General features: G+C 42.4%; 5 protein-coding genes across 14 annotated transcripts; 4 read left to right on the forward strand and 1 right to left on the reverse strand.

Annotated features, from left to right (window-relative positions):
• The first annotated feature begins 39,139 nt into the window (after window positions 1–39,139).
• On the forward strand, window positions 39,140–67,385 carry prickle1b (prickle homolog 1b). Its single transcript, XM_080050874.1, has 8 exons — window positions 39,140–39,317; window positions 58,749–58,946; window positions 59,563–59,676; window positions 60,954–61,091; window positions 63,716–63,919; window positions 64,004–64,190; window positions 64,393–65,376; window positions 65,468–67,385. The coding sequence occupies exons 2-8, from the start codon at window positions 58,758–58,760 to the stop codon at window positions 66,418–66,420; spliced, it is 2,769 nt and encodes a 922-aa protein (XP_079907000.1). The 5' UTR covers window positions 39,140–39,317; window positions 58,749–58,757; the 3' UTR covers window positions 66,421–67,385.
• A 162-nt stretch (window positions 67,386–67,547) lies between these two features.
• Window positions 67,548–94,504, reverse strand: pphln1 (periphilin 1). 9 transcript variants are annotated; one of them, XM_080050966.1, is made up of 12 exons: window positions 94,459–94,504; window positions 89,717–89,775; window positions 89,191–89,255; window positions 88,561–88,794; window positions 85,688–85,749; window positions 82,269–82,391; window positions 81,646–81,824; window positions 81,128–81,214; window positions 79,979–80,014; window positions 78,867–78,922; window positions 73,806–73,949; window positions 67,548–68,595 (listed from the first exon to the last, which is right to left on the reverse strand). In XM_080050966.1, coding segments are annotated over exons 2-12 (1,263 nt in total). In that variant the 5' UTR covers window positions 89,718–89,775; window positions 94,459–94,504; the 3' UTR covers window positions 67,548–68,319. The 9 variants fall into 9 exon arrangements, with proteins under 9 accessions (XP_079907092.1, XP_079907090.1, XP_079907095.1 ...); XM_080050964.1 differs by having other exon boundaries at window positions 89,721–89,775; window positions 94,459–94,500; XM_080050969.1 differs by lacking the exon at window positions 94,459–94,504 and adding an exon at window positions 90,370–90,401 and having other exon boundaries at window positions 88,561–88,779.
• On the forward strand, window positions 90,470–92,750 carry zcrb1 (zinc finger CCHC-type and RNA binding motif 1). The gene is made up of 7 exons (XM_080050922.1): window positions 90,470–90,835; window positions 90,980–91,008; window positions 91,189–91,300; window positions 91,455–91,562; window positions 91,696–91,805; window positions 91,898–91,976; window positions 92,339–92,750. The coding sequence occupies exons 1-7, from the start codon at window positions 90,752–90,754 to the stop codon at window positions 92,486–92,488; spliced, it is 672 nt and encodes a 223-aa protein (XP_079907048.1). The 5' UTR covers window positions 90,470–90,751; the 3' UTR covers window positions 92,489–92,750.
• yaf2 (YY1 associated factor 2) lies at window positions 93,567–109,359 on the forward strand. Of its 2 annotated transcripts, none has more exons than XM_080050977.1 (4): window positions 93,567–93,573; window positions 94,631–94,756; window positions 106,044–106,199; window positions 106,745–109,359. In XM_080050977.1, the coding sequence occupies exons 2-4, from the start codon at window positions 94,722–94,724 to the stop codon at window positions 107,010–107,012; spliced, it is 459 nt and encodes a 152-aa protein (XP_079907103.1). In that variant the 5' UTR covers window positions 93,567–93,573; window positions 94,631–94,721; the 3' UTR covers window positions 107,013–109,359. The 2 variants fall into 2 exon arrangements, with proteins under 2 accessions (XP_079907103.1, XP_079907102.1); XM_080050976.1 differs by lacking the exon at window positions 93,567–93,573 and adding an exon at window positions 94,071–94,210.
• A 1,331-nt stretch (window positions 109,360–110,690) lies between these two features.
• Window positions 110,691–119,138, forward strand: gxylt1b (glucoside xylosyltransferase 1b; the record flags this gene model as incomplete). The annotated part of the gene is made up of 7 exons (XM_080051277.1): window positions 110,691–110,893; window positions 112,186–112,390; window positions 112,522–112,653; window positions 113,310–113,561; window positions 114,161–114,284; window positions 114,442–114,614; window positions 118,206–119,138. The coding sequence occupies 7 exons, from the start codon at window positions 110,691–110,693 to the stop codon at window positions 118,362–118,364; spliced, it is 1,248 nt and encodes a 415-aa protein (XP_079907403.1). The 3' UTR covers window positions 118,365–119,138.
• Window positions 119,139–131,045: the final 11,907 nt, after the last annotated feature.

Genomic DNA, 131,045 nt, shown 5'->3' on the forward strand with positions numbered 1-131,045 from the left:
TTTTTCATGGGCAGTAATCTTTTAGATAATCTCATTTCTCAAGAAAAATTCTGGGGATCACCAAAAGCCTTATGATTCAACCTCTGGTGACAAAATGGTGTGCCACTCCATACGGTAGATACTTCACTGGATAAATGAAAATCACAAACTACTAGAGAACAAATATGGCGATCACCAAGTATCAGAAGAGTCCATCCTCTCTGGTGACTTTGAACGGCTGTGCAGAACTTCAGGGCTATCCATCCAATAGCTGTTGAAATATTTTCCTCCGGACCAAAATTGTTGGACTAACTGACTAACTGACTGACATTGCCAATCCTGCAGCCATGTTGCTGGTAAAAAAAAACGGTTACATCATCAATTCAAAGTAAAGTGACATGTGATGAAACACACACATTTTAACATACACTGTAACTTTGTAGCTTGTGTAGCTTTAATCGGTCTCTCCATCAGCGGAGTACATTGCTGAAGAAAGTGTGATGCATCTGTGTGTACTGTCCCTTGTCTAACTGAAGTCCCTTTTGCTTTGAATCAATGTGGCTACAATGGAAACAGATGATGCTCCCGTGGCCTGAAGGAATGCTTCTGATGTGAAAGACATTAAGTCATTTATATCAAGTGGAAAAAGAGATGGGCAATTAGGAAATATGTAATGCAATATCCGACAAAGCCATAAAGGCAGCATTGAATGGGCAAACCACTTTCAACAGTTCTCATCTGAATGTCATTGTGGCTTCAGCCGCAGTTTTTTCATTCCTCTGTAGTTTGCGACTGTCCCTCTGAATTCAGTTCTTCTCACATAATTCTTTTTCCACTTCCTTTTGTCTTTTATATTCTCCCTCTCTCTCCCTCTCCATCCCTTCTGATCTCTTCCTCTCTTGCCCTTGTAATTTAGCCCTCTAACATACACAGTACATCTGTCTTTTTTAATCGTCTTGTATTCTTTTGCTTCCCTCCCTCTGTGTGTATAGTGAACTTTACCCCTTCAGTTCTGTCCACTCCCATATCACTGGAAGTGGCTCTTGAAATCACATTAACCCAGTGCATGGGGCTGTATGCACCTCATCAGATGAGAGCTTAACTCTTGAGAAAGGATTGTGACATTTCCTCTGTATGAATCCAAGATCAACACGTCTACTTTGCTGGATGGTGGATCCGCTCAATGCACTTTAGTTCTGGGTACATCAAGTCTTCCAACTGGGTGGCCAATTTTTTCTCCGTCTGAAATACCTTTTTTCGTGGCCATGTTTCAGTCAGACATTATGGATGATACTGCCAAAAACAAGGACAGAAAAACAACTATGATCTATGTTGAAACAATACTAATAAAAGGTTAACAGTTCTTTTGTCAAAACAAGCGCCGTTTTTCCTAGACAGGCAGTTGTAACTCTATCGGTCTTCGTCTCTCATTAGGTACACAGTCTGACCCCCTGACCCCTGTCTGCTGACCTGCTCCAAAAGATGTGTGTGTGTGTCTGTGGTGTAGCGGTGGGCCAAACCAGCCCGCTGAGAGTGAGATAGTTATCATCTGAGGTGTCTAGGCTGCTCTGCATTTTTGTGTGTAGGTGATGGGTGGCAAGCATTCCTGGGAATACATGGCGGCATACTTTGTTTTTTCCACATCCATTTTTATTGCACTTTTCAAAATCATATTCTGTATAGATAGTGTTGTGTGTATGTGTGTGTGTGCACACGCAACTGCGTATGGGTATGTGCCTGGTGTCCCTGTACCTCAAGGTCCGATAATCCACTTGTCAACTGACCGTAAACTGGCGAGTGTGTGGTCGCCGTGACGGCTGCTGCGTCTGCGTGTGTGATGTGTGACATTCCTGCCATACCAGACGATCACGCAGACTAGGAGAGAAAGAGAGAGAGAGAGAGAGAGACAGAGCGAGAGAGTTAGTAATAGGAGAAGAAGAAAAAAAGTGAGTGAGAGAGATTAGCCGGTTCTACCCGAAATCCAAAATCATCCCCGGCGTTATTTCTGCACTACTTCCAAAGTTGTTATAAGTTGTTCAAATATGAAAATGTAAAAAAAGGAAACTCTTGGTATATAGGCGTTGACATAACATCTTGAGAGAGAGTGAGAGATCCAAAGAGGTGAGAGGAAACAAATAAGTGACAGACGGCGACTACGCCCACACTAAACCGGGAACATTTGAAAACACTGTTAGCGTGTAAAACTTAAACACGTACTGTGTCTATCTGCTGTTTGGTGCTGAGCGGGGAGTGTACAGTGGGTGTTAACCTGCTGTGGCACGACTGTTGAGTGATAAACTATGTGGGTATACGTCACCATTAGTGACCCCTTTAATGTAGATGTGGTTATGGGATCTGTTGCCAACATAAAAGATTGATTATACTGTGGCTGCCTCAAATGATCAACTCTGCAAAAGGGTAAAAAGTATAGCCATTACGTGCTGCCATTTTGCAAGACACTTTATTGGGGAACCATGTATCTCTCCATTTCATGCCACTGATCAATCTGTTCTGCAGCACTTCATTTGGTTGCTCTCTAGTTTCCAACAAAACTCCTCCGTTCTCATTTCCCCCCATCCCTCTGTGCTCCTTAAAGCGATATTCACCGTTAAGCTTCTCAAGATGCCCAGAGAGCATCTTAAAACAATTATGGGGCTCGGAGTCATTGTAACAAGACTGCGTTTGAATGGATAAATAAGGGCATAATGCTGTTTATTGGTAAAGGTGTTGCTGGGCAACAGAAATATATTGGATAGTGTAAATGGAGAAAACAGGATCTCCCAAAACATCTGAGGAAACACATTTTAGTCATAGAATGCCTGTTTTGTAACTTAAACCAGAGATGCTACTGCGCACGCACACAAACGCACACACACACACACACACGCGCACACAAACGCACACACACACACACACACACACACACGCACACACACGCACACACACGCACACACTCGGTGATCAGATTTATTACATCCTCTAACATAACAGAAACGAATGCTTACGCATAGTTGTGTGAATGGGAAGATGAATGGTGAAGCTATAAAACAACACATAGGGAAAAGCGCAGCTGACATTGTATGTCTTTCCCAGACTTGCTTCGTGCCTACTGCCATGTTACGTGAATCAGTGTTTATCTGTTGTACCTCTATCCTTCTGTGTGAGCCAGACAAAAATGTTTATGGCTCCATTTTTACCGGCTCATTTCTTCCGGACGGGAAGGTTTCTTGTGCAACAGGGCCTCCGTTGATGAGTTGGCAAAAAAGTTAAACCCGAATGATCTATAGTGCAAAGTAAAAACCTGCGCAGAGCTGATTCGTGAATGCTGACATTAAATGTGTTGTGTTTAAGATAAGAGCGCCACCTTCATAATAAAGCAGGAAGTGTCATCTTTATCCTATTCATGCTTCTGTAACAACCAACTCTTTACTGATTTAAAGGTCTCTCAGGTATCCAGCTCACTTTTACTGCTCTGTCTTTAATACCACTTCCTCCTCCCATTTTGGAAGGAGAACCATCTCTTAAATCAAAGCAATAAAAAAGGTTCACTGTCTTGTTTCTTATAGTTTCCACTTTATTTTGAGTTTGTTCCCCCTCTTTCTTACCCTAAATTATCTTGACCCTCCTCCCTCCATTCCCCAACCACTTATGTTCTCCCTCTTTTATTTCTTAATTCATTTTGCACACCAGTTCAAAGTTTTCTGGGCACAAGTTGAGTGTTCACAGCCAAACAGGAAGGAAGAAATACTGCCCTCCTAAGTGTTGTGCGATGAGCTTTTCCACACTTACTCAGAAAAAGCAGCGGGAGGTCTGGGCCTCGATGTGAGAAGCATTTTCACAACTCTATCTCTCTCTCTCTCTCTCTCTCCAACTCTCTCTCTCTCTCTCTCCCTGCAAGTCGTGCCTCTTGAAAAAAAACCAATACATGATGGCCGCCCAACCTTGTCCTTATTCACTTATGTGTAACAATGAAAAGTGGTTTAGAGCCAGAATCCTGTGGTGGGATAAACCCCTGTGTGATAACTATGGGAATCTCTACACAGTACTATAGTGTCCCCCCCCCCCCCCCCCCCTCCGCCTTTCCCCAAGAAAACTATAAGCACTCTTGGTTGTTCTTGGCAGTTCAAACACTATCACAGAGCACGTACGAAATGAAAGTCGTGTATCATATGTAACAAGAGGCCGTTCTCTGTTTTCACACAGCAAGCAACACCATCAGCAAGTCAGCGGAAGTCCATTCATTTACTTCTGATGAGTGACCAGGGAAACTCAGAAAATGTGTGGACAATTCACAAGTGTGTTAGTTGATGAAACTAAACGTGTCATGTTAATCACCCACCAATAGCCAATCTCATTTTCAAAATCCTTGTGGTGCTTTTTGCTGTGATTTTGAAACCTCTCTGGCTGTGTACTTTGAATATGTTCTTAGATAACGTTTCTGTTTCAGTCAACTCATTTCCTTTTTATAAGGGCAAAGTTGTAATAATAAATAATAACAATCCAATGTTTTGCTCATTGCACTCCTTTTGGATTTGAAATAAGTTCATAGACTATTTTTTTTTGCATTCATTTGATTCCCAATCAAGATACACTGGTAAGCATTGCTTTACATTGTTGATATGGACTTAAAAACTGTTGTAAAATGCAAAATAATGGAATTTTAAACATGCCATAAAAAATGTGATTAATCAATATCAAACCGTACCTATTCTGTACTGTATACACAGTGCAATGTTTAAGCAGTAACATTTGCGGAAAGGCCAACATCCTCGGGCATTTCTGAGCCGGTGTGATTGATTTGCTGTCTACTGTGGTGAAGAAAATGCCTGCTGGAGAGATGGTATCGGCCCTATACCTGCAGACCTATTAGAGCCCATCCCAGTCCATTATCCTCACTGTCTCTCATTCTTTCTGAATCCACATTTTAGTTTTTTACTCCTCCTGTCTGACACTGTTTCTCTCTCTCTCTCTCTTTGGCTCCCACCTAACCAGATATTTCTTATCCTTGGTGAATATTCAGACGACTGCAGGGGTCAAAGCTGGTCATTCTGCCCACGGCTACATTTCGCCCCCCATGGGAAAGAGTGATGAGCTCTCGAATGTAATCGCAATCATGCACAGAGCGGCAATATATCCCATTTGTCTCCACTAACTGCTATAGTTTTTATAAATGTTGCATTAGGAATGTCTGACCCTTTGTCAAAATGTGGCGCCATCTCTGATGACTCACACAAATTACTGCTAATGATTTACTATGGGCGAGTTTAAAACAATTAGTTGCTGTTATATCAAAACTGCAATGCACTTTGACTTGCATTTGTTTACTTTTACATGGACATGTGTGTCTTAAGGTATACGCTATACCTTTTTACGTGATTCACTTTTCTCATTTGTAGCAAAGTTACCTTCTTCAGGTATAAGCTGTTCTGACAAGACAGCACAGTATACAGTCATACAGGCATACCCTGCAATTAACCATGGAGAGTGTTGCTCGACATCCCCTATCACCAAATCACAGAGATAATGGCTACATTAGCAGCATCGGACAGACAGACAGACAGAGCGCGGAGACATAGTGCTGCATTTGTCTGGAATGCGGCACCGACCCAGATAAGAGAAGACGGCCCTGGACAAGGTACAAAGAGAGAGCTGAGGCTAAGCACTAATGATATCTGCGTCTTTTTTTCTTCCACCGAGCCTTTCCTCCATACCGCACTCCTCATTTCTCTGTCCCATTTTTCACATCCCATACACTCCCGCTTCAGTCCCCTTACCTCCTGCCCTCTCCTCAACTTTTACCCTGCATCCTTCATGTGTCCTGTGTTTTTCTCACACTCAGGGTTAAGTTGAAAAATGCCCAAGCGAAACCCCTCGACTCGCAGTATGAATGCAACTGTTCACAGCGTTTAACCCATTGGAGCAGCCCTTCATGTGGGTTTTTTGTATATGTGTGTTCGAAAAACATTCTGTCCCGGCACACCTTAACAAGTCTTACTCCTCTGAGCCTTAGAGTGACATGTTCTTTTGTTAACGTGAACACTGCAGTTTTTATATTGACTTAATCCCATGTACGTTGTGCCCAAAATAGTATTAAAGTATTACACTAGTACACTGTGTTAATGATCTAAAAATAGTCCCAATCAAAAGAAGTATGTGCTGTTCAATTTGAGTAACTATCTGTCCACACTATGCTGGCTAATGCAAATGTACAACAACTAATAACTGCCAGCACAAGTGCACCTATTCACTCTGATAAAACCCCATTCACATTTGAATAATAATGCACCAGGATCTTTTCCTCTTTGGTTCTTATCTCTTTTTTTATCCTCAAACCTCCTCCACAGGTAAGACTGAGGTCAGTGTTGTGGCATGCAGTGTCTGATGAGTTGTCTTTGACTAATCAAATGTGTATGTACACTAGTAACAGACATGAACTTGTGTGTCTGTGCCCACAGCTGCACACTGTGTTGGGGGGAAAACATTAGTAAATCCTGCCTAAGCAGACCACATCCTCTGCAACCTAAAGCCCCGCAGGTAAGGAGACGAGGGGGGGCATTACCTCTTAAAGGGGCAGCATGTGCTATTAATTGCCAAACATCCCTTCCTGCTAGGTAAAGACAGTTTTCGGGGCCGGACAGAGGGAATTATTTACCGATTTATTGCAGTGTTTTCACTTGTGGCTTTCTTCCAGTTCGTTAACCTGTGGAGAAGTTTTATAATTACACAATTTAACTGTTTGCTTCATGAGAATCCCCCCCAGCCGAGAATATGTAATGAGAAACAGGAACTGTGTCATCAAATTGAGTGTTGTGTTCGGTTACAGAAACAAGATGCTTAATGGATGTTAGTTGAATCAGATTTGCATGCAAACAGATAATTAAGACCACCAATGTTAACACTAATTTGCATTTGAGTATGTGAATGGTTGGGCCCACCAACTGTAAGAAAACTAAATTTGTGTGCTTTTTTTGCCATGAAGGATGGGATGTCAGTGTGGATGCTATCACAATGGATGTATACACCATAACCTAAGCAAGCTTATATAACCTTTACTTCTGGCTTTGGATAGAACAATATGAATGGGATGGAAACATCTGTTGCAAGGTAAAGAAAAACAAGACTATGACTATGACTTCACAGCTGTGCTATAGTGGCTCTGTAATGCTGGACTGAGCTAAATGCTAATGCCATCATGCTAACTGGCTCATATCATAATCAATCAATCAATCAATCAATCAAACTTTATTTATATAGCACTTTTCATACAATCAAATGTAACACAAAGTGCTTAATACAACTGATATAATGATAACAAGTCAAGTAGCAGGCGTAACGTTAACGACATGGCAATATTAGCTTTAAGTACTGTATGTGACAAATTCAAAATGTGTCCTTATGATGATGGCCTCACATTTAAAGTCAATGAAAAGTTGTAAGTAAATAAGGATGATACAATTATGCTGTATGTGTCAATAATGTCTGCACCAAATGCATATAATAGTTATCTAATAATGTCAATGCTGAGGGCTTTCATGCAAAACCACAAATGTCAACTTCATGGTGGTGCAGGAGGAAAAGTCAGTAGCTAGGATACATTGTCTATAAAACATGAATGTGAAAATTCAGAATCTTGTGCCAGTCTAGTTAGTATAAAGATATTTCACTGGATGAGAAAAAAAAGTTGGCCTGCCGGTGGTGTTAAATGTCAAATCATCAATAAAGTCATTAGGATTCCTCCTATAGGGACCATACATGTATGTGTCAAGTTTTGTAGCAATCTGTCTCATGGTAGCCAAAATATTTTTCACCAGAAAACAAAAAAATCTCAACCTCATGCTCTTCAAATGAATAGACAAAAGGGTTCTTCATCTGGGGCCCATGAATGTCTGTATAAGTTTCATGGCAACCCATCCAGTCGTTGTTGATTTTTTTAAGTCTGGACTGAGTTGGCTGACCAAACAACAAACAATGTCCTGCACATTCTCAACACAAAACATCATACCAAACTCATACTAACACAACATAGGTCATGCATTGACAAGTAAGACAAATGTTCATTGTCCTATAACTCTAAAAAACAAAAGCATCCCTTTCCATAGTGTGTGGTGGCAAACACCAACACATGCATCATAAGGTTATTGTATGGAATAAAACTGTTTTGTTTTCAGAGAGGGGATGTGGCGACCACATCCTCTCCTCAATAAGGGCTTGTCTTAAATCCCCTTGGTTTGATTTTACTCCTCATTGCTGTTTGGCTTTAGCTTAGTGGTATAACACTGTTTCCACATCCTGTCTTCGAAGCTATGAGGGGGGAAAAAGAACAAAAAATTGGAAATTGGTTATGAACATGCTGCCCAGTTCACAGGCACAAATGTCGTTAGCAACATAGCGTCCATCTTAACTTTTTTTGGGTGGGTGCCAGCGAAATGTCAAACCCCCCAGCTTCGAAATATGCAACGCCTACTCAAGTGCCAGGTTCTGTCCTATGGAAATAACAGCCACGATTAGCCAGCATCGGTGTTCTGATTAACGAGCTGTTAATAGCACAGCAAGATGCAGGTATCCCGCCGTGACTGACATTTTACATAAGCATACTACACAAAGGAAAGGGAAAGAACCAAGGACATTTAACTGAAAATTGAGCAATGTTATAACAATGCTGGCAAACATTTTTACTTATTGCAGTGAAGACAGGACTGTAAGTATGAATGGCAGAGTGGTATACTTTGTCGAGATGACTGTTTTTTTGTGGTGAACGAGATGCCAACTGAGGACACGGCAGAGGGGAGGAGAGCAGCGCAGAGGAGAGCTGGCCGTTAGCAAACATAATGGTAACCAGACCTGCCGGGTTAGAGAGGTAATTAAACTGCACAACACAATGGCGTCACCACTTGTAAACTCTTCCAAGAGAACTTCTCTTACCTTCTAACCGTTCCCCTGTTCTTTTCCTATCGACTCCTGTGTATCCAAGATCTGTAAAAAGGGATTACATTGAATTTGGTGACAGGATTCAGCTTAATTCCCCCAATTTAACTGTGGAAAAATAAGCGTAATGCACACTAAGTCCCTGGATGAAGATTAATTTCCGAGGTATAGAAGGAAATTAAGGAGGGCTTTTTTGCTGTTTTTCATGTGCATTTCCACGTTTCTGTACAATGTCTTCATACATTATATATATATAACTCAAACCTTAACGCGAAACCCTTTAACTTAACACAGAGAAGCCTCCTTGTCATGATGTTTTGCTTAAGAATAATTAAGATTATTCTGCCAACAGAAAATCCTTTGGCCTTAGGTGACTGTTTTTCCACTTTTCTTTTGGAGTCACAAAGACAATCTTGGATGTTGTTTTTCTCTCTCTTGCTCTGCTTGCAGTTTACTGGTGGAAGCAGACATGTTCAAGGCTGAGATTATCCCAATTATTGGATGTCTGGTACAGTTATGTAGCAATTTAGGTGGCAGCTAGATATGCAGCTTTTTTTTGCACCAGTGTGATACTTTATTTTTACAGCCTAATGTTCACAGTTTTTCTATTAACATATTCACAAGTCTATAAATATCTGACTGCATATTAAATCATATCTTCAATGTCTAAGGTTTAACATTGTTTGTGTCTGCTGGGTGTGTAAATAGGCAACAGATGCACCATAACAACTTTTAAAAGGTGATAATACGTCAATGTTGTGTGAACTAGGTCCACTGCCCCAAGTGGCCAAAAATGAATAAATGCAGCTTTAAGGTCTTTATTTGGAAAGCCATACTGTTAAAGTGTGGAGAAAAAAAACTATTTGAAATTGGACAATAATATTAGATTGTATGTCATTCTGTGTACAAAGGGAGTGGATTGGATTACATTTATTTGTTTACGTTGCAATTAGGTAACTTTATGAATGTGGAGCTTAGGTACACTAGCCAGAGGTGTCAATGTGTATCTTGTTAGTACCTTTCTGTGGGAATGGGGTACTTAATTCCACAGACATCCAATAATTGGGCTTTAGCTAAGCTTAGCTCACCATTCAATCTTCATACTGCGTTCAGGGAAATAAAACAGAACCCAGTTTTCTTCATCTCCAAACAAACCACATTTTTCCCTTTGCTTCAAGTACTTTATTAACTTAAGAAAACAAAACAAAGAGAACCATAAATGTCACTTTGGGTTAAAGCTTAGCACTCGCACTTTTTCTCCCACTCACAGTGAGAGCACACCATTGCACCCTGAGGATGGTGTCAGGGTTCAGGGGGCATCAGAGGGGTGTAGGTCCTGACCTGTCGTGTCACGCTTTAACTGTGATTGTCACGTTGATGGAGAGGAAAGAGACTGGAAAATTAGCAAGCTAACATAAATTTGAATGAAAGGAATAGGGTGTGGAAATGTGTGTTGGAGGGATGCTGTAAGACAGAGTCTATTTGTGTGTGTTTAAGTTTCTGACGTCCGTGAACAAGGAACTCAGAGAGAGAGAGAGAGAGACTGTGTGTGTGTGTGTGTGTGTGTGTGTGTGTGTGTGTGTGTGTGTGTGTGTGTGTGTGTGGGTGTGTGGGTGGGAGGGTGCAGGAGAGGGGGGAGAGTGAGTTATTTTGTCCCCGGGCAAACGGAAACCATTGTTTAAGCCACAGCTCTTGTCCCATAAGTGTTTGCTGTTGTGGGAATGCTGTGGTTTTGGAGCCCCAGAACAAGAAGAGCACTAACAAAAACCCCAAAAGTGAGGCGGGAGAGAGAGAGAGCAGAGATGGAGGGAAGAGGACAGAAAGAGAGGGACAAAACATGAGACACGATGAGAAAAACAGGCAGAATGAGACACAGAAAGAGCCAGAAAGCATTTGCATGGGAACCAGAGAGAAGGAAATTAAGTTAAATATATGAGAGAGAGACACACAATAAGACAAAGTTACATAGAGAAGATTAGAAGACGGAGGATCTACATGCAGGGGAGGGAAGAGACGATGAGAGAGATGTATAGGGAGACACGAAAGAGGGTGCAGGGGAAAGAAATGGAAAGAGGACAAGAGAGTGGTGATTCTTCTCATGCCTGTCATTTCTTTTTTTCTTTTCTTCTGTGATCTTTCTCTCTCAACCTTCAGGCTGTGCGTATCCCCGAGGCCAGCCCGCTGTTGGAATTTACAGTCCGGTGGGCCTGCCTGCTAATAAAACACATGTGGACTTGTAGAGGAATGGGGAGGGGAGGAGGGCTTGAGAACAGCCTCTCTCTGTATCCCAGCGCTTTACTGCACACACAAATACATGCACCGGAACATAGCTGTATACTCATACGTATAACATGCGAATGCCTGTACAACATGTCATGGTAATCCACCCTGATACTTGTTGAGATATTTCAGTCTGGAACGCAATGTTGGGCCGAGCAGCATAGCTATTAATCACAAGGGTGGCTACTGAAAACAAAGAAAAAACATAAAACAATGGCAAAAATCTGAATAAATTAGATTTTTACATTGAATAAATCTCAATTTCGAATAATAATATTCGAAATTGAGATTTATTTAATTATATTCCAATATTGAATTGGAATAGAGCCCCTCAGATGATTTCCTCGGGCCTGCCATTGATAACCATTTCTTAACACACAAAAGCCTGTCCTGGGATCAGTTGAAAGCATTAGATTCCAAATTTGTAAAGTGGATCATTTTGGGGATGAGGCTACAAATGTTCCACACGTGTCATTGCTTTTTTTTTTTTTTTTTTTTATTTTTTTTTTTTTTAGTTTTTACCTCGGCAGAGCATGAATACTTGGCCAGAGCAAAGTGGCCTCGAGACATACCAAAATCAGTCCTGCATGTCTTTTTCTGCGCTCTGGTGCCCAAATAATAACTGACATTAGGAACACACTTACGGAGCTCTTCTTTATCCATTCACAAAAACTGTGGCCCACTGTCTACCCTCTCTGCTAATCATAAATGTGCTCTCTCTCTCTCTCTCTCTCTCTCTCTCTCTCTCTCTCTCTCTCTCTCTCTCTCTCTCTCTCTCTCTCTCTCTCTCTCTCTCTCTCTCTCTCTCTCTCTCTCTCTCTCTCTCTCTCTCTCTCTCTCTCTCTCTCTCTCTCTCTCTCTCTCTGTGTGTGATTCATCCTCCAGCTGTCTGCAAAATATGCCGGGGCAGATACGCTCAAGGATTGATCCCCCGCGTAGAAAAAAAGCTTGCAATGAAATGTTTTATATACTTCTACCTCCCTCAAGAGGAGTGTGCGTCTGACAGAGGGGGAAAAAAAGAAAGAGTGTGTGTGCCTGCCTGCCTGCCTGTGTCTTCTTGTGTGTGGTATCAATGGCTTTGAGGACATGGGGCCCTTTCTGAGTTTTGTGAGACTCCAGGGGGTCCAGTCGAGAGAGAGAGATAGAGAGACCCTGTCACCAAAACCCGTTCCGACTCGACCTCTTTCCCTGTTAATGTCCAGTCCTTGGAGAGAGCCTGTGGAGATGCAAGGCGTTTTTTTAAAAAGAAATATATGCTTGGCCCTTTTGGTCATCAAACCTGTTAAGTGATGAGAACACAGGCACCATAGTCATCCATACTGAAGTAGACTGTGTCCAATAGAGCATTCAATCCGACTGTTTAATGCTTTATTGCCTAACCTGCATTTTCTTTAGCCACTTGAATGCAGAGCAACACGCTTTTTTAAAAACATTGGCTAACAACTGCTTATTTACACATCTGGCAGTCACAGAGCAATATAATTATTATATCTTGCATTTTTGCTCACTTGAAAGTATGTACTTTAACTTGTAAAAAGCTTATTGGTCATAACTACAATGACCTGAATATACTTGTGCTTTCTTTGGACTCTCTTTCTTTGGACTACGAGATATTTACTCTAACTGGAAGTTTACTTTATCAACTGGGATCAGTTTGAGTCATGGCTCTTGAAACTTGTCAAAACTCTGACAGCAGCCTTGAAGCTTAATTTGTTTTGACGCTGAGATACCATCTATCACGTGTTACGTAATTAGGAGGATGTAAACAAAGAGACGGCGCAGACAGGGCTTCGGAAAAAATAACTTCTCCATTGTCTCCCAAGCTGCCCCGCATCATCTGGACATATAGGCTACAGACGAGGATATGGGGGGGGGGGGGGGGGTTGGGACGCGATTGAGGTCAAATTAAGGCCAAGGCTCAGCCTGTATGTTATTAGGATGAATTCTGGGTTGAGGGTTAGAGAGGGAGCGTCTAGTGATTAGATAGACTGTCTAATTTTCTTTTCAAGAGTTGGACATGCAATAGGCTGTCTTTGTAAGTCCATAAAGTTTGCTGCAAAATGTCTACGAATGTAACATGAGGGGTTCAGAGAAAACTTGTTCCATCCGTTAAAGTCACAACACAACATCCCACAAAGAAAGTATCCTAAATAAGGGGGGATGGGAGTTGTAGCCTACTGTACTGGGGTATTGGGCGTCCCAATTCTAAGTGTGTCATGTTAGTGAAAGGAGGGGCTGGTACGATTATTTGCACACTGTCTGTGTGTTTTCTTTGTGTAATCTGTGATAATGAGGAGGATTGCGTAGACAAAGCTGCAGTATATACAGTAGGATATGGGACAGGGTTATTATATTCATTCATATGCATCATTGGAAAGAAAGAAATTGGGTCATTTGTATGTGGACACAAATCATATTGACTTGAGGGTTCATTCTTCAGCCTCTACGTATTACGGTAAAATAATTTATAAACTATCCTAGACCCGATGACAATGTGTGTCACTTTGTAGAGGTACGTTTTTTACATTTTTGTCCTTGGTGGATATTTCATTATGAGATAAAGCCATTTCATTGGGGACCAGCAGACACAGGTTTGTGGATTGGGCTTTTGACCCGCCGGTGGTGCTTCAGCCATGTCTGACAGCAAACCTCAAGGGACCCATAGCAAATCTTCTTCTTTGCAAAGGAAATGGGTATTAAGTCCAGGAAACTCACTTCAGCCCCTCGTGTAAGTTACATTGACTGTGTCCTTTATTGTCCGTGTTTATTTTCTCACGAAAAAATAAACCAGTTTGCTTGCGTTTTGGGTTTTTTGTTTCTCTCTTACCACAGTCACATCAAACAAGTCTTTGAACCCTTTAATTACATCTAATTGACTTTAAAGCCATTACATGCAAAATGCAGTGTTGAATCATGTTTTTGGAAATTAAGTGAATGTTAGAGGTCTACAGCTGAATACGAACTGTGAGCCAACCACCTTGTGGGGAAGGGAAATGACTTCGGGACATTGCAAATTGTATGGAGCTCTGGCACAACACCCAAAATGATTGTATCTTAATTCTATTATTAATCAGCAGATAGCATGACGTTCCAGCTTATCCACTTTCCTACCCTCCTACTTGGCTGTATCTCTGTCTGAGTCGTATGCATGTTAGGCGTTTGCACATGAGTGTGGGCCGGGCTTGTGTAAATGTGGTTTACATAAACCCATAATTGCTTTCCCATCTCTGATCCCGGCCGCAGGCCTGTTCCTCCCGTGTCATGCTGCCACAGTGTCAATAGCATGCCATCCCACACCATAACATACATAATTGATCAGTCTCCATGGTGACCTGGAACCCAAGGAGAGCCCTGGTGATCCTGATTGGATTACCCATCTTTCTTAGCTGCTGATGTCATAATTGTTGAGTTCTTACTTGTCTTCGTAATTGAAACTGATTTAAAAGTATTTTTTACTTTTACGATTGATTTAATGTTTCTGTGAACCTCATCTGTGAATTTCATTACATGCTTTTATTTTGAAATGTTCCAAGTGGCATTTCTCATTTCTAATGGGTGAGATGCATGTTATTTTTGCCTAAATTCCACACATTGCCTTGTCCTGACTTAGGGACAAGGCAATGAGATGAATAATCAGCTACAGCTGCTGGCTGGTTAACCCGTCACAAACAATTTGTATGAAGGCCACTGTGGCCAGACGAGTCAGCGCATTATCCTAATGCAGGATGTCTATTCAAAGAAAAGATTTTACGCTCAATAAAATAAAATGTCATCATGTATAAATTTCTGTGGCTCCTGCTGCCATTCTATTTATGGCTTTTGCACTAACAATGCTTTACTTAAAACAATGGAGAACAAACTAAAAGCTTTCCTGTACGTGAATTAATGATGGAAACAGCAGGTGTGTTTTTGAGCATAAATCACTTACTGCTCAAGCTTCATAACTATAATTTGGCCGTAAAAAGGGCCTGAAGCCGAGGTGGTAAAACTGTCCTACAGGTTGAACTATGTTAAAATAAACTATCATTGCCACAGGTGCACATGTGTTTCAACAGTCTGATAGGTTGAGGGAAGCTGCAGTTTGACAGTTACAAGCTGAGAGTGATGGGCTTTTGCTTGAGGACAAACCAAAATGTCAACCAGAGTTCAGACACAGCTGCCTGCCTGTCTGTCTATCTGTCTGTCTGTCTGTCCGTCTGGCAGATGATCGATGTGAAGTGTCCTTCTGCATAACATAAAATCTCAGTGGAGTCATCCGGAAAGTGACCAAGATTTAAACTTCCAGTTCAGTGTACCCAGCTGGGTAGAGCATGGCACTAAAATGAGTGGGGTTGGCATTCAATTGCCATTAAGGTAATCCAAACGAAAAAGGTTAGAGGAAAACTGCAGAATTGAACCCAGAGGCCGTTATTTACAAGATATGTCAGTCTCTATCAACGTCTTAGGAATTACAAAACCATCTACTGCTCCTTTTAACACAATTCTATCATGTTTTGCTTGAATGATTTAATTTGTTAGAAATGAAAAAAACAGAGGAAAGGTCAAAAACTAACTTATGGACACATATTGTTTGGGAAATGTAATGTTTTAAACAATATATCTCTTCATTAGTCCCTCCTGTCCAGACAAACAGTTGAGTTCACAAAATAAAACTCAACACACCCAGCATGACACCAGAAATAGTTGACGCTGCTGAGCTGGGAGTAATAAAGTGAACACCATGGCGCGATATTGACATTTTGCCAATTCAAGATGATGATGATGTGGCTATTAGAAGCAGCAGCCACCGCGCACAGCAAGGGCATAATAACGTTGACGTGGTGGAAGGAATGATATTAGAGATGCAAGTGTGCCAAGCACAAACACACAGACCTCGGGTTGGTCCATTAATCTGCTTATACCCACTAATAATTACGACCTACTTCTTCAGGGCAGCAGTCGAGTCAATGAGTTTTGTGTGACAAACTGGCAACGTGTCATTTCATGTTGCTACCATCCAGCTGATTGGTTAGCAAACTCACTCTCATGGTGAAACAGTGAACTTATTTGATCTTGACAAACACATGACTGGATGGATTTGATCTGATGTTGACACACACTGCTGAAAGTCCTGAAGGAAACATTGCTTGGTAGATATTTTAATCCGACATGTAAATGCTTTGCATGCAAGTGGAAGAGAGCAAATAAAGAAGCATTTACAAGTCCTCTAAACTAAATAACAGAGCAGGTTGTTGTTGTTGTTGTTGTTGTTTTCATTGCCTATAGAACCATTAATAGTGTTTTCTGATCTGGTTCTCCTATTGCTAAAACCACAGTGTTCGTCAATGTAAAATGCTTTTATACAATTATTCAAATGACTGCTCTCCACTCTGTCAACAGGTTAAGGCATAACAACTTCAACGTTTTTCGTTTAAGGAGTGTTTACTTTTTTCTCAACCACGATTTCTCGTCCAAGAAGTCAGTTTACCACGGAGAAGAAACAACAATTCAGTTGATTTAATGCATGTTATCGCATGGAAACACAGGATACCATATTTAGTATAGAAACTGTTTATTTCTTTTTATATCATTTAAATACACAGGCTAATGGAGACTGTGTGGCGGGCGCTGTAAACAATTTAGGTATAGTAAGATCATGAAAAAACCTAACCTCCAATGAATCACTCACGGTACAGTAAATCCTCATAAATGAATGCACATTGAATGCTGAATGCACAGATTATGAAACAAAGGGGCTGGCTGAGCCTGTGGCCCTGCAGAATTTGGAGCATCACTTGCTAATGCACAGCAGCTCTTTGTTTTAATGAGCCTGGTGTACAAAACTTTTACTTCTTTCCCACAACTGTGCCAACATCACTTACAATGGCGTTCTTAATGTGGTCGACGTCGGCCAGCACAAGCCCTTCAGGCTGGGGAGTAATGGCGTCTGTCGCTCCGCAGACCTTGTAATTAACCTGTTTGTTTAAAAAAAAAGAGCTTCATAAATACATTTGACATTGTTTAGCCTGATGGATGTGCGGTTAGCTTCATGCATTGCAATTGACTTCTGAAGAGGCTCCCAGTTGGAAACGTCCCGTTAGTGCCGCGGGGGGCCACGCCACTGGTTACGGCTTTAGCCAACACCCCGTCCACAGCATGACAGTTACGCGCAGTAGATAGATAAGAAAGACGGCATACGTAGGCCACACACAAAGAGAAAACACATGCACTTATGTGTCCATGCACACACTCATGGTCACTCATGCAAACGGGGTTAATGAAGCTAGCATGATTCAACCCCCCCCCCCCCCCCCCCCCAGCTGCTGTGGTTGTTGTGATGGGCCTCTTCTTCACAGTGCACTGCCACTTAGTTTAGGCTTCACACATTTGGCTGATTCTTGTGTTTTTCTAATTTATCATTTGATAAGCCCTGCCCCTCTTCTAAGCTACTGTTGCTGTGCTTTAATAATAATAATGACGATAATGGGAAGAAACCAAGCCCCAACCTCAGCGATTTTTACCAGCATCCAATAAGGAAGTGACCTACAACTGTAGTAACCAGAAAGTGCCACTAGGGGTGGCGCCAAGACGAGCAGTTTTTCTTTGACTCACTTGTTAGATAGGCCGTTTTCAAAGTCTTATTAAACCTATTTACAGCCTGGGCCACAAAACCATTTTAGTCTGTATGTTTAGGTCATATCTCCATGACAACACTGAGGGGGGTGAATTTTTTTGGCCCACGCTAGTTTTTATTCTTTTGGAGGTTAAAATGTATTGGCGCGATCTCTTGAGTGACAGCTCTCCACCCGTTGTCCCTCACTTTGCCTCGGAGGTATACGTCAGCTATCTCCCTCCCCCCGACGTGACGTCGATTCCCCTTTTCGGCAAGAGGAGTGAGGCGGAGTAAAAATCTCACAAGATGGCGACGCGCACAAACCAGGATTATTGGATGCCGTGTGAATAACTGAGGTCAGCCTGGATGCTACATCCATATTATTTACTATCTATGGAAGAAACTTTGCTTCCATGATTTAAGAAAGAGGTGGCGATTAGGCAACAATTACAGTTGTTGCTAATTAGTCTTTGGAAGATTTGAGCTGCCTAACTCAAACACTTGGACAGGCTAAAGTTAATGTAGGCAATGTTTCATTTGTGTGCTTTTTGGATAGGATTGTCTTCCTTCAAAAAGCATGTTTGACTAGTCATTTTACAAGAAATGTTAGGATGAACAAACAAGTTTGTCTGGACTTAATGGAGGGTAAACCTTCCCTGTGGATGTGTGCCATGGAAATAAGACTGGTTTATATTATATTAAACTTGAGAGCCAGATGTGCTAACGTTTGTAGTTTACATTAGAGCAGACAGACACTGTTAATCCATGCCTTATGATCCTGTATTGTTGGTTTAGAGTACGGGGAAATTATATATGAGCACAATCTCAACTCTTTATACAGTGTCCCTCCTACTGTCCTGTGCCACTTCAACATGCTGAGAAACCGAAAGCTCGCCAGGCCTGTCGTGACAAGTTATGGCTGGGTGGGGTTTAACAACGGTCAATTAGCGGCCTGAGATGGGAATCATTGTGGTTTTTTACAGGCTGGCGATGGGATTATAATGAGAAATAATTAGAATATTCCAGGTCGTCAGTTAGGGCTGTCACATTATATAGGCTATTCTGAGCACTGAGTTGACAGGCAAAACAGTAATAACTATTACTGTCATTAAATTTAGATTATGGGTCCTTTTCTGTTACCTTAAAACACACTCTCTATAATTCCTCTCACTAAGAGTCGTGCCTATTTCCAAGCTATTCCAGTCGGACACAGGCCACACTTTGTGTTATCCACAATAGTCATTTCCCCCCTCCTTTCCATAACTAACCCCCCTCTGGGCACTGTGTGCTTGGCCTTAATGTTGAGTTTCATTGTTAGTCAATCGGGTGTTAATAACAAGCATGCTGCTTTCTGCAGGACACATTTGGGCATTAAGAGATGATCCGCAGTGAACAAAGGATCTGGGGTGTTAGGGACAAACTGTTCAGGGCTGGAGAGGTTTGCACACACGTAAAAATCACACAATACAGTAGAGAGGTCAAAGACGAAAGGATAATCTTGTGAAAGACAGAAAACCACTCTTTTGTGTCCTTGTTTTTAGTATCAGGGAATGCCATTTAACGCCTAAGCGCTTTGTTACGATTCATTTGAAATGGAGTGTGCTCACAAAATCGCTTTATATTGAGCTCAGAACTCACATTTTAAGTTCGCCCAGGCAGGGGAAGGACGTTCCGGGGCAGCCTAAATCAGCATATGTTTTCGTGTTTTTTTCCCCTGCTGCCTAAGTCAACAGCGATCGGGCCAGTAAGTCAATGAATAGTGTCTTTATTCCACATGGATGGCTGCAGCAAAGGATCTACTCGAAAAAAGATCTCCTAGGTGGTCTCAGTTCATGTGCAGAGTGGAGCAGAAGGGAATGACTGAACTGAAACCTTGCCTATTTTATTCAAAATGACAAGATCCACCTAGGCATAAAACAGGAAACATGTTTCAGGTTGCCTTGAAAACCGGACTTGGAGGGAGCCCACTAACAACATTAGCAGACTGTGATGAGATTAGCAGACATTTTTTAAAGACGGACCAATAAATGTGACTTTAAAAGCTGCAGACTTGTGATTGTGATGCTACTTTGTAAGCAATCCGTTTAACAAGTGGAGGTGTCAGTGTCGCAGGGCGCACAAAGAGACATAATCCAACATGATGTATGGTTTTGTGTTAGACTGGGAGGCGGTGCAGGAAATGCATCATCCATCAAACCAACAGCCAACCTATTTAGTCTCCGGACTAAACACTTTAAATTGTGCTAATTTGATTGACTGTTTGCAAAAGGACATTTCCAAACCAAATTTGCACGTGATGCCTGTTAAGTAGCCTTGTTTTGTCCTGGCAGTTGAAGGTCAGACAAAATAAAAGTCAAATGGTAGCCTGTTTTTTTTGTCGTTAAAATTAACTCACTATTTGTTAGATAGATACAAACACAATGATGGTATGAAGGAAACATTCACCGTCTTGACACTTCTACTGCCATGCTCACAATAACAATGCGAACATGCTGATGTTCTAGCAGGTACAATGTTTCTCATCTTATTAGCCATCCAAGAACGGTTTCTTCGCTTTTAAGATATGAAATATTTATGCAAAAGTTTTCCAGAGTGGATAGGAAAGCTTTTGAAAGAAACCTCTAAATATCTTCTGCCCCCCCCCCCACCCCCCACCCCCTGAGAACTGTTGGCGAAAAAACAGGAAACTGCTACCTCAGTGTTTCATGCAGGTTTCTGTCGGGCTCCAAAACACTTCAGAACCGTTTTAAGTAACACACGCGACCTTGTGAATGCCTTTGTTTTGGTTGTGGTGAACTGAGGTCAGTCTGTGTTTTGTCCCCGGGCTAATAGCGGGTTAAATGAGCCTGGCCAGTTACAAAGAGGGCAGGAGTCTTGTCTGCAGGCTCTCAGAGCTGATTATGTAGCAGCAGCAGACGTGGTCCTGCACACAGCACACATTTACAGTATGCAATGAATTAATCTGTTGGAATGAATGAGGTTTGTTTAGTTATTTTTTTCTTCCTTGGACATTGTTTTTTGTAAAGTTTGTTTGGCTGTCAAGTTCGATGCAGCTTTGGGACCGTTGAGTCAAGCCTGTAGGTCCAGTGGTGTCGCCATCGGTTCCCTTGAGGACCGGTGATCTTTGGCCCCTCGGTAGCCCAGAGATCACCATGCCTTGACCTCTGGTAGTTACAAGGGGGTGAGTTCCCACTGAGAGGGACTGAAGGCCTGGGACCCCCAAGGCCACAAACATATACACAGTCACACACACACACACAGTCATAAGCATAAACACATTTAGCAAAAAAACACCCAGAGAACTTCTGCCTTCCGCTGCTGAGTCAGCAAAGACAACCTTCTGATAACCTAAGATTGACTTTGAAGGTTTTTGTCTGTGAACATTGTTGAATTTCCCCCTCCAGAGTCACAAAGTCTAGCGCAGCTTTATTAATTAGAGCAGTGGGTAGCGAGTGATTTACGGTCCAAGTCTTTGGTGTCAGAGTTTAGAGAGGTGGAAATAGGTATCATTAGTCTGCGAGACGCTCTAAGTGGTGGCCATATATACATAATGAAAGCTTTCATTAGGAATCTGGGAGGATTGGTTTGTGCGAGGTGAGCAACCGTGTGTGTGTGTGTGTGTGTGTGTGTGCGCGCGTGTGTGTTTGCATTTTGGCATCAGAGTAGGCAGGTATGCTTGTGTATGTGTACCTTTTTTGTTCGGCTTTGTTCGGCTCCCTTTCTCATCAGGGTTCCTGTATTTGGCAACAAGCAACGAGCTTCATCCAGCCACGCAAGTCTGTCAACAGAATTTTCTCCTTCCCTTCTCCCTTTCTCTTTGCCTCAAATTCACCTCTTATTTATTCTTTCCCTTTACCGCCCTCAACCAACCCCCACACCCTTCAGATAAGTTCTGACCTCATTGTGCATTTTGGCAAGTTAAATGCAAATGTATGTACTACTTACAGTATATACCTGGTGCAGCAGTATTGACATATTTTCATGCACTCCATATAGCAGTCCATTGATTCATGGTGAAAGCCTTGCTGCTTGGGCATACAGCACTTTCTATAATACACAGCAGGTTGATGATTTTACCAGGCTTTACACGGAGCCTTGGAAAGAACAATCTGCCACTGTGTGCTCATGTGAGGCAATAGTGTTTTGCATAATGGATCTGACTAATGTGGTAAGTTCCTTTTACAGATGATGCTTTTCATCCTGAGTGCTCTCCGGTGTTAGCTGAAAGACAAAGATTGATTGGGATTGCGGCAAAAATCTTGGATAGCTCCTAGCAGAGGTCAAGGTTATATATTTTATTCAATGGTTTGATAGCTGCTCTCTCGGACTTGACTGTGATTTTCTGTGCAGCTGCTGTCTCGACTGTCTGATAACTCACAATGAATATTTGGATACTTCAGTTCATGCGTGACATTAGAACTCGCTATAGCACCATTGCTCTAGGGTTGGCAAAGTCAATCCATCAGTCTGCTGATCCAACATTTTGGTCCAGACTGAAATATCCCCCCAAAAAAATTACCTACAAACCCAATGGCATTCCCCTCAACCTCAGCTGTACTTTGGTGCCAATTAGCAAACACTGTCAGATATTAGCAAGAGAACAGTGGTTGTTATCTTCTTCGGATAGCACATCCTCTCCACTATTGATTTTCCGCGGACCGCCTGCCTCGTGAATGACAATCCAATAACCTCTCTCTCCAACCCCTTGTGTGCAAAATGTGAATTCATGCAGCACCATCACACTGAAATGTTAATATGAGCGATGCTTTCTGCCCACATGAGTGCCGTGTACTAATCCAATGGCTCGGACTACAGAAGTTCTCTCTGTCACACACACTACCATTACAAAACAGCCAATGAATCGCAGACAACACCAGTTCATCATTAACACTGCAAGTCTCTCAGAGTGTGTGTGTGTGTGTGTGTGTGTGTGTGTGTGTGTGTGTGTGTGTGTGTGTGTGTGTGTGTGTGTGTGTGTGTGTGTGTGTGTGTGTGTGTGTGCATGTGTGTGTTTGTGTGTAGACGGAGGGATCTCTGACCTTATGAAATCTGGGTATATCCTGTAGGCTTGTCATCTGTCGGTAAATTAATCATTAAGTCCTGCTGCAATGCTCGACCATCTCTCTCTAGTTCTTTTTTTTTCAAGCTGTGTTTCAAGCTGTTCTTTTATGTAATACCAAGTCCAGAGTAAAAACAACACATATTCTTTCTCTTTTTGCGTACAATTTATTTTCCAATGGTTGCCTCTGCTATCAACATGCTCTTGCTGTGGCATTTTCATTCCTCCTATGTGTTGACTGTAAAGCTGGTTTTAGTGTATTTGCACTTGCTGTGAGTCAAAACCTACTCCAAGCACCTCTGAAGGGGAAACAAACACTAACCAAAGGCTCCACGAGAGGAAGTTGCATTTGGGATAACATTTAGAGCTAATCCACAGGGGCATCTTCTGGTGGCTTCGTTCCCCGGAGACTCATTGATCCAAGCAGCAGGTTTTTATCTCAATTCCTGTCTTCCCTGCTGCTGCACGCAGATGGTTATGTTCATTAAAAATTGCCTAAAAGGTTCCCTTTAAAAAAAAACACCCTTACAAGAGATGTGTGCATTAGCCAAATGTATATTTGTGTGTGTGTTTATTTTGGTAATTTCTTGTCTCTTCTCTCTGTGTAAATAATTTGATTCTATCTCAGCAAACACACACACACACACACACACACACACGCAGACTGTGAGAGTTGGCTGCCGTGGTGGCTGAGTGTGTGTGCTATGCCAAGGCAGCAGCCTGCATGGTGCGGCAGTGACGGTGAGTCATAGCTTGCAGGAACACAGCGAGGAGCCATGATGGCACCCAGTCATCAACACACACACACACACACACACATCCTTGGGGTTCTGACCTCAGGGAGGAAGTGTGTGACAGCACGTAGCTCCTGGACCATACTGAGGAATGTCTCACAGAAACACACACACACACACACACACACACACACACACACACACACACACACACACACACACACACACACACACACACACACACACACACACACACACACACACACACACACACACACACACACACACACACACACACACACACACACACACACACACACACACACACACACACACACACACACACACTCTACAGGGGTTCAGACATGGATGGAACCAGGTGCAGTGCAGATGCTTTAGTTTCTCGGATTCAAGTCATAACCATTTTGAACTGACGACTTTTCCCCCTCCATCACTCTTCCTCTATTTGTCTATTTGTATATTTCTCCCTTTCCTCTGAACGTGTATTTATTTATTCGTCATCCGTGCTCACTTGAAAGTTGAACGTTTCCCAACCCACTCAAACACAGGAGGCCTTAGCGCCGGCAAACAACACGACGTCGCAGAAAACAAAGTGGCCTCAGTAGAATAACGAGAAAGAAGATGGAGCCCTCCTGGTGATCCCTTTGTTTACATACTTGGGGAGATGGTGATGGCGCGCTCGGTTGCAGAAACCTATGGTGGTGTGCTGCACGCATGAATGTGTGCGCGCATGTTTACGTCTGCGGCGCCTGTACGCACACGTTCTTGGACGCATTAAAAAGCCCCTATTAATGATCTTGAGACGTGACTGGAAGGAGGAGCCTTTGACTCCCCCCCCCCACCTCCCCCCTCCAGTCGCTAACCTGTAAATATCAGCTGAGGGGAGCGCAGCTGGTGAGCACAGCACAGCATGGCACCGTTCTGGTGGCTTTATGCTTCATTGGACCCTAATGTGGCGTGGTGTGCAGCAACACAGCTCAGGTAGAGTGGAGTGAAGTGGACAGCATAACTTCAGAACTAAATCAGATAGTCATGATTTGAAAATTGCAATGCCTGGTCTAATTCCTGGGTTAAAGTAAAAAAAAATAAAAAAGTATCGATTCTGAGGCTTTAAAGGTAGAGTCAGCGATTTCGGAGAATTCATGTTGTCAAAATCAGTGAATATCTCCTCATGATCCTCTGCCTGTCGGTACTCTGTATGCGATGAACAAATCCAGAGTTAATATACAGCCTGGGCTCCGTATACTGATATGTAAACAAAGGAGGGCCACCATAGCTAGCAACATGCCAGTTCACAGAGCCTAGGCTGTGTTTTAACAGGTAGCGGACCGTAAAAGAATTTTCACAGATTTTTTTCTAAAAAGTGATATAAACAACAACCATTCTCCACAATCACTGACCTTTTAATTATGAGTAAACAATTGAACAACAACATTTTCAACTGGACTGACTGTAAATAACAAATCGAAAAAAATCATAATTTATGTCCATTAACAAGCTGACAGGGTGGACAAATGGTCAAGTGGACGGACTGTCCTGCAACACACAGGTCACAAGTTCACTCTATACAGCATCCCATTTGTCGCCATTACGAGCCAAGTATTCACCCCTCAGCCTGAGCTGTTTGGACTGTTTTGCACGTGTGCTGTAAATCACTGCGACGGGAGGGTTTGGAAAGCCTCCATGGTGCAAAATGCAAATAGAGCGAAATGAAGAAGATGCAACAAGAGGAGGCTGACTCATTATAACAAGTATTTTCTGTCCCCAGTGCCACGGCGACGGGGTTGTAAACAACATATGGGTTCCCTAAGGTTGGTGTCCTAACTTACAGATAGTTTGTCAAGGGGAATGCATTGTGGGACTGTAGGCGAATCTCTAAACGTAAACACACACACAAACACACCTGAGCACACCTGTTATGTTGCACCCAGCAGCAGCAGGAGAGCTGCAGGCAGGTGTAGCGTTACATCACTGACACACTTTACCATTAGCCACAGCTCATTAGGGGCAAACTGGTGCCTCTCTACTTGCTAAACACTGTCCTGGAACTTCTACTCTTACATCGGCAAGTTGTTGTTTGTTTTGATGAAAGTTGAGCTGTGAACGTTATTGACTTGTGAAACGTGTGTCCTCTGACAGCTAGAACTGCACTGCCAATGAATAGTTTACATACAAAACACATCATTGTCTTCAAGAGTACACAACAAGGATTAGAATAAAATACCTGTCAGCTCCAAACTCAAAAACTCAAACTTTTTGTTGCATGAACAAAAATAAGCAATAACAATCTGAATTTGATAATAGCTTAACACTGGTAAATGTTATTACTTTATACTTTAAGTACATGTTGCTGACCATACCTTTTTATTTTTACTTTGTGTATGGTTATCCTGGCGCTGTGCTGTACATGTAAACATGACCCAGGTTTCTGAAACCTGGTTGCTATTATAATCATGTGTATGCCGATATAAATGGCCGGGTTTCTCATGTTCCATGCAAACGCCGCCATCCAAATAAGACCCATGCGTCCTCGGGTCCTATCAAATATCTCTATAATACGCCAGCAAATGCATAGTGAGCTGTCACGAGGGCTGCCAATATGACAGAGAATCATACAAGACTGCAGCTATAACACTGCCCGCAACCAATTTTGTATTTTCCACCTTCAATCAAATGATTGTTGGGTAAAACTATATGAACAATTTGTTGATTTTAAGCCAGTATTGTGAGAGTTTGTCCCCCGAGATGGTATGAATAATGTTTAACAGGCATTTCCACGCGGACAAACTTACTCTGAAATTGAACACATTTAATCTACATATTTGGTCCTCGACAGTGTACATAGGCTGCCAAACTACTGACCACATGGAACAGTTTTTTTTTATTTGTAACGTTTATTTACAGATTGACATATACTGTATTTGAAGCCCGCTGTCTGTTTTGTATTTGCCCCATGCTGATGCCAAGTGTTCATGTGTTTACTTGTTTTGAACCAGTATTTGCTGACATGTTCCCCCCACAACGGTGACCAAACTAAAACAAATCCCTGTCCATTTATTGCACTTGGCAAATGAAGTGATTTTGCGTCTGATCACGAGAGTGTCCGGACTTGGCTCTGGGCGCTGCTTTCGATACTTTCCGAGAGATGGATGAGAGAGAGAGAGAGAAAGACGGGGGCAGCAGAAGGGGGGTGAGAGAGTGCTATAGGGACAGAATGATAGATGGTCCAGGCACAGAGGAGCCATGTTCGGTGGACACAAGCCAACATTTTTTTGTCTGAGGGTTCGAAACGCAACAGGGAGAGCTTTCTCACGTCCTCCCCTGGAGAGTCTCAGTCGGGGCCCCCGCCCTCCCTTCCCCTCCACTCTGTGCATCCCACCCCAGATTCTCTCTATCCCTCATATTGTCCCTCTTTCCTCCTTCTCTTTTTATAGCCAGCCTCTCCACTGGTATTCCTCTCTCTCTCTCTCTCTCTCCTCCACTCTTCACAGAAGGTGATGACAGAACTTCCCTGGCACGTGTTGCACAGATGAACCTCCAGAGCCTCTGGAAACACACCAACACACATGCGCCCCCATGCACAGAACACATGTTGAATGGATTAATTCAAGCGTACCATACCCACCTGGGCAGTGGGGATGGTTATGGAACATATATAGAGAGAGAAGCCTTACTTACCCTTAAGATTCCTTACTGCCCTGCATTGAGATCCCATGTTTCCCATACAATATAACGAATTATGTAAGTGTGCTAATGTTTTAGATGGATACAGCCCTTTAACTAAAGGTGTACCAATGTCATTGAATTCAGCTGAAAATGGTAACTGTTCACATCTGACTTAAAGCGGATACGAGTAACATTTAAATATCTTTTAAACAACCTCATGTTTCCTCTGATAATCATAAATTACCTTTAACAGCAAACGAGACCATCAGTGCAAAGAAAGACGTTTTTATATAGTTTTTATTACTGCTTTTGGTCTGGTCGCACACCCAGTCCGATTTTCGGTTCGCTCGTGCAGGCTCTATGGTCACATATCCGTATTGGTTGCAGATTTCAGTGTGGCGCTGCAACGCGATTTGAGAAGCCTATCCCTCCAGGTGAGGGAAGGGGAGCGGGAGCCTTGTTTGAGACAGTTATTTGTCGTCATAAATGACTGATAACGGGGCTGAACCATCAAAGAAAAAAAAGAGAATGCAATGAAGAAAAGCGAAAAGGGAGAGTGAGTGATAGGCGGGCGGGAGGACGTTGCCAAGCAACGTGTATACAATTTCACGAGAGCGAAACTAGACTGCTAAATGAATGAGCGGTTGGTACTAACACAAAGTTTGCTTTGCTTCACCATCATCAGATAACCATTATCTGAAATAGTCATTATTTACATCAACAACACAAACACATTACCTCATCGTGATCCATAGTCTACTAACTGCCGTCTCTCATTCATTCGCTTTCTGTGAGGACACAGCTCCGTGAGAGAGAGAGTAGTTAGGTGACGCTGCTGAATCAACTCATTGCAAGCAGGTGTGTGTACTGACTGGCATTAGTTGATGCAGTGTCAAAACCACTCTCACGGAGCCGAAAAGAGTCCTCACACTTTCAACACACGAACATGCACTATATTGCGCCCTTCTCAGTCCACGCTCACGCGCCTGGCCCGAGCATTTGCGACAGCGGGCGTCGTAAAAATACTACCGCTTTTGTCCAAAGGGGACGCCAACGTGCCATCTTACTCGTAGTGCCTTTAAGTCTGTTGTATTGTCATGAGCATGCTGCATCCTGTTTATGTTTTGCCCCACGGCACTGTGGGAAGTGAAGTTCAATCTAAAACCTTATTTTTTAAATGGGTAAACGTTTTTCTTGACGCTCATTCACCCCTTCACACACATACATACATACATACATACACACACACACACACACACACGCACACACACACACACACACACACACACACACACACACATACATAGGAAAGATGAGTATGGTAAGTATTTTAAAACTGGATACAACTCTATACGAAAATTCAACCTATAGCAATTGCATTCATACAACACTATGTCAAACAAAAGCATAACTGATGACCTGCGATTGTTTCCTTAGAGATCTGGTCGTAATTACTGCCTCCTTTTTTTGGATTCAAAGCTCCAGCCAAGATTGATTTTTTTTTTTCCTGCAGGGAGAGAGAGTCGAAGTAGCTTTAAAGTCCTCCCAAGTCAAGTTTAAAAACAGCCTTAATGATTTAAGCTCATGCTTTTACATCTGTTTTTGAGCATTTGTAGAAGTTCTTTGAATATTTTGTGATTAATGGAACTGGGAGAGTGGATGTCCCCTTGTGTTAATATTAGTGTGCAGATGAGAGGAATAGTAGGGCACAGAGTGAGTATTCTTTTTCTTCTTTATCTGGATTATGTTTTTGTAGTGTTGCCTTTGGCGGTGGGTGGACACAGACCAACTCTGAGACATATGAGGATGAAACCACTGAGCTTTAAACACCAAACAGCCACCGGAAAGCCATGGGCTCTTTTAATATGATTGCCGTCATCATGCAACTGATATCCAGTATGCAAATTCTTAGATGTGGAACAGATGAAGACTTCTGGAGTAATTGAAATTGCCGAGCAAAACAGACATAACGCAGAAGAAGTTGCATGGATGGAACTAACTGACTGAACTCCAAACTGTACATATTAAATCAATATGAGTTGGTGCACGGCTCAGAGAAATTGCCAGACACGTTTTTTCTGTTGCCAGAGAGCGTTTTTTGTTTCTTCTCGAAGAAAAATAATGACTGCATTATCTCGCCAAAATCTGCACTTGTTTTCTCGCTTGAGCCCGTGGGAGCCTGGTTTTTATGCTGGCCGAGGGCTGGGAGCATTAGTTAAGGCCGTACAGTGCACATTTCCCTGGGTGTAGCTTGATAGGAAGGCATAAAACACACCATTGCATCATCACTGTGTATATCATAACTCGTGTGTTACGAGGGCCGTATCGCTGATTACGCCCCGTGTATATACATTCTGTGCATATATCATCTGAAACATAACACAGCCGTGAGTTGCTGCAAATGCGCGCGGGTATAAGACTGTCCATGTGTGCAACATGTGGTTCTCATCGGGTTTCATTGAGTTTCATTTGCCTATTTGAGCCAGGTTCTCACCTCTAAAGCCGCTGGGCTTATGTGCAATGGGAGATATGAGACAGGCTGGAAAAAACGGATTGTTCTAATGTTACAGATGCAAAGTGGAGAGCTGTAATGCTGCTGACGACGTATTTATCTGAAGGCATGACAGCGAACATGGGTGTTGCAAGTGTACACATTATTTTTTACAACCCACTTTAGTGTTCTTCACTTGAAATACGCTTATGAGCTTTTCTTGTTGGGGGTTAGAGGAGAAGATTGATACCAGACTCAAATTTGTATTGTTAGTAACAGGCTTCTGCTAGCTGGACCACACTGGAAAAGCTAGCTCGTAACACAAGCTGCCTTCCACCCCCAGTAAATCTCACTATTTAACATGTTATATCTTATTAGTTTAATCTGTAAGAAAAGAGAAAGGTTAAAACAACATGTTGTAGTTGAATGGGGGTAACAGCCATGCTAGCCGTTTCCTCTTTTTCCTCATTCGCTGTGCTAAGCTAAGCTGCCAGATGCAACTTCATACACACATCTTCTGACTCGTCTTACTCTGTGCAAAAAAAGACATTAAGACAATTTCCCAAAATGTCGAAAATATTCTTTTAACATTTAGTCGACTGGGGCAAATAAAGAGTTCAAATTACTCTGTTCTGTTCCAAAAGGCACAAACTATATTGGCCGATATCACAAAATGAAAACAAATAAACTAAATATGTCAACGTCCTTGAGGATTCTTTCTTCGATGGACGAAATGATAGCGAATGTGTCCTTCGGGACACCTCAGTTTGGGAACCTTCAAAGTGTTTTCTTAATATTTTATCTGCCTTCAACACCCTGCGGTCTGGGGACTGTAGGCTCAGACGTAATTGGCTGCAGTTGCAACAAGGGCAGGAGAATTCATCTCTGGACTGTCAAAGACATTTGTTCTCCCCGGCCTCCCAAGGCGAGAGTGCATGCTGAGGTCTTTCTTCTCCTCCCTTTTCATCTCTTTTCCTCTCCTTGCCATGGTCCCTCCATCCTCCTATTCCCTCCTTCCTCACTTTCTTTAACGCTCTCTCCGATCTCCACTCCTGCCCTTGGCTGACACATGGGCAGGATTTCATGTGTGTGTGTGTGTGTGTGTGTGTGTGTGAGAGAGACATTCCTCAGTATGGTCCAGGAGCTACGTGCTGTCACACACTTCCTCCCTGAGGCCAGAACCCCAAGGATGGGGGGAGGAGGAAGAGAGACGGTGGCTCTAGAAAAATACTTTTGAAAAATGCACAGGTAGGTAAAAGCTTTGCTCAGCATGCGTACAGTACACACATAACACACACATAAAGTTGAACAAGGACCTCCGGTGAGCCCAATGGTGGATGAATGCTGAAGATTGGTGATGTGATATCATGCACAGTTGACAGGCTACTTCCTTTATTACACTGAAACATACCAGGGAGGCCCCTGCTGTCATTCTATCTGCTGGGTGTGTGTGTTGTGTGTGTGTGTGTGTGTGTGTGTGTGTGTGTGTGTGTGTGTGTGTGTGTGTGTGTGTGTGTGTGTGTGTGTGTGTGTGTGTGTGTGCAAATGGAAATGTTTTGAACACGACTATATACCTGATGGTGTTTACTTTAAAGCTGCCCTCAGCAAGAGCTAACTCACCAACAATACAAAAATGACATAACTGTCACAGCAGTCAGTTTGCATTTCAAAGAGTTATCATCTCAGTCCCCATAGATCACAAGTCTCACACTGTGGCTTTACTTGCTGATCTAACTAAAGTTCATCTGAAATCCCTAAGATTTTAAAAATGGATACATGTTTATTTTATTCAACAAATAAAATCTATGAAAGATACGGATTGCAGCTTTAAAAAAAAGCACTAGTGTTACAATTCAAAATGCACACCTTTATTTTACTGCCTTGTAGAGCCGATCATATATGGTGGTCGCAGGGTCAGAGAAGGCTTAAAGATTAGTCAATGTCGCATAGGAGAGGTTTAGCATTAACTCACAGGGTGGGGTAATCAGTTTGAGATCTAAATACAGATAAGTCGTCCAGCGGCCCTATACATGGTCACAGATGTGATACATGCAACAACAAATACAAATGGGTTAATAGTCCTGTAGGTTTCAGGAAATAGTTGATAATATTGATAGTGGATGGCCTATGTTGATTATTTCTGTAATGATTTGCATCTTTGGTCGCCCTGATAATAAATGTACTCTCTGTAACTCATATTTAAAGTAAAATAAATGTGTTGACCCTTAGGATTTGGACATTGTTTAAAAATGACAATAATAATTACACTTCCACAGTTGATGAAGGTAAAGTTAGTAAAGAAAAAACATTGTAAGTTGGCGCTCATGTGACCCACCGTGAGGCTCCAAACCCTAAATCTTAAGTTTGGGATTTTGCCTTACTCTTACAGTAACAGCCCCGCAACTTTGCATTTTACGCAGATGTCCACCTGAAGGGTCTGGATTCTAAATTCAGAGGCAGTCAATCTACGGTTGTAGCGGTATAACTGACAGCACTGATGGAAAGGTTTGATCTCTACGATGAAAGTTTCACGGTCAAGTGGATTTTATTTATGTAGTTCCAAAATCACGAGTTACTGTTTGCCCAGAAGACGAACATTACAATCTGTACTGCATTACAACATCTTTGGAGCCTCAAATTGAACAAGTAATTTTAAAAAAAGGAAGTTATTCAAGTATGATTAAAAGCATTATCCAGATGTCTCAAAATATGAGATGATTTTACGGATACAACTGAGTAGCTGATAGCAAAAACTCAAAAGCCTTTTATACTTCAACCAGTGATAGCGTCGGTAATTCACTTCACATTCACACATTATTGGACATCCACTTCCTTTCTATTGGGGCAGCCTACATCTCTCTTATCCAAGTGGAGTGTGGGTCATTTGGGCAGGCAGTGACTGACATGTCAAGTAATTGTGTTCAGGAGTGGGGACGCAGCAGGAAGCCGCAAGGCAGCGATGTGGCGACTTCCATCCACTCCAGTTGAGCTTAACGACCACCCGACCTAATATGGTCAAAGACTTAAACAGTCAGGCTCTTGGGGGGATCAAGTGCCTGACAAAGTGCTCAGGTATGCCAGCTATGGTAGCTTAACCCGCTGGAGGTCCTGCACAGGTTGGAGGTAACACAGCGGATGTCCTCAGTGTCCTTAGCCTAATTAGGGGCAGTTTGAGAAGTATCACCATAGGAGTTGGTGTGTGTGCTTGTGTGTGTGTGTGTGTGTGGGGGGGGATAGGCTATGTGTGCAGGGTCTCTATGTGCCCTGAGCAACCAACAGCACATCCACTTAATGGGATTAACATTTAACCAGAGCACTCACTCGCTGTCACACACCTGTCTAAAAAAACACCACACCAGTGAATCAGGAAACTGTGTGTTTCTGTAGGAAGGAGGGGGGCGCTAAGACTGTTCATTCACTTCATTCAACAATTACTGCTCAGAGGTGGCAGGAATTCCAGAAATGAGGAAAGATTGTGTTCCGCTTGTTGCCCTTTCCTCCCATAAAAATACCTGAATTTGTTGAATTAGTTGGCTAAGCCTCTGTTGTGTCACACACCACATCTCACCCTCAAAGGGCCACTTGCCTTTCTGTGTTATTTGTTCCTTTCTGGAAGACTTTTTGTGTACATTGTAGGTTCGGGCGAGATGCCAAGCTCAGTTACACTCAACAAGAGAAATAGATAGTGTCAATGTTAATCTAGCACCAGTAGCTGCTTAGCAAGACTGAAAATAGGGGGAAACAACTGTAGCCTATACTGTAGCTTTATGTTAGCTACCTCTGGCGATTAGAGTACATGCGGGTCAGCAACCCAAATTAAAGGTTTCAATCTGTTCTATCCAGTTAATCTCCTGAGTCCTCTTGTGTCTGTACATTTACCAATGTATAGGTTTCAGTGCGTCTTCGCATAGTGAATGAAAATGTATATAAAAAATATTGGAAATGCATACATGGCACATTTCACAGAAAATGGAGATAATCATAACATGCTAAGAAGAATGTATTCTTAAATTAGCTTTGAGGGTGAATACAAGCAGCTCATCTTACTGAAGCTTTACAGACTTTTGTCTCCTAACTTAAAATGCGATTATTAAAAATACAAAATGTCCATCTCCATTACAGAAAACTAGTTCCTTCCGAACAAAAAAAAAAGCTTATGAATGGTGTGTGCGAACTGTCGCAACAGAGTTTGAAAAATGGATGAATCCTGCAGCCGTAGTAGACGCTCCCAATCAGTGTAACCAAACCTTCCCTGACTTAAGTGAACTGATGCATGTGATGACAGCTAAGTGATAACATTGGCCCAACCCCCCAACCCCCCAACCCCTATTCTGCCTCCAGTAACTAGAGATGACACTGCAGATAGACTAATGACAGGGAGCAAAGACACAGGCTAACGCTACTGTAGATATAGTATGATGATGAGTGACATTCACTTAAATGGCCACCAAGGCTAAGAAACTTTTTGTAGAATTCCAATTCAAAAAAATATATATTTTAGCCTTGAAGCTCTGCCCTGGGTTTATCTTTAGACAATCAGAGAGAAGCAGACGCAGGGGATGATTCAGATGACATTCCTGTTCACTATCTACCTCAAGATGATGTTTTTGGGATAGACCGGACCATTGCGAAACTCGGCCATGAACGATTCCCAGCCCCTTGATTGACAGTTTTCCTTCAGGCCGAATCTGGAAGCACTTACCTCAGTCTCACAAAGGGGGTTGAAGGTTGTTTGTAGCCGGGTTATACAGGGTCATGGATAGAAGGGGGCCTTGACTATAGGAAAGGAAACCAATTTTCTTTTTTCAAATTTGTTTTCACAGTGCTTGACGAGCCCAAATGTATTTTGCCAGCTAGCGTTAATTTGAGCTACCATCCCAAAGCTTCTGGTGCCAAATATCTGGATTAGCGGAACATATGCTCGTGGCTATTTGTAGTTCTCCCAGCTGGTCGTTATCTCATCTGTCTAGCCTGACATAGCTGCACGGGGTTAAATGTCCCCTTTACACAGAAATTCATCAGTCACGTTAACGACGCGGCGCTTGACTATCTACCGTCTCTTAATGAAGGGGTATCGCATTTCTGACGCGTCCTGAAATTTCGCGCCACATTTTTGCGTTTCACTTTCACAGCTGTAGGATACACTACATCGGAGTTAATGCTATAATAGTGCGTAACTTTTTCATATAAATGTCGGTTACATCCGAGCCATTGCCAAATTACTTGACACAAAGTTGATTATGCCTATTAGCTCCACAAAACTCTCTCTGTATTTCTCAGTGTGGCAGCGTTTACAAACTGGTGACACCCCCTGACACTGGCGCATGCAGGAGCTCAAGAAGCACCCGCGAAATGTTTCAGTTGTTGATTCCGCTGCTTAGAAAAAACCTGGAAAAAAAATAAAGCAAGCGGAATAAAATCCATGCGCGATCACCGACGGCTTACCTCGTGTGTACAGTATGCACCGACAGTGTTGTTGTAATTACTCAGAAATCCTCATGGGGAGGCGACAGAAGTTACGCACTATTAGCTTTTAGCATTTCCACATTTAACATGAGCAGAAGCTAACTGTGTTATTTAAGTCTGAGTCCAACACATATGGGAATGACCTGGGATAACTACACAGGGCCACTGCATGACACATGAGACTGGTGTTGTTCAGGTCAGATGCTTTTCACTGTCTCTAACAACCAGATATGCTAGTAGGTATAGATAACCTCTGTATGCGGCGGAGCTTTTCATCCCATTCCTCGTGATATCCTAGCTGCTGTCACAAAGCGCACAGGCCCACATCTATCTGGGTTGCTGCTTTCGAAGTACTGTTCCACAAAGCAAAGGGGAGAATGGGGGGAGAGAGATATGTACGGAGATAAAAGACTGGATCATAGATGTGTATACAACGTGCTGCGCCCAGCTCTGACACTTTCATCAACCGTGCCGTATTTTCCACGCAGCAGAAGGTGACAGGGGCAGGATTTACTGACCCGGGGGCCCCTTTTTGTTCTCATGGCGCAGCACTGATCCTCTGCTTCCTCTCTGGCTGCATGCGTAGGCCTATGGGCTTTCCTTTTTATACCCCTCTCTCTCTCTCTCCCTGTCTGCTGTAAATAGGCCTAATGTTACAGATGCCTGTGTGCGGGCACAAAGAGCCGAGGCGAGGCACACACAAGAGGCCAGCTCTATCCCCTCGTTGTTGGGGCCAGGAGAAACAGGTGGAAAGAGAGAGAGCAAGCGGGACACAGAAGATGATCGGATTTCCCCTTTAAAAAAAGTTCAGCAGCGACGTGTGTGTTTCGAGTGTGTAAGGCTCTCTGTGTGTGTGTGTGATTATGTGACTCACAACAGGTGAGCAGAGCCAGGGAATAGTTGAGGAGTCAAACAGACAGTGAAATGAAGCAGAACAATCCACATGAGTTCCAGAAAGAAATTTTGTTATTTTCGTTCCCCTTTTGTGAAGTATTCGTTTCCATCTGCTGCCAGGGTCCCGGCAGCCATATCCCACTGCTTGTTTTCAGTGCTTGGTGAGCCATGAATTGCCGCTTCCCCTGCTGCCGCACTCATTGCGAGTCCCTCATGGATAAGGGCAAAAAAGAAAGACTAAAATGTTAAATCTAAAAGTTGTAAATCATGCCGTCAGATGCTGTCAGAGCAGCGGACAGGGGGGCGGGGGGGGGGGGGGGTCCTCGCTGTGTGGGCTGACTGACTGAGCTGGCAGGGACAATAAGCCGTACTGTTTGACCCCACACTACACTGTGCCAGGTTCACGGAGATTCAGATGGCCCTGGCTGAAAATTCAATCCAAAACTCTCCGCTCCACAAAACAGAACCTGCTGCCTTTTTTTGGAAACTCTTTTAGTACTTGAAGTTTATCCATCTCTGTGTCCCAAAGAGTTACCTTTGACTACCATGACCTGAAATAATACCCTAATAAAATAGGGTCATGATGAGGTAAAGGATTTTGTTCATCTGACACTGGCTTCAGAATAGGTCACAGGCATTTTAGTACAGATTGTGTAGCTCCAGAGTTGTCACGCTATAAAGATTGAGTTCCAGGTCAGTTAGTTAACACTTGAACTGTTGCTCTGGTGGATTTATTGTTGATCTAAATCAGTCGTTCTCAACCAATTCCTGTCATGCCATTCTTTTCGGGGGAATATATTGCCCCCCTGCACCACTGTAATGACATTAAATACCCAAAGCTTTCCTGCTGCATAGACAGTAAACATATGACGATACTTTGTCATAATGGTCTTGAACGCAGCTTTGACTAACAAACTTGAGTTTTTTTTAGTTTCTTCTCTGCAAACATCTGTGTGGTGCACTTTAACATACTGTGTGATTGTCTATTGCAAACCAGCAATGTAATCATGTTCACAAGCTCAGGTACTTTGTTCAGACCTCTGTTTCTCTTGGCTTTTCCTCAGCAATTATGATATGGTACCAATACAAAAAAGCCTCATTGTCATCAGGGTCCCCAGCCCACAGACATGGCTGAACACCTCAAACAACTGCTTTAAATATGTTTGGGTCGAACCACTCTTAATTAGAGAAGGTGAAATGAGATCAAACAATTAAAGAAATAACCATATTAATATCTTATAAGGATCTTCAAATAAAGCTATTAAATAGTACAATAACTCTACAACAAATAATTCAGGCTTGAGTTAATTTTACTAAAGGAAAAATTAAATACAAAGGAAAACACATTGTTCACTGCCCCATTCCTCAATTCATCTGGTTTTTCCCACACTGAACACACCTGGTGGAGAAGTGGCATTCATGTGCATGTGTACAAGAGCACGGTTGCATTCCGAATCGCATACTTTCTACTATATAGAAAAAAGATTTAGGATGTCCCGATTCTTGTGGCCAGATTTAGGATGGTACCCGGATGTCCTACTTCATCCGGCCAAGATTGTTAGTGTTGAAAACTGCATCCTATTTGGGCGATTCTGATCCACAGTCCAGTGCGCACGTGAAGTGACGTCACATCGACGAAGCCTCCATATGAAAACAAACGGGGATGCGACGGATATAAAAGCAAGAGGCAAGATAAACGCGCAATATTATGATGAAATAAGAGAGTAAAAGTATGTCCCAATAGTATGCCTACTGCATCCTAACTAGATTATTTTTATCGTCAGATGTAGTATGTAGAATAGAAAAAAGAAAGAGTATGCGATTCGGAACGCAACCCACAATTGGCAGCATCAACCAGGAAATGAACCTCATAGAGAAAAAGGATTAGAAATCAATACCAACAAGCAGCAATGAAACAAATATTCAAATTAGCATATATTAATTTTAATTTAGCTGAAAACACATACAAACAAATAGTCTCAACAACCTTACTAAAACCTAAAAATAATGTATTCACCAATGATCCTCAGAAGTCAAATTCTGGCATTTACAGTGTTACTTTCCTGTGGCCACTTCCCATACTGACCACTGGAGCACTGGGTGGTTTAGCATCCTCAAGTACTGAACACTGGCCTTTACTGACGGAGATGAAAAAGAAAATAACTAAACCAAAAATCATTCTTAAGTAGCCTTCTGCCACTTGCTCCCTTGTTTACTGCTCGGTGTCCCATTGAGTCTGCAAGTAAAGAAGCAACTGAATTATTTCAAATACTGGATATACATGGTTGGATTTATAAAGACAGAGCTTGGAATAGCATACTGTACAGTGCACAGTTCATAACAGCTCCAAGCATCATGACAAAGTGTCAGTTTGGCGTTTAGGGAGGCTCCTGCATGGTGCAGGTGAGTATGCAATACTTCACATAAGAATGAGGATTCACCTGAATAAAACTGATGTAGTTACTCAAGCACTATCATTTTTATTTCACTATAATGTGTGACTCTTGGATTGAGTCCATCGAATCAAGTGTGGGCCTACCTCGGGAAACGCCTGTGTATAGTTAATGAGGAAGGGTTGAACCCCAAAGGACATGTTTATTACATAATTGCTGCCCTATTCCTGTGTGCACTTGTAGTGTCTCTATGGTAGTCACTAATGAGTTTACAACGACCTTATCGTACGAAATGGTATTTTTAACACACACATTCTATTGGGAACCTGGTATATCTTACTGAAAAACAGGCCATGTGGATTCGATTACTTCCAGGGTTTCCATAATATATCCATAAAGTCATGGATGTATGATCGTAGACTGTATACAGTATGCCTATACGTGAGGAGAGCGAGTGTGTGTGTGTGTGTGTGTGTGTGTGTGTGTGTGTAGGAGGGAGAGAGGATGGGGGGAGCTTCATGGTTAAGCCAATGGGCGCGGGGCAGCGCTAATGTCATTTCTTGACGCTTTAACTTGGTGCCAGAGCTGCGCAGAGCGCAACCCAGGTCAGCGTCCTTCTCTCTCTCTCTCTCTCTCTCTCTCTCCCTCCTCATGATCATGCACTGAAATACCACATCCATCCAACTGATTCGGGACTCGAAACGGCACCGAGTTGTGTTTGTTGGGTGCAGTCAGCCCGGATGCCTCCAGTGTCTTAATTTTATTCTGATACAACGGAATATTCATCCCAGGACCCGGACCATATTACTCCTGAGAGGTGAGTGTCAAGTTGGTAGCTGAGAATTATAGCCTCACAGTGGGCTACTTGTTGTTCCAGAAAACTAATATAAATAAATAAATACATTGTTGCAACCTCGCTGTTAAAGTTCACATGGTTGTGTGAAAATGCAGGTTTTCTTTAACTTTTTTTTTTTTCGCCTTCATCTGTTGGAAATCACCACCAGCAATGTTAAGAGATGGACATGATTTTAGTCTCCGTAACTTTAATGTCCGAACACATCAAAGCATGAAAGAAAAAGGCTCCTAAACATTTTTCCTCCGTAGGAGGAGAGAAAAAGTGAATCTGTTGCCGAGTCGCATTTTTTTTTAAGCATTGGAATTTGGAAAGTGTATGTGCGTAAAGACGCGCTTAATGGAGGGGTGCATTTTGGTTTCCAGATGTGTGAACTCAGCTGTTGCTTGTCACTCAGGTGGTCTCTCTCTATAATTCTTTCTCTCTCGGTCCGTCTGCTGGTTTTCCTGGCTTTACGAGCTCACTCGCAGATTTCTTCTCATGCTGCTCTCCAGAATATATCGCATCAGTGTTGACAGACCGCAGCCCAGACCCGCAGAAACATTAATAAAGTGAAGCCACACCGCTTCAGCCACACAGCACAGTTGGCCAAGGAAGACACTACCTCATCTTCAATCATAGCCTACCTCAGACTTTTGAAACAAACTTTGAACTGCCAACCTCAGTATCTTTCAGCACAGATTGGTTCACGATGGCATTTTCAGCTGTCTGCCTTGTTTTATGATAGCCTACTGACTTTTGTCTCAAATTGAATAAAATGTATTTTTAAAGGTCACAAAGAAACTGTTTAACCACTGAATAGGCTACGTGTGTTACTGTCATGTTCAGATCATAGACTGTATGGTTGAAATGGAATTCTCAGTGTGTTGTCTACTGAAGCCAGTGCTGGCACCTAGTGGTAAGAGAGATTTTGCAAAGATGCTGCAGTGAGAGCTGCAGGCTTTTGGATTTATATTCTTAAGTCTTGAATGTTTAGTGTTAGCTAAATGACCTCAATTTGATCTGTAGCTTGAAGTGAACTTCTCTATATTTGGGATATATTTGATTGAAGCACACTTGGCCTGGCACTGCTGCAGAGTTTTCACTCCATGCGGGCTTGGCCTGCTGTTATTGAATGACAAAACCGCTGTGTAGTTAGTTAGCTGATCCATGATGAGAGCAGCCAAGGATCAGGTGACTGAGGTGTGTTCCCTCCTCTGTGGGAGGCCAGTCAGCCTGACTATGCTACACTCTGCTGGGGGTACACACTATGCAATGCTAAGCCTTTGTTAATGAGTATCTGTGTGTGTGTGCGCGTGTGTGTCCCTTTGGCTGTGTGTGGTATGGGCACCAGTGCTCATGGACCTGCACGTCCCTTGCTTGTTATGCCTGCGTGCGTGCGTGCGTGTGTGTGTGTGTGTGTGCGTGTGTGTGTGTGCTCGCGTGTGTGTGTGCTCGCGTGTGTGCATGCATGTTTGTGTGAGCGAGAGAGATATAGGTGTTTGGAAGCAAGAGTTAAGCTGCTGTTAATTGGTCAGCCATTTGAACCACAGCTGCTGAAGCGATCGGTATGCTTGGCTCGACCACTGCCTGCTGTGGGACATAACACTGACTCTATATGTTTGACTAATGCTTAACATAAACAGTCTTTTGTCTCTATATCAACTATGCTAACGTATGTGCATCAGTAGAATTTGTTTAAATAAATGGTTCCGCATTTTGGGAAATTCCTTAATTTGGACTTAAAAATTTAGCTAGAGCCAGCAGCCGCCTGTTAGCTTAGCTTAAATACTCAAAACGGGGGGAAACAGCTAACTAGCTTGGCTGTGCTCAACGGTAACAAAGTTCACTATAATATATACGTCATTCCTCTTTCATTTATCTATACAAGTCTGGAGTCTTGTCAGGCAGCGAGCAGAAAGTCCAATAAGTCACTGCACCCGGTCAAAAAAAGTGCAACCCATTATTAACGCTAAGACCCCGAACTGTCGATCAATACACTTCATTTTTCTGTACAAATTAAATAAAGATATATCTTGTTGATGAGTAAGTAACCATTTCTTAAAGCTAGGCTAGATGTTGTGCCGTTTCCAATTTTTCGTGCTAAGCTATAAGCTAGCACCTGTCCGCAGCTTGATAGTCACCGTATGGGCTTGAGTGGTATCAATCTGCTCGTCTAGCTCTCCACAAGAGAGTGATAAAGAGTACTATTGCCCAAAGGTCATCACAATAGGAGGAGCGTTTGTCCCTGAAGGTAAGGTTTGATAGTAGGTTTGTCCTAACTTCACAAATAAAGAGAGACAGGGTGAAAAGGTTGATTTTGTCAACGGTAGGAGAGGAGGCGAAATGTTCCAAGTGAGGAGGATGTGAATCAGAGGGGAGGATTTTAAGGAGATGACCTCTGGGGTTTCAACGTGATACAGAGAATGACTGGACATGTGACGTCATCCAATTTATGAGCCCAGCTTTGGTAGGAGATGCGGACAGGCTATAAGCATCTTTTACTTTTTTGCTGGTGGGCAATTTTTCAATTGACAGGCTAGTTTTTCAGAGCAGTGTCTCTCTATCTACACCGTACAGTTCTTCGTTTTTTCTCACATGCAACCCAGATTCTCATTCTCCAGTGGGGTTTGAGGGCCACAGAGGAAATCCAGCCTGTGGATTGTTTTGATATTGTTGGAAACTCTCCTGGAAAACCATTTTTGCTAAGCGACCAAGGGTGTTCTGGATTTAGAAACCATTGGCTCCTCATGCCAAAACACCTCATCTGATCAGAGCGGCGAAACTGTTTGAAGAGCTCAAGAGTTTGCCATGTTTCACCTTTTTTTTTTGTTTAAAGCCAAAGAGATTCGATCCAAGAAGAGATTTTTCCCTATTTAAAGCTACTTAGAGACACATTCTGCTACTTTTTAATGGATTATATCTAACGTATATCCTTGGTTGGTTTAAGTAATGCTTTTTGCTCCTCCCTAGTAATGAAAATACAGCGTTTTACAGCACATTCAATTTTATAAACACAAACTCATGTTGTATACATTGAGGAGGGACTCTGGTTCACTGGGGTCGTGCAGCATTCACTGATTTCTTGTGTAGAGGTGTTTGAGTTGGAACACGGATTGGCATTAGGTTCAATAAATGGAACCAATAAGAAACATAAACATGAATGTGAAGTGTGTGTGTGTGTGTGTGTGTGTGTGTGTGTGTGTTTGCACGTGTGTGTGTGAGAGAGAGCTCCATCTATTCGTAAGTCAACACTGTTCTGTCTGTGCGCCTCTGTCAGCCTAATACCTCAGACCAACATGTGTACACACAGGCAAGTTTGTGCTGTCATACTGAAATTAATCGAGTGTGGGGTTGTGTAAATCATTCCAAACCTCAGAAAACACACCCTCGTGCACACACACACACACACACAAAAACACACACACACAAAAAAACACACACACACACACACACACACACACACACACACACACACACACACACACACACGCGCTTGCCAAGCTGCTCCCCTGTAGTTGTATGTGAGGAGCCAAACAGTAGAGGACCAAACAGGAGAAACAGAACAATGAACGTTTCTTGGAAGAACATATACAAAACCAGTCTCAAAGTAATTTTACATTTAAATCGCCCTGTTAAACCAGTTATCAGCTGCATTATCACTGGTGTGGTGGGTTATTACATACAAATAGTATCAGGACAAACACTGGCAAAGAAATGCTGATTGTGTTCTACTCTGTGTACTTGTATTTAAACTTGGGTGGTTTTGGATTGTGGTTTGGACAAAACAAACAAACTAAAGATGTTGGCCAGGGATTGGGGTAATTGTGCTGGCCGATTGATCAAGAGATTAGGTGAAAATGAAAATGTTCTTTTAGCAGCCCGAATGTGCAAATATTTCACTACATGCAATGTAGAAATGTTTGTTCAGGGTCAACCTTTAACAGGTTGTTCTTGTTTGATGGAATCATTGCACTATAAAAGCTGCAAAGAGAAGCTAATAGTGTGCATGCATATTGGCCTAGAGTAGTCATAAAACATGCTAAGGAGGTGAAGGGTGCAGTGTGTAAATGTATGTTTGGTGGGGGGGGGGGCAGGGGATGTTGGGACGCCGGTCCTTGATCTGCGAACACTAATCGGGATCCTTGTGCTCATTGAGTGGTTACAGACCTAACCCTGCAGGCCGCATTGGCTCCACAAGCCTGGTATTATGGTCAGCTTGTGGGGAGGAAAAGTAAGCCAGGGCTCAGAAGAATATCAGACACTGAGTAATGGACGCGGAGAGGGAGTTGCACTCAACCCTGTGTTAAAACTTGCAGCGGAGCTGAAATAAAGTTGCCCGCAGCGCTTGCTAAGCAATGCAAAACTGAAGTGTTGTTGAGAGTTCCTGACTCTTGCCTGCGAGTGAGAGTCGATTTGGCACCACCTTAATTACCTACACACACAGCTCTATTTGATGATGATTAAAGCCACTCACAAACACACAGATACTCCCACCTGCCCAGACACTGCCAGTCGCCAGCCGCGGTGGTTATGGAGACATTAAAGGTGATGATTATTAGATGATAATAATTAAAAGGCTTTAAAGCTCCAGTAAAGGTAAACAGTATAGATAGAAGCACAGTCTCATATAGGAAGACAAGATTGCTGCGCCACAACCACGTAATTATTCCTCGTCAAATGACCACCCTGAGGCAGAACACAAATGATAGCTTTCGGTTTTGTTTTTGATTGGGAAGAACATAAAAGGTCTCCATAACAGATGTTGGTTTGTCGGGTGCTTCATCACTCGACTCGATACAATATTGCTGTTGTGATGTGAACACAGTTTGATGTTCCCCGACTTCGGGTTTTTTCAGTTCAGACAAAGGACCACCCTTGCTAGATGCTGTCGGAGAATGTCGAAAAATGGATCGTCCACAGAACCAAAAACAATCCTGCTGCTCTTATTGAAAAGCTGACATTTTGGAGACACGTGGTTTACATGCAGCAGTGACGTTGTGAGCCTTGAACTGTTTGAAGAAATACAAAAGATATGGGTGACACCCACTCTTTTTAGCATGGAAATAAAGTTTGCTTAGGGTAATAGATGGAGAAAGTCATTATTGTTTAAGCCATTGTTGGCTACCATTAGCTGGATTTTAAGGACAGAAACGGGTCAAAACACAACATTTGTTTATTTTAGCTGTTTTATAGATATATACAATGTATTTACATGGATGCCTTTTCTATGTGATTCCGGGATCAATGATTGGTTGCGTACATCAGGAAACATGACTCAGCTCATGCCTTCCCTCTTAAATTGCTGTCATGTGGTCTCATGTGTTGGACAGGGTGTTCCTGAGGCTGAGATGAACTCCTGAGCCCAATGTCTCAACTCAGGACTAATCGGGGACAGCCTGCTCTTTCATCCCTTTCTAATTTTTGGTTCTTCTTTCTTTCCTTTTTTTGTGCCTGACCAGCATATGCTCACATCCCTCTCTTCCACACCACTTCACCTCTCTTCTAATATGCAAGAAGCTTGAGGGCTGGTGCTCAAATTCTGTGACAAATTCAGCATGACATCCCCTATCATAAAACACTTTTACATGTACGTAAACATTGGTCTGTTGGGTGGTCTCCGGTCTCACGGGCCTATATCTCTCACGGTATCTCCCAGTTGCCTCACAACATCCCCAGAGGAATACCAGCTTGTTAATTCGCCCCAAAGGGGAAATGGCTCCATCCAATCTGATGCCACTCGGAGTCAGGAAATGGCCTGTTGTGATAAACACTGTGTAAGTGAGGGTGGGGACGATTAGAGGCTTTTCACCAAATTCGCCAAAAGCTGCACATTTGGTTTTTGCAGCAGTTTTGCACTCACTGGTGTGCTGCCTTGAGAATGGCATGGTCAATAAAGGTGCCATTAATCATATTTTTATATTTTTTATACATACGAATTGACCAAAGTCAAAATCGATGAGTAATGCGAAAAGTGCAAACATGTTCAACGTATAAACTTAAAAGGTGATTATATGTTGTTTGCAGCTTCTCTCCGCTGCCCCCAAGTAAGTGGCCAAAAAATCCTTAATTGTAGCTTAAATTCAATTTGTTTGTCCACAAACCATACCAGGCATCTCTGGATTGTACTTACTTCTCAAAGGGCAGCCTGTACTTTTTCTTTTTACAAGAGGTACACTGTCTTCTTATACAACCTGCCTCTCCCCCCCGCCCACATTAACCAGACCCCAACTGCCTTTGTGCTCTGTGGCAAGTATTCAGGCTGTGGTGCATCCTTTGGCTAGGACAATTTATTCTCAAAGAGAGAGAGAGAGAATGTAACAAATGAGTGGTTAGCTGATGAAAGCTTGGGGCTTTCCCTAGCGCTTGTCGCCAAACCAGTACAAACAGTGATTTGACAGCTGTCTGGTTTCTGGCAGTGTGAGATCCATCCGTTCCTTGTTCTCGCCTGAGAAAGGGAGGGCTTGGATTGCCTCTTGCATTAATGAAATAGTAAATAAATGCCTTTTGTGTTTACACTAGTGACCTCAAAAACCAGACAGTAAACTGGGGGGGCTAATGTGTTCATTATCTCTACCCGGCCACCCGTGAAATCCAGCATGTACAGGCTTGTTTATGTGTGTGCATATGTATAGTATGTATCCGCACACATTTGCCTGTTTCCATATGTTTTTATTTGTTCAACACTTTGCATAATGTGTCTGTGAGAGTGTGTGAATGAGTGCACTCGCATGTCCCATTCAGAGCAAGCCCTCTGGAATCCCCTGCAGGGCCCTTTACAGACATCTGGTTGTGGATGGACAGCTTATATCTCCCAAGTCATATGTCCAGTTAAGCCCCTGGCCACCGGCGTGCACATCATTACAACCCTCCTCCGGCTTTTTTCTCTGAACTTGGCTGAAACCCTATCGTTTGGTTCAGAGTCGTACAAATATGCTGTATATCCTTTTTATACAACTTCCTCCCCGCTCCGTCTCCCCATCTGCTGCAGATTAGTCTTCGGTGTGTGTTTAGAGAGCTGAGCCTGTCGCCGAGGCAGGACAGATAGTAAACCCAGAAGGTTTTGGTCAGAACTGTCAGGTAGGTCTGAATTAACAGAGAGGCCAGCTGAGGATATGGCTGGCTTGCTTGAGTGGTAAAGATGGGGGGGGGGGGGGGGGGTTGGTGGAGAGAGACAGGCTGCAATAGGGGGAGAGAGACAGTATCCAAAATGACACAGCCAGGCCACCAACCAAAAGGGTTTGTCTGTCTGTTTACCCGTGAACCTCAGGCCCGCTACTCGAGGGTCGGTGTGGAATGCCAACAGTGTCTGCCTGGCTAGATTCAAACCACAGGCCCCCAGAAGAGTGGAGAGGCTATGGAAGGGTGACAAACACCCTGGAAAGAAATGGCCAGTCACGCCACTTTCCCTGTGATAGTGAGTTTATTTAAGCACGGCGCTCAAAGCGACTTTCATATAACGTGTAGCCTCGATATCTGTCGGCCCCGTGGTATCCAAACCCGCCACCAAAATGTTACCGTTGTCGTGCTGCTGAGCTAAGCTGATATCGCTCAGCTGTTTTGTGAACTGTCTCTTTTCAAATCTGTGTGTGTGTCTATCACTGGCTCAGTAACCCATAGTAGCCCACCTTGGGAATGTGCCATGGAAGCTAAAAGGCTATATGGTTTCAGACACACACACACACACACACACCCTTCACCGACACTATGCAGCTTTGAAAACTGTGCCAGACCAGCCCATGTAGGCCAAACTTCCGCCAGAGTGTGACAAAGTGCCTGGGGCTGCGAACTTGGTCAGACCCGCCGTTCCCAGCTCTTGTTGTGTTTTCTCGATACTAAATTATGGGAAAGTGAGCGTTCTGGTTGTGTAACACAGGCCCGGTTTGTGTGTGTGTGTGTGTGTGTGTGTGTGTGTGTGTGTGTGTGTGTGTTTGTCAGTTCTGCTTGACTGATGTGCCATCCCTCCAGGGTCCTGTCATTAAGCCTCTGTGTACACAACCCCAATCCCTGGCCTACATCTATCTCCTATACAAGACACACACACACACACACACACACACACACAACCACCAACAGCTTTCCCATACTAAAAGTGTGATGCAACGCCACTGCTTGTATTGCACGATATGTCATCACATGTTGCTTTTTACATTTGCTTCCACTTCTTTTTTTTTCAGTATGGATTTGTTTTTCCTTCCATCTAACTTGAGTGACACAGCTCATTAAGGCCCTGACTGATCTGCTCTTTTCTGCTTATTTTGGCAGAAAAACGGCACTCTGTAAATCAGTCAGATTAATACCTAGATTGATAGGGGGACTGCACGGAACGCCAATAACAGTGCCACATCTTCCCTAGTTTCAAGTATCGCAGAGGCCAGTAAAACCAAAAAAAAAAAGTTTATATCTGAGGAGTGCAGTGTGTCACTTATTTTCCTGTTAACAGGAACAAGAGATCCTGGTTTCTTATCTTTTATTGGTGTCTGTACATCTGCGGTCTTAAAGAGCAGCTGGAGTATTTTGCTCTTAATCTCTCATTGCGATTGTTACAGTTTGTGGGGCTCACATCAATGGCCGAAACATGCATGTCATGCTTTTCTTACCATTCAAGTGAAGCAAAATGCAGTGGCGTGTGCATTTTGTAAACAAGAATAAGACAATGGCTCGCCTGTGTTCATGTTAAAAATATTTGCATTTTGTCTTTCTCCTCTCAATACAGTCGCAGCAGCCTGGAATTTTATTAAGAGTCTCGAAACACACACACACACACACACACACACGCACACGCACACACACACACACACACACACACACACACACACACACTCTCTCTCTCTCTCTCCTTTCGCTTTGGTGGTTACAGTGACCTCTGGCTTTTGTTAAAGAAGGAATGCATCACTTAACAATATCAAATTAGTGCTGGATGGGATGCAGCAGACCCACTGTTCTCTCCCTTCTTTAAGGCACATGCACTGTAGTATAGTGGCAATAGATTCCTATTGTTCCTTAATAGGTGTTAGACTTTTGTGGCGGTGTTTCTCACTTGTGTGAGAAGCTATACTCTCTTATTTCCTGCAAATTCCAGGGATTATAAGGGACTGAGAATGTAGTTGCCAATTTTAGCTCCACTCATCTCACACCTGAGTTGCTAAATATGACTAAAGAAATGTAGATTTGGAAGGTAAAATGCTAATGGTAAAGTGCTTTATACTGCATCCAAAGTGTAGGTGTTTATTCCTTTTTGTTACGGATACATATCCAAGCATGTATACAGTGCAATTTTGCAATCTGTGTTCTGCAGTTTGAAAACAATAGACCTTGGTTGAACTCTATTTTTAAATGCAAGTTAATATATATTTCATCATCTATCCTCTGTTGTTTTTCCACAGCAAAGAAGCAAGTTGCCTGATAAAACGGTTTGCATCCAAATGGATACTTTGACTTGGCAAGATAATTTACCCTTGAGCGACCATTCTAGGACTTGCATGCAGTCCGATTCAGGTAATGACATGCATTAAGCACTTTAAGTGAGGGAGACCCTGCCAAAACATTACAAATAATGATAATAATGAATAACTTACCTCACGACATAAGGGATAAGCCTCTATTCAGTTTCTGACAACCCCATTTAGCCCTGAAATAGCAATACTCTAATCAGTCTGGAAGCAGAAGAAGGGATTTTATAGAAACTCCACTTGAACGTCAGAATAATTGGCTACATATGCAGGAATATAGGCAAAAGCACAATAAAGATTGACACATACACATGCAAGGCTGAACAGCAGCTGCATTGAAGCAGCGCTCATATTCATTTTGCAATGATTCATCCAAAATTAGATACCTTCTATTTTGGAAGAGAATGAATAGAACATTTTATACGCATTTATTGGATATTTGATGGTGGCTATAGAATCAGATTTAGTTTCCAACCCCCAAAGCAGAAAGCTTTATTGAACTTGTAAAAAATCACAAACACTGGCGGCAGATGGAAGGCCCATGTGCAAAGGTTTCCCTTCTAGTACACTTAGAAAGAAAGTTTATCGCGTTTATCATGTTTGCTATCGTAGTCGAGCATTTTACCACGCTAACATTTGGTATTTAGCACGAAACATCTGAAGGTGGCAATAGGGTAAGAATCAGGGGATCACCAATTTCACCATGAGTTTATCTAGGCCCCATTAATGGGATGGCAATCCATCCAGTAGTTCCTGAGACATGTACCAAAGTGGAGAACCGTCCCACCAACCAACACCCCAAAAATAGTATAATAAAGAAATGGACTAACCAGACTGAGTTCTGAATAAAAAAAAACCCATCTTAATTGTTAGCCTCCCCAACCCAATCCCTACTTAAGCTCCCATCACGGTCACTTGTCAATTTCCTGCATTTTAGAGCACTTTTATTGCGGGCTCCCATTGTCCCAGAGGTGAGCAGGTAACACCCCGTGGTGGTTAACAAAACTCGGCAGAGGGGTTTTTTTTTTTTTACGACCCGAAACTTAAGTCACACTCAGCCTGGAAGTGACAGGGAATATTAACACCGAACTGGCGAGACCACTGGAGAGCCACTTAAACGGACCTGATATGCAGCAGGCAGCGAGTCGAGCTGGTGGGCCTTGTTAGCAGGGCCTAAAAGATCCATTTCCTGGTGTGAAAAGGGCTGCTGAGAGGCGTCTGTCGGTGTGAATGGGGCTGAATGGAGGAGGAGGAGGGGGGGGGGGGTCATAATGGATGTGAATTGAGACGTGGATGAGAGGTCTTTTTGTGTGTGTGAACTGGTTTGTCATATAACTGCTGCATATGGCCTATACGTAAGTGGGAAGTTGGAGATAAAAATCAGGGATAGACACTAGACTCTACTTGACTTGGGTTGGGTATTGGAGTAGATTTTACATTTCTATTATCAACAACTAAGCCCATATGACAAAGGGCCATACGGAAGACTAAAAATGAAAAAAATCACTTGAAATTACTCTCCAGTCAAATGTGAGAAAAGTCTCACTTTCATTGTTTGAAATGCTCCCATGGTGATTTGTTTGTCTGGGCTTGTCAGTGTCAGTTCGGCAGTGTTTATTGACCCGTCGGGGAGCTTTTTCAAGACTTTCGTATTTTTTCGGAGACAAATGTGTTCACAGTTATTCGGGTTTGTACAATTCATGGGGTGTCTTTCTTCTCGCTGATGGCAGGTTTTCTGCCCCGCTACACAACTTTCTTTGGAACAACTACGGTAGTTCATTTCAATCATATCTTCGGCTCTCATTCAGGTGGTGAGACAGTAGGAACATGGCCGTTGATGGTCACGTTCAGGAACTAGATGACAGCTTTAATTAATTGCTGACAGTTTGCATCACCACCCTGACCCTCACCCAGAATTCTATGAATCATCACTGAACGCTGGCTGCCATGGTAGAATTCATCAAGACATGAAGCTTAGCTTATGTTGGTTTTAATTCCGCGTTGCACAATCTTGTATGTTTAATCGCGTATTTGCACTCCACGCTGCTTCAACATCAGGAATGGTCTCCGTGCTCTGTTTGACTTGTGACGAACTGTCCTGCGACAAGTTGAGGCATGCCACTGTCCTTGTTGATTTGTGTTTTTTTTAACAACCAGAGGGACGTCTCCCTCTTGGCATTTGCATTCGAAAAAGATCAGTTAAACCCCCCTCTTGCCTCCTGGGGATGAAACAAAAATACTAATAGGAGAGCACAGTTGTGAATCACTGTTATAAATAAAAAATGAAGCAAAATGCTGTAGAAAAATAGCCTGTCTGGTCAGTATAATCAAGGTGAAGAAAAGGCCAAGTTACCAGTCGAGTTCTGTTCCAATAGATAAATGAAATGTGCAGCCAGAGGGAGTGAGTATGTGTGCCTGGTATGTGTGTGTGTGTGTGTGTGTGTGTGTGTGTGTGTGTGTGTGTGTGTGTGTGTGTGTGTGTGTGTGTGTGTGTGTGTGTGTGTGTGTGTGTGTGTGTGTGTGTGTGTGTGTGTGTGTGTGTGTGTGTGTGTGTGTGTGTGTGTGTGTGTAGGCCAGACCTGGTCTTGGATTTCAAGTAAAGAAAATGCCTCTAGATCTTGTCTGAACCCCCGGTCGCCAAGCCAAGGAAAGAAAACGCTGCTCGGAAATTCCTTTGAGAGACTTGATCAAAAGGTTTCTATACAAATTACTTCTGACTTTATTTGGTTTAAAGGTTAAGCAAATACTTTTGGCCAATGAAATCCTTTTATTGGATAGCGGTATATATCGGAAGGGTTCAGCCATTAAATCCAATTCATTTTCCATTTAAAGTCAGTATCTTTCCCTGCCTTGGAACAGTTGTGGTTTGGATCTTTCATAATCTGCTCGTGTGATATGTGAAGCTGGCAAGTGAAGGGCTTACATCATTTTAACTGCCCAACATTTAAAAAGGAGTAGTTTTAGGCTTTAGTGAATGTGTTTGTATTTATAAGCGCCGGGTCAAATGTCACCGTATAAACCCTCCATTACTTAGTTCCTCAGTCATCAGCCTCAGACATGTGAATGAAGCCATGGTATCATCCATTCAGCACACGTCCAAAGGCTTTGGCATGAGTGCTGATACATGACGTCTTTGCCTAATAATAGCTAGGAGCCATTAAAAACCTAGTTTGTGTTGATTGCGAAGGGGAGGAACTAAAAAAAAAGTTCGGTTTTCCTGAGGAGATCTGCTGATAAGTTGTGCTCCGACAAACTCCAAATATTTTCCAATATGTTCCTTGGCTGTTGCAGATACAAACAAACTGACACCTTCCAACACCGTCAATAAGAACTTGAGACACTTTCCGCACTCTCTCTTCAGAGAGGAAGCAGAGGAGACGACAAGGTCAACTGTCCTCTTGTTTGTTTTTGTAAAGGACCGTGGGTCTTTGGCCAGAAGCCCATGGCCCGGACTGAAGGGCTGATATCTGCCTATTGTCTGGGTTATCCTCTGACCTGTCCTCTATTTACATCGGGGCCTTCCTCACTCATTGTCTCTTCTCGTCATCTCAATTAAGTACTTGTCTGACGCAAAACATAAAGTCTTCCTGCAAAACGATATCCAGACCTTACGCAATGCACATCCAGATAAATGTATATCCGGAAAAAAGTCAGTGCACATCTTTTCGGTGGGGTTAAAACACAAAGTGGCTTTTACAGAGCATTGCCAAGAACCCCTGGAAAACTTGAGAGCTTTTTCTGAAAGGTTTTACCCTCTCGACTGGACTGCCAAGCTCCTCTCTTTCTCCTCTCACTCAATTTTAAATATGCGTTGCCATGCCAGGAAAGAAGGGCCGTTGGGGTTGGCAAAAGCACATGCACAATCCCATCTCTATGCACACACAGAGAGGATCTCTCGGTGTACCTCGCGCTCCTCTAAAGCTAGTTTGGCTAACGGAGTCATTTCTCATTTTCTAACAGGTATCTTGGCATGTGACAAACAGCTCTGTTGCCCTCCCTGCAAGTCACTTTGTGGCGTTGTCAAGGGGAGAGGGGCGCCTTTTGTCCGCCGGACAATCGAGCAAACTCATTTGTCATTTTAGGCTCTTTAAATGAAGCCGTTGCTGCTTTTCAGCCCTTTTCACAATGATGGATGGTGCGGAGCTTGTCCAAATAAATTAGACCAAACTTCCTCGGGCATATAACATGTTTTTGGGGGTTGTAGTTTTTTTGGGCGGTATTTTGGCCAGTGTTTTTGATGCGGATTGTTGTTCTGCAACTTCTCTCACCAATAAACATAACACCTCAGATTTTAAACAAAGTATTGCAGGTTTCACCCTTTTCATTCGGTTGGATAGCTATTTTTGTACAAATCTCTACACCTCAAGTTGTGCTCCCCGGATTGTCAGGAGTTTCCTGAAGTGGAGTGCTCTTTGACAATAACATCATTGTGGTTGGCTGAAGGGAGAGATGATGAGGATGAGGATGGGGGGGGGGTTGGGGTTCTCCTCTCACTCATCTAGCTCTCCAAAATACGAAGGGGGCGGTGGTATCAGTGACAGGGTGAGCAGACAGATCCCCTGCGTGAGAATCTCCTGAGATGGATGAGGCCGATTAAAGTGCGGAAGAGCCGTCACTATAACCAGGAAAACATCAAGAATACATGATGAAAAATTGTTAGTTGCCCTGAAATGATTGTATACCTCTAGATAAGAGTGATCAGTTTATTAATGCTATTAATGCAGCTTTATGGATCTCCTAGCAATTGTTTTGGTTCAGTCTCACAGCTTTCATTAGCTTCATATTGAGCCACGACAACACACACACAGCCATTTTCAGGAACGTAGCTCCAAAAAATCAACCATACACTACCTGCCTGGCACCAAACAAAAGACAGGCAAGTATTGGAACATTAAGCAGCTAAAGAGCCGGATATTTTTGTTCAGGGGTTGATGGCCGGTGGGCAAAAAAAGAGCTCTGTCCAGAAAATCCATTATATCGCAAATTTGATTTCACTAATGCCCTTTTAAAAGCACGATAATTTACCTCAGCTTTTTACTGTTAGCCATTATCTCAAAAACAAACCTCAATTTGCATCTAATTGCGATTACGCTCAAATGTCTGCACAAATGATTGATTTCATTGTTGAGATAATGGAGCAGCTGCATGAGGCCAAGAACGCTCGCATTAATCGCCATGTGATCTAATCAGCAGCTAAGTAGGAATGAATGTGACATTATTAGACCAAATGACATGAGGTGCATCAGACCGAATGACCCTATATAAACTATTGAATGACAAGAGGGATGAGTGTGCAGTCACTCAAATAAATTACAGAAATGTTGTCTTTAAGTAAATATCAATGATGTTGGTGATGCGAATAGCTACACATGTGAAAATAACTGTGTTTTGGAGAATTTGCTCTCATGCACTTTTATTTCTGCCTTAAAAAGAAAGGCAAGCACTTTAAGAAAAAAGAGCTTGAGCTTGAAATCGACTTTGGGAATACTCACCCTTTGCTCATTTTCTTTCAAACAATGAACAGCTGTCTAGCTTGTAGAACAACGCACACAAAAATCAAAAAAGAAAGAAAGAGAGAAAGACAAAGAGAAAGAGTGTGAGAGCAGAGCGCCGGACTTGTCATCTGGCTCAGGAATCCTGCAGCCGAGTTGGGGTGTGTGTGTGTGTGTGTGTGTGTGTGTGTGTGTGTGTGTGTGTGTGTGTGTGTGTGTGTGTGTGTGTGTGTGTGTGTGTGTGTGTGTGTGTGTGTGTGTGTGTGTGTGTGTGTGTGTGTGTGGAGTGAAGGGCCTGGTGTCGCTGTGGTGGAGGAAGGGGGTGCAGAGATAGGTGGGGTGTTGACTCTGGAGTTTGTGTGTGTGTGTGTGTGTGTGTGTGTGTGTGTGTGTGTGTGTGTGTGTGTGTGTGTGATTGAAGTGCAGTGGCAGGCGATTTGCTCATTTGCTCCGGGAGGGGAGGAATGAGGGAGGGGCCCGACAAGGCAAGGGCTCGGCTGGCCCAAGAGCACTGACACACACACACACACACACTCCCACACACACTCACAGGGATCAGAGACAGTCCAAGATAGAGACGTCACCTCTCTGCCCTCCTCCTTTTCTTTTGCTCTCGAAATTTGGACCTCGACCAGCCAAATGAGTTGCTCCCCAGCTGCGCAGTGAGTGCAACTTTTTTCTTTTTTTCCTCCACCCACAACCTCCCTTCACACAGCTGACGTTGACTTTCAAAAAAAGGCCTGAGAGAGGGGGGGGAATGCTGACTATTGAGTGGGGGAATCTGGATCTGATTAGAGCGTGGATCCGCTGAGCTTGATGCTGCTGCTGCAGACATGTAGCCAGGGGATTGTTGAAGTCAATGAGAAGCTTTATGTGAAGTGGAAAGAGAGAGATGCTGCTTTCCCTGGAGGTAAGAGCAACACAGAGTACACTTACTGAATGACTTTAAAGGGATTTGGTTGAACGAGGAGGCACTTTTGGCTGTCTTCAGCTCCACCGTGGAAAACGCTTGCACTTATGGGTTCCACTCTAACTCTAGATGATGTTGATGGAGAGAGAGAGGCGTGCTATGGATTGTGGGAAGCTTTGAAAGCAATGCCTGGAGTGATGGAAAAGAGGCTGACGAGAAGAGAAAGAATGGCTCGACTTGGCTCGAGATTAAAGTGCAGTCTGTCTGAGAGGTGATCCTGCGTGTGTGTGTGTGTGTGTGTTGCTCTATTTTTTTTTTAGATATATTGCACCAAAGTATGTCTAGGTTTTGGATCTTGTGTTTGGTGTTCTTCTAGACAGTTCCTATGTGCCTGTGCTGGTGGTCTCACTCCAGCTGTGTTAAGTCTCCCGTGCACCCCCTGACACCCATTTGGTCTTAAAATAACACTCTTGGCCAGTCTAAAGAGTGATGACCTCGGCCTTTGAACTCCCAAACAATTTAATGGTTTTCCTAAAGCAAATCCAGTGACGTTTGGAGGAAAAATAGCCTCTGTTTTGGTTTCAGCAAGCGTTCAACTTCTCCCAAATCTGTCCTCTGTATTAACGGAAGGTAACTAAAGCTGGGAAAGTGTTTGACCAGTTTGATATTTCAATAAATGTCGGCTCACTATTGGGGGGGAATACGATACACTTTAGGACAATGTGTGAAAGTCGAATCAGGATGTATTCCTTTAGTTGGCTGGGGGGTTGTGTTCATTTGAAAAATAACACGTGTTTGACCAACTAATTCCTCGGTGGAAGAGAGAGAGTCCTCTTTTAAAGAGAAAAAAGTGTCAGTTAAGCGGGGGAGGCGCTCATGATTAACCGTTAGCCGGCTACATCTGGCCAGTGTTTACACAGAGCCAATGTTTTGACTCTCTAAATGCCTTCTTCAAAAAGTTTCCCTTTTTAACCCCGCTTAACCTCCTCCTGTCACGTCTCGCGCCGGGGCCCGGGCTTAAAGGGAGGAATGGTGCGGTTGGACATTTTGTTTTTGTTTTTTTGGGTCAAAGAAAGCCATTGTGCTATTGCCAACGGGTGGCACGGTGTAATGTGAGTTGCTGTGTACGTTGGCTCAGGAATCTGCAGTCACCTTCCCCTCGGTTACCTCGTAAGGGGACGAGAGGAAGGAGAGTCGAAGGGCAGAGGAGGAGAGAAGAATTTGGGGAAGGAAAGCAGACAAAACTGAAGCCTAAATGATCGGTTAGAATAGGCCTATCGATTAGTTGGCTGACTATTTTGACAAAAGATTATCTCGTTTTAGTTTTTCAAAGGTGATGGTTTGCGGCTTTTGTCATATATGATGGTAAACTGAATGTCTTTGGGATTTTGGACAACTGGTCAAACAAAACACGTTTGGCTCTCTGGAACGTCATATTAATCAGTAGGCCTAATGAAAATTGTTCTCTCGCAGAGCCGTTGAGATAGTGGCACAGAATAAACTTGAGGGGAACATTTTTTTTTTTTTACTTCATCTAATTGCACCATTCACTTGTTTTAACTGGGTGAGGCAAGATAAAGCAGAACGGGTCAAGAAAAGCTTCTGCGTGATAACATTATCTATCCTACCATAAAACCTGATAGATTAGTCACTGAAGAACAAAGCGACAGTCAAATACCCCTTTGTTCTGTGATAAGAGCTTTGGTTGGACTTTTAACAGCGTTTCTAATCTGTAAATTCTGTGTTTTGAGGTCCTTGGCTTCATTCAACTGTATGCTAATGGGGGTGGGGGTTGGGGTTGGGGTGGGGGGGTTGCTCATATTACCCCAGTTTTGCTGCTGGGGTTTGACAACATGGAGCGGTGTGGGGAGGCCTTCAGGAGGACATTGAGATAGAGTTGACATTTCTATGAGGCTAGGGCTGCACAGTGTAACATCAAGTATTTGGAGGGAGAGGGGGTCAAGAAAGTGTCATAAATAAAGTGTTTCTATATATATTTTTTTTCTTAAAGGAGTATAGTCAGAAGGAAGGATTTTCATGTAAGATTTTGGCATTTGCTTATTCCACTTGTAATATAGTCTACTGTATGTGAAAAGCTTTTTCTCAAATTGCATACAGTGCTTGATTTCAAAGTTGGGTTAAGAAATCAAATATTGTATTACATAAAGTTCACCCCCACTCCCCATCCACATCATTATTGTACAGTCCCTAAGTAACTGATTATCACCTGGCACCAGCATTGGTCTACTCCTAAAGGAATTGAACTGACTGCTCTACAGTCAGTTAACAGGCATAACGTTTGGTCAATAGACGCCAGCAAGACGTTAATGTCCCTCACAGTGCTGCTTTTGTGTCAAAGATAAAACCTACATAAAGTTTGAGGGCGGGGGCCACTGTGAAGTTTCTGTCTGTTTGTACCCAAACACATTCTATTCTAGTAGAGATTTGCATGTCAAAGAAGCAGGGTCAAATCGCAAGTGGCTTTTTCGACACCTCGAGACCAAAGTGCGGTTATCAGTCTGAGAGGGTTCTGAAGAACGTGGCCGTCTAGATAAGAGGGCTACCGCTAAAGGCGAGACACACACACATACACTGACAACACTGATTAACCCCTATGCATTTCACAGTCCAACTGTTATCAGTTTGTAAAGAGTAAGGGAGGGAAAAAAACCTGTTTTGAAATGCAGCTGAAAGTGAATTCATGCTGCATTCTCTTTCCCTTGAAGGTTGGTCATTTGTCTTCTGTTCTATGATGTATAGTAGTTTGGTCACCACCTCATTTTTTGTTGTTGTTGCATTTTCTGGACCACAGTGGATCAAAGCAACAGATGTTAGGTGGGTAACAGCTGGACATTTCTATTGCGTCATTTCACATCAAGGAATTACAATCCTAAAAGGACCGTCTGAATGTAACCGATGTACCGGACACAGGGACATGTCCTTAGATGGTACAGAACATTGCTGCTGTTATATATGCATGTCCTTAATACAAAGTGAGTTAATTACTGAAGCTGGCAGGAGTCATGTATGGTTGTTTAGTGAGTGGAAATGCCTGCTAGGATTTTCCATTTTATAGCAGCATGAGTTTGTCTACATTTTTCCTTTTAAAGTGGACAAGTTGTTTTTTGGCCACTTAATAAAGCAACATTCTGTAATGGATATATACAAAGGAAGTATGACATACCACACGGCTGGGATGGAACAAAACATATTAGTTATTCTAATCTTGAGTGTGTGTCAAGAAGAGTGGGATAAGAGCGGGAGAAACGTTGTCCCTTTCTTCTCTGTTTCTCAGGAGGCCAGACTTCGCCACTCTTCTCAACCGTTTTTTTGTTGTTGCTATTACGTTAAACTCTTAAAACACTGTTGCGATTAAAATGTGTTGACGTAGCCTATTGCAGGCGCATACAAAACACAAAGGCATTTACAGTGGGTGCAAATAAATCAGATCAGATCAGCAACATCTCAGCCAATCGGTGTCGAGAAGGGTTGACGAACACTTGAACTTGAGTTCAGTTCTGTAAATGTGATTCCTAAATCCTTCCCTTTTCCTTATCCACAGCGCCCGTGCATGATGAACCTGGAGCGCAGTGAAAGAGGGGAGCGTCCTTCTCCCCGAGGCCCGGAGATGGAGCCTCGTGCTGGGGGGAAAATTGGGAAGATGTCCGTGGGCTTCCAGAGGAGCTCCACCTCCGACGACGACTCCGGCTGTGCGTTGGAGGAGTATGCGTGGGTGCCACCGGGAGTCAGGCCCGAGCAGGTATAGGACCTTGGCCACATGTTACACTGTTCTTGCAGAAGGACTTCATGTTGACAATAGCTCTTTGTGTGAATGTATTCTTTCCATTTGTTTTGAATAGGAAAGTCAAATTTGAGGTTGTGGGTGCAGCAAAAATGTAAATCCCAGCGCAAAATAACTAAATACTAAACACATTTATCGCACGTCATACAGTTGGAGTGTCTGAACGTGGAATTTTCCTCTAGGGAGGTAGAGTATAAACCCTAAAACTGCCCTATTTTATCCTGGAAAGGCTCACCAACAAACAAAATGTTTCATGGCGGTTTCCTTCTCCCTTCAGTCAGCAGGAGTTAGCTCACGCACAGATTAACATTACCACTTCCCTTGCTTTCTCTTTATGCGTGGAGCGGTTTCACAGCCTGCGAGTGGATTGACACTGACATGTTTGCCCCACAGTGTCACAAAATTGGGACAAACACATACTGTAGCAGCGGTCATTCTTTCACTGATATGCAGCCGCCTTTGGCTCTGCCTGATCTGAAAAGCATCTCTTATCTTGTCATCCGACTCACTCATTTATGTTGGTTAACTGACCGTAGAAAGTTAAGTTACAGAGTCTGTTTGTCTACGTCCACAGGTCCAGATGTATTTCTCCTGTCTACCTGAGGAAAAGGTGCCGTATGTCAACAGCCCCGGAGAGAAGCACAGGATTCGACAGCTCCTGTACCAACTGCCTCCGCATGACAATGAGGTATGAATAAGCATTGTTTTAAAAAAATAATTATGTTCTTGTATTGAAAAATTCAAGATGTTCTACTGAATGAAAAAAAGACATTTGTTTTGGGATCATTTTGTGCTGTAAGAAATTCCAAAGTCTGCAACTGAGTAAAGCCTAAAAAAACAGCCTGTTCTAGTAAAACTAAAACAAAGGCCACATTCCCCTCAACCGTTTGCCGAAACAAAAAAACAAACCCCCTCGCGACAGTAAAGCACATGCCAGTCTCTTCTGTACAACAGCTTTACGGTGTGTAAACCAGCACTCCTTTCACATCTGCGTTAATAGAGTTTACATTAGGAGATATGGTGGAGGGGTTATCACCAGAGGGGAGGGACGTTGTGTATAGGGGAGTGGGGAGGGGGGTGGGGGCTACTGTCTGGCAGAGGTGGTCTCTGTCCACACACACATGGAAGGTACACAATAGGAACACTCCGCACACACACACGACCGCACAGTGTTTGACTGGGTGGTTTTATGATGTTTGTCGGCAGACCTGGTGGTTGAGGGAGCAAACTGCCGGAGGATTCCTTGCGCAACTGTGGTTCAGAGGGATAAGCAGTCTGTGTGTGTTGTGTGTGTGTCAGAAAGGGTGAAACGGAGGCAGTGTTTGTGTGTCTGTCTGTGTGTGTGTGTGAGAGCGTCACTTACGGTTGTTTAGAGAACAACTGGGCTAGTTAGGATGGTCGTGGGTCTTTTATCTTGGCCTCCATCACCATCTCTAAACACAGAAGAAGGGTTTGTGTATAACTCACGCCATCCTTTCAACCGAGCCTTCTTAAGAATAGGTCTAGATTGAACCCTTTTTCCAGACAAATATGTACTGCGTGTGTTGCGGCTCCCCAAAGTTTAAAGCGAAGATGAAAAATGAACCATCGGTAGTGATGGGACTATATTTCTCCTTCTAACCAGCATCCCCTCTTTGTTACACGTAAAACATTTTTTTTTAAATGTCCCAACAATTACACAAGATCGTTTAATGATGTTGTAAAGTTTATTTTCTTGCTGTCTGTGCAGTCAGGCTAATATATCCTATTGGCTACCAGTATTTGAGCTAAGCTAAGTAGCGACGGGCGACCTTAGCCCTTGTCTCCTTCAACAATGCAAGCGTGGTTAAAGGAATGGTTTATGTCGCTTTTACTGGAACCGGATAATGAGGCAATAACTTTAAAAAAAAATTAAAAAGTAACTTTTCCTTTAAATTGACCTCTTCTGTGTCGACTTCACTCATCTCACTCTTCTTTCTCCACCAGTTGCGTTATTGCCACACCCTCTCCGAGGAGGAAAAGAGGGAGCTCCACATGTTCAGCGCCCAGAGGAAGAGGGAGGCGCTGGGGAGAGGAACACCCAAGATCCTGCCCAGAGCTCTACAGCACACCCGCTGTGAAAATGTAGGTGCCACATGCGAATACCAACGAGCACCCACACACACACATGTTGGCTGCTTGCGTCATTTTGCTATGTGAGGTTAGCAAGCAGTTAAAAAGAAAACAAACTTGTGGGTCTTGAGCTATTTATATCAGCAACAGCAAACACACCCACTATCCCATCCTATCCCATACCAACGCATTGCAGCCCCGAGGCACAATCCTGATTGGCTAATGCGATGGTTTTAATCATGGACATAAACCTCCTCATTAGTGCGAGAGGGGAAGAGGGGGAAATTGGGAGGCTCATGGCTCAAGCCGAGCGGAGAAGGCAGTTCCTCCCGAGGAATTCGGCAAATTTCCTGCCCCCCATCTATATCTCAGCATGACTGACTGTACAGGTTAACAAGTAATCCTTGCATAGAGTCTTAAAATCTGACTTTTTCCAAATAATACACAGTATGTGGCACATCAATCCACTGGTATAATTGCATAGTATGTGCAGCTGGTTTGTAGACTTTTTTTTCTGGAGAGGAGAAAGCATGTTTCTGCATGTGTCCCTGAAAACTGTTGAAGTAATGCTGGGCTTACACTAGAGGACTTTTAAAAGACTTTGAAAAGACTGACACCCTCTCACATCTAAAGACAATCAACTCACACCTGAAGACAATAAGTCATTAGTTCTCAGTCACAGAATGAGATTTTGAAAAGACAGGGGGTCTCATAGCCTGGTCCAACCAGACCATCGTACTTCATTTAATTTGTACAGAAGGTCTGAAACTGCTCTATTTGGCAAACGTTCACTCACTTGGAGGCAGGTGGAAGCTCCTGGGATTTCAGTCCGACATTGGAAGATTGTCTACGGCGTGAAAAGTCGTGTAGTGTAAGCCCAGCATTAGTTGATACACTTCAGATACAGATGTATCCACTGTTTAAATAATGATTCTCACAGGGTTGCTATTAAATACATAAGCTGTTTTTTTCTAAGCATACATGTACTGTCAAAGGGATGTAGCTATTTTATCCTTGTTGTAATGTCAGTGTTTCAGATGCAAGCTATGTTTCTACCAGCTAGCTGAAGGGAACCTTGTCTTTAGGGAAAATGATCCATTTAGAAATTCTGGTTGAAGTTGAGAACAAACACAACACCGGAAACGTGGTGATGGAGTATGAAACATAACACCCAGTGCCATTCAAGCTGTCCTTAGTCATATTTCGGAAAAACATTTCCTTTCGATGCAACAATCGTAAATATTAGTGTTATGTGGCTTCCGGCAAATTGAGCCTTGATGAGTGGATAGACCACATCCTCTGCCAGCCACTGAGGAAGAGCAGGCCAGCCATGTTAATTCCCCCGGACAGGCAGATGAAGTCTGTCAACATTCATACACTGATGCTACCACAGGGATGCAAGGTCACACACACTGGAATAACACATAGGAAGACAAATCCATATACTGTACAAGCTGAAAACCATTCACTGCAAACAAACACACACACACACACTATAAGCACCCACTCACTCATCCACACAGATAGACCTATGCAATCGGCATACACATACACTCGTGCAACCACTCATGGGCATACAACACATGCACACACACACATTCACACACACTTTGTCGGGCTCCAGTTTCCTGGTGCTGCTCTCCTTGAGACACACAACACCCACGTATCCAAGGCCCCTGTCCGTCCACCCTGGTAATAATGGTTAACAGCTGGTTATGCTATCCTATAGCAGCCTATGGGTGTATCATAGCTCCGCTGGGTTATATAAAGACTTATTATTGCACATTCAGACACACTCTGACAATCTCTATGGAGTCATATGATCTTTCGACCCAGCTCCAAGGCCAGTGTATTCTGTTTAAGCTAACAGGACAAAAACTGCTGTCCAATTCCCCAGCAACACCCATTGAGTAATTTCATACCAAAGTGAAAAAGCCTCCGAATGAAACAGTAGGAAATAAGTTTAATTTCAGCTAACGTTGGTCCGTTTTCTGTTACAACCTTTGTTGGTAAAGCAGTCATGCCAGAAGGGTCAATTCATTCACTTCATCATAATTTCACAGCAGCTCCAATATTAATGTAAAGAGTTTGACTCAGGAAAACACTGGCGTTGGTTGTCACAGGTGTAGTCATTCAGTTTTTAATGACAATCTGTGTTGATGCCTTGAAAAGATAACATTGCACAGTCCATGTAATCAACTGCAGTATTTCTGGTATGATTGTCATCACTGTGGGATTCACTGTTTGCAATGGGTCACCTGTTGTTTGGTCTTCTTTGTTTTGGCATCACTGCAAATGAAATGCCAACTGATATGTGATATGTTTTGATTAGGTATCTCCATAGTCTCTCTTTTGTTGATGTTGCATTCCTCATGTGTCATAGGCATCGCATGTACCACACATCTATTTTGAAAATGGCATTCCCTTGTGCGATTATCTCTGTTTATCTCAAGTTTCATTCTCAAGGTAGCATACTTATCACCGGATTTATTATTATTATATATATATACACATAACAGGCATTGTCATAGGCTCAAAGATAAGCCCCTATGTATTATGAGCCACTAAAACCTCATAAACACGATAGCTGAAACATAAATCTCACGGATCATCTACTATTTGTGTTTGATTATCAGTGTGACGGAGGCATCAACGGAGGGGAGATGGCAATTTTTGCTTCCAGAGCAGGGCCGAGCCCCTGCTGGCACCCGGCATGCTTTGTGTGTTCCACGTGTCAAGAGCTGCTGGTGGATCTGATCTATTTCCACCAAAATGGCAAGATCTTTTGCGGAAGACACCACGCCGAGCTTCTCAAACCGCGATGCTCTTCTTGTGACGAGGTAAGATGCCTTGACAATAGCACTAACCCTATCAAGTCCAAAGAGTTCCACAGAACTAACAGTGCTGTGCTGGTTTTCCTTTAGATCATATTTTCGGATGAGTGCACCGAAGCAGAGGGTCGTCACTGGCACATGAAGCACTTCGCCTGTTTCGAATGTGAGACAATGCTTGGGGGGCAGCGCTACATCATGAAAGATGGCCGGCCCTACTGCTGTGGCTGCTTTGAGTCACTGTATGCAGAGTACTGCGAGGCCTGTGGTGAAAACATTGGTGAGTTATATTTCTGAGGTGCTTGATACATTAGATCGCTACCTTTAGATCTGATGATCCATCTTTTGGGATTGGAATAAGGAGCTAAACCTTACACCCAAAATTGAACACATCATCTTGTTCAGGTAATTCTTCAACTGCTTGTGAAGAAGTGCCATACCTTATGTTGTGCTCTTTTTCTCTTCATCCTACGATCCTTCAGGTGTTGACCATGCCCAGATGACCTATGAAGGTGTACACTGGCATGCCACGGACCAATGCTTCAGCTGTGCCCAGTGCAAGACATCCTTGCTGGGCTGTCCCTTTCTGCCAAAGGAGGGTCGTATCTATTGCTCAAAGGCCTGCAGCCAGGGGGAGGATATTCATGAGTCGGACTCCTCTGATTCTGCCTTTCAGTCTGCCCGATCACGTGAGTCACGGCGTAGTGTCCGCATGGGGAAGAGCAGCAAGCCTGTCGAACAGTGGAGACAGTCACAGGTGTTTAACCCCCCTGCCACCGTCCCCTCGTTCGAGTATAAATTTGGAGATGGAGAAGATGATGGGGATGCCGATTGTGACATCGTAGGGCGCAAGCTGGCTCGTCTCGACCTGGAGGAAGAGAGGTTCTGGAGGGAACGGGAGGAACAGGATGCCGGTGGAGAGGAGGATCCGGAGGAGTGGGCCCAGCATGAGGACTATATGACTCAGCTCCTGCTCAAGTTTGGTGACCGCGGGATGTTGCACCAACTTCAGCCACCCCTAAAATCTCCCAGCCCCAGCAGTGACAGAAACAGGCTAATGAGTGACCCCTGGCTAAGGCCCGATAGTTCAACTATGGGGATTACCGCCTGCTCTCCCACTCCCGCCAGTCCAACCCAGAGCCAGACCTCCAACCAATCCAGAGCCAACAGCCTTAGTCCTGGACTGATAAGCAAGAAGCACCTGCCTGAAATGTACTGGACCCAGTCCCAAGATGGGCTGGGAGACTCAGCCTATGGGAGTCATCCAGGTCCAGCCAGTGCCAGAAAGATCCAAGAGCTGGAGTTGGACCAGGATCAGGACCAATCTGGTACAGGAAGACAGGCCTTCTGGCCAGACAACAGGCAGTGGTATGACGACTCCCTTGAGTGTATCGCTGATGAACTGAGGAAAGCAGATCAGGGTGCTGGAGACTCCATGGACTCCCTGGCCCTCTCAAACATCACTGGTAAGTAGACCGTTGCATGTGTTCAGTGGAATCTGCGCTTTCTTTTTAATATGAACAGCTGATTAAAATGTCTCCTTCACATTCACTTTAGGTGCATCAGTGGATGGAGATGGCAGGGAAAGACAAACGGTCTACACAATTGGCATGCAGGATCCCTCTGTCGCAGATGACTGTGAGAAGATGAGCAACATGGGAACCTTTAATTCCTCTCATCTGCACCACAGTGCCAACTCTCTCAACCTTAACATGGAGAAGGGAGACGACAGGGAGATGGCACTGGCCTTAAGAGGAGGCCAAACAGGAGGACTTCTTATGTCTCCACATTCGGACATCCTCTCTCCCTCCTTTGTCCAAGCCCCAGCTCTGAGGAGGAGTAAGTCCCAGTCCAGGCCACCTCAGATGGTCAAGTTCTCAGAAGACACTGTGGACAATGGATATAATGATGGGTTTGATGTTAATATTAGAAAGCATCCCATGAGTGAGAAGCCACATCGCAGGGCATACTGCCCAGATGAGATGGGCAGAGAAAGAAGTCGCCCAACAAGCCACCATGGGCGAAGCAGGCCGCACCACCACCGGCAAGGACGGCACCACAGGAGCCGCAAAACCCGCTCGGATAATAACCTTCACATGGTGCCTTTGGAGAAAGTACAGAGGCCGTATGAGCCCCAGCAGCAGGGTATGGTAAGCCCTACAAGTGGCGCCATGTTCCTACAGCATCCTGCTCACAGGCTGCCCTTGGCCTACTCCCAAACTAGATCTGACTATATGCCTCAAGGCTTAGCTCCAGGTGACCCACGGGTTGAGCATTTCATGGGTCTCTACAGAGATGACGATGACTGTTGCTCTACTTGCTCTTCTTCATCGTCAGACTCTGAGGAGGAGGGATATTTCCTGGGCCAGCCAATCCCTCAGCCTCGAGCAGCTGGGTGCTACTATGCCGAGGACTACCCAACAAGAGTTACAGCCCTCTCTCCCCAGAGCCATGGCACACAGACTAGTCGCAGAAAGAGCCATCGCTCCAAAAACTGTATCATCTCTTAACAGCTCAGTGTGCTAAGTGTATTTGCATTATAATCTGCAGATTTTTCTGATCATATGATAGTTTTTCACAGATCAAATCTGGTTTTAGGAAGGCAGTTTGAAACAAACTGTGTGCACGGACTATGTATTTTGCCCCAACAGAAGGTGCAAAGACAAATGTCAAGATTCATATCATATATTGGGCCAAAATCTAATGAATGAAGAAATCAAATCAAATTGCTAAGACAGCAGAGGAAAGACAAGATCTGTGTTACGTATAATCAGAAAAAGGTTTTTGTGTATTTGAACATTTGGCCTAAATAGTGGGTCTTATTTAAATTTCGCACTAATATGATGCATGAACTTAGAAGCCTTTTTTAGACTAAATATTGCACAGAGTTGGCGGAGTGGCAACATTAAACTGTTTCTCTCATTTCAGCATTTGGCAATAAGATTTTTTTAAATATGTTATGTTCAGTTTTAAGTTTTGCAGCAATATCTTTGTGTGCATTAAAATAGCAACACATTGTACACATACGTTGATAAAAGTAGAAAAAGATTAAATGGAACCAAATAATTATTTAATGCGTAATAGTACAAAATGAGAATGTAAATACTAAGTTAAGATTTTAATACTGGTATTTTTATATCTGTGGTTTAAAGAATTGTTTCTTTTGAAGTGTATGATATAAAAAAATAAATAGCAGTTGTAATGTTAAACAAACAGACCTCGGTATTATTTTGTAAGAAACAAAGAAGGTGCCACTTCAAAAACTGTTCTTCACAGTTAAGTGCCATGTTACTCTGTAACAATGTCTATTATAAACATATATTCCACAATGCTCAATATTGGTGTGCAAAATATAAAACAAATGGCAGTAACACCGGCATTTTCCTTATTCAGCTGAATTGTTCACTACCCTTGTTCTTACATAACCAGCTAAATGCTTTGTGATGTAAAGACGCTTGTAATAAATATTTTTCTCCTCTCAAAGCTTAAGGAATTATTGTTCTTTTGCCCAATGTCTAGAAATATATTTCATTTTAATCATAGATATTGTAACCCTCAATGGTGTTTTTACAGTGATGTGTTTGGGGGATTTTGTAGGGGGGCACTTCATTTTAAAGACATTTTTGTTCATAAACAGCTTTCTGAAAGTTGGAAATCACTTACTAGTGGGCTTTAATGTCAGTAAACGGATCCCTAAAAAATCTGAGATGAGGTCCATGGTTCCAGTGGGATACATTAATGCAACTTGTATAAATAGATCAAAATTAAACAAAGCCTTAAAGTGATCAGAAATCGTCTTTACTACAACCTTCAGCGACATCTTGGTTTGAGGAAAACTGTCTCAATGACATCAAAATAATCAAGCTTTGTGCAGGGTTTTCCGGGGGAGACATATGATGTAAAGTTTGACAAGCACAATTTGACAACACCATGAACTGGCATTTGTGGACATTACAAACGCATACAAGGATTTAGAACTGTAGATTTAGAACTGTAGATTTAGCAGCACCATGTCATACATCCGACAGCTACAAAATGCATCATAGCTGAAAATAGTAAAAAAAAAAAGAAAAAAACATTACATTGCCTTAACTGGCTTTTCTTTTCGAAAAAAAGTGAGATCATCTTTTTTTTTCTAGAAAACGTGTTGTATTTACCAACATTTGTCAGCAAACAACACAAGAATATTTCCTCATGAACGTCTTTCAACAGAGAACGACAAGGTCAAAATGGTCTTATCAAAATGCAACACTGTTCATCCCCTCTCCATCTGCAGTTGCGTATCAGGTTGCTGTGCTGTAGAATTAGTTCAGTTCAGCAAATCCCAACGTATCGAGATATCCATCATATGGTCAGCAGCAAAATTCTACCATCCTCAGTCACACATAAGAGTGGATCAGGCCAATGTGTCAGTAGGATGTGCTGCTGTGATTGGCTCCCGTCTTAGAGAGTTTATGAACGGTGAGGGACGAGGAAGGGGTGGTGGAGTCACAGAGGGAAGGTTCTGGCTGCCGTACCGCCTCGTCCAGCTCGGTGATGAAGTGTTTCAGGTCCTCCAGGCAACGCTCGCGGATCTCCCCGAGGTTTTCCCTGAGGGGAACCTGCAGCTGCTTCTCCAGGTTGGGGTCTTTAGCCACGAGCATCTTCACCACCATGCCGAATGTCTCGCAGTCCTGACGGTACACCTAGGAGTTAAAAGGGAATACAAGTTAAAAAAATAAAAGCATAGATTGAAGTTCACAAAAAAAAAAAACATACAAAGGAAACACATTCAGATCCTTTTGTATGCAGATTTAAAGACCGAAAAGCTCTCAATAGAGGAGATGAAAAGTGGTTTCCTTCCTGCTCTACCTGGCGCCTAGGTGTAAATATTCTAACGTCATTGAGCCTGAGCTGATCATTCTGGTGTTAACACACATCACATAGTGTCAAAAGATAAACACTTTTCCTCTCAAGTTTAATAAGGGCCCTTTATATCGGACAGGGTAGCCCAAGAGGCAATAAAAGCCCGCTTTAATGGTGGCTCAGAAGCTTATAACAGGTGTCAGAGGGACAATGAGAGAGAGGTGCTAAAATCTTGTTTGGGTGCTGTTACTTCACACCAAGCCTCAAATGTCTTACAAAACAAAAAGGAGGGAGGCCACTGCTTCCACATAAAAAGGTTTCAATTTAAAACAAATTCCAGCAGAGATTTGTTTTCAACTCATAATTTGCCAATTGTCTTGACCAATCGATTCGGTCATCTGAATGTCAAAAAAAAAAAGACAAAAAATGACCAGCTCCAAGAGCCAAAGTTGACATCTTCAAACGACTTGTTTAGCCAAGCAAATTATTCAAAATCCAAACATATTCTGTTTATCAAAGAAGGAAAACATTAGCATTTTCACATTTGAGATTCTTTCAGTGGTGAATTTAGTCTCATCTTTGTTCAAAAACTACTAGAACTTTAGTTCTGCTAACAAACTAATTTGATCAAGTAATGGTTTTAGCACAATAAATAAAAATAAATGTTACCGTGGGGGAATGTATGATGCTAAAATATCCTAGAGTCTTAGAAATGTATGTGGCTTTCACAGCAGATCCCAGGACAATTCAAATGTGGCAGTACATTTTTGTTGAGTAAGAGGACAAGAGGACTTTTTTTTATATAAATCTGACAGTGTGATGCTTTTTTATATATACATTTAAAAAGGTTACATCCTTTTGACAGACCTCAGGGACGCTTACACTTCCATCTCTCCATCCCTCCCCCCCATCTGTCCCTCCACTATTTCAGGACATGTTTCTTCCTCTATTCAGTCACTTTCTGACTTGTTTGGTCGTACCCACCCATTTATTGGTCAATACTCTACCCTGAAAGCAAATGACCTCAATGATACTGCTACTTTTTAAGTCTGGCATCAAGCCTACACCTTAAGAGTCAATCCTTTGTGCTGCAGGCAGACATAGGGGCACATCCAATGATGATCGTTATATGCACTGTGAATACACATATGCCTGTATGTGTGTGTGTGTGTGTGTGTGTGTAATGAGGCCAGGCATGGGTTGAGTTTCACTCATTCACCGGATACCAACAGTGGCTACTGTGCTGCAGGGCGTTCGAACACGCTGGCTTATTTATAGCTCTGCACAATGTCCCTAGAACATAGAGCATGCTCGGAGTAAAAGAGGTCCCCGAATAAAGATCTGCTGTCAAACCAAGTTAACATACTCGCAACAACAAAATGGCAACTTTCCAAAAAATCTGCATTCAATAAAAATAACCCCATTCGTACATGAATAAAAGCGTAGTGTATCGAGAAATAGTGAGGTCATTTAATATTAAAGACGGTTCTTTGTGACAAAAATGTCACAAATCCAAAATCTTTTGTAAATTATATAGGCCTAATGCACCATAAAAACGAGCAAAAGTCTAAAAATAACTTGACCAATCAGATCCATGTCCTGATTTCTGCTAAAGGAATTACATCAGCAAGTCTGTCCTTATGTAACAATGATATCTTAATTGCCCCCTTGCTACAGCAAACCCCCATGAGTATCAGACATCACTTCTCCCTCTTAGGGGGACCTGAATCTAACAATGGGACAAATCAATTTACAGGAAATTTGAGGTGGAACATAAGGACACAAAAGAGTTTCAGGAAAGAGCGCTAATGAACACGCTGCCTCCTCTGGGCGTATCTATAGCCCATGCACATCCCTTCATGTACAATAAACAGAGTGAAAGCCCGTAATAGCATTGCATTTATCGTGCTGGATTTAATAAAAAATTAAATGTCCTTTTAACACTTTATAAATGTCCCATGGTCTCATTCAACAGCTGCTAACTGATGAGGCTGAATTATTTTATCAACCTTTCTTGAGGAAGTTTCCAATCTAGTGTGCTGACAACTGCTGCTATGAATAGGGGGGGGGGGGGGTTGTTCCTAGATAACAATGTGCTGAAAATGTTCTTCCTGTATTCAAAAAGGCACTTCCTGAAATCCCTCCCTTGTTATCCAATCAGGAAGGAAAGGACCAGTTCTTGACTTTGGGTGGGGTCGGTCCACGACTGTCTCTCAACTCTGAAAAACTTTCTCTAAACAATATCTTCTATAGCCGGCTAAAACGGGATTAGGAGCGAGTCTTATGAGCCTTCCGGGCTTCAGACGAGAAGGAGCAAGGAGATGGGGCGTAAATAAGAATAAAACAACCTCGGGCTGTTGGTCTTGTAGCCAAGTATATTTAGATTCCTTCAACAAATGAACTAAACAAAAAGGAGGGATGCCACTGCTTCCACATAAAAAGGTTTCAATTTAAAACAAATTCCAGCAGAGATTTGTTTTCAACTCATAATTTGCCAATTGTCTTGACCAATCGATTCGGTCATCTGAATGTCAAAAAAAGACAAAAAATGACCAGCTCCAAGAGCCAAAGTTGACATCTTCAAACGACTTGTTTAGCCAAGCAAATTATTCAAAATCCAAACATATTCAGTTTATCAATTAGCATTTTCACATTTGAGATTCTTTTAGTGGTGAATTTAGTCTCATCTTTGTTCAAAAACTACTAGAACTTTAGTTCTGCTAACAAACTAATTTGATCAAGTAATAGTTTTAGCACAATAAATAAAAATAAATGTTATCGTGGGGGAATGTATGATGCTAAAATATCCCAGAGTCTTAGAAATGTATGTGGCTTTCACAGCTGGGCTTCAGAAGAGAAGGAGAAAGGAGATGGGGCGTAAATAAGAATAAAACAACCTCGGGCTGTTGGTCTTGTAGCCAAGTATATTTAGATTCCTTCAACAAATGAACTAAAACTCCCTTTGTACCACAGCCTGGATTGGGGGGGAGGAGTATAACATAATAGCCGTTATAGCCGCTCATGCCATGTCACTGCCCATAAGCAGTTAGTCTGTACAGCAGCCAAAGTCAACTTTGACAACGAGAGCAGGGTTCAGGTTGAATTTCAGCAGAGCGATTTCACTTAGCTACACAAACACACACACACACCAAGGCGCTGGTATAATGCGGCCAAGCACGGAGTCTTGCCAATGATGGAAAGTCCAGCTTGCGCGGTGTGAGAAGTTGTAGAGACAGCTAGCGAGCGTTTTGGAGGAGCTACTGGACTGGAGAGCGTTTGTGTCCGTGTGCCTACAAGAGATGGCTAGACCAGATTGGTTTGCATAAAAAAAGCCAAAACATCTGGCCGACACTTGTCAAGCGGCTAAACACGAGCCGCCTACTGCAACAGAAAACACTGCTGCGAAACCTTTGCAGTGCAAAAGTGACTGGGACTGAAAAATAAATTCTTGCCTTAAAAAGAGTGTTTGGTTGTGCCTTCTAAGCATGATGGGAAATGAATACCAGCCACCAGACAAGTGCTTAACCATTTCCCACTGGCCACTTTGACGTGCTTTCCTATAGTCATGAGAAAGCAATTCACCCGGTTTTTGATTAGTGTTTACAAAGGTTTACTAACAAACAAGGCAGACAGACCTTTTCCATTCCATGTCCCAGACTAGTACAAAGAATAAGCGAAAAAAAAAGACTGGGCACAATTTTAGATTTGATTATTGGACTCCTATTTCTGAGCTGGTTGTGTGCGTGTGTGTACTCCATATTCTTGTGAAAATGGATTACAATGTTGCTGCTCGTTTTTCCATTTCAAACTGTAATAGTTTTTCCAGACGTAGATTTCATGACTATTTGAAAATTTAGCAATGAGTTGACAAAAGGAAAGATGACAGAGTGCATAAGGCCATATTAAAATACAATAGATTATTCTTGTCCTGGGTCTTGGTAATCATTTTCCCAAATACTTTGCACAATACCCGAGAACAATTTAAAAAAAGCACGCACGAACGATAGAAAACAAATGAACAACAGGAGACACAGATGGGGGAGAAAGAGACAGGCCATAAAAAACAAACAGGCTAGAAGCTGCAGCGTCAGCAGCAGTGTTAGAAGAACAGCCCATAGGCTCTGTGGCGCAGCTATATGTGAGAGTGCAGTGTGAGCTCCAGGGCAGAGCTGGCTCTGGTTTAATGATCCCAGTAAAGCAGCGGTAGTGTTCACTGGGGCAGGAACGGGCTTCATTAGAACACTCAGCAGGGCTGGAACTTGGAGCCTGGGGGTGCTTTCAGCTCCGTTAAGTGGTCGGCCACCCAATTTATTGTAAAGCATAAAGATTTACCATGGCTAAACCACGCTTGTGTTTCTGTTTTCATTTATGTTTCCCCACCACCATGTACATTATCCAATGTGTAAGGTGTGTATTGTAAAGATGAGCCAAACACTCTGGGAGAGCTGTGATGTTGGAGCCATGTGCAATATTAAGCTTGAGTAGCCCTATAATGAGCAGCTATGCCAGTCAGGATGGGAGACTGACAAGAGCCACCAGGAACATTGGTGATACAATTTGGCAACCAGCTACATGGCAGATAATTAGCCATCCGTTAAACACTGTTCCAAATGTGATGATCTGGCTGGTGAGTTTTAGGACATTCCCACCACCGTGACTGGTGGACAGAAAAGTTCATTTCCTGTCTTGTTAATAGGTTGGCTGTTCCCGTAATGCCTAGCACGTAAAATACACCATGTGTGAGTCAGAGAAGACAAGACCACCATATGTATGGAACTGTTTGCCTACTGAGTAGACATTTATAGAACAGTTTTACAAATGACCCACTTGTAATGAGAGGCTTTTAAATGCAGTGATTGTCCAAATTGGGAAGCTAAGACACAAACTGGCACTTTACCATTACATTCATTTTAAAGGTACGAAAGCTACTTGAATACCAATAGTTTACTGATTTGTGGTGCTGCTGATGAAGGTGTTACAATGAAAGTGGCCTCATGAGATTGAATGTAAGTGTTATTTATACACTGAATAACTGAGTTGGGATGGGTACCTTCTCTATGTCCTGGGCTTTGGCTGCGATTGCCAGGGCTCTTCGCTCTTGCAAGTTGTCTGGAGTCAACTTCTGGCTCTCCTCTGCGACTGGAACCACCAGCTGCGGCTCCTCCTTTTCCACTTCTTGAGCAATGGCCTCCTCCTAAAAAAAAAGGTCAGAGACAGAAAGGTGAGTTGCGGAGAATAACATGTTAACAGAAAGCAGAAAAAGATACAGCTAATTTAAGAACTGTATCGAACATACTAAAAAACATTGCTCTGAAACGCAGATTAGAACTGCAACGATGACATGAAATAAATTACACAAATATACACACCAAACATAGAATGGGAAAGGATGTAAAAGGACTTAGGTCAGCAACTTCTAGACCAATGGCAGATAGTCAGCAGCATGATACTATGGCCTGACCTACTGACTGTTTCCCTTCACAGGGAAGATGTGGTTGATGAGGCGTACCAAAGGATGATTTACAGCCGCTTCTAAAGCCACAGAAACCACACTGTGGATTTCTAGTTAAAAATAACAGTAGTCGGAGAATTAAGGATTCAGGGGAATTACATCCCAAAGATAGTAGATAATGAATTCATGAAAATTGCAGCACTAAGATAGGAGATAAAAAGACGCTGTATTATCTGTGGATATATTTAACCTCTTTTCCCATTACTTAACACATTATTCTTAAAAACGGTTTAACATGTTGTAATGTAAATTGTAGATAGATATTTCAGCAGTTTTATTTTTTAGATAACTTGTCAATAGGAAACATGGTTAGATGAGTATCTCTGTGAAAGCTAAAAGTAGAAGCAAAAGGGAGAAATGAGGCCAACTTCGCCAATCACTACTCAATTTCCTGATACCATTAGAGTTTGAAGGCCATGGAGCAGAACTGCCCAGCCATGACTAAAGTCCACTCATACATTAAGGGAAACAGGCCACGGCCCGAGTCATATTAAGTCTCTGGATGACTTGGGAAAGAAATTGCAGGGGATGGTACATCGCAAAGGCGAGTGAGGTCGAAAATAAAAAAAAAGCACAACTCATGGAGCATCATTCAATTATTTCTCCTTCCATTTCCTTCCCCGGAGCTATGCTGAGGAGAAGTTCCAGTGTGTGCGCTTGTGCACGTACGGAAAGACCGCGTTCGTCAATCTTCAGCTTCCTCAGACCCAGTGAAAAAAAAATATCCCTGTCCTAGTCGCTCACTTCAAGTCACTGGGCAACCTGGGAGGGATGCTCTGCTGTCAGAACAACACTTGTCAGATGCATTTGGTGCAAACTGGACTAAAATGAAATCGATGCAGAGGTATATGGATAATCAACTTTTAGTGTAAAACTAAAAATTATTCGGTCATAAGTATTTTTTGATCTTATACATTTATTTTTCAAGCTCAAGAACTTGCAAGGTTGTTAACAAAAAAAAAACATATGCTAAGAAATGGCAAATGACAAGTTGTCTTTGTGCCAGCTGGCCATGACACCATAATATGATGGCCAGCTGGCACACAAGCAATCTAATAAACATTAATAAAAGCATAAGAATGTCATACCTATGCACTTATTAGTTCAAAACAGCAACTTTGCTCCATAAGCTAGCCTTGCTAACTGTAATTTGAAATATCAAAAAAGCTCCAAATAGAAAAAGAGTGGAACTGGATAGCATTTATTTTATGTGCTTGTGCTCCTTTCTTTGTTGGTAAAATGTTATCCAAATGTTATTAACAGGAATTGAATGGTCCATGTTTGGACTGAACCTTTAAAGGCATCATAGGAGATTATCTGCAATATGCACTTTTTAATATGTTGTGAAAAGTGCTTTTTACACCCCAACAGCAATAAATGACTTATGGGCAATGAAAAAGAAACGAAAAAACCCCAAATTCTGTACCTTCTATAAACCTGTTAAAATGCTGACCAATCGGAGACGATGGACCCGTATCTAAAGAACCAATCACAATCCTGCGCGTTCTCTCCCCTCTGTGTGCGAGCCTGAGCGCGTTCACGGAGGGCAGAGAAAGCGTTCGTGCCATATCGTAGTAGGCTACCTGGCAGTGGACTAGACTCGTGACTTGAGCCTTTTGACTTGACAAGACTTGCTACTTTCCCCAAAACCCAAAGATTAAAAAGTAGGCTATATTTTTAAGTAGGCTACTGCTCTGTATCTTTCATCATGTAGCCTAGTGTAGCGGAGGAAACTGGTGGATGTCGCCTACCGGTACCGCGCTGATCTGCTTATCACTGGTTTCACTTCAGAGGTGTCGGCCAGAACACCACTTAAGGCCAAAAACGTCAGACTATAAGCATGAGAAGAGGAGTATGGTTTTTCCGCTCTTTATTTTCCTTCTTTCACAGGCACAGCAGCATAGATCGCAGGAAAAGAGACACAGGCTTACATTCCGCTCGTGAGGAGACGTTAGAACAGCTGTTGCGACCTGCGAATCGCGGCCGTCAATAACATCCATAAACTGTAACTTATAACAGCGATCGGGACTGCATGTACTTACTCACACACGGGTGATTCACATAAACACGTTTCAACTGTGTCGACTACTGCGGCAACATGCGCGCTCACACACCTGACCGAGAGAGAAGAGAAAAGGAAACTTACTAGACAGACCCTCCGGCCGACTGACGTCACGGCCACTAACTGACAGCTATACTGTCATCCACACTGAACAAAACTCATCTCAACACTCTATAAGAAATAACAACATTGTAACCTATAAACTTTGGGGCCTTTTCTGCATGTAGCCTATGTGTGAGTGTTTGTGTGTGTGAGTTAAATGTTAACAATCACTGGTAAACAGTGCAATTGGGAAGTGCAGCCAGCAGCGCTCGTGCACGGCTGTGTGTCGAGGGGTGGGGGAGGGAGTCCCGAGGGGAGAGGGAGGAGTTAAACGGAACTCCGAGGACAAGCTAATTTCAAATCATGCTAGCTCTCTCAGATCGTACAGTATAGCTTTAAGTAACAGGACATTGGGTCACCATGGCTTTAAGCCAGAGCCCGAGCTGCTCTTTAAGGTTTGGTCTCTTCTGTCTGAGATGGCTCCAGAAAGCCTGCTCTGTGTGTTTGTTGAAACACCACAGCAGGCAGCATAAGTTCAAGCTTTACTGGGGGCACAGCAGAGGCCTTTCATCTTGGCAGAGGTTACGGGTTTGTGCCCCCAGAACAGAAAACAACAATGCACCACGGGCTAGATCAAACACAGTGAAAAAGCAGCAGTGTGTGTGTGTGTATGTGTGTGTGTGGAAGGGTGGGGCACTTAGTAAAACTTTCATCACAGCAGTTGATTGGGTGGTGGTGGGTGGTTCTTTTTTAACCACGCACATAAGCAGGAAAAGAAAAGGGAGCATGTTTTATCTTGTAATTTCTGACATATAATGCAGGTGCATGGGTTTTACAGAAGTCAACGGCAACATACAAATGACCTCCAGCATGTTCTGAAAAAGATCTAAGGGATGCTAATGAGATAAATAATAATACTGCTGGGACATTTTACAACGGCATTTAAAGATTCAGTTTTATAGGTTCTGTGATCAAAGTGAACCTCTGAACATCATGAACATGTTAGGCTGTTTGCCTAAAATGAAAGAGAGCTATTGACCCAGGTCAATTAGGGCAACAAGGAGTGTGAAAGAGAAAAAAATAGGAGGAGGGGGTCAAAAGTTTTCTGACTTGCTGGCAAACTGCACTTCTACACTAGTTTGAGCTAGGAAACTTTGATTGGTACAAATCATTAACAAGTATCTTCTTTTCATTATTCTATCAATATGTATATATATATACTGAAATCAATAGCCAATAGATTTATTTAAAATGTATTAATAAGGGAAGCCGAGTGAATTATGCATGAAGGAAGACTGTTATTAACTAGTTAGGAATTGAATTGCTTTGTCTTGGTGAATGATAACACTTGACAGTTTTGACAGCAGCTTGTTCATGTCATATTAGCATCATGTTATTTTGGTGGAGCTCTTTATACATCCAACTTGGAACTCATTAATACAGAAGTGTCAAAGCAAACATGGAGGCCTCACATCAGACGTAGTAGTGCGCCGTTCAATGTAATTACACCCAAATTGAATGGACATGTTCATGTTGTCATTTTTCACAGTATTTCAAAATGTCTTCACTACCATCCAAACCATGAGAAGTGAACGCACTTAAAGACATCCTGATTGTTAAAATGGTACGTTGAGGCATTTCCTGTGAACCCCTATGTTACGGATCCATTTCTCACCAGCACAACACCAATGGCCCTGCTTACATCTGCTAGAGCTAGACATTCACATACACACAGCAACCAAATACAGTCAGTCATACTCACGAGCAGAAAAAAGGAAACAATTGTTCATTCATTGTAACCAGGTTTTAAACACATCCCAATGAGTTCCACGGGGACTTCTCCTGGCTTTTGCGGATAAGATCCCTATGATAAAGCTATGACTTGGACTACTGAGTTAGCCTCTTCGCTTCTGGGTGGCCACAGCCAGACGCATTGCGCCTAATCACATCTGATTCTATTTACACTCCTCTGCACAGTTGGAGATGGATGATATCAGTACACCCAGTTCTTATTTGCAAAACAGACAGGAGCGCTCTACATTCAATACTTACCTCAAAACAGTTCAAATATGTTTTTTTTTTCCAAACAACAAGAGCACTTTAAGGAAGCCCAGATGGTATTTTTCCTCGACACTTGAGCCCTTTTTCCCTACACCATTATAAGTTCTTGTGATTGAAGTCTGCTTACAACACAGGTAAACAAAGTGCAGGCCTGATTGCTTTTATGCTCCGCTCGAGGGCCACTTTAAAACCCATTAACATACTTCAATGGGACAAAACATTTATTAAAAAGGATGGAATTTAAGAGGTTCCAGATGAGTCCTGCTGTACGGTGACAACAGTGGAGCAGAGCCGGCCATGGGGACTCGAGACAAAGAGCTTATATTTGTAAAGGATGGGCTTGTGTGTGTTTTAGTACTAGTCCAGCACAAACACACACAGCTGGTATCTCAGTATGGTACATATTGTTAAGATGTTGATTTGCTTGGGCTCACCTTGATTGACATTGCGCTGTGTGGGGAGCCTTCTCTTGACAGGCCAGGAATTTTGTCTGGAGGAGAAATACAAAAAGGAACGAATATTTTTTTATTTTTTTTATATAAAAGAGACTTGAGTGAAGGGCAAAAATAATGTTAGAAAAAAAAGACTTGTAGAATAAAACAATAATAAACAAGAGAAAGTAGAAAAATGGCGGGAAGCAGAAATTCAGTGGAAAGGGGACGATTAGTGTGTGTCTGGAAAAGTTAAGTATGTGCTTATTGTAATCAGCGCTCTGTTAAAAATGTGTTGTTTGGTTCCAAAATCCAGACAGGTACCTAGGCTAGAACATCTGGAACAGTCAAGAAACAGCTGGTTCACAATCGCGGTCCAACCCCCCGCCCCCCCCGGGAGTGGATCCACTGTAGCGTACATTCCCCTCTTGTAGAGTTTCCCATCAATCAGGTGTCTCTCTCTCTCTCTCTCTCTCCATTTGTTCTCCTACCAAACTTTGCTCACTCTAACATAGACGCCTTAGCACCTTCCCCAAGGCTTTTGTGAGCCGAACAGACTTAAGTCTACCAACAGACGTGAACTCTGAGGACCTTTGCTATGAATCAAAAACACAGCGATGTGGAAGCTGTGTGGCTTCAGGAATATCCATCAGACATCCTACACCCTTTTCCCCTCTTCTTCTGCACACATACACACACGACCCGGTGGCATTTTTATGAGGCCTGACAAAGTGGCAGACGGTGCGGGGAGGAAGGCTGGCTGCTGGACATATTAGAAACGCTCCCAGGTCTCTCTCGGGTTACCCAGAAGCGGGAATAGGTTACGTTTAACGATTGTAACCTTTGTATATTTCCGAAACATATCCTCTGACTGTCATCTCATCTTGCTTTTTCATTTGCTTGTATAGCCAAAAAAAAAAGAATAGGAAAATCAATTGAAAGATATGAGACAGAGTCAGCACCATGTGTAGACTATGACGTAGGAGGAGTAGTGCTCAAATGATCTATTGTGTTACACAGTGGACATGATTTAAATGTAAGAAAACCACCACCAAAATGCAATTGATGCAACGTCTCTATCCCAATCTACCACCACTATACTGAGCTGTACTTACCAATGGTCTTGCTCTGAGAATAAGTCTCTTCATACCCTGTAGGAAGACCAAACCGTAGGGTCACTGGCTGTGTACATAACAGCTAGGCTTTCTTATCTAAGAGCAAGCACACTCACTTCCCTGATGCCGCACTAAAAGTATGACTGATGATGTTTTTTTTCTCTTTCCAAGAAGTTAAGCTCATGCATTTTAAAAAGGTTCTAAACACATTAATAACATGTAGCAAGATTATTTTGCCACATATGCGTGAGGACTACTCGTCTATATAAAAAAAAATCCACTATCTATCTAAATACTCCACTAAGCTCTCTTAATGTGTAAAAAGCAGCAATGAAAATGGAGATTAAAAATTAAGCTGGCAAGCACTGCATATGGCGGAAGACCAAAATAACCATATACTTCTTCTGGCAACAGTTCGGCGGGGTTAAGATCTACAAAGAACATGCAAGAAAACAAGGAAATACTTTAGCACTTTTTTAAATACCCAGCCCTTGATTACAGATACTGTATTTGTATAATTATTGTCACTTTGCGAACAGAGAGACTGGGTTTAAACGTGATTTTTTTTGTTCAGTGTGATGCACACAGAATTGCATCTGAATTGAGGACAATATTGTACAACTTCAGTGTACGTTTCAAAGTATCTTAACTTAAATCCTCACATATTGAAAGACAGACTAGTGTAGGAATTATAAAAGAAAAGTGCTAAGGTACCTCCACAACTGGTAGTAGAAATGGTTTATATAAAAAGGAAGTCTTGCAGCAAAGTCACCACTGGGTACTAACTAAGGAACCAAAGTTATAATGCAACTTGATTCAGACCTGGGTGAAAGAATGTCTGTGTCAAAGAGGACAACTAAGTGTATTGATCAATTGAATTCAGATTGCTTTTTTAACTTGATTATTTAGGTTATATTAAATTATATTGGTCTAAACTTGATCTAGGTTAACATTTCAAGCATCTACAGGCCATAGAGTCCATCTGTTCCCCATCCCCTGCATCCTTTCAAGACGTAGAAAAATTGTAGCTTCTTATAATTTAAGGAAATTTTCCTGACACGACTAGGATGCGAGGAGAAGTTTAAGGGAAAATTAATTTGCTTTTCGTCACCCAGGTCTAAGCTTGTTCAACGGGCTCAATGTACAGACCCAAAGGTTCAGCTCCACTCTGCTGAGGAAAGAGCGCCCCCCAGAGGTGCTCAGCAACAACTGCAAGCCCTTCTGAACCGTCCACACCTAAAAAAAGCCAGGCAGCCAGATTATCAGTCAAGGGTAAGATAGCAAGATAATAAGAGGAAAAAAAGAAGGTGGGTTGACAGTAAATGATCAGCCTATTCATTGTATTAAAAGGTCCCGTAAACCCAAATCCACTAAATCATGATAGTAAGCATCTGAGAAGGAGTTAGGCATATTTATCAATCCAAATGAAATCTATTGTCATTTAAGTTTGATCAACTTTACAGATATTTGGTTTAAATGGAGGCAGGCTATGCTCTGGTTCACGGTGGTTCTCTGCCCTAAACCTTCTATGAAAAACAATGATTGTTGCCATGGGTACCATCTGATACGGCCACACCGACACAGTCCTGTCAAACGGTCTTGAGAATAAAATTTATTTTTTATTTTTATTTTTATTTTTAACCTAAGGTTTATAATATTGGACATACTCTTGCCTTGCTGTGAGGGAAATGGCAGGCTCTTTGCTCTCTCTGGCGAGTAGCCTCTGCTGCTGACGCTGGAGCCGGAGCGACTGTGCGGGGAGCGGGCCAGGTCTCGGCGTGCGGGGGAGCGCTCTCGTGGTGGAGGGAACGGGGCTGACTTCCTCCTGTACGGGTCTCTGTCCTCCCTGGAATCAAAAGCAAGAGGGAATAATGTGTGGAATGTGATCATTTTGGTCCATATGGTTGTTGTGTGAATGACAATTTAGCTCATCAAGAGAAACTGAACTATTGAGTAATAGCCACGTTTCAAAACATAGCCCAACGCTGCCATCTAGCATTGCGAGGGTCAATGTGCAGGACTAACACAGTAACTGTGAACACCTTGAAAATCAAAAGATATGGTGCGTGAGAGAGATGACAGCAAACAAGGGGGGAAATAGAGTAAACAAGAATGAGAATCATGATGTGAAAATAAACCCCACAGCCCCAAAACTTGACAGAATAATATGAATACTGGTTTTCACTTGTGCAAACTAAATTCAAAAAATTATTTAGAATATAAAACTGCACATATCTAGGCATCATTGATACATTCATTGTCTGACTACAGCAGCATAAATGGCATTTACCCTGGCCCCCGGTCCAGGTTGAGAATAGCTTGCACTAGTGTGTCTTCCCCGCTCTCTGGCAGTGATCTGGGCGCTGGATAGATGCCCTGGCTTCGCACGCTGTGAGGAGGCGGCGCACGGGCCCTGAGGGCATATGAAAAAGGCACAAAAATAGTGTAGTCAGTCGCAGATACTTACTGTACACTAAACATATTGAGTATCATGGCATTGGCAACACATTTATATTCAACTTGAAATAGGAGTAGGGCCAAGGTTAGTTATTAAGGCTATATGTCTTGCCTCACTGCGTAGCACGTACTTCATCAATATCTTAGACAAAGTCTTGGGAGGCAAACAACTCACACTAGCCAAGTGTGGTTACGACTTCTCCCATAACACATTACCACATGACGCGGTGGAACTTATCCAATAGAGATGATGTTCAAATTTAAAAAACTGCAGACAAAAGCGCTTCAGTCTCTGTTCTCTGTCAGGATCTTAACCTGACTTCAAACATTGGCTTAGATAAAGAGGATCTTTTTCTAAAATATGATTAATGCTTAGGCATTCAAAAAAAAAAAAGGTGACACTTGTGAATGCAGACAGAGAAACAGATATTTTTACGCATCTAAGCATAAGTAGCTTGAAGCATTATATTAAACCATAAATACTTTTTTAATGGTTGGCTGATGGCGATAAGGCATTATTAGAATGTCAACTGTGTGATATCCGGGCTTTACTTAACACTTTCCAACTACAAAGCTTTCTTAAAATTTGAAAAATAAACATGTCCTCTATATGCATAGTGCAAATGTTTTTGTCATAACAGACATTTTGCATCTCACTGTAACCCATGTTACTCTTGGCATCCATCCACCATGCCCGTTTTCCTAACTCCACACCATCTCTCAACTGACCTCTAGCCACACCAATCAACAAGCTTGAACTGACCTCTAAGCCCTTTCACAACTCAATACGTTTGGAGGGAACTATTTTCTATAATTTGTCTGTCTATTCTTTCCTGAGATTATGCAGCTGTATATGAGATTGGCCACGTACCAACATCAAGCATCAAAACTATTGAATTTAAGCTGAGATAATTTCATGTGAAATTCAATACAAGATTGCAATGCAAGTTGTGTTATCACATTTCACATCTTGGTTGTTTTATCCGGCCAAGTCATTCATTTTGGCACAGTCAAACAACACAGGTGCGTCGTGAACCTGATCAATGTTCTCAATAACAACGAATAAAGAGTTGAAAATGCAATAGTATTCTTCAAATCTTGAAATTAGCTGCGAGTTCTCATCATTAAACCATAAACCACTTTTACTGAAACCAGAGCCAAGGAGTTTGAGTGGATATATCGTAAATCTGTCAACTAGAATCTGTACCCTGCAACTCAAGTCTGTAGCCTGAATACTGACACTGTTCAGCTAAGAACCGTATCGAGACTGAGGAGTCATCCAAGCCTTTAAAGCCAGGGGAGCTCTGAGGCCGCAAGAAGTCCAGAAGTGTGAATAGGTTGTGCCAGGCCAATATTGGTGAGAGCAGATCATGATTTACGATGGCTGCCATGTAAACAACAATTTCAAAAAACGTACTCAGGGTTCAACATAACTTTTTTTTCCTACTGGCCCGCCGGGCCAGTGGATCCGAGTTTTACTGGCCCCTTGTATATTTTCACTGGCCCTGCACACACTTTTTTTTTCTTCATAATTTAGTGTCAATAATTATAATACCTGTATTAGAAAAATAAAGAAAGATAACCAGATCTAAAGGGAATATCTATTCTGTAACAGTATAGATATTCCCTTTAGATTTGGTTATTTTTCTTTTAGTTAATTATATGAAATGTTGATATTGCTCATACACATAATATAAAACCAGGCAAACATATTGAATTAGAAGCCTACAACTGAAAGTATGTTGAAAGAGTCGGCCAGTATTTTAAAGTCCAGTAGTTTGAAGGTTGTTTTTATTCCTGAATTTGGGCCGTTTAATGAATAGTTCACCTGCAGAAGTCATGTTCAAACATAAAAAATAAATAAGAGATGAAGGTCTGATCATTCTTTGTGGTGTGGTAGGCTGTTTTTATTACTTTCTCTATATGCATTAGGGATATGTGAATGTGTCGACCGAATGACCGGTTTTCCACTTTCGCTCAAGTTGACTTTAAAAATAGAATAGAAATCCGAAAATCAGTGGGTTATGCCGTTTTTTTAATGGGAGATTTCACCGTGTATGTGAGTTCACGTCTGGTCGTGAGCGCGCTGCAGCAGTGTCACTTCTCCATGAAGTGTCAGCTTCACATATAAGAGTCCGGTGTGGGACCATTTTTTCAAACTATTGATAAAAAACAATGCAGTGCAAAATATGCAGCATAAGTTAAACGCTCGTCTAAGACTATGACGTTAAATCACCTTAGAAACACACAATGCCTTCGTCCGATCACAGCAGCGTTTCACCGTGTGATCTCGCCAGCGAGTGAGCCGCCGCGCAGATGAACTGTGGTTTGTGGCTAAAATAATAACCGGGGATATTCTCCCCGTTAGCGATTTCAATGGGAAAGACTTCCGCGATCTGATTGAATGTCTCGAGCCTGAAAACACAGTGCCAAACTGCGCGACTATAGGAACTGTACAGTGAGCGGAGTCCCTCCGTTCGTTTCTGTCTACAACCGACACAATCACCGGAGACGCATTCACAGCGTTTAAATAACGCCTCTCATTTGTATTACCATTGGGGCTTGGATGCAAATATTGTAACATTACGGCGGCAGATAAAGGAAAAGCGCAGTTATCATTTTCTGCGCCTCAACCTCTGCTGTGGGAAGAAAGAAAGGGGGCAGAGTAAGTCGATTGATTTGTCGACTCGCAGGCGGACGGTAGGCAGCTCTGCCAACGGTGCCTGTCAAAACGCCCACGCATCGGTTGTCCACTGGCCTTTCATTAAAAAATATATTTTATATTAGGTTTATTATATTGAGTCTTAAATAAACACTGCTTTCATTACGACTCAGAACGCGCATTTCAATGAACCATGATGTAGTCTACAAAAAGATACTGAACTGTGATTGGCCAGTCACTGGCCCGGGCGGGACAGTGACTGGCCAATCAACTTGCCCTGCATATGATTTTACTGGCCCCGGGCCATCGGGCTATACGTTATGTCGAACCCTGGTACTGAAAAGGGGAGGCCTACTCCTACAGAAACAACCCCTCCCATACACAGCCTGACCAGAGGAATCACACACAGTGGACTTGTTCACACAACACACGTCCACAGATAGACACCATCCCCTGCTGTCCATAATGATAACATCCCATTTGTAAAGAGTAATATTATGTGTGTGAAGTATGGCTTGGTACAGATACAAGATTCAGTTTGGGGGAAATATAAATATTGGCTCTGAAAAAGGCATATAGAAGCAGTTTACCCAAACTCCATAGGTCGTCCTGTGTGTGGCTCTTCCCTTGGCACTCTGTAGGGATATTCCTCCTGTATACAAGAAAGAACATGGAAAAAAGTACTTTGAATACATTTGAAAAGGGAACTGTTTTTTAGCACTTCATACAGTTTGATTACATCAACAAAAAATAAGCTAATGAGTTAAGATTATAAAATATGCATTTGACTTCAATACATCTTAAATTCCCCCGGTACAGTTTGTGTAACAGTATCTACTGGGTAAATAATTGATTGAATAATAGAATAAATATTCATTTCCAGACACACTGTACAAGACAGTAGCGCTTCTTAGGGTCTAAGGGCAGATGGTGTCATATTGTTTATGGACTGTAAAGCCCACTGAGGCATATTGTTATTTGTGTAAAAATATATATTTGATTTAATACAAAAACTATGCAGAAAACAGCAAAAAGTTGAGGAAATTAAGAGCCTAGAAAATAAATGGCATAATGATTAATGTCAAAGTCCAAGAAGCAACTTATACAGTCCCCTCCATAAGTATCGGAACTATGAGGCCAATTCCTTTATTTTTGCTGTAGACTGGAAACATTTGGGTTTGACACCAAAATATGAATATGAGACAATAGATCAACATTTCAGCTTTCATTTCCAGGTATTCACATCTGGATCTGATACACAACTGAGAAGATAGCATTATCTGTAAAGGAACACCACATTTTAGGTGAGCAAAAGTATTGGAACAGATAGACTTAAAATAAATTAAAGTGAATACAACGTAATATTTTGTTGCAAAGCCTTTGCTTGCAATAACAAGCATCAAGCCCATTGACATCACAACACTTTTGAATCCTCCTTTTTGATGCTTTTCCAGGCTTTCACCGCAGCCTTATTCAGTTGCCGTTTGTTTACTCTCTTCATTCTCCTCTTTAGCAGGTAAAATGCTAAGTCTATAGGGTGTAAGTCTGGAGATTGACTTGACCAGTCTAATACCTTCCATTTCTTGACCCTGATAACTCCTTTGTTGTTTTTGCAGTGTGTTGTTGGTCATTATCTTGCTGCATTCTGAAGGATCTTCCAATCAGTTTGGTTGCATCTTTCTTTAAATTGGCAGACACAATGTTTGTGTAAACGTCTGTGTTCATTTAGCTGTTGCCACCATGTGTTACATAATCAATGAAGATTAATGAGCCCATCTGAGAAGAAGCCATGCAAGCCCAAGCCATGACATTGCCTCCACCGTGTTTCACAGATGAGCTTGTATGGTTGGGATCATGAGCAGATCCTTTCTTTCTCCAAACTTTAGCCTTTCCATCACTTTGGTAAAGGTTCATCTTGACAACAACACAGTAACACATGATGGCAGCAGCAAAATGAACTTAGAAGTCTACAGAAACATTCGGTCTGCCAATTTAAAGAAAGATGCAACCAAACTGATTGGAAGATCCTTCATCATGCAGCAAGGTAATGACCCAAAAAAACTGCAGAAACAACAAAGGAGTTCATCAGGGGCAAGAAATGTAAGGTTTTAGACTGGCCAAGTCAATCTCCAGACTTAAACGCTATAGAGCATGCATTTTACCTGCTAAAGAGGAGACCGAAGGGTGTAACCCCCCAAAACAAACAGCAACTGAATGAGGCTACGGTAAAGGCCTGGAAAAGCATCACAAAAGAAGAATGCAAAAGTTTTGTTATGTCAATGGGTCACAGGCTTGATGCAGTTATTGTAAGCAAAAGATTTGCCACAAAATATTAAGTCTTATTCACTTTAATTTACTTTAAGTCTATCTGTTCCAATACTTTTGCTCACCTAAAAATGTGGTGTTCCTTTACAAAAAATGCTATCTTCTCATTTGTGTATCAGATCCAGATGTAAATACCTGGAAATGAAAGCTGAAATGTTGATCTATTGTCTCATATTCACATTTTGGTGTCAAACCTAAATGTTTCCAGTCTACAGCAAAAATAAAGGAATTGGCCTCACTGTTCCGATACTTACTAAATGTTTCCTATGTACGCTTTCCTATTTGTAAACAAATTAGTTAAGATTTAAATACAAGCAACTATACTGTGACATCACAGTAAGAGAAATGTAGGGTTAAGGCCAGGACACACCAGCCCGATAATCGCCGTCGTCAAAAAAAATGGAGTCGGCCGTTTCAGGAAGCTCCAGCTTCCCGTCGCTGCTAAAGAACACACCGAGACGACTGTTTATTTTCCGTACGCTCGCGGGACGTAATGTCTCCACAACAGCAGGCGGCGCTAATCTGTATTGTGGCCCGAAAAAATACGAAAGCCGGAAATGATTGGACATCTCTCTAGAGCATAAACATAGATAGAAATACGTATTTATATTTATGGACCATAAGAGCACAATTTTTAGCAGAGAGTGTCGAGCATGGTGTCGAGCAGTCAACAAGGGTTGATGCATGTGAGTACTCTCAAAACGAAACGAACAAACACATTAAAACGATGGCTAGCTGTTGTTAGCTGTTTGTGCTACCCGCCTCACTTCCGGGCTTCACTGATTCGCTAGCCCTCCACCAATCAAATTGCTCCAAATGAAAGACGGTCGGCCGCTGATTGAACATGTTCAATCGGCGGCCGACAGGCTCAAAACAAGCCCGACGACCTCTACGTCGGCCGACGTCACGGCACACACCAAACAGATTCGTCTTTTTTTTTGACGACGGCGATTATCGGGCTGGTGTGTCCTGGCCTTTAGACAGTGAGACCATAAAACACTCTAGCTGCCTTTTCTCAGGCTAGGATGAACCAATTTTATATTTTTTTGCACATTTATACTACCTAGGATCTCAGAATTCAATACACCTTCATATTCCCACCGGTGAAGTAGGCCTTTAATAGTATTTATGCTCTCACCCTCCTTGCAGGTGGAGGGGCTCTGCGTTCAGCAGGGAAGTGAACGTTGTCACCATGGTAGGCCCTCTGATCTTCATGGTAATTTCGTGGGCCTCCTCCGTTGGGGAAAAAGCGTGGCCCTGCTTCGTATTCGTACACGCTGCGGCCGTATTCCTCCTCAGGCCTGGCAAAGGGAGCCCGTCTCTCCGCTGGTCCTGCTGCTGCCCGTGGGTACTGACCCTGGGCATTTGAAGACTTTACATTCAGGTTAACATTTAAAAAAAAAGGTTTGGATGATTTTATTCAGGTCAAATATGTCTGTCTGTTGAAATGACTCATGGAAATATGTTGGCCATTCTTTACATGATGTAGAAATTAAACTTATTTCAATGTTAAGCCGCTGTCCACCCACACTGTTGGACGAATCATTGTGGAAACAACAGAAATCCAAGCCACCAGAATAATTCTTCTTCATGGCATATTTTAGCTCCTCTTAACCAAATCATAAATCATAAATCATACCGGCTAATTGGAAGGCTAACAAGTCTTTTCTACATGTGATTGCATGAAGTGTGCATACTTTTGAATGCAATATAACAAGGTCGAAAAGGGATGTAAAGAGAAGACTCAAGTCACTTTGGGCACACTCACCTGTCTCTCTGTTAAAAAGCGTTCGTCGTAGACCTCCCTTATACTCCTATCTCTCCTGTACGCCACTGCAAAAAGGCAAAGAGTGACATGATACATTACAATATGAAATCATGGCAGGCTGTCCTCCCCACAAAATAAATAAATAATAAAAACCGATGTCTGTTCTCGTTGCCAATGCCTTTACTCAAGTTTTCCACCACCCTCTATAGGCTGCAACATCAGTAAAACACACAAGAACATTGAGATATCAATAGTTGGTATTTAAATGACAACATTGGAACTGTAAAGTTTGAGGTTTGTTTGTGTTTTTTCACATTTAAGTGTTCTGATCGTGCTTCAGTCAGGTGACTAGCACCGCTCTTGTGTTAGCAAAATACAATTTAGATGGCTATAAAATGCTCTGAATGTTTGCCATATTCTTGCATGTGTCGTTTTGAGACATTGTGCGACAGATGGTGTGGGGCAGGAGTGGCAAGTCTCATATGTTTAATGAATGTACTGAAAAGAAAAGTGAGAAGACACTTACTTACTTTTGGACCCGAGGACTTCTGTGAATCCGGGTGAAAATAAGATCTTCAACACAATCTGTAGAGGATGTATTTAAAACAAACTATTAGGGCTGTACATTTGGAATAATTGTCTGGCAGCTATTTCTAAAAATAATCTCTATAATTTAGCACATGAACGATAAGGAATGAGTTCTCTCTTGTATCCTCATTTTGGGACTTAAAAATCGCTGTATTCCTGCATAGGTGCAACAGTATTTGACAAAAGATAAGATAGGAGCTCTATTCGACTTTGTACAGCAATTGAGCCGGCTGAGATTTTCAATTCTGACCTACGAATGAAGTCCATTTAAGCCACACGTGGTTTTTCAACAAAGCGTCCAGTCATAACAAACATTATAACATAGTCTGCGAAGGTTTGTTTACCACTAACCACTGTAGCTAGCTACGTTCATGTAGACCGGACAGCTAGCATTGCTAATCAGCTAGCCTCCATGTATGCAGCAAACACCCGCACGTTTTATTTGTTGTTTGGGCAAGTTAACCAGTCGGTGCTGACACGTAAAAATCACAAATAAATATTAGCGGCAAAATGTGGCCTCTAACAGATCAAACAAGTAAAATAACCCACAGCAAGCGGTAATTCCCAAGCACATTTGGAAAACAACCTCACCTTCCTCTAGCGTTTAGTTAGCCTAGCCTTTCTGGTTAGCTAAACGGACTGTTATTGGACGAGGGCTGCGCATGCGTCACTGAGCTGCGACGGACAGAGATGGCAAAAGGTTTTTTTTTGCTAAACATTTGTGGATAACAAATAGACTAAATACGGAATTATTAAACACATGAAGATATCATTCTCACTGTAGAGACTGTGTCGGTAAGTCGTTTGGACAACGTTCTCAGCTGCTAGGAATAAAGTTAAAATGGATAACGCTACATTATTTAGCGGGCTTGTTGGACTTAGCAGGCTAACTGTTTTGTAGCTTGACGTGCATGAAACAGTTGTCAGGTTCACCTGTCTTATTTAGTATCACAGTGCATTACAGGCGTCCAGTATGAGCGGGGGGTTGGCACCAAGCAAAAGCACCGTGTATGTGTCAAACCTGCCGTTCTCGCTCACCAACAACGACCTACACAAGGTAAGAAGACAGCCCCTACACGTTTGTTTTGGTGGTGTGTTAAATAATGTTAACGATGCTGCTGTTGGCAATACACCAATTACAATAAGGTCTCTGAATCCAAGCAACTTCCTTTCTGAGACCGATCTCTTTGTCTCATTTCAGCTTTTCACCAAATATGGAAAAGTTGTAAAGTAAGTATCCGAATGGTTCCCTTATATTTACGTTTTTATACAGTGTCTAAACCCAAACAAAGCAGTCAAGGGTCACACAGCACACACCATTTACTTTAAGGGCAGTACAATCTGCCTCTAGTAATGGCACCGTTAATACAATATTTATAATAGGTTTAATTACAATCGTGTGTATTTCAGGGTTACAATCGTTAAGGATAAAGACACTCGACAGAGTAAAGGGGTGGCGTTTGTTCTCTTCCTGGACAGAGATGGTGCTCAAAATTGTGCCAGAGCAGTGAACAACAAACAGGTTTGTTTATTATGTCACATTAAGCCTGTAAAGTGTTCATATACTCAATGTATTTGAGCATAGACTGCAGTTCCGTTGTCACTGTCTGTAAGTGAGGTTCCTTTAATGGACATTCACTGGTCAGTTGTGAATTACAGATGTGTTTGTCTCCCAGTTGTTTGGCAGAACAGTGAAAGCAAGCATCGCCATAGACAATGGACGAACAACTGAGTTTATAAGAAGACGCAACTACACCGACAAGTCCAAATGTTACGAATGTGGGGTCAGTGCGTACTTAATGTGTATTTTCGGTCCTGTTAGATATCATCAAAATGTATTGAAGTGCAAATGAAATCATCACAGACGGTGATTCTGATGTCTAATAATTTTTTTATTTTCTTTTTTAAACATCACAGGATACAGGTCATCTGAGCTATGCCTGCCCCAAAAACATCCTTGGAGAGAGGGAACCTCCAAAGAAGAAAGAAAAGAAAAAGAAGAAAAAGGATGAACAACCTGAGCATGTGTACGTATTTCAGAGCTGATGCTGCGAAATATTGTACGCAAGACTAGAATAGACAGACATTTTCTCAATTCCTCCATCTTTTCCATTCGTAGTGAAGAAGAGGAGGAAGACAGTGAAGAAGAGGGAGAGGACCCCAACTTAGACAGTCTGAGCCAAGCCATAGCCTTTCAGGTAAGAAAACAAAATGGTCACATTTTTTATCTTATTTACTTTTAGCAAGTGTCGAACTCCTAGTTTTTCTAAATCGATAATTGCACGTTTCTCTTTTATTATTTAAAAAAGACTATCTATATTCTTTGAGATGCTTTTTACTCTATGTACATCTTGATTATCTTATTGTGTACACCATCTGACCACAGCAAATTCCTTGTATGCGTGAACGTACCAGGCAATAAAACCAATTCTGATACTGATTAACATCTCTACTGAAATGCAGCATACCACCTTCATGAATCATGAATAACTGCTGTTTGAGATTGAGACTTATAACATTTGTTCTACTGCTTTCCATATTTCTTCTGTGTCCCTCTCAGCAAGCACGTATCGAGGAAGAGGAGACGCGAAGGAAGCAGGCGATTTTATCTCAAGAGGACGACGCCGACGCTTCAACCTCCTCGGACTCCAAGAAGCCGAAGATCAAAAAGAGCACATACTTCAGTGATGAAGAGGAGCTCAGTGACTAATGATAATTATAATCATCATGATCAAGATAATACAAACTTTGAAAATGATTAAAAAAAAATATATATTTTTTCAACATTGCTTCATTACTGTATAATAGAGGGGATGCTACAGACATGCATCTATACCAATGAAGTTGGGAGTTTTTTTTTCTCCTTGTACATAATAATGACTTAATGAGAGATATTGAGTTTCTAGGAATACTGTTTAGGTTGATTTTGTGTGTGATGTTTTTCTATGCTCATCAATAAAACCTTTTTTTAACACAAACCAAATGAATAGTTTTTTACAGTGTTAACCACAGACAATGCAATTTACTATTTTGCTTAGTTGAATTAATTAAATTGTAATAGTAGCCTATGGTTTACACAACTAATGCTGACTGTTTTTATGTGAAAATAAAATAAATATTTTTTTTTATGTTATATGAACAATTCCAATGTGTAGACCTTTTCAGAAGTGTCAGTTGAACACAAGGTTGTGTATTTTGTATAATCAGCCAACACTATACAACACAAATGGTCAAATAGGCTCTGCATTCTAAATGCATAGTAAAGAAAGCTGAGATGATTATTTGTTTCTGCTTGATACAAATTAAAAAGTTTAAAAATGTGAACCAGCAATTCGAAACCGCTATGACAAGCTATTATCTATCTATTGCAATACATTGAATGCAGTTGGCAGTACAATCCCAGAGTCGAGAGATAATTGAAAATCCGGTTAAAATAAAATGAGGTTTGAGGAGCCCAGGCTTTGAAAAACCGGCGCGGTGGAAGACAGTCACGCTACAGTGGGTCTTTTGGAAATGCGGTTTATTAGATTCTCGCTTGCGTCAGCACGCAAACAAAGCGGGGGATTCCCCGGTGTTTTATGCGCCCGAGATCTGAACTGCTGCGAATTTACAGCATTGTGCGAGCCAAATGCGAAGACGCAGGGACGTGAGACGATTCCCAGTTAAAGTGAGCGGGAGCTGAGCATACATATTTCTTCATAAATTCAACGTTAGCCACAATGGCTGTTGGTGCATTTGCGCGCTGTCGGAAAGTAAAACGCTCCAAGGAAAATGAGAAGGAGAATGGATAAAGAGGTAACTGCTGCAAAGAATATTTCTCTCTCATGCGACGACCACTGAAAGTAAAAGTATGATTGATAAGGCTATGTGTTATTGGCCTACCTATGTGTAATGTAAAATTGTTGCTTTTAAAAATGATAATTAAATGAAGTTAATCAAGTGTGTGCTAATGACATTTAAGTCAAACACAGAAGAAGGGTGTCTCTAATCGATTCGAGGTGTGGAAATGAGTAAACTCAGCTGCAGTGTCTGGTTTAGACTGAAAACAACTTCCTACATTTGGCTGTATAGTAAGTCAGTCGGCGAACATAGTGTTAAACGTGTCAATTATGTCCTAATAACTAAATAATATCAATGTGTAATACATTCGGTCCAAATAAATACGAGCTTTACAGCAGGTACATGAAGGCGGCATAGATTCATCAAGAGGAATGTCAGCCTCGGGAAGTAACCCAGCCTGTGATTGGCTTAAGCGAGTCACGTGACCATTTCCCAAGCGGAGTTTCCACGACAGCTGGAAGCCGAGCGGCATAGGCTCATAGCTTCTTTGCCGAATTTCTTTATATATATCGGAAATAACACGGCTTCTGCTCGTCTCAGCACCTCCATATAAACCCTGGTCTGGCATGGGCGACAAGAGGAGTCCCACAAGGTAACGACCGAGCGAGCGCGTCCGAGATATTTAAGCTAGGAAAGGGGAGCGGACATCGACAAGCGCACGGGAGGGAAAAAATGGGTTTTCTCTCCACGGTCTCTCTCTCATGCGCGCGCGCTGCTTGTGTGTGTGAGTGACTGCGCGTGTTGGTGTCCGCACGCGCGGGTGTTAAAACCTCATCGCCAATTACAGTGTCGGATCACAGCTAGCGTTTGCAGATGATTACCTAAATCCCATAGGCTTACCCAGATGTTTGCTATCGATAGCCTTCGTTGGATGCGAGCTGAACTCACTGTTGTCTCCTCTCTCGCCCCTCTCCCCTCTCCTCTCCGCTCCCACCATCTCTTTTCGTTTTTTTCGTTTTTCTTTTTCTTCTTCCCCCTCCTTTCTTGTTTTCACATTTATTGTTTCTAAAAGGCCGAAGCGTCAACCGAAGCCCTCCTCCGACGAGGGGTTTTGGGACTGCAGCGTGTGCACGTACAAGAACACGGCAGAAGCATTTAAGTGCATGATGTGTGATGTCAGGAAGGGGACATCAACAAGGTAAGGCGATGGCTATCTACATTACCATTGGTGTCTTTTGCATTAGTGGGTCACAGAGGGGTGGTGTTGATGTGTGTGTAGAGAGAGAGGGGGGGGGGGCATGGGGATTTGGGGGCTGCCCTCCCCAGCAAAATGAGGAACAGTTTAATCTCACTAGGCTACTACCACTTCTCTGCCTCTAAACAATATTGATGCATTTATACCACGAGACAATGGGTTGAGATGGTTTAACCCAAAAAAATACAAATATGTAACCCTTTGGCGCTGTTAGTTACCATTCTATATACAGGTTACACATTAAACATGAACACAAATGATATAAGTAGTAGATTGATAATAACTGCTGCAATTATTCTGTGTTTCTTTTTGACAATTGCTTCGTCCAAGTTTTCCTTCAACTCAACATCTCTCTCACATTTTCCTCTGAGCAGCGCATTAGTCTCCATGTTCTTGCCCCAGTCTTGACACTGACCTCTAGTACAATGAGGGAGACGGACGGCTCGCTCTTTAAGTACACACATCCATCTTGTTGCCCCGGAGATATCTGTAACGAAGGGGTGGGGTGGGGGACACACTTGCACACACACATACACACACACACACACACACACACACACACACACACACACACACAGACACATTCACACACACAAACACACACACACACGCAAGTACTTGAAGCATACAAATAAATAGCATGTAGGTACTAGGTAGGTAAATGCGCACACACACTTACACACCCACACACACACACTCTTTTTCCCTATGCGCTGTGGATATTTGTCGGTGAGTTGAAGCAGGAAACGACTGCTGTCCCCGAGTGGCAGTCATCATTATCGGGATGAAAACACAACAAAGGGGTTGAAGGGGGAGGAAGTGTAACCGTTAGCTTCATAGGAAAATGGTGTGCGTTGCTATTTCCAACCAATCCAATCTCTTTAACGCATCGCCATATGATCCTCCTTTGCATTAACACAACTTTCCAATGATTTAACAACAATAACAACAACAGCAGCAAAAACAACAAATACACACGTCCGTGCAATTGTCCGCTTTAATGCCATTTTAGAAATGGTGGTATTTCTCCTGTCGGTGCATGCACTTGCCCGTGTGTGTATGCCTGTGTGTGTGTGTGTGTATCTGTGTGTGTGCGTGAGAGTGGGAGGGCTAGGTTGTCAGAGCAGCTGCCAGACAGACAGCCATTGCTCATTACTATGCAACAGCTTAATCAGCCTGCTGTCATCAGAGACACGCACATGCACACACTCACACACTCGTACAGATGCACTCAACATGCACATTTTACACATGACTGCATACATATTTGTGACAAACACACACGCACGCTCTCTTGATGTGCACATATAATAATACTGATTCAAGTGCACAGTTGCTGGAGATTGAGCAGCAGACACGCTGTTGTCACAGGGTCCAGCTTATTGCAGCTGCGCGTTGATCGTTGAGAGGACACTCCAGGGACTCTGTGTATAATTGTGTGTGTGTGTGTGTGTGTGTGTGTGTGTGAGTGTGTGAGAGTGTGTGTGCACGCTTCTGTAAAATAACAAGGGGACTGCAGCTTTGCCAAGAACCTGTCTGAATCCTCACGTCAGTCACCAAAAGTCTGTGACACCCTTTGTCTTCCCCATCTGGGCATCATTTTGGTGAAGTGGGGGGAGATTGGCAAGGACACAAGGTCCCAGAATTCCTTGCTGCACCTGACTGACAGTCAGCGACAAATGTACGCAGTTAGAAGGTCTTATTTAACGGTAATAACCTACTGTCTTTTTTTCCAACCCCAACTGCATTGCTGCAGAAACATAGTAGTATTTGTCATGGTTCTCGCAGTTAAGGCCAAGACACTCGCCCCACACGCCGGGCTAATGCTGCAGCAAAATGGCCACACAGGTGGTCGCAGCTGTTAACGACCGAACACAGCAGACAAGTGGATTTGAGAGCAAGCAATGCCGAAAGGTGCTAAAGGGCAAATGGCGCTCGGAATATAAATGCGGGACACGGTAAATTCTCCCCTTTGCCGGGTTACTAAACAAGCATGACTGAGCTTATCGCTGTGAGGTGAAGAATGAATGCTTGACACAGGCATGGAGTGTCCACCGGTTGGGAGGAGGTGTGCACCGAAGCCTGAAGGTCACAGATTATTCACAGCCCGTGTCAGTGGCTTAATTCAACATAGTTGTCATAAGTAAAAAAAAAAAAAACAACACTAAACTTGTCCAGACGGGGATCAGTGTCTTTTTTCGGCCAGCAGCGCTAGAGCTGATGGATTCTAGGACAAGGCAGAGACATGTTTTAAGGAGGTAGAGCATTTGCGTGTGATTACGGCAAGCCTAGAGATTTGGCTGAATGTTTTATGAAGGGGAGGTTGAGCAGGTCTTAACCGCCCGTATCCCCTCTCTGATGTTGGGAGATGATCTACTGCAGGAACCCAACGATTGAGAATGGTCGAGGCTGCGAGTTTGACTGAAGACAAGGATGCATCAGCAGGATTGGATTTAGGAGTGGGAGACAGGTTGACAGAGTATAGGGGGCCGGCTGACGTTCCATTAATTCTGTCACCACCCCCTGTTGTCACAAGCAGGACCCTGCCACTAGCACGAGACGGAGCAGAAATTACTATTCACATGAGTGGATTTTTATTATTATTATTTTTTTTACGGAAAATGCTCTCAGGCCCCCAAAACGTGACACCGTGATTTGTGCAGATCGAAAAGAGAAAAATTTGTTGTTCTTCTCTGGCAAGCTGTTAGCTTACGGTCTTTAATCAAAGCGGTCTTAGTGGAGCTTTTGGGATCACAACATACCGTGCGGCCTCATTACCTTAAGACTTTGCAAGGGGGGGAAAAGGCAGGGGGGGGGGGACATTTTATCTTCCTGCCACTCTTTGGGCTCAGTCCCAGCCCTTTGAAAAAAGCTAGTGTGATAGATGAAAGTCACAGTGTGGCGAGTGTGTGGTACTTAGAGAGGCTGTTTGATAAGTGCAAGGTCACAGGGTTTGATTCCAACATCAGCTGAAATACCCAGGCAGAGCATCAGAAGGTCTCCAGGTGCACCCGTTATTATTATGAACTGCTCCTGGATCAGCGCGTCACGTTGACATTTCAAATATTAAGATTTGGGTTAATTATAAAGATAAGCTGAAAGTGTCATGTGAAGTGGTGCTGACAGCCAGCTGTTAAAACCCAAACCTACACACTGCCTTCTGCCAAACACTTTGTGTGTGTGTGTGACGTAGAGTGCGTGCATGCTCGACATTCAGGTGCCTGTTGAGCACCATTGTATTTCTACAGGTCAGGACAGTGAGCTTGATCATCATGCCATTAGCTGTGTACACCATTTTACCCCCACCTCTTCATTCTCACAGCTATTCGAGGTAGAGCTCTCTCTCTCTCTCTCTCTCTCTTTCTCTCTCTCTCTCTCTCTCCAGTTGAACTTAACCTAGGGGCGTCTCTCGATGACAGATTGACTGATGTGCAGGTTTCGTCAGCCTCCAGCTAAACAAGCACGAGCCACTCTGAGCCGGCTGAGAACCTGTCAGGATTTTTGGGCTCTTTAGATGTTGTTTTATCATCCTCCGCACAAGCTCGCCCTCACAGTTCATGTGCACTTCACACACACTGAGAATTGGTCTGCAATAGTGCAGTTGGTTGGCTCATTTGCAGTCGGCCTACTCTCTTTAAAGAATGTATAGCTTTCAATAAGACACGGTGGTGCTGTAGACTATCCAACAAAGGATATTACACATTTTTATTTTTATTTTATTTACATACAAATACAACGAAATGATAAAGAATTTGGGGCATGTTACCAACAGAAGATTAATAACATGTTTATAAAAAAGGCCAAGGGAAATTAAATGCTTTCACAAAGATCACAGAAAAAGGAGTGCAGAGAAAAAAAAATAACAAAACTATCTCAAATTGTTGCCATTTTGAGGTTTTGCAGGAATCATATAAATCCAGCCAGTGATTGGTTGCAGTAGATCTCCATTATAAAAAATGAGATACCGATCAGCCCGCCGTAGCTATCTGATTATGTGAAGCGGAAACTGTGGGGAATGGGGTCGCACACTGACTCAATCTTATTTTTAGTGGATTTTTAAACGTGGGATCAAAATGCATTTCAGAACCATTTTTATGCAAAAGGGAATGGATTAATTATCTCTCCTCTCTATCTCTATCTGTTCCTTCTCTCAAAATAGCTGCGTTGGTAAAAAAAAATATGTGTGTGAACTTCCATGGAATAACAATATACATAAATGCAAGTAATTATGTACATACATTAAAAATGCTGCCTGCAGAAAAATGTATCCAATTAAAAAACGAACAGCGTGATATGTGAATTTACTGTACTTCCGGATATTGTCTCACTGCCTCGGTACACATTTATACATCCAAGCTGGGACTTCTTAATATAAAGAGTCTCCTTTATGGCATTAAAATCCGTTACCCCATCCTTGTATCTGTATTAGCCATATTATAAGCTTCCTAGTAAGATGTTCCCAATTCCACACCTTTTTTACAAATTCATTTAAAAGTGTAAAACGTATTTGGTTCTTCAGCTGGCCGATATGTGTGGGAGAAAGCTAATTTACAAGGCAAAATCTATACCACTATTTGACAGCTGGATAAATGTTAATATCCGGGTTGATATTCAAATACACAAAACTAGACTAGCAGAGATAGCAACACACTTGACTCTCACAATCATTTGTTTTTGCATCATTCTCTTTAAGTGAATGTCGTCAAAATACTGGCGTTTTATTTTTTGTCGTTGCCCTGAAGTGACTTTGGCACGACGATATGTTTAGCTATGTTTTATCAACAGAAAAATAAGTCAGATTAATGAAACATATGTGTGTCCTCTTCTGTTTTTTTTGAACTGCAAGAGTGGTTGTGCCAAATGAGATCTTTTTACAACAGGCACGCACCACACAAAAATGCTGATAAACCTGTTTTTCATGAGCCTGAGATCTGGATGTGTGACGCTGACAAAATGACTGAAGCGATTATCACCGCAGTAATAGCTAAACGTTGATACAAAATTGCATCTTTAAACCTGTCTCGTGTGTGTAAAGCAGACTGTATATCACTAGCCCATAGCATTTGATCGCCATCCTCTAAATTATTACATCCTCTTTTTATAAGGCCGCTGAGCCGTGTGGGTTACTGCTTTTCCTAGTGCTCGCGCAGCAGCATACAAACACTGAGCGTACACCGGGGACAAAGAAGCTGGCTGTTATCACGTCACCACGGCTCAAGATTATGGCGACGTGATAAGCCTGTAATTACTACAGTGACACTGATGCATGACATGCTGCTCTTTGTGTGTGTAGGTCCTTGTGTGTGGGGGTGTGTGTGTGTGTGTGGGGGTGGGTGGGTGGGTGTGTGTGTGTGTGTGTTTGTCTGTGTGCGCGTGTTTGTCCAAGTGGGCCTCTGTAAGGGCCTGTGTAAGAGAGGAGAATGGTGTGTGGCTACTAGCGGGCTGCAGAAGGTGTCATAAACCACAGGACATGGAGAGCCATCTGTCTCTCTGTCTCTCTCTCTTCCACACACACACACACACACACGCTCATTGATAGCATGTACAGGCAGGGAGAGACATTAATCATCGGGTTGGAGGGGCTCCCAGGAGCAGCCTACAACCTGCTGATAGAAAAACCTGACACACACGAGTACAAACTAGAGAGAGAGAGTGTTCAACGGGGCATAAAATAAGCTCTTTCACAATGATCTTACAATCATCACAGAACAGCGAGGCGAGATTTGTTTATAGCAGCCAACAGTACACACTCCTGAGCTTATTTGCAGTCCATCAGCTGTCCTGCGGGCTGTTTGCTCATCACACAATGTACTTGACTAATGTTCGCATGCAGTGCAAACATCAGATTCTGCAGTGTTCTGTACTGCCGTCTTCTTTAGCTTTGAACAGATAACCGGTTCAAAACGTTTTTAGAAGAGCCAATGTCTGGAATAATGGCCACAGCTGCCCTGCCATGATGACTCCCATTTCAAAATAAAAAGACCCATGTTAAACCTAAAATTGCCGTGACTTTGAAAGACACTTGTTTTCTTTGAAGGGAAATACTGCAGCTACATAATGTGCACTGATTTTTGTATGTCCTCCTCGAACAAACACGTCTTAGTAGTAGTGTTTGGTGGACATGGAGATTTAGAATGTCCCCGTTAAAATGGAGGCATAAGTGTTGCTTTGTGGGTTGAGAAAAACATCTCTTGGGTGAAATAACCCAATGTAAAAAAAAAAACAACTTTGATTGATCAGAAAAAAGTCACAAAGCTGAAAGTGGGCCCCGGTTTTTATTTACTTGTGGTGAAAAGAGGATGTTCTGGAGATGCATCGTTTTTTCACAGGGCAGTAATGCAATGGTGTGTTTTCCCATTCTCCTGTGGGGTCAACCACACTAAACACATCAAACCGCCTTCATGGTTTTCCTCGATGGAGTCAGTGTATCGCATTTCAACAGACAAGACGTTTAAAGTTACCGAAAAGTCTTTGAATTTGATATCCCATCGTGTGTGTGTGTGTGTGGGAGTTTGTAGAGTTTGTTATACAAAAGCCTTTAGTGATTTTTGTCTATAAAAAGAGACTGACTCATACACACTACTACTGCGCCATCTGTGTCCATTGCTGATTCCCTGCATGGTGGTGTGTGGTGTCGATGACCTGTGTATCCGCTCTAGGCAGAAACGTGACAGTCTGGGGGCCAAACCACCATGAGTCTAAGTCACAATTACCACCAACTGAATGTGTCATGGACAAAGATTAACTTAATCAAATTCAGGACTGGTGACTAATACAGGAGTAGAGCACGGAGATATTCCCTGGCAGTTTTGCTTTCTTCGGCCGCTTTCTTCAAATTTTTTCCCCTCTGTTTTCCGCGCACATGGGCCAGACGTGGAAGGGGTTTGAGGTCAGTGGGTGCATCAGGAGGATGTGTGTGTGTGTGTGATTGTGTGTGTGTGTGACAGACAGTGAGAGTGTGTGTTTGCTCATGGCATATTTGCAAAGGGGTCAGACAGAGTTCCCCTGTCAGTGAAATGTGTGAGGGATCAGTGGCAGCCTTTCTATGTACTTAGTTTCCAGCCCCCCTCCAGTCTTCAGGACAGGACTTGTTGGTCTTTTAGCTCGCTGTTTAAAAAAATGAAAGGGAGTGTTTGTTCAAAGCAAGATGGAAGATGGTGTTGTATCAGACACTCATGACTTGTAATTGTAAGGATGATCTTATCATGCTGACATGGGGGTGGGGGGGGGGGGCTATGTCTTTAAAGGCTCGTTTCAACTGAGTTACGGTTCCATGCGGCACACATTTATCTGCGTTTCCATAAAAAAAGTGTACCAAAATATGCGAACCGTGCTGTATCTATTGTTGGCACCTATGTTGTTCCCGAAGGGTCCCAAGAGGGTGGAGCTAGCTACACACTACAGTACGTTGATTGGCTGACAGAATCATCATTTTCGTGCGAGAGATAAACTGCGGTATGTAATCTCCTCGGCAAGAGTGCAGTCTTGTGATCAGAGAACATTTATGTCATGCAGTTCTTTGTTTGGCGTTTGTCCTCTCCATTTATTTTATTGAAGGGCTACACTGTGTACTACTGATTTGATCGTAATCCAGCATAAAGCCCACCTACCAAGTTGGGGTACTGTTTGCAGTGGAAACACAAGTCAGATCTAGGGTTACCGTTACTCACCAAAGCAGATACCTTACCAAACCGAACTGTACTGGTCAGGAAACTAAGCATAATTGACTTCCATGAAAATAAGCAACCAAAAATAAAAGGGGCTTGGAATTACCATCCACAGTTTTTTTTTGTCACATCCCCATTTCTAGCAAATATAATTTGTTGTGTTTGGTGTTTATTTTTCTTCCTGCCCCCTCATATAAAGCTCCCAATTTCCCAGCATGGGACTCCATTAGCTGCTGTAGAATAGATGTCATGATGAGTGGGGCAAATACTGTTTGGAACAACAGCTCAAACACACAGCATCAAATTATGTCGGAAAGAATAGACCATTACATTAGGCACAGCAAATTCCTATTGGAATCAATAGACACACTCACACACACACACAAACACACACACACACTTAAGCTTCCAGACGGAGGCCACTGGCTCGGGCTTAAGTGCTAAGATAATAACCATCTGATTGGGTTAACAGTGGCAGCTCTGTTTAGGTCCCGCTGCATTGCCTCGGCGTAATATTAGGTTGTCTGCGTCTCCTCTTTCACCTCCCAGGTTATTGAACTGGCTCTATTAGTGGAAAGTCTACTCCATTTGTAACACATGAAGAAGATGAGGGTGTACACAATGTGTTTATAGTGGTGGCCCCAATTGCTCATGGTCTTTTAAGGTTGACAATAGAAAAGATTGCCTTGAGCCTCAGGTGACATTTTCTTTTCTTCATCATGCATGAACGAAGCAAAACATACAAATGAGGCGGCAGTAATTCATCGCACAATGGGATCTTGTACCAACTTCAGCAAAATAAAAAAGGAATATAAAAAGGAGGCAGCCAATCGTTTTCTTTCTATTTATTTTTGGAAGCTGCTGGTAACATTTGGCACCAGAGGTTTGGGGATGGTCGATTCTGTGTGCGACCGTCGGCGCTTTGTGTTGAGGCTAAAGAAAGAAAGCAAAATAAATTCAGAAAAGTAGACACTTCTTCCTTGTGTGTCGGGGTAAAGGATGTCAAGGAGAGCAGCAAATTAACTCTAGCCGCGAACAGAAGACTGTCAGAGGCCTCCGCTTTTATTTTGAAGAAAAAAAAAAAAAAAAAAAAGGAAGGAAGGAAGGAAGGAAGAAGAAAAAAGAAAAAAGGTGTCAGCAGTTCTGCAGTGTCGTGCTGACAAGACAGACACATTAGAGGATCTTTCTCTACATCGCCTCTCCCTATCAGCCGTTTATGTAGGCCAAGAGACCCATTTGCATTTCACTCTAGCCTTACACTAGCATCTCTGCCTTTTTCTGTGAAGGCGATGATAACTCTGAAAGGAAAATCTACTCTGGGAGAGACTCTTTGAAGCTGGGCACCCAATTTAGGTCATCCCCGAATTGTTAAACAACAGTCTTGCCCTCAGAACAAGACCAGCGGGCCCCGCTTATAAAGTGAAGCTCTAAATTAAGCTAAATAGGCCACAAGGCTCTTTTTTGGTTAAATAAAGAAAAGAAGAAGAAAAAAAACATAGCGCATTCATTGCACAGTGCCACTTGGCCAGGTGCTCAAACTAATCTGCCAAATGGATTTTTATCAAGACCGGCACATTTGTACACTCGGTACTTGTACTTTGTTACACCCCCTTTTATAAATTACATTAGGCAAGCGCAGGAGGACATTATTTATACAGCACCTGGAGGCCAATGTTTTGTAATTGCAGTACTTTTTGCAGGGCTCACACACACACACACACACACACACACACACACACAGGTTAGTGCACTTGAGTGAAGCTGTTGTACAGAGTAACAGTTGTATAATGCAGTCGATGCAGTGGGTTAGCTTACATTCAAATACAATTATTGTATATGTCATGAGTAGGAGATTAATGCTTTACACTACTAAACACGGTAAGGTGGCGCTACTCGCCATTGTTCACAGTTCCTTTTCAATTGTGTGCATCCTCAAAAAGCTGGTAAAAATTTGGCTGATGATTATTGGACATTTTTTAAAGCGTAAATCTAACGCCCTATTACGAATATGACTGCTCAATAGAGCTGCGATAACACACTGTGCTCTTCTGCTGTTCTCACCATGCCCTCATGCTTCATCTAATCACTGTGTGAGTGTGATGGCACTAATGAGTGTTTGCACTCATGTGCATAGTATGATGTGTTGTCTGTTGATTAAATTTTGTTGTTTTTAAATATAAAAGCGAGCATAGAAAATTCATATGCACCCATTGGTAATTGGTATGCAGCACGTTGGTTTTCTGGTGCAGTATCTGCATGCTGCGATGTCTATCCATGCATATGAACATACTGGGTCTATGTGAATATGTGTGTTTGTGTGTGTGTGTGTGTGTGTGTGTGTGTGTGTGTGTGTGTGTGTGTGTGTGTGTTTGCACGCAAAATCATGCTCTGGATTTGTAGGCTCCCTCAGCAGATGGCCTTTTTCAACACACTCCTCTCAGCTAAGGCTCTTGCCAGCCCCAAAACATACACACACACACACACAAAAATGCTCACAGCCTTCATGCATGCAAACCTTTGCCAGCCCAATTGCATAATGTATCATTTTTTGAAACAACAGACCTTCACAGAGGATTGAAATGTGACTGTGAGGAGGAGAACATTTAGTTACGGATAATCCGTCGAATTGTAATTGATGAGATTTGTATTTTTAGCCTTGTGTCGTTGTGTGTAGCCTATGTAGGAAGACACAACACCCCCACCTTGTATCAGTGAATACAGTTTCCCCCTGTCATTCAGTAACAGACTGGGGGAACAACATGACTTTGGATTCCTGAAACAAGCCTAAAACAACACGGTTCCTTTTGTACATCATTTATAATCACAATCTTAGAATGGACAGTGGATAGGAAGCCAGTACAGGATGAATGATAAGTGACTGCTGGTTGTGTAAAGAAGTGGCAGGGCTACTCAGTTAATGGCCATTTACACTCTCTCCCCATGAGTTCTCAAAGACTGCAGTGCTGGAGAATTGGACATTTGGGAAAAACATGTCGGGTGTGACCTTTTTTTAAATGAATGATAAGAATATGACGCACTTGCACTGTAGTTTAAGTCAGAACTGGTCACTCCCCCCCCCCCACCCACCCACCTTTACACACAGTATCACTCTTTGTTTTAATCAAGATGGGCTTTGCGGTTTTGCTTCTCATTTGATCAAAACACGCAGTAGTATTGGTGTATTCCGAAATCCTGGTGTGTTACTCACACTTACATCCTTGTGTTCCCACCGAAACAGATCTCAGCTTGTTGTCATTGTGTATCCCTGCTCTGAGCACTGAAACAAGCCTGTGCAGGTATACCACATATCACACAGATGGCTGAATCCTTTTTTTTATTTTTTTGTATTCCGAATGCAGTCAGCATGCGATGCCAGCATTAAGAACACTTCAGCGCACACCAACCTAACCAGCACTGGCAGTGATTATTGGCTCTCGATTATGGTGGTACGCTAGCATGAAGCCATGTGTTCATCGTGATTTTCCCTCCCATTAATCTGTCACACTCTTTCTCTCTCTCTCTTTCTCTCTCTCTATGTCTCTCTCTCTCTCTCCCCGGATCAGGAAACCTCGTCCCGTCTCCCAGCTCGTAACACAGCAGCAGGTAACGCAGCAGTTTGTTTTGCCCTCACAGCCCAAGAAGGAGAAGAAGGAGCGAGTGGAGAGGGAGAAGAGCGACAAGGAGCCGGCACTCAAGAAGAACGGTCACAAGAAGATGAGGTAAACACAAGCCCACACACAGGGGACACATGAATACACACACTGTAGAAGATAGAGAGGATGTTATGTTGCCATGTAGGGGCGTAAGTAGCTGGTCTCATCACAATACGATATTAGATCCATTTATTGAACAAACAAAATCTGCCATGATACGACTTTGATTTCGATTCGATTCAGGGGCTTGCGATCGATATGAGACGATATCTTATGCCCATTTGAAATAACCTGTTACATTTATATCAAAAACACAACTCGAATATGATTTGATTATTTTATTTCTGAGCTCTTCCATATATTTAAATAAAAAACTTTAGTGTAAGTAGTGTCACACACAGACGTGTAGTGAGATTGTCAAAATAAAAGTGTATATTAAAGACAGTGATATGCCAACAAATCGTTATTTTATATCGATCTATACAGATGACACACCAGTAAGGCATTCTTCTTTGCATTCGTTTGGTGGGCAAGTTCTGAATCTGATTTGATACAAAAAGCTCATCAGGATCTTTTACAATACACAAACACATTTCCCCATCTGTCACCAGGCCCAGATTAAAAAACATCGACCGGAGCAGCGCGCAGCACCTGGAGGTGACGGTCGGGGACCTGACAGTCATCATAACGGACTTTAAGGAGAAGGTGAAGGCCCCTCCGTCCACCACCTCCACCTCTTCAGCCACCTCGTCCAGCGCTGCCTCCACCGCAGACCACCACAGCCAGAACGGCTCCAGCTCAGAGGCCACAGAGAAGGGCCTGTCTCGCTCCTCCTCGCCACGGGGAGAAACCAGCTCTGTCAATGGGGAGTCCCACTGAGGCAACCCCCCCGCCCCCCACCCCACCAACTCCCCATTCAAAACCTCCACCCAACATCGAATAGTCCCCGGTGGAGCGTCCTGCCTCTTGACTTAAGAGCTGCACAGTACTGACTCCAACTTTTCTTTTCTTTTTTCCAGTATTTTCTTTTTGGATTATTTTTCAGTAGGAACTGTGTGACACAGCAAATTTGTTTTTGGGGGGGGGTGAACATTTCTAAAATTGTTTGAAAAGATTGACAGAAAGACAGCACTGGAATTTTAGAAAAGCAATATGAAAAAAAAAACTTTAATCTAAAATGTTCTTCTTCTTGACATTTTCACCTTGAACAATTGGTGCACTGGAAGAAGAAAAAAAGGATCCCACATGCTGTCCCACCATGCTCACTGCTACTAGAATATTTACAAAGACAGTTTGATTCTGACGAGGAACTTTCTTCAGGACTGACCTGAGATATGTCTCTTCGGTAAATGTTTTAATGGACACGCTTTATGGTCCCTGTGCGGTTTTCCTTCAGATGCACCTGCTTGGTTTGAACAATTTTTTTTTTCAAACTAAATGTGCAGCCCCCCCCCCCACCCTGGACCACCATCTTCAGTGGCCAGGCAGAGAGACCTTTTCTTTCCCTAATGTGGATTGGAATTTCAGCCTCTGTCTGGAATCTCTACCTACACATTTATTACACTCTCAATGTGTCCCTACGCAGACCTTTCAACCTCACAGCGAAAGCCTCTGTTCCTGATCTTGATAGGCCAATATTTTACTTCTGGATGGCCTGTTTTTTTTTTTTTCTTTCTCAAAATATTTGGAGCAGGTTGTTTCGTTCAGGTAATGCTTGTTACGGCCGTATATTAAAAAAAAAACACCGGGCAGGTTTTGATAAAAGCCCTCTTTTGAAAAATTGTGCAGGAAGGATAAGTATGACATTAAAAGATAATACCGGTGTTTCTTTTCTTTTCTGTTTTAGCCAATTATCTATGTTCACCCTTCTTTTTCCACATTATCCCCACTTTTGTCTGCTCACAGTCAACCAAGTTGGAGATACAATCAGGGTTTTGGTTTTACTGTCTATGCGGCTATCATTTTGTATAGCACATACACAACCCCCCCCACAAAAGACAAACCTGCATTAAGTGATGTTTTTGATATAAACACAGATCAATTTGAGTGGTATGGAAAAGCTGATCATGTAGAGAATTAGCATCCCCCCAGCTTGCCTTTAGTTCAGTTGTTTTGTTTTTTCTGGGCAACATTTTCAACATTGGGCAACAATTTCCAGGATTTTCCATTGCCAATAAGCTTGTAGCTGGTGAAGAAGCTATGCTAAGTATTGGGGCTTATCTTGGTCAGAAACACTGTTCACGTATGTTGGTGTACGTCTGCCAGATATGAAAGTAGGCAATACATTGTTAGCATATTAGCCATAGCAGCTAAAAATCTGTCTCAGGGCCTTTGTTTCTTTTAAGTTGAGTTTGTTTACTATCAAAGAAATGACTTAATGCAGCTTTAAGAAAAATCCAAACTCCATTGTTAATTGAGTTCTTAATTATTCTTAGTCGGTGTGAAACTTTGGTAACGCATGTTGCCTGCACCATGTATTAACAATGTGACCGAAGTATGACAATTCACCGACACCCTCCGTTATAATGTTAAGCCTATAGGTTACTGTCAATCACAGACTCGCCGCTGAATGACAGATGGTATTCAATTCTTCAAAGACTCCCTTACAAAATGCACATTGTGTTTTTGTTAACAGTTATTTCACGTTTCAGTAAGATGGAGTAAAAAGTGAAGTTAATTGCACAATGACTGAGGGACTAAGGGGCAGTAGCTGTAAACGACACTAGTAAATCGTCCTTTTGTTAGATCTCTACAAACTGCACAAATAGGGCTGCACCTGCCGGGTGTCACAGTGGCAAAGCAGAGTGCTGACACCTTCCTGCCCCCCTCCCCCCTCCACGGTGGACCCCGTTTGAACTCAGCACGGGCACTTGAACTGAAAACAATAGAAGCCTCGACTTTTTGGACACGCACATTTCTCAGCTGTTACAGGTGATGGCCTGCGGTGTGATGGACTTCCCACCCCCCCCCCCCCATTTTGATGTAGCAAAGTGGAGGGGAGCTTTAGAACCTACTAAACTCCCAGCAGAACAACTAATAGATCAACCTAACTACACAATAAGTTATAAAAACCTGTAGAGTAACTACACAGATTTAAAATGGATATTTCTAAACAAAAAACGAAAAAAAAAATATTGTATTACAATGTTTTGATGTGGTTGTATTATCCATCATATCAGTCTTATTGTCGAGATTCTTTTTTTTTTTTTTTTTTTTTTACTTTTAACATTTTAGCACAGAATCCTGAGAACTGTCATGGCATGATAATAATATTCTGGTCTCGGTATATTGTGGGACAGGCCTATGTCTCTTCATTTGTTGGCATCGTTCAATGTGTCTTGAGGTGTATTCTCGTATAGGTTCATCACCGCTCTAGCTGGGTCTAGGTGGTGTGTCGACCCCCCCTTGAGAACCGTTTCCCGACAGACAGTTTGTTATTCGGTTTGTGGCAAAAAATGGACACTTAGAGATATGTTAATGTCACCCGTTGAGATGTTTTTGCTTTGCCATGCGCAATTGTTTTAAAAAGTGTGAACTTGTTTATTACATGTCTCAATAAGAAAATAACTAAACAGAAAAGCTGTCTTTCTTTATGCACACAATTCTACTTTTTTGCATGCATGCTTCCATTTATGTATTTCCACTGTGTTTTCTTTTAGAATCAGAGGGTTTTCTGTTGTTTTCAGCTCCATCTGGTGGATTTGAACCTACATGCACTGTGTTGAAGATGAGCAGCAGTTATGAATGTATTTAACAGATTGTGCCCATAATGCCAAACTATGCATAGGCCTATCCCCATCCATAATAATAATAAGTAATAAGTGAGTCCGATTTTTTTAAGGACATTATTGAATAGGCTTTATAGTAGTTATTGTATGGGTTCCACAGGCTAATTAATTGACTACTACACCAGTCAATAACCTAATTTTCCCAGCCTAAATAAAAATGCAAATGCAGGTCTGTGGTGTGGTCACCTCAGGCGACTAGTCACTTGAAGCCATGAATGGGTCTTTTCAGAGGAGGTGAAAGTGAAATCAATTGAAATATGCTGCAGACAGAGCGCGAGGAAGGGAGGGGTAGAGGGAGAGAATCAACTCTGCTTCTCGCTCCCACCCTTCCCCCATTAGGGTCCCGACCCCCTGCTTCTGTTGAATGATGTGCATCAAGAGAAAATGGACGAATAGGCACAAGACCCGGAAGTGTTTTTATCGCCTTCAAAATACAAGCATAAAATACTGAAAACTTTTCCATAAAGCATGAAGGTATTTTTGTCTCTCACTTTTGGACAAGGCATGTATTTACTATTTTAGGTCAAACATACAATTTACAGGTAATTGAAACTAAACCTCTTTATTTTTCCAATGTAAAAAGTGTGGCTAGAGAGTTGTAGAGCTTTCACATGGCCGCCATAGGGCGTAGTATCCACGCCGTTAATTGTTTTATTTTCCTAACGTCGACCGGAAATGATTTACCACAGCGTCTAGCTTTGTGGTTGTTTAGTATACGCTAGTTTCTGTGTCATGACTTTAGCTCCGAGTTGCGTTTTAAAACTCCATAATGCGGCGTAACATTCGTGCACTAGTGATGTGCATGGTGTTTGCCGTCTTTTCTGGCTTGTACGTTTACAGTAAGCTGCTTTACTCGGACGAGACGGCCGGTGGGAACGGACCGAAGAGGGGCTTCATCCCACCGAGAGTTCCCGGAGGCAGGCGAGGGGCCGCGGACAATAATGGGCCCCAAAGTCCACATTGGTACAATAGGTAGGACTGGATTTTAACGTCTGTTCTTGCTTTAACGAAGCATAACTAGAAGCAGCAACTACATTTCAAACGATAAGATGGGGTACATTATGTAGCCGCATCTACTCTGTACCTCGGTTGTGATGTATAGGAATGTGACGCTGACTTACTGCTGAACGGGACAGACAAAGTAGCCTACACTTTATTAATTCGCTTCGTCTGTCCATTTATATGTCCATGGTCCATTCATGAACATTCTTATTACGCGAGATTTGAACAAGTGCGTGACTTCACGTGCAACCATTGGTTTGGTTCCGAAATTAATTTAATAGTTCAATGACGTTGCAGGACCTAATGTTAAACAACAAAATTGTCTACAACAGTATTTCTCCCTCTGGTCAAACCAGCCTAACATTATGTCAGATTTTTTACTTTAACAGAAACTAAAGAAAGCATATGGAAAATCCTTATTTCCATCATGTGAAGTGAGCACTCAAATGTTTAATATATGATGCAAATCCAGTTGTGTTTGTTTTCACACCTGCCTGTTTATGTCAGATCGTTGGGGTTGGAGTAGAGGAAGGGTAGATGGGAGGAGTAGCTTAGAAAGTTCAAAAGGAAGAGACCATTTTGTTTTCCAATCAATTACAGAGGCTGACAAAAATCTCCTATCCAGCGAGTCAAGATAAAACCTATAGGATATTCCATAGCATTTGTTATCAGGTTCTCTCTGATTATTATTGTTTGGTTTATGAAAAGGTCAGAAAAAAAAAAGATTTTACAAATACCCTGAACTTAGCCTTTAATGATATCTCCAAAGGTCCCAAACTGATGTTTATTATGCCGTAACTAACACAAGGGATGTCAGAAACCTGGAACCAGAAGGGTATTTTTTTTATTTTTTTTTATTAGTTTATACCAGGATATAAGTATTATAGTTACTAGCCATTAAACTAACCAGCATGAAAACCAACGCAAAATAATATGCTTCCTTTTTAGGGATGTATTTGTATAGGTTCAGTGAAATGCAGGGTGTGAATACTTTAGAGAATTTGCTAAAATGGTAAAATTCTAAATGTTAAAACATCCTGAAGATTTAAAAATCTATGAAAACTAGAGTATTATTTGCTTTATAACAGAATACATAAAAAGTATTTTACAAAGTCAACCTCTGGTGTCAAGGCCACAACACATACTACCAAGAAAAAACAGGTTGATACAATGATTACCCTGGAACAGTACAAGCTTATAGGTGTGATTCTGTAACTTTACTTATCGTAGCATCTGTCCCACTTTTTACCCTTTCAACTCAGGTACATTATGCGTCAGCGGGGTCAGGTGGAAAGTGGCGTTCAGAGCCAACCTGAACCTCCCATGATGCACCTGGCCGTGGTGGCCTGCGGGGAGAGGCTGGAGGAGACTGTCACCATGATCAAGTCGGCTGTGCTCTTCAGCATCAAAAGCCTCTACGTGCACATCTTTGCCGAAGACCAGCTTCACGCCAGCTTCATGGAAGCGGTGAGTAAGACAATTTTTGTCGAAAGAATTGCATGGACATATTGTCATGGGTTTGTGTGTTGACCATACTCATCCTATATAATGTAATTCCAATATAGCAGATATAATGTGTTATGGTATGTGTGTTCCAGCTGGAGTCGTGGCCTGGTTTTATTCGTTCCAGGTTCAACTACACGGTCTACTCCATCAGCTTCCCCAGTGAGAACGCAGCCGAGTGGAAGAAACTATTCAAACCCTGCGCCTCTCAGAGGCTCTTCTTACCCGTGAGTTTACCTATTATCATGAAAACCACTGTGGACATACTATCTCACACAACATAAGGACTATAAATTGATTTTTAGACATTTTTATAGACAAAACATAACCTAAGTTGGAAAATAAATGACACTTGGAGCTCTGAAGTGGTAACTCTGGATTCATGCGAGATGACTCAGTAACACCACTGACTTTGGTACAGGAAACCAGAGTTTGATTCCCGGTCAGGGCAGAGCAAGTCCAGTGATGGTCCTAAGGCAAGACCCTTAATGCTAACTGCCTACCTCTAGTTGTAAGTCGCTTTGGATGAAAGTGTCTACTAAATGACATGTAATGTAATGATAATATGATTGAATCCTTCAACAAAATTATGATTTGTTGCTGTATAATTATTGGAATGACTGTGTACCTTCTATTATGTACAGATTAGAAAAATAAGACTGTAAAATAACTTGTGCGTGTATATATTCAGGAGCACTACAATCAAATGTTTCCAAATTGACCGTTTTTTTTCCCAAGATAGAGAAAGTGTTACAGTATATTCTGTTACTGCAGAAAATACAGGTCAGCAGGCACTATTCAAGTGCAAGAGCATCCTTATCCTTATCATGAATATATCTAAATGACACCTGTCTTCTTCCTGATTGTCTTTCAATGGGTGCAGCTGATCCTTAAGGACGTGGACTCGGTAGTGTACGTGGACTCAGACATCCTGTTCCTGCAGCCAGTAGACAGCCTGTGGGCCTTCCTGTCCCAGTTTAACTCCTCCCAGCAGGCCGCCATGGCCCCGGAGCACGAGGAGCCTCGTATCGCCTGGTACAACCGCTTCGCCCGACACCCCTTCTACGGCCGCACGGGCATCAACTCAGGAGTCATGCTCATGAACATGACAAGGATGAGGAGCACCTTCTTTAAGGTGAATTTTTTTGTGTCTCTTTATCAGCTGGTTGTGTATTTGATGTTTTTGCATTGTATATTGTGTATGTATTGTTGTTTATGCTTTGCATTTTTGACTCAACATCATTGCAAATGAGGGTCACCCCTCAATTGATCTATAAATAAAAGGTTAACTAACACCGGAGACACGCCTTGCTTCCCAAATCGCATACTTTTTTCTTTTTACTTTACTATCATAAAAAAAGTATGTAGTTGCAACCAATTGGAACATACTGTTACTTATTTAAAGCATGCCGATTTCTACACTCAAAATCCAAACCGGATGTAGTTTTTAAGCATGCTGCATCTGACTACAAGTTTTGGGACAAACTAAATCTTGAAATCTTACTGCCATACTTAGCCACATTTTCCAGGAGAAATTTGTTTATTCGTTTTAGCTGTGTTTTGTTTAGTCTATTGGCGTGATACTTTCATCTGCCACTAGATGTCCTCCTTCTGCTGCAGTTGTTTGTGTGCTAGGCTCAGGGAATGAAGCTCTCAATACTGAACTACCTGACAATGTAGTCACAGAACAAAGGTATCATTTTGATCATTATGTGTTGCTGGTTATGTTTACAGAACGACATGACGGCTGCAGGGCTTCGTTGGGAGGAACTGCTAATGCCTCTACTTCAGAAATACAAACTCAACATTACCTGGGGAGACCAGGACCTTCTCAATATCATATTCCACCACAACCCCGGTAAGGCTGTATGTAGCGTGTATGTATAGTTCTACATGCATTTCTGTACACATTAATAAAGCATGCTCTTTTGCTTTCAATTTAAACAAAACTCATTATCGGATAATGGTGCAATATACAGCGTAGCACTGATTTTAATTGAAGTGTTTGTTCCCAGAGTGTCTGCTGGAGTTTCCGTGTCAGTGGAACTATCGTCCAGATCATTGCATCTATGGCAGTAATTGCGCGTCGGCTGAAGAAGACGGCATCTACATACTGCATGGAAACAGAGGGGTTTACCACGACCACAAGCAGCCAGCCTTCAGGGCCGTTTACGAGGCCATACGAAAGGTGGGCATGCGTCAGTTTGTTTTGTGTTAGCGAATGTAAGTTGCTGGAATACATTTGTCCATTTACAGGCGTTGTGAGTTCAGCTACAGCCTCAATATAGGTATCTTCTAATGTTCGTCCACACAAGTATAAGACAACGGTGGGACGTGTGCACTGTTAAGACCAGAAACATTTACCATAGTAAAATGCAGAACTATCCCCCAAGGAAAAAAATGGAAAAAAGGATAGTAAAACGGGTATTAATGTACTAAAGTTGCTCTCTGTGCATAAAATTAATTGCACCTCCAATAATCTTTTAATAGCTTTTCATTGTTCATTATTTGCTGCCTTCATCACAGACTTGTGTAAAAAAAGTTCTTGAAGATGGCCTTGCATTTCTGGGCGTGTTTGGCGATCTATTTCACTTCATGGTGATTGGAGCCTACAGATAACGAGATTTCACGTGCGGTTCATCTACAATTAAATTTAACAACCCCCAAAAAATTGGTCAATAATCTAAATTATTAACAGGGGGAAAAAAATTAGGTCGTAGTGCATGCTACGGAGACTTCAAAGGCTAGACCGACAACTCTCACATATTAAAGAGGCAGATTTGTATGGTAGGATAGGAGTAAAGGCAGCTTCAAATTGCCTACCATCATGAGGAAAAGACACAGTTCATTCTTTTTTCTGGCTAGAAACACTTGCTGAAAGTTGGGTAATGTCTCGAGGGGCATTTTAGAAAAAATTCCCTGTGTCCCAAATCACATACTCTCTTTACTATTCCACAGACTACAGCTGACCATCAAAAGTACGTAGTTTGCATCCAGTAGACAAACAATTGGGACATACTTTCATTTATTTATTTCGTCATAACTTGAACTAGTCACATTGCTGGTTGTTTTCACTGGTTGTTTTCCATCTATGAGGAGTAACGTCTGCCACGAAGGGGATTGTTCTGCATGCTGCATTTGACCACATGTATTGGGACATTCTAAATCTCTTTCTACCACATTAAAGGGCAGTTTTGGGATTGGAACGCATGTTACATATGGCCATGTGTTTTGTTTGTGTATGTACCCTTTTAGTTTGGAACTGATTGAGTAAACTCAGGTGTGCCGAGTCACTCTATCACACACAGGTGTGTTCAATTAGCGCTGCTCCTGGGGGCAGTGTATAAGCAGGAGAACGCATGGGTTCATGTGCTTCTCCCTTTGTGCCATTTTGCAGCAGCCAAAGCTGTGGGTGGTTTGTGTCAGTGTGGTCGTGTCCTTTTCATCCTTTAAAGGAGGGTGGTGGTTGGGTTTGTGTTATAAGTTCATTTAGATTTCAATTAAATTCTTGATTTGTTCCTAAATTGGGTTAAGTATTTAAACCACTGTCTCCCATTCTTCCTTCAATCAATATAACATCAATTGTCACTCCCTGGTCCACATCGGGATGTAACAACTACCTTCAATAGCACGGCAGTATTGGGATTGGAACGCTGCTAATGTGCCAACCAGAACAGCAACACCGAAAACTGTGCCCAGTTTAAAGCATCTTTGGTTGCATCAAAAGTTTAAATAAAAAGAACCCAGTGAGCCATTTCTAAGTGTTGTGGGTGTAACATCTGATGAACGGGGCCCTTTTATCACCCCCTTGACCCACATGTTCTCTTCCACTGCCCTCCTCTTTCACCCTCCTAGATGAGGTTTTGGATTGGCGTTGACCCTAAAGACCTTAAGTGTTAGTGTCTCCAGATTGTATGCGTTCGTAAACACAAATCACCTTCCCTTTTTTCCTTAGGTCAGTAGTGAAAGCTAATCCCCCCCCCCCCTCGCGTGAGGACGTTTTATGGGTTGTTTACCAGCAGCGTAATGATATTGACGACACGAGTGGCATTTACTTAATGAAGCCATCACCGCCGAGAGTCTCATTTGCTTTGCGATTAACAAAGCATTGAGCATAGATCAGAGCGATGGCCGATCCATACTTTATCCATGGCCTGCAGTTAAAAGCCAGGCTTTATAGGACAGGATCAATGCCAGCAGCAGACACACATGTACCCCGTGCTGCAAGGTTCCAAAGCATGCTATAACAAACAGGGTTTTTCCAATAGTGTATGTTGGGTATTGAGTCTTTCATAGATGTGTGATTAAGTCTGGTTTTGCCAGGAGGCTGGAGGAGTACAGATTGATCTCGTGTGTGTGTGTGTTTCGAGTCACTGGACAGACGGTTTCATCTTTATCTGCAGAGGAAACTCAGACCATCTGTGTACTAACTAACACGACAGGACTACAGCGCAGGGAAAGTTTCAGGGCTCGGAAAACTAGCACGGAAAAGAGGACTCATTCCCTAAACATCTAGGCTGCGACTAGAGAGTTATTAGCTGTTTTGTTTGATAAATGACTAATAACAGTTTCAAACCCTACATAAATGTATTGTTAATGTCACAACAAGTCATCACTTCTACTTGTAACCTAATAGTTAATAGTAGTTAACTTTAATATTCCTAACTCAACTGGAGTGTATAAGAGTCATTGTCCATGCCCTGTGTCCTCCTCACACACAAAGGAACGGGCAGACAAACAGCACTTCTCCTCCCTGTCTGTGTCTCAAACGGAGGCAGCGGCGCTCTCTCCGTCGTAAAGCGTGTCCTCCCTCGCTCCCTCTGCTGCGAAAAAAAAAGAAGATAGAAGCTGAGCCCCGGGAAGCAGCAGTTACATTTTTACAGCCGATGGTACATTTAGAGTTGGGGGAGTCTTGCACACCAACAGTGCCCCATCAGCCACTCAAAATCAATACAGCAACTGTAAATGCAACTTAATGACCGGCGGGGTGTGTGTGTGTGTGTGTGTGTGTGTGTTCGCGTGTAAGTGTGTGCTCGTAAAAAAAACGCCATTCTCTTTGCGACCCAATATCAGGGACCCGACTGCAAGCAAATGAGTCGGCGTTGAAAAATAAAAAATAAAATGGTAATTCCCCTTTGATTTCCTCGGAGCGTTGTAAAGGCTCCTTCATTATTGGGAAGACATGAAATGTTCTTCTGCAATCCACAGTTATCACTGGACGGTAAGCCTATAGCATAAAACTGGCTCTAACAATGCGGACCTATTTATGTTATTTTTTTTTGCCCGGCTGACCGATCCATTTCGATTTGTCCCACAGGACTTCAGCATGCCTTGCAGATTTTAGTTTTTAATTTATCCAGGGAAAGGTATCTTCGGAGCACGTATGCTGCCCAGAGCGGCACTTTGCTTACTCTGTGAGGGGAATCTGATCGACTACAGCCCGAACAGCGGGGGGTGGAGAGGTGTCCTCGGGGGGGGGTTTTGACAGTAGTTTGGGATTTCAGCTGCTCGTTTGAAGTTTTTCCAAGCCCACTCATTCAACTTCAGCAACCACCACCAGCCCCCTGTTTCAGAGAAAGATATGAGAGCACAAGTCATCTTAACTTGGCAACGTGAGACCAGATAACTCTCCATCATATCATGTCAGTCTGCCTTTGTGTTCAGTATAAGCCTCTCCTTATTCTCCACCTTTTTGAAGCACATTCCAAAAGTTGCCGGTTGTCAGAATGTCTTGTTTTACTGCATGTCTCAATACCACTGCTCTGCCCTGTCGTTGCAGTACTCTTTCGGTGCCGATCCGGTGACATCTTTGCTGGATCCACTAGAGGAGGAACTGTTGAACACGACACACACTTACTGTGGTAAATCCCACCCGCTCTTCACCAGGAGACTGGCACACAGCTTGGCAAACGTCAACAGGAAAGATACACCAAAATGAAGCACGGCGATTGAGATAGAGGCCAACAAAGGAGAGAATGTGCCTTTAAACTATTTTGGTGGCTTAAAAACTCAATAACAGAGTTTGGGATTGTCTCAGACTGAGACTCAAAGTCTTGTAAGTTGCTCTGGATAAGAGCGTGATGTAAATGCCTGAAACCCACTGGAGGTTTGGCCAAAGCCAGTTGGCTTTGTTATCACTGAACTTGAAACTGAAAAATATTTACCACAGATGTTTACATCATGGTGCAAGAGATCCGTCAACCTGTGGAAGAGAAGCTCTTGACTTTCCATATTGGAGAATGTATTAAACCTTGTGAAACACTCTTATTAAGAGAGACATAAATCATATCAGAACTGGACAAAGGCTTTCAGCAGGGCCCATGTTGAGAGACGTACGCACTGGACCACTTTTCTAGCCTTCAGAAGCCACTTCACTGCCGAAGAGAAGTCAGTTCAGAAAACGTACATCAAAAAATAGTTTTATAGTTTTCCATATGTGATTTTCTATGACGGCAGGGGTAGCTATGATACCTCTATAAGAGTACTGTTTTTTTTTTATGTTATTGTATCTCACATAGGTGGCCTTTACCCTTATGTCAGTTTAGCTGTGCAGATATGCTAAACATCCTGTTTGGTTTGTTTATGATACACAGTACAGCCAGCATACATTGCTATTACACCTCTGAATAAGCTACAAGTTTCTGTCCTGATGCCAAAGTATTTTATCACTATAATTATGGGTTTTACACTGTTGAATGTATTTGAAAACTAAGGGTTGAAATGAAAAGGTTTTCAGTGTTTATATTGATATGGCTGATATGTCATTTTTAATATGTTTACTTTTATGTATATCATTGTATTAAAAAATAAATAAATTGCATTTTTTTTTTAAGTTTTTACATTAAAGATCATTTCTGTTTTATGGAATTAATACTGCAGTGTCTTATTCAACCACCAGAGGGTAGCATCTTTTTTATATGTCCTTGGGATGAAAGCTATTGTTAAGGGACTTTACCCATAACAGTTATTGTTTTGACCAGAAAAAAACTTGAGAAACTAAAAATCAAATGTTTTAATTCAAATTGCTTCAGTCCCTTCATAAATGGGCTTTGATTAGGCAAATGCTGACATCCTAGATGAGATTGTTCTATGTTCCCCTAACATAAGACGTCTTTGTTCCTATAAGGTTATAACTTAAAGAAGATTGATGCTTTGTTTCAATCGCGTCCTTGGACCGATCGATTCACTTGCCAATAATCTATGACTATGCCACCAGTGGTGCTACACCATTCCTGCTTCAGATCTGAAATGCTCATAAAGTGTAAGTGATGGACCAATAACACAGCCCTATAAGATACTGTATGGCATTGACTATGGGGAATGAGTTTATGCTTATTCCTATTAGGTGTGTGGGGGGGGGGGATACAACCAATGTATGGCTCCAGAGGAAGTTTGATTCATCGCTCCAGAAGCATCCTTCATTCATCACTTTATATCCACACGAGAGCTTATCAATTACCTTTATTGACCTGTGTGCCTATACGCAACATGTAAGAGGCCAGGTCCCTCGGGGGGGGGGGGGAGACAATGGCTTGAATTGAGCACCATGTTGAAAAATTCAATATCGTCCAACCTCCCAAGGTTTCATTTTCCTGAAACTACATGTTTTATATCCCAATAAATAACTCGGATTTTATTTCTTTTGTGCCGTCAAGGCGGGGAGAGAATCTATTCAAAATAAATATGTGACCTCCAGCGTTTAGAAGAGGGGTCAGAGCAAAAGATGAGAGGGCACAGCATGGAATAATTAAATGTATCTTGTATGAATGCCTGCGTATGGGATTTTGAAATTATTTTCTTTGAATCCGGTTGGTCATTTTTTCCTCTATTGACACAGGACAAAAAGCTGAAGAGCAGAGATGAGTGCATATAGTGGGAGGGCAGAGAAAAAGCCTGATGGAGTGTGTTATAGTGATGAAAGAAAAGAACAAGGCTGTCAGCCAATGTGGCAATTACGGCACTTTGTTGCTTCGGAGCTCCCATATTTTTATATATATTTATATATATATATATTGCTGTCCTGAAAACAGAGTTGAACCCCTATAAATGGTACCGTCATCAAAAGAAAACACAAACATTGATATCTCTAGAGAAGCAAACACATTCCAGGTATGTGCACCATTTCAGTGGAAGTACAGTTCAGCAGTACATGGTGGGCTAAGTATAAACTGTATGCAGTGTATCAAATAGTGAAAACAAACACTTATATAAAGAAAACAATTAAAATGGATAAATGCCATAAAACAAAAATAGAAATAGAATGTGGGACAAGAGGATAAATAGATGGATTTTATATCAACCGAAAGCAGAGGAAACTAAAGAGGTGGATGAGTGCAGCATGAGCAATCTACCTTATCATATTTATACCCTCACTGGCCAGGAACCTTTGCTGCTAATCCATCCATGCAGTGTGTGACTATAAATGCAGGGGCAATCCGGTTCATAGGGAGGGATGATTATGTTACATATGCCTGGTTATACGTGTCCACAGAGCGTAGATTCTGGCGCGACTTGTAATAAACGAGCAGACCCTGGGACTAACAAACCATCCCCTCCAGCCCATTATCTCGCAGCAACTGCCCTGTGCTTAGTATAGTTTACAGCAATGTTTTCACTGCTGTGATTATTTGCTGCCTGGCGGTGTCAGTGTAACTTCCTAATGAGGCATACCTTAACATAGCTAAGGTTTTATCATTTATAACTGGTTGATTTACTAGAAATGTAGCATTGGATTATTACTTGGTAGGATTTGGACGGTTATAAAATAAGTTTAAATATAGGATCAGATAAATAAGAATCCTCTTTTTTATTTCACTTTCTTTTTTACTTAACAAACATGACCCACAATGCAAGTTGGTCGTTGACTGTTTGCTCTTGGACTAATTACCTCCAGTGAGGCGCACTATGCTGTAAACACATCCTTCACACATATAATGATCACAGTGGCGTTTTCTCCCGTAGGCCAAGGGAAGCCAGGTTTCCTTGTTTTTTAAGCTGTAGTTGTCATACAATAAAAAAAAAAATATTAACAGTTTCGGTAATTATTTGGTGCTGTGTTGCTGTCATTTCTTCCCCATTTTTCTCCTCTCATTGAGCATTTCACAATGCGCGAAACAGCGCCCCTACATTCTGAAGACGCGGCGAAACACGACACTGCACACTGTCCCTGCGTTCCGAATCGCATACTTTCTACTATTTTAGTATGTAGAAAGAAGATTTAGGATGTTCTGATTCTTGTGGCCAGATTTAGGATGGTTAGAAGTACCCGGATGTCCTACTACATTTGGCCAAGATTGTTAGTGTTGAAAACAGCATCCTATTTGGGCGATACAAATGCTGATGAAAACATGGGGGTAAGTTTAAAACAGTAAAGCTGTGTGGCCATAAAAATGAGCTGAAAGTCGCTAGAACTATCTAGACTCAAGAGCTTCGTGGAACTGCATAGGCTTAGTTGGATGATAACTCTGTGTGGTAATATATCTATGAGCTGCAGGTTTGCACATTACACTTGGTAATTTAAAAGATAGCTCATGCACTGCACTGATTAACGCAGCTTTCGAAAAATGGTTATCGTCAAACTGTCCGTTGGAGCACATTGCACACCCACAGCACAAATGGATTGTTTTTAAATTAATGGCTTATTGCTGGTCTATAAATAATTTATAACTGATTAATTAAAGATTAATAAAGTTAAAATGAAAAAAATACTTTATTATAGATATGCCTTAATGGAAATCGTACTTCAATATGGGATCCAAGCTATGTCTCTGCTTGAATAGGCTATATGTGTCATTTATAGTGAGGGGATGCTTTGATCTAAAGAAGTTCCCTCTTATTCATGTGACTTCCCATATTGCAGAAACGACAGCATCTGTCAAATTGTGACAGCTCGAATCTGACACTAATGCAGTATATGGATGCACGTGTTCAAACACACAAACACACACACACACACACACACACACACACACACACACACACACGCACACTCACAGCGAGCAGAGGTATTAGGTTGAAAGGCATCACACGCGTTCCTATGCTATGCGACTTCTGCTCCGCACAATTGAGCGTGTGTGTCATAGCGCACTCGTAGCTTGCACAGTAGGGGGTCATTTACATGTAGTAATAGGGTCTATATATCACTGCTGTAGGAGATGAGAAGAACACCGGCCCCAATGTTTTCCCCCACAAACAGACTGTCATGTTCGGCACTTCCTATTTACGTGTGTGTGTGTGTGTGTGTGTGTGTGTGTGTGTGTGTGTGTGTGTGTGTGTGTGTGTGTGTGTGTGAGAGACTTTGGGGGTACGTTTGATGCCCGGCGATATGGAATATGACATCTTTGCTCACACTGACACCAAACTCCGCTTCAGTGATTTACTGGGTACTTCACATAAAGAGACAGAAAAAGAGAGAGTGAATGTTTTTATGAGATGGGTATTTTGCAGCAGAGTGGTTTATTTACTTCACAGCTTATTTTCTGTGTGTGTTTTGTCAGACTCGAAGCGGCAAATGCCACGTGGCGAAGCCAAAGGGATCTCTGTCCAATCCCCCTGCCTGCTTTCAGGAGAGCCAGCACTCAAGAATCTCCCACTATTATCAGGCTTTCTGGCAAATGCAGTCTTACTCCCGTTGAGTGCTTCCCCTTATCTACCTAATTTTCACCCTTTTACTTTTCCCTGCCCATGCCTTCGTCATTCTTGCATTCCTAAATTATTGTATTTTTTATTTTATTTTTTTTTAGTGGAATCCACCTCATTGTCTGACCCAGTTTTCCCCATGCCCGATTTCTTTTTTGTCTCTGCACCCATCACAGGGCTCGCAAACTTCCAAAGAGAAACCCGCACTGCGAATACAAAAATACCCAATGTGCTCATCAAACATGCTCATATTTTCTTTTTTTTTATTCTGTGCAAGACAACGGCAGACAGAACGGTTTCAAAGACAGACAGACAGAGTGGTGCAGAAGAGCTCACCTTCGAAAAACATTTCAAGAACGCCAGTGTGGGTCTGTCTGTGCCTACTTAGAAAGATGGTAGCCTCGGGGGATACGAGCTCCATTCGCTTTGTACTAGACCGCAGGCACACCAAAGAGCCAAAACAAGGCAGACACGGTAAGACAAATGCATCCAAGGACAGTAACGAGACGCCGTTGTCTCTTGGAGCATGTGAGGTTGTTGAGTTTCTGCTTGCAACAGAATGGGATGTTCATTGGGGGGGTTTCATTCAAGGGGTTTGAGCACCCACCTGGGTTTGGTTAATATAAAAGCTGGAGAAAAACAGCGCCATGATTCTCTTCAGAGTATTATTCACTTGTGTTTTAAAGGAAAAGTTTGACACCATACGCTTATTAATCTGAACCACTTTCATGTAAATTCAGCCTTCATTCTCATTTTAACACTCGGTTTCTATAATGATAAAACAATTGTATTGATTAGGCCGCCATTTAGCGAGCTATCGGGGTACTGGTGGGTGTATTTCTTTACTTTGGGATTAGCTAGCTGAGAAGATTGATACCGCTCTGTTTGTTAATAAGAAAGCTACAGTCAGCATAAAGACCGAACACAACTCAACATCTTGTTGGACCGTTACGAAACCTATAAGCTATTTTGTGAATTTTTGCCTTTCACTTTTGCTCTTCGGAAAATGAAGTGACTCTTGAATAGAGACATGCTAGCCGTTTGCCCCTTGCTTCCAGTCTTTATACATCAATCTTCTCATTTAACTTTCAGAAAGAATGCAAATAATCCTATTTCTTTAAATTCCTAAGGCCTACTATTGCTTTAGGATTTGAGATTGTTAGTTCAATGTTTGACTCTTACACTGACGCCTATACATGCTGCAGCAAAAACCCTGTCTACTCTTTCCTGTCCATAGATCCCATAATATACTTTATTAGAAATCCGATACAGGATACCGTGCCGCTTTTCATGTCCCAATGTGCCCTGACCATCCTACTCTTGTCCCTGCTGCATCCTCATCGCACAACCATATATTTTCCATTACTGCTCCCTGCATCACTCCATTCCTCAATTACATCTTGACCGTATTCACCTCAGTGCATGTGTGTGTGTGTGTGTGTGTGTGTGTGTGTGTGTGTGTGGGGGGGGGGGGGGGGGGGGGGGGGTGTGGTCATATAAGTGTGCTGGTGTGAATATTTGTTAAATATTTTGTAAAAAATGTCATGCCACAGCAGCACATACATACATGTGTGTCAAAATGTATTCCTATTTGGGTGTGAAGTGTATAGCTTTATTGTATTCCAAAAGCCCAGAGCTTATCTTTTCCTTTCTCTTCTTTTTTTATCCACACTCTCCACAGTCTGTCTGTCCCCCCCCCCCCCCCCACACACACACACACTCTATCTCTCTTCCCACTGCAAGCCTTTTCAATTAGGTAATTACAGTTGTACTGAATAGAGCCTGCCTGGACACTGGCGCTCTATTGTAGAAGCGCCTGTCCCCCCATAGACAGCAATTACCTGCCAGGCTGGAGGGGAGTTCCAGGCTATTGTCTGTCTGCATATTTTTGTTGTTGTGTGTGTGTGTGTACTGTAAATGCATCTAAGCAGGTGTGTGTGTGTTCACATTCATTTGGGCGCTAAGAGGACTATTGTGTGTGTCAGAGTTGGCAGCGTGCAAGAAGAGGTTGCACCTAATTAATTATTCTCCTTGACAGCAATGGAAAGTCTATTTTTCTTTCACTTCATATTTACCAAGAGAATATCAACCTAATTTCCACTGTGAGTATGTGGCTTTTAAGTGGGAAATGCCAGTGCTGTGTTCAGGGAAGGCAAGCGATGTACAGTGGAAGCAAAGCAAGTGTGAATCTCCTGCATGGTGGAACAGTTCATATAGCCTACTGCTGCCGCCTACAAGCAAGCATGTTAAACAAGTTGTTAAAAACTGTGACCTCATGCACAATATGAACACAATATATTTCAAGAATCAAGAGGATAAACAGATAACACATTTTGTATGCAATATCTCAAGAACACTTTGACGGATTGTCTTCAAAGTTTGCACAAATGTTGACTCTGACTCAAATATGAACTGTATAGATTTTGGAGGTCAAAAGTCCAGTGGCACGCACTGTAAAATGCTTAGCTGAAATGTTGAAATGTTTGTTTCCATGGCATTAATTGCAAGAAGAGAGAGCGTGTAATAAGTGTGACACTAACTTGTTGAGTCGCTGGTCTCAATGCATTAAACGACAAACATGGTGTGAAATGCGTCACTTTCACTGTGATAGCTTTGTTCTGAACCACCCTCTTAAGATCCTAATGAGTCAACCAACCATCTCACCTTAAGCAGTTATAACAAGTGGAAGGAAAATGTGGAGGAAAGAGCATTAGATGACCTTTATTACATTTAGCCAATAGCCATGATCAGCACTGCAGCACACTTGAAAATACACTACTCATTACATGTTTTTTTTACAGCCTACTGTATAAGGACCACATTTGCATGGTTATACACGCGTTCATAGATTATAATAGTTTGAGAAAACACGTTCTCTTTTGAGCTTTTACATGCTTCATTTGCTTTACTCACTCTGTGAAGTTGAAGTAAATTGTGATTATGCATCAAATTACAAAAACTCATTTCCTGTATCAAATGTGAAAATACTAGAGCAAATTGGAATCCCCATCTGCCTATCTGTCCATATTATATCCTGGTGATACCTGTGCTGGTAGTCTTGTTCTGTTCCCTGGTGTGTTCATTTACGCCTGGGTCCATTTTATAGTGAGCTCCCATTGATCCGCTTGGACACACATGAAAGGCTCAAAACTCTGTTAAGACACGGCACATCTGCTGCAAATTGAAGGGAGCATGACGCATGGGTGTGCATACGTGTGTCTGTGCATGAAGTGTTCCACACAGTATGCCTGTCAGACCTCTCAAAGGTGGCGAGCTACGTCAATAACACCCTATCACATCTGTTTCCATGACGATAAGGAGCCACTGCGTTAATTAAGGGCCCTTTACTTTCTCTGTTATGACGTGTGATGGGTTAAATGTGCCATTAGGATGTGCAGGCTACACATGCTCAAAATCCACACGTAAACACAAATACCATTATTTAGTCCTAAATGCATCCATTGTCTGTTTACAGCTCTATTATCTCCCCAGGTATAAAAGCAGTGATGCACAAGGAAGATTATCAGTCACACGTGTTGTTCTGTGACTGCTTTGTAGCGGCAAAATGATTTCAATTAGTTTAATGCGTAGAAGCTAATGGTTCGGCATCTTGGCAGGGTTCCACGTCAGCGTAATCAAATGCATTCAGAGTTTTTATCAGTGATGTTTATCAGGCTTAGCGCTATTGATGTTCCGGCCGGAGGATATGAGGCTGATGATTGTGATCAATCACTAATAGCATCACACGGGACTAATACGATCTCCTAACGAAGGAGCACAGAGAAAAGGAAATAATTGGGAAAACTCGTGATTGTCTCCCTCAAAGATGGACTCATCCTGTCTGGGGGAGATGGGAGGGAGTGAGGTAGGGTGAAGGAAGAAGTGGTGAAATAACAGGTCAATATCTAAACACTGTGCAAGGGGGTGAAGTGTTTAGAAAGACTACAGTTAGGAGTTTGTCCTTCAACAGTCATGTTTCCTGTCAATTACTCCCCAAGAGACAACTGTGTTTGTACATTTCACCGATACTATAATCTTCCATCTGGGTAGACTACAGACTAGCAGCTAGCTAGCATGCTCCTACTCTTTTAACTGAGCTTGAAAGAGGGTAAACAAAACCAACTTTATATCATATGGTACGTACCTTGCTTGTACGGATGCAAATATGAGATTATTTTGAATATGAGAAAAACCAACGGTTGTTTTCTCTTATCACTTATGCTCCAAACAAAAGTACTAACAAGTTATCTCAAGAAAATGGCCGTCATCTTGAGATGATGGGATAATCAACCCTTTACCACAAAAGGTTGTTTCTGTATATCCTATGCATTTAAAAAAAGACTTACAAGCACAGTCGTTATCAGCTTTTGCGAACATGCTTACTACTATGCCACCTGATTGAAAAACATTTAAGTCAAGAATATTCTTCTAGCTTTGTACCAATCACGCAAGCTATTATGCTACACTGATTCTAGTTTGGAATTGGTCATCAAATGTTGCAGGTGCATGGCTGTCAATTTTTTTTTTTTATTGAAGATATTTTTTTTTGCATTTTTATGCTTTATTGATAGTGTAGAGACAGAATTTAAATGGGGCAGAGAGGGGAGTGACATGCAGAGAACGACCGCGGGCTGGAGTCGAACCCGGGTCCGCTGCTGGCCGAGGCCCATGGGGGGGACGCCCTACCAACTGAGCTAAGGGCGCCCCTCGGCTGTCAATTTTTGAAGAACTCTTTGCGGCCTGAAAGACGACAAGATCTCATGGCCAAGTTGCAACAATTGAGGGCCCTTGGAGTTGACTAGGAAGGTCTGCCCAGTGGTTCAAAATGTACACGAAACCATTACTAATTTAATAGACAAAACAGTCATGGAAATACTAGAACTTTTTCACCATCATTAACCTCTGTCATATAAGGAAAAAAAATTACTCTTTTTTTCCAAAGTCACGAACCACCGACAGTGAAGCGAGGCATGCAGAACCAGCCATCCTCATGCGGAGGCGAAGATATTAAGGGCACCTCAGCTGCTGAGACAGGCCTCACTTTGATCTGGGAATACACACCCAGTCCTTAGTGCTGACAGCTTATGTAAGCAGCAGAACCCAGCCATGTCGCTGAGATCACAGCTACTTTGTAGAGAGAATACGGCACTTTTACGGAGCACGGACGTGGAGACACACTGGCGGACAGACAGCGGGTTACAAAGCAAAACAGAACAGACACTGACACATTTTCAAATCGGAAACGCCTCAATTGAAGAGGAACGGCGGAGAGGTCTCTGCTGGCATTTCAAAACGCAACAGTCACGAGGCAGCCAAGGTCGAGCACAGCGAGAGGACTTTTACATCATTTTACGTGCTGCTGCTCCGATGGGAGATGTAGAAGCACAAATCGATTGCCCACAATACTCTAACTGTCCAACAGAATGATTCCACTTTCCGGGGGACTCATTTATTAGGAGGTTAATGACTCGAAATGTGAAATTAATTTTACGTCCAATGGTCCATTCCCCGTAAGTGTATGTGAGAGGGATGGACTGTGCTCAGCCGTCGGCCCTAATGTACTTTCAAAGTCAAGATGAATGCACTCCTCCCTTCTCCAGTGAACTCCATTTCTCCTGTACCGATCATAGATATGGGCTGCTGCCTTTTTTTCCCTCGGACAGATTCAATTTATGGTTTAATTAACATTTTGGAGCCAAAAAAGACCCTCACCACGGCTTCAATAGCACAGCTGGCCTCAGAGATGTATTTATGGATATAGCATAATGAAAATGAAAAACGCACCGAGATTTTGACTTCCAGATAAGTATATATCATAATTTGACTGAGCCACATAAATGAACTTACACTCGACAGCTGGTGGAGGACATACTTACTGTCGGTGTACAGTTAACTTTAAAAAAAAAAAAAGCATCCTCCACTTCTTTGTTCACTCGGGAGCAATAAAAACAGATGGCAACTACAATGATCAATGTAGGCAGTGCAGCGACAATTTCCAATCATAATTTATCCCGGGCTCATCACAGTATAATGTTGTGTTTGCAAAGTGGTTAATTCCTTTTTGATTCAGTGCCATCGTAAAAAGACAGACTCTTTGTAGAAGAGGACACTATTTCAGTTGTCAGGCCGGCTCCAGGCTTACCAGCGCTGTATTGGCCCATGCTGATTAAAGCTCTAAATTTTGATCAATGGTGATTCAGGCTCTCGATAACGGTCAACAGTCATTGAGCTGTCACTGTATAGGGCAAGGTAATTTCCGCTTCTTGGTAATGATACACTCTTCTCTGTGTTGACGCATTTGCAAAATCTGATGGTAGTCACACTGGTGACAAACAAAAGAATAGCAAACTTGAGCCAATGTATTAGTTAACGTCTATTTACATGAGCCAGAAAACGTATTACAAAACATAAGGGACAAATGTAGAATAACACCTTCGCTGTCCTCTGTTCCTCTCCATGATACAATAGTGTTGAAAAGCATGGAGCGTGATATCCAAATGAGGGTAATTAATATGAATAACTGCCTTTCATCTGGATTTGCCTCATAATTTCGAAAAATGACGAGTGTGTGTTTTTACACCACACTAGCGCTAATGGCTCTGGGGATGCCATAGTCGATCTGCCATAGTCGATCGTCATTTCCATCACTTTTGGTGAATGGAATTGCAATCCAGTTGTTGTTGAAGCATTCATATATGATGTTGCAGACAGAACCTCTCAATTTTGAATGTATCCAATACTTTTGGTTTATGACCAAAAACTAATGGCATCCCTAATGAGTGGCCTCTCCGAGCGCTGCCAACACGTGGGTGACCTACTGTCAATACATGCGCTCGAACAGAGGACGAAAGCTTCTGAAAGCATATCGTTTCTGTTTGCTGTAGCCTACTTGCAATTATAATGCATGTTGTCCAGTCTGTGCCTTTGAAGTCCTTTGTCCCTAATATTAAACTGATAGCACTCTCCAAAATGTCCTAGTCTTGTCTGATCCCATTATATATAACCTTGTACTGTTTCGTACACTATATGCAAATGATGACGAAGGACTTCTTGCTGTGTAGGCTATAAAATAAATTGGAAATGGATTGGATTAAGAGGCATTTATAGAAGGCATAAATACATTTAAATATTCACTAACAGCTACACAATACTTTTTTCTCAAGGATATTTGACTTTGTTCTATTTTCTGAAGTGTTTATTCACTTTTACCAGCTGTGAATGGGGCCTCTGTTGTCTTTTCATACTGTTCTGTGTGACAGTAATAAAACACACAACACTTAAAAAATTTTAACAAATATGCATGCTGGCATGTCCTACGCTGTGATCTTAAATGTGCTCAGAAGAACACTGTCTGTATGCAACTGAGACACACGCGTCGCCGCTCATTGAAGACGGAGGACATCTATGGATTGTTTAGATTTACAGCACTGCAGAGGAATAATCACATCTCGTAATTGCGCCAAGTCTGAGCTCTCCAGGGAGCGACGCGCTGCTCCGAAACAAAGCAAGATTAATAATGAAATGATGAGACATGGGGCTATCAGAGGATGATGCGCTGGGAGGGGAAGCAGTGATTTGAAGATTTGGACAAGCCAAGACTTAATCACTTTATCTGATTGGTATTTTGAAGCCATGAATCTCAATTAGAAGGCATTAGGATCTTTTTTTTTTGGCAGTTATGTGGCGTCCATTCCTTGATGGAGTTAATAGACTGCATATAAATATTTTGAACACAGTTTAGGAGAAAACAAGAGCCAGAAGAGGTCGCTTTTAGAGTTTCAAGTATATCTCAAAAGTATAGTAATCTGAATTGCATATGAAAGCAAAATGTTTAGTGGTTAGGCCTATTGCTAAGATGTTGCTACACATACATATCATAAATGAGATTAAGCCTTATGGAAAAAATCACTAGATCTACAGTATGTGGGCCTAATCTATACAAAATTATTCCTTTTTAATATGTTTTCTCACAGCCATTGTT

This window comes from Ammodytes marinus, assembly GCF_949987685.1.
Source record: "Ammodytes marinus genome assembly, chromosome: 22".
NCBI lineage: Eukaryota > Metazoa > Chordata > Actinopteri > Uranoscopiformes > Ammodytidae > Ammodytes > Ammodytes marinus.

What these genes read in the sequence shown, in the direction of transcription:
- yaf2 (XM_080050976.1), top strand. Translation starts at nt 94,185, where the DNA reads ATGGGCGACAAGAGGAGTCCCACAAG. An exon ending in GACAAGAGGAGTCCCACAAG is followed by an intron (nt 94,211 to 94,630) that starts GTAACGACCGAG and finishes TGTTTCTAAAAG; the next exon opens with GCCGAAGCGTCAACCGAAGC. An exon ending in AACGGTCACAAGAAGATGAG is followed by an intron (nt 106,200 to 106,744) that starts GTAAACACAAGC and finishes ATCTGTCACCAG; the next exon opens with GCCCAGATTAAAAAACATCG.
- zcrb1 (XM_080050922.1), top strand. Translation starts at nt 90,752, where the DNA reads ATGAGCGGGGGGTTGGCACCAAGCAAAAGCACCGTGTATGTGTCAAAC. An exon ending in CCAACAACGACCTACACAAG is followed by an intron (nt 90,836 to 90,979) that starts GTAAGAAGACAG and finishes GTCTCATTTCAG; the next exon opens with CTTTTCACCAAATATGGAAA. An exon ending in CCAAATGTTACGAATGTGGG is followed by an intron (nt 91,563 to 91,695) that starts GTCAGTGCGTAC and finishes TAAACATCACAG; the next exon opens with GATACAGGTCATCTGAGCTA.
- pphln1 (XM_080050966.1), bottom strand. An exon ending in GCTTTTTAACAGAGAGACAG is followed by an intron (nt 88,795 to 89,190) that starts GTGAGTGTGCCC and finishes CTGAATGTAAAG; the next exon opens with TCTTCAAATGCCCAGGGTCA. An exon ending in AAGCCCAGGACATAGAGAAG is followed by an intron (nt 68,596 to 73,805) that starts GTACCCATCCCA and finishes TTTAACTCCTAG; the next exon opens with GTGTACCGTCAGGACTGCGA.
- prickle1b (XM_080050874.1), top strand. Translation starts at nt 58,758, where the DNA reads ATGATGAACCTGGAGCGCAGTGAAAGAGGGGAGCGTCCTTCTCCCCGA. An exon ending in CGGGAGTCAGGCCCGAGCAG is followed by an intron (nt 58,947 to 59,562) that starts GTATAGGACCTT and finishes CTACGTCCACAG; the next exon opens with GTCCAGATGTATTTCTCCTG. An exon ending in AGCACACCCGCTGTGAAAAT is followed by an intron (nt 61,092 to 63,715) that starts GTAGGTGCCACA and finishes TTTGATTATCAG; the next exon opens with TGTGACGGAGGCATCAACGG.